General features: G+C 43.7%; 2 protein-coding genes across 3 annotated transcripts in view; both read right to left on the bottom strand.

Annotated features, from left to right (window-relative positions):
- Nucleotides 1–5,401, bottom strand: part of rx3 (retinal homeobox gene 3) — an 11,639-nt gene extending 6,238 nt beyond the window's left edge. The window contains exons 1-2 of one of the 2 annotated variants that reach the window (XM_078551751.1): nucleotides 4,292–5,401; nucleotides 3,641–3,882 (exon numbers count right to left, since the gene is read on the bottom strand). In XM_078551751.1, coding sequence (XP_078407877.1) covers nucleotides 3,641–3,882; nucleotides 4,292–4,562 — 513 coding nt within the window. In that variant the 5' untranslated portion in view covers nucleotides 4,563–5,401. The remainder of the gene's footprint in view (nucleotides 1–3,640; nucleotides 3,883–4,291) is intronic. The other variant, XM_078551743.1, reaches the window with a different exon arrangement.
- Nucleotides 5,402–29,338: 23,937 nt separating this feature from the next.
- Nucleotides 29,339–118,772, bottom strand: cplx4a (complexin 4a). Its single transcript, XM_078551876.1, has 3 exons — nucleotides 118,506–118,772; nucleotides 46,546–46,633; nucleotides 29,339–29,990 (listed from the first exon to the last, which is right to left on the bottom strand). Exons 1-3 carry the CDS (start codon nucleotides 118,670–118,672, stop codon nucleotides 29,763–29,765), a joined length of 483 nt encoding a protein of 160 aa, XP_078408002.1. The 5' UTR covers nucleotides 118,673–118,772; the 3' UTR covers nucleotides 29,339–29,762.
- Nucleotides 118,773–144,179: the final 25,407 nt, after the last annotated feature.

The raw sequence follows: 144,179 nt of genomic DNA, 5'->3' as shown, positions 1-144,179 counted from the left end.
AGGTTTTTTTTGAATGGAGTATATCTCACGGTGTTCTCCGCTTGTTTTTTTTTTAAAACTTGAAAATCTTCTGCGCAGCAAATTGCTGAGTGTGAGCTGATGGTGGAACATCTGGGGTCTTGGTGAATGATGGGACCATCAGTCTGTCTCTTGAACCGATGAGATTTAAGTATATATAAAAGAAACAGACGAACTCCAGAGAAAGAGAGAGAGTGAATTAGAGTCAACCCAGGTACAGAGAAAGAAATATAAAAAAAGAGGGGTACAAAGATTGGATTAAGAGAGAGATAAGATGCAGAAATGAAAAGAAAAATGAATGAAGAAGGTCACAAAACTTTATGCTGCGAGTTTCATTCGGTTTCACAGCGCAGATGTAGCAATTTCTTGGAACTGAGAGAATTTGACAGTTGTGTTTCGAGGGGCTAATGGGAGAGCGAAGCAAATTGTCCAGCAAATTGTGCTGATTGGAAACTCCCGGAATATCTCTTCCCCGTTACAAATGGCTGGGTTATTTTCACATCAATTTACACTTATTTTGGCAGCGAATTATTGTGTGCCTTATTTCCACACACTTTACACGTTCCAATGAGAAATGATGACAATTTGAGAAAAGGAGTCTCGTCCCCCAATCCATACTACCCCAGTTTAGCACCTCACTCATCCTCAAATCAACCCCAGGTACAGAGAAAGAAAGCATTGCTGGTTTCAGGCACATGGATCCGTTGAATGCGAAACGTGAACGAGCACTGAATTTAGGAAGTTGACCTGAAACTATAACCAGATAGCTGGGATAGGGCAAACGCTGTTTGGAGATCCTCTCCTTTAAAAGGTTGATTTAATTACAGCTATTGTACCCGTCTTAGTTGCTACCTCTTACACATTTACACAAACAGCCTCTAATATGATTGAAATGCTTAATAAAATTATCACCCAACTTCCGTTACTGGTTTATAATTGGTCAACAGCTCAACTTTCGCAAAAGCTTTTAAACTTTAGAAATTAGTTAGCGGCCGAGATCAACAAAGTCAAACTGCCGTTATTGCATTTTAATTCCTGCGAGCAAGGTAGCTGTGGAAGTATTTGTTTAGAGTCTCAGACCTAGTTTTTGTTTCGTTTAATTCCAAATACTTATAACAATACTGTAAGAAGGAAAAGCGAGGTGTGTTTTGGCCTCGGAGATGCACGGGCGTGGATTTCACAGCCGGAGTTCTGTTTCTTCACCATGTTATCTTCATTGGTGAATCCTATTTCTACTTTGAGTTTTACTTGAATCTGTTTCTCGGTTGTTGCATGTCTGTGTCAAAATTTACTTTGGAAACATGTAGTCTAGAACGATAGTTTTATGATAGAAAATAACGATAGTTATTTTGTCGAAATACACTTTCCCCGTGTTAAAATTGTGTTGCTTGGTTGAAAGTGTTTATATGACGAGCTGTTTGGAAGAAAACACATTTATAACCCTCCAAGATGGTTGACAATTGATTTTTAGTTCAAGATTCGTTTGAGGGAGGAAAGGGATATAGTACAATATAACTCTACCTAATCTTTTTTTAAAAATCTAAACCTCAGATCTACGGGATTAAGCATCCGTATTTTACACAGCTAAGAATGATTTGCAAACAAGTCCTTGAGCAATAACTCGCCCAATTTGTTCAACATTGTTTATGGCAATACCAATACATCTAATTTCATGTGACGCTCTTCGCTCTGTACTACACAGTTTGCATCTTCAGTGTAAGAGCTTTAACCCACTGATTACTTGCTGACCTATCCCCTTGCGTAGCAGCCGTGAACAGGATTCAATTATTTACTGACTCTGTGCAGTCTGGGCGGACTGCAACATTGCATCATATTTTAAGAGAGAATGTGGTGTATTGGGTAAAGATTGGTGTAAAACATGCATCGAATGAGGTCTTATATAATTAGCAAAATGCAGCCCCTTGCGCAAGATAAGCAGCTTTCATTTTACGCCATGAAAGTTGCCTTCATAATATTTTCTATACTTCTGAATGACTGATTTTTAGATACTAGGATAATCAATAACCATGAACGACATTTAAAAGTTTCTCCCTAGCACCGCTTGTGGTTTAAAAAAAACTTCTCAAACTCGACGCACGTTTTTATTTACCTAACCAAACATGCCAAGCAAGAGTTGTGTCTTTTGTCAAGAAAAAAATAGGTTCTTTAAGGCTGAAAACTCGATAATCCCATCTGAAAGGAAGCCATAGTTTGTTTTAAAATGACATATTTTGCGCATACTTCCTTGGCGAATAAACTGGGGACATGGAGAAAATAGCGAATACTGCAAATGTGAATTAAAACCATAGCACGTGAATGCAAAACAGTACAGCTGGCATCCATCTTCCGCTTGCAGATACTGGCTAATCTACTGTGCATATGTTATCCTGCATTACTTTGGACACACTTCAGTAAGGATCACATGTAACATGTAACAAAGCATAAAAGGTACTTTTTTTCCTGCAAACATATTTGACATCACCTTCAGTCTTTTTTCAATCAAAGAAACTGTGCCATTCCAACTGAGACTTTTACACCACTGTAAATATAGACTTGATAGAGTTTAACAGATCTGCAGAATGCATTCGGAATTTGCTTGAGGCAGTTTTTATAAAGAATTATTCGACGTTTTTGGGAACCTGGAAGAATGACTTATTAACATTTGAAATTATCCCACTAAAGGAGTTCTTACCATTAAATAACAAATATGTCTGTGCTTTGAAATTCAATTTGAACATTGGAAATAACAGCATGAGAAGACCATACAGCCCCTGGAGCGCTCACTGTCAGTGAGATCTCGCTTTCAGGCCGGCTCCCCACATCCCCTCCATTCCCTGAGACCCCAAAAATCTCTGTCCCAACCATAAACCTAATCACTAATGGATCAACCACAACCCTCTGGGAACTGTAAAGATTCATGACGCTTTGAGTGAAGAAATGTCTCCTTATCTCAGGCCTAAATGATCAGCCCCTTATTTTGAGGCTGTTCCAGATTCCCCAGGCAGGGGGAACAACCCCTCAGTGTCTACCACGTCAAGCCTCTTCATAATATTGTAGGTTTCAATAAGAGGTTTCACCTCTCATTCTTCTAAACTCCAGAGAGTATAGGCCCAGCTTACTCAGTCTCTCACCACAGGGCAACCCTCTCATCCCAGGGACCAATCTAGTGAACATTGGCCTTGCCAAGTTACAGGGATAGAAAGTGCTGAAAGGGACTGTGATCTTAAATTACTTCGAAAGAACTGAATCGCTGCTGTTGTTACCACACCTAGATACAGCAACTAACTGACTTACAGCTTTACACTATGGTCGGGTAATGTTACAACTGAATTATTGTGTGACCCTTCACATTACCGCAGTTTAACTTTCAGGACACTGATTGCCGGCATCAGGAGTTCTCCGAGAGGAAACAAGTGGCAGGTGAAATTCTGAAGGGCATTCAATTTTCACTAAAGCCACCGCATCTCCCCGCACCCCGATTTCATACCGAATTCCACTGAGGAAATGAGCATAGCATCTTCTTTAAATTGAGAAACTTAGACGAGGGCGGAGGGCTACAGTGCGGAGCACGACGGTACAAATACTAGGTCACAAACAGAAAGAGAAAGCATCGATATCTCACCTGCACCCTAACCTCAGGGAGGTTGACTTTCATGGCTAGCTCCTCTCTGCTGTAGACATCTGGATAGTGAGATTTCTCAAAAGCTCTCTCAAGCTCGTGGAGTTGGTATGTGGTGAATGTTGTTCGGTTTCTCCTGTGTTTCTTCTTGGGTTGGTCCTCGTTTATTAGATTATTCTCATGTGGCTTGGTCTTCACTATGTCCGACCGGAGACCTTCCCCACTGTTGTTTGTGCAGAAGTGATCTGACCCAAGCAGAAGGAGGCATATTATTTTCGTCTGTTTTTTTCTTAAATCTACTTATTATAAGGTAACAACATTTTGTTACTTTATTATACCATTTTAAAAGTACAATAGAAATAGTCATTAAAAGTTTCAACGTTTATAATTGCAGTGATTACAACCATTTTTAAATGGAGGCAAGGCAAATCTTCACTGCAGAGTAAAACTTCAACATTTCATTATTAATAGATAATAACATTTCTTTAACTAAAACTTTAACATTTCATTGTCGCTACCTAGTTACACAAATTGACGAAATCTGAACCAAATATAAATTTCATTGTTACACTTGCATTAACATTGATCTGCCTCTCTTGCCCTGACTAAAAGGATATGGTCCATACAGACAAATAACGAGGAACACGGTCTTACCGTCAAAACTTTCTGAATTCTCCTGTTCGTGCTTCAAGTTTGACATTCGATTGAAACAATCCCGGCCATTGCTCTTTCCCGCTTCTTCCACATTCCTGGAATTTCTATTGGAAGTGAAGGTGGAATGGAGAACCGAGTCTTCCTTGGTAAATCCCAAAATTGCGTCTATGCTGTGGACCCTGGAAGACGCGTTCCCCGTGTTTCTCGCCAAGCTCCCAAACGGTGACAAACTTTCGTCCATCACGTTGTTGGCTGAGCTGAGGAACCTCATCAATTATCACCTACTAAATAATAATTAGTGACTTACTGCCCCTCGGGGTGGGTGGGTGGGGGGGAGATTTTGTTTTTGCTCGCTCTATCTTTCAAAATATCACTTATTTCTTGCTTAGTATTCTTTCAGCTTCCGGGTTTTGCTGTAAGGGCCGATTCTGTCACTGACTCCTTTTGGAGGGAGTTCCCCGCTTTGTTTGTCTCTCTCAGATTGTAATGGCTCAAGAACTGGTCAAGGGGAGATCTAGTGGAAAACACTGCAAAAGTTGTGCGGTGCAGGTCAGCGCCGTTTGGAGGGTGAATACCTTTCCCCCCCGCCACCGCTAGCGATCACAACCTGAGAGTTGAGGTAATAACACTGGTTCCCAGCGCCTCCTGAGGAGCCGAGAGCCTCCCACCGAGCTGTCCATAGATTTCCAATAGGCTCAGGTCTTCAAGCACCTGGTTACTTGCTGCTCAGAGTGGCAGCTCCAAACCTCTTTCTTGCACTTCTGTGGTGTCTCTGCCGAAACTGTTGCTTATAAATCTTGGCCCAATCTTTGCCTTTCCCAGCTGTCGCATCGATAAAAGACTGGGGGAGGGACGGATGGGGATTAGAGCAGAGTTTGTTCAGACAGAACAAGATCGGACAATTGCACATCCTTCATAAATACAGATTACCAATGTATGATTTATTTAGAACAGAAATAATAACTCAATCCTTTTTTTTATACTCAGCGTCTCTTCATAGTACAACGAAATACGCCCTGCCCTTTCCAATATAAGGTAAAACGAAATAAATACACTGTTACAGTTTAGGTAGCCACATTGAAACGTTTAAAGTTAACATTAAGTGGAGATGAGTTTATAACTACAGTCAGCAAGTCGCAGATAGAATCGTGTGGGATAGAGTCAACAATTCCATTCTTACACATCCACATTCGCCCTGTACATCAGCAGAGTGAAATAGCCTGGGGAGTTACGTATGTCCTTTAAAATACAATAAAAAAGACAACTGTATTAAACTTTAACAATGCCATGATTAAAAGGAAATAAAGGTTACAGTTCATTGACGGCACGATGCTCGTAATTGTCAATTATCCAATAAGAATTACTTGCGTCACAATTATTCAATTATTTAGCTTTTTGTGTCCCTCCTTTTGTCCGTCCCCCATCTTATTATCAAAAAAACTTCTGTCAGATACAGTAGAGGGGATGGTGCTATCCTATAATTACTTTCAATTCCTGTCAGCGCCTGTTGCTCGTTATAATCGACGATTCTGCTAAGGGACAGTTTGGGAACGTAAATTGTAAAACGAGGAGATGCCCTTGTAAAGCAATTACTGGGAACCTTGTCTCAAGGAGACGCTTCTAGTAATCTCCTTCAAGTGAGACATGTGTGCCAACGAGTGCCTGTTAGGTCGTTTATTTGAGTCTATTGAAATGTCTATACATTAATTAATGATTTAATAGGATTTATCGTTAATTAGTTTATCCATGAGAAGAAACCCTCGCGTCAAGTTGTATTTTCCAATTAGTTTATGCATCCAATTCTTCCTTCACCTTTCATTTTCTTTCGTTCTTTCTTGTTGCTGAAAAGCTTTCTCGTTAAGAGACACATTGATGGATGGAGAGATTTACAGATAGTAATTAAATATCTTCGCACTACCACTGTGTTTCAAGCATAATAATTGTGTCCTTTCACACGGTATGTATGCCACTTTACTTTCGGAAAGTAAAAGCTTATTTATTAATCAGATGCCAATGTAGGGATGATATTTTAGAACAAAATCCCATTCCTCCTGCGGAGCTCTTAGTTTTAAATGTCTCTCTTGTGGGAGCCAAAAGAAAGAGCCAGTGCGCCGAGTTTCAGTAGCCACTTGTACAATGTAAATCGTTTCGCCATCTAAGCTGGTCACGAATTATACTGGGTGCAAATTGAAAGTGTGGCGTATTTACTCGGACTGAGATAATGAACGCAGCACAGCATGATCTGTTTCACTAGGACAAAGAAAAGGAACCGACATATTCATTCTAACCTGTTTATTAAATTATTAATTATTTGAACTTTTCAGCATTCATAGAACAGCGCATCAGTTGGAAAGAATTACCATCTGCACAAATTTAAGCTATAGCGTGTGTCCCACCATGTAAATAAAGCAAACAAAAGTTAAAGTGATCACTGCCATTAGAGCTGAACTGAGTGGCTGCACCTTAAATGCAATGCCCACACGCTGCTAAGGGGCTTAAGGCATTTTCCAATGTAAGCCAGTTTAGAACGGCTGAGCGTTTCTAATGACGAGGCGATGTTATCCTTTATTTACAATGATGCCAGAACTGGGGTTTCTCTGTATACAATTTACCTGTCAATGACAGGTTGTCAGGGTAACAGGGTGAAGACAGACATAAAAGGTCTAGAATGGCTATTGTGAACGATTAAAAAGTAAATAATGTTGGGTGGGTTGGTGGAGAGTCGACACAGTCCTCAGTTTGGGCGTATTGTCATAATTCAGTTTACATGTACATTTCGCTTGCTATTTGTGTTACTTTACCGTGCTCCAATACTTCCCATTCAGACCTACTTGCAATTTGAGTTGAATTAGCACAAAGTTGCAATCTTTTGCTCGTCTTTAGCCTAATTCCAAATCTGTTAATAGATACAAAGCTTTCTCTTCACATTTAGCTGATTTGTCTAAAATCGGAATTGGTGCGCAGGAAAACGCAGGGGAATTGGGCGTATATTTTCCTGATGGGGCCAAGGGGCTTGATAGAAGAAGACTCTTCCCAAAACATTAACCACTCTTTTAAGTTGAGGATAGGCCTGGTATATATTTGCAACTAATTCCTTTCATAAGAGGGAAGGAGCATGTTTGTAACCTCCCAGCTCTTCAGACTATTAAGATATTTGTACATAACCCGCTGATTAAATACTATTTGAAGAATGTACTTTATTGTTTGGGGATTCTTTCAGGAACACTGCAAATTAGGGCTAATTAAGTGTCAGCTTCTCTGTGTCGTCAGCTGGGCGAATCGTTCGGCTAACCTGGAATCAGTTCGTTAACAATCAGGGTGGTCATATGGATTTCATTGGATTTTCTTTTGTTTAGGTCCCGGAGGCAGTAAACAAAGGTGAAAAGACAATTTTATTCAAGCGCTTGTTTTGCCCTAACTTGTGTTGAAAGCCGTGATGATGAACTGGTATGAAATTGAAATTTGCCTATTCTCCATTTGGAATATAATTACTGATTCTCTACATCTTGAGGGGAGAATTGCGTGTAGATTTTTTTTCCCCCTATTCCTCACTACCTAGTACTAGTTATCAATACTCAAGTTTTTTTAAACCAAGGCAGGGTTTGAGAAAACAGCAATTCAATAAAAATTAGAGCTTGCCTTAAATTGATTTCTGCATGCTTTCACTATTGTAGGGAAATAACATCTTAACTCTGGGGACTGGGAGAGGTGTTATTATGACGCATAGTTTTTGTTCCAGTTAGGATGTCCATCCAAACCCAGCCCCCAGACTGATGGGATGTCAATCTTGTTTTTGATTGAAAGAAATTGGCACTTGGGTAGGAGGGTACGGACCTTTTGAAGCTGGGGTTAAGGTACGTTGTTAGAGTGAAGGCGGCTCTTCTCACTAATCCTTTTATGAGTGCTGAAGGCTGGCACTGGGTGGCCCCAATTGGATTGGGACGTGAGCATCATTATCAGGGTCAGCATTTGTTGCCCATCCCTAATTCCCTTGACAAGTTGGTGGTGAATCACCTCCTTGAGCTGACCATGTGGTGTAGGTACATCCACAGCGCTGTTAGTAACAGAGTTCCAGTATTTTCATCCAGTAACAGTGAAGGAATGGTGATATAGTTCCAAGGCAGGATGGTTTGTGGTTTGGAGGGGAATGTGCAGGTATTGTTGTTCGTATGCAGCTGCTGCTCTTGTCCTTCTAGCTGGTAGAAGCCACAGGTTTGGAAAGTGCTGATGAAGGAGCCTTGCTGAGATGCTGCAGTGCATCTTGTAGTGGGGCAACATTTGGAGACAGTGATCATTGTATTGCACATTTTAGGTTGCTGATAGAAAAGGACGACAAGCAATCCAGAGTAAAAATAATTAACTGGGCAAAAGCCAACTTCGATGGGGCAAGAACGGAGCTGGCCCAGATAGACTGAAACAAAAGACTAGCAGAAAAATCTATGGATGGACAATGGCTACCTTCAAAAAAGAATTGCTTTGGGCACAGTCAATGTATATTCCATCGAAAGAGAAAGGTAGGGCAAACAAATCCAGATCTCTCTGGATGAAAAAGGAGATTGAAATGAAGAAAAAGTGCACTTATGACAGGTTTTAGGTAAAAAATGCAATTGAGAACCAAGAGGAATACAGAAGATTCAGAGGGGAGATGAAAAAGCACATTAGAGAAGCGAAGAGGGATTATGAGAAAAGACTGGCAGCCAACATAAAGGGGAATCCCAAAAGTCTTCTATAGACACATAAATAGTAAAAGGGTGGTAAAAGGCAAAGTAGGGCCGATTAGGGACCTAAAAAGGGAATTTACACATGGACGAAGGGGACACGGCTGAGGTATTAAATGAATACTTTGCATCCATCTTTACCAAGGAGCTAGATGCTACTCAGGCCATGGTGTGAGATGAGGAAACTCTGTCACTAGAAGGGTTCAAAATTGATAAGGAGGAAATGTTGAATACTTAAAATTGACAAGACACGGGACTGGATGAGATGCATCCAAGGATATTGAAGGAAGTGAAAGTAGAAATTGCAGGAGCACTGGCCATAATCTTTCAGTCTTCCCCTAGATTCAGGAGAAGTGCCAGAGGACTGGACAATTGCAAACATTACACTCTTGTTCAAAAAAGGTTGTAAGGATAAGCCCAGAAATTACAGACCAGTTAGTTTAACTTCAGTAGTGGGCAAGATTCTAGAAACAATTATTTGGGAGAGAATTCATATGGGAAAATATGGGTTGATAAGGAAGAGCCAGCATGGATTTCTACAGGGGAAATCGGGTTTAACTAGCTTGCTGGAGTTTTCTGAAGAGGTAACAGAAAAGATCGATGAGGATAATGCTGTGGTGTACATGGACTCTGAAAAGGCATTTGACATAGTGCCACACAACCGACTTGTGAGAAATGTTATTGCTCATGGAATAAAAGGGACATTAGCAACGTGGATACAAAATTGGCTGAAAAATAAGAAGCAGAGAGTAATGGTCAATGGATATTTTTCAGGCTGGGGGAAGGTTTGTAGTGGAGGTTCCCAGGGGTTGGTATTGGGACCCTTGCTTTTCCTGATATATTAATGATCTAGATCTTGGTGCGCAGGGGACAATTTCAAAATTTGTGGACGATACAAAGCTTGGGAGTGTTGTGAACTGTGATGAGGACAGTGTAGAACTTCAAAAGGACATAGACAAGTTGGTGGAGTGGGACAGATTGCTGGCAAATGAAGTTTAATGCAGATAAGTGTGAGGTGATGCATGATCCATGAGGAAGATCACAGACAACATAAAATAAGGGGTGATATTTTGAAGGGGATGCAGGAGCAGGAAGACTTGGGTGTATATGTGCATAGATCATTGAAGGTGGCAGGACAGGTGGAGAGAGCAGTTAATGAAGCATATAGTATCCTGGGCTTTATTAATAGGGGCATAGAGTACAAGAGCAAGGAAGTTATGCTGAATTTTTATAAGACACTCGTTAGACCTCAGCTGCAATATTATGTCCAGTTCTGGGCACCATATTATCAGAAGGATGCAAACACATTGGAGAGAGTACAGAAGAGGTTTACAAGAATGGTTCCAGGGATGAGAAACTTCAGCTATGAGGATAGATTGGAGAGGTTAGGATTGTTCTCCTTGGAGAGAAGAAGGCTGAGTGGAGATTTGATAGAGATGTTCAAAATCATGAGGGGGCTGGACAGAATAGATAGGGAGAAGCTGTTCCTGCTCATAAAGGAATCAAGAATGAGAGGGCACAGATTTAAAGTGATTTGCAAAAGAAGCAAGTGTGATGTGAGAAAAAACTTTTTCACTCGAGTGGTTTGGTCTGGAATGCTCTGCCTGGAAGTGTGGTGGAGGCAGGTTCAATCGAGGCATTCAAGAGGACATTAGATGATTATTTGAATAGAAACAACGTGCAAGGGTACAGGAAAAAAGGCAGGGCAATGGCACTAGGTCATAATGGCCTCCTTCTGTGTTGTTAAGCTTCTGTGATTCTGTCCTGTTTTTTGTGGACAGGACATACCTGGGCAATTTTGCACATTGCTGGGTAGATGCCAGTGTTGCAGCTGTACTGCATTAGCTTGGCTGGTTGTGTGGCTAGTTCTGGAGCACAAGTTTTTAGTACTGTTGCTGGAATGTTTTCAGGGTCCATAGCCTTTGCAGTATCTAATGCCTTCAATTGTTTCTTGATATCATGTGGAGTGAACCGAATTGGCTGAAGAGGGCACCTGTGATGGTGGGGACTCCCTGAGGAAGCCAAGATGGGTCGTCCACCCGGCACTTCTGACTGAAGATGATTGCAAATATTTCAGCCTTGCCTTTTGCAATGATGTGCTGGGCTCCCCCATCAGTGAGCATGGGGATATTTATGGAGCCTTCTCCTTCTGGTAGTTGCTTAATAGTCCAGCACCATTCATGATGCATGACAGGATTCCAGAGCTTAGCTCTGATCCATTGGTTGTGGGATAGCTTAGCTCTGTCTATTGTATTGTTATGACAGTGGACTAATGGTACCAATTCGTGTCTCTCTTTCTCTTTCTCCCCAACCCCCACCCCCCAAAGTCAGCTGTACCAGAATCACCCAACTTAATCACAACTTACTGCCATCTATGCCTCTTGGACAAGCCAAAGACTGATTCATATTTTTTTAAACCTTTATTTGAACTCTTAACTTCTCATTTCTGATCTGAGTGTATGTGTATTGCACTTTTATTATTTATTTTGGGTTTTAGTAACTAATAAACATACTGGGAAAAGGTATCCATGGAGACAGGGATCCTTTTAAATTAACTTTGTTGCACCCAACCGAGGAAGTTGAAAAAAGAGAGGGAGCCAGCTCATTCCTCCTTACCTGGGAGCATAACAAAATTTTGGGGTCTCACTGTGGGGACCTCACCCAGGGACCGTTTATAACAGTATGCTGCTTCTGCTGTTTAGCATGCAAGTATTTCTGTGTTGTAGCTTCACTAGGTTGACACCTCATTTTTAGGTATGCCTGGTGCTGCTCCTGGCATGCCCTCCTGCACTCATTGAACCACGGTTGATCACCTGACTTCATGGTAATGGTAGAATTGGGGATATGCTGGGCCATGAGGTTACAGATTGTGGTTGTATACAATTCTGCTGCTGCTAATAGCCCACGTGCCTCATGGTGCCTAGTTTTGAGTTGCTAGATATGTTTTAAATCTTTCCCATTTAACATGGTGATAATGTCACAGGACATGATGGAGGGTATCCTCAATGTGAAGACAGGACTTCATCATCACAAGACTGTGCAGTGGTCAGTCCTACCAACACTGTAATGGACAGATGCATCTGCAACAGGCAGGTTGGTGAGGATGAGGTCAAGTAGGTTTTTCCCTCTTGTTGGTTTTCTCACCATCTGCTGCAGACCCAGTCTAGCAGCTATGTCATTTATGACTCAGGCAGCTATGTCAGTTGTGGTGCTACTGAGGCAATCTTGGTGCTGGATATTGAAGTTCCCCACCCAGAATACGTTCTGTGCCCTTTCCACCCACAGTCCTTCTTCCAGTTGGTGTTTAACATAAGATTCATCAGCGCGGGGGGTGGGAGGGTGCATAGTGGATGGCAGCAGTCGATGGTAACTGGCAGGAGGGTTCCTTACCCATCTTTCACCTGATGCCATGAAACTTCATGGGGTCTGAAGTCAATGTTGAGGACTCCCAGGGCAACTCCCTTGCTACTGTACGCCACCGTGCCGCCACCTCTACTATGTCTGCCCAGCCGGTCAGACAGGACATACCCAGGGATGGTGATGGTGGTGTCTGGGACATTATAAAGTATGTTTCTGTAAGTATGATTATATCAGACTGTTGCTTGACTGGCCTGTTGGACAACTATCCAGATGTTATTAAGGAGGAATTTGCAGAGTTAACAGGGCTGGGTTTGCCATTGTCATTTTCAGTGCCTGGGTTGATGCCAGGTTGTCCACTCAGTTTCATTCATGGTTTAATTCAACTGAGTGGCTTGATAAGCCATTTCAGAGAGCATTTAAGAGTCAACCACATTTCTGTTGGTTTTACCTGGATCAAAACCGGTAAGGACTGCAGATATCCTTCCCTAAAGGGTATTAGTGAACCAGATGGGTTTTTGCATAGAAACATAGAAAATAGGAGTAGGTCACTCAGCCCTTCAAGCCTGCTCTGCCATTCAATGTGATCATGGCTGATCCTCTATCTCAGTGCCATACTCCTGCTTTCAGCCCAATCTCCCCTCATACAACAATCCTGCCACCCCAGGAATCAGTCTGGTGAACCTTCCCTGCACTCCCTCTATGCCAAGTATATCCTTTCTTGGGTAAGGAGACCAAAACTGCACACAATACTCCAGGTGTGGTCTCACCAAGGCCCTGTACAGGTGCAGTAAGACATCCTTGCTCCTGTACTCAAGTCCTCTTGCAATGAAGGCCAACATACCATTTGCCTCTTAACTGCTTGCTGCACCTGCATGCTTATTTTCAATGATTGGTGTACAAGGACACCCAGGTCCCTTTGTATATCAATATTTCCTAATCTATCACTATTTAAATAATACTCTGCCATTCTGCTTTTCCTACCAAAGTGGATAACTTCACACGTATCCATGTCATAGTGCATCTGCCATGTATTTGCCCACTCACTCAACTTGTCTAAGTCACCTTGAAGCCTTTTAACACCCTCCTCATTGCTCACATTCCCTCCAAGTTTCATGCAGTCAGCAAGCTTGGAAATGTTACATTTAGTTCCCTCATCCAAATCATTGATATATATTGTGAATAGCTGGGGCCCAAGCACTAATCCCTGCGGTACCCCACTAGTCACTGCCTGCCACTGTAAAAAAAAAAAAAAAAATTTATTCATTTTCTTTGTTTCCTGTTTGCTAACCAATTCTCAATTCAAGCCAACATATTACCCCCAATTCCATTTGCTTTAATTCGCACACTAACCTCTTATGTGGGACTTATCAAAAGCTTTCTGAAAATCCAAATACATGTCCACTGGTTCTCCCTTATTTATTCTGCTAGTTACATCCTCAAAAAATTTCAGTAGATTTGTCAAACATGATTCCCTTTTATAAATCCATGTTAACTTTGTGTAATTCCAATTATATTTTCCAAGTGTTCTGTTATCACATCCTTTAGGCTCTAGCATGTTCCCTACAATTGATGGAGGTGTCAGCTGTGGCTCAGTTCATAGCACCCTCGCCTTTGAATCAGAGGGTTGTGGGTTCATGTCCCACTCCCGGAAACCAAGAACTGTGATTGTACTCGAAAGAGTTGCAATCTGTGACTGTTGATAACTTGAAAGAGTTTCCCTACAATTGATGTTAGGATAACTGGTCTGTAATTCACTGTTTTGTCCCTCCCTCCTTTTTTAAATAGTGGGGTTACATTTGCCACCCTCCAATCTGCAGAGAATGTTCCAGAATTTTGGAAGTTGACAAACAACACATCCACTATTTCCATGGCCACCTCCTTTAGTATCCTGGGATTTTATTTGCTTTCAGTCCCATTTAATTTCCCCAGCATTATTGTTTTACTAATACTAATTTCCTTTAATTCCTCCTTCCCACTTGACTCTTGGTACCTTTGCATTTCTGGGAAGTTATTTGTGTCTTCCAACAATTGACAATAGTCATAATTAATGACTCTAGCTTTTAATTCCAGATTTATTAATTGAATTTAAATTCCACCAGCTGCTGTGGTGGGATTTGAACTCAGGTCCTCAGAGCATTAGCCTGGGCCTCTGGATTTCTATTTCAGTGACTTTACCACTACATCACCACATCCCTTAAGATGAGTTGCATTCTGCAGAATTCCCAACCTCTGATTGCTCTAGTAGCCACAATATTTATGTGGTTCGTCCAGTTAAATTTCTGGTCAATGATGATGCCCAGGATTTTGATGGTGGGAATGCATCAAAAGTAATGCTTCTGAATATCAAGTGGAGGTAGGTAGATTCTTTCTCCATGCATTTTCCAGTGCTGACAATCCTCACCTTGAAAAGTACCAAACGTCTACCCAAAGTAAGTATATAAAAGAAATCAAAATATATCAGTATGAAAGTGAAAAGTTTAAGAATGGATGCTGGCAAGGTCCATTTATTTCCCATCAGTTGTGGCTGTGCAAAGGTGATGTTGTACCTTTTCCTTAAACCACTATAATCCTTGTTTGGATGGTGCTTCCACAGTGATAGGGAATTCTCAGATATTAAACAAGGAATGATGAAGAGACAACAATATAGGTCCAAGTCAGGATGATTTTTAATTTGGGGGGAAAACTTGGAAATGGTGTTCACAAAACAGTGCTGCTATTGTCCTCCTTGTTGGTTGTGGACATGGGTGGGTGGGGGGGAGGGGGGGGCGGGTGGTGCAGGGCTAGGGGGGAGGGGGGGGCGGGTGGTGCAGGGCTGGAGGGGATGAGGGGGTGGGGAGTTACTGTCAAAGTACCCTTATTAGTTTCTTTAATGCAATTTGTAAATGAAACTTACTGTCGTCAAGAAGGATTGGTATTTTGCAGGGTAGAAAATAAGGTGCTGATCAAGCAAACTGATCTGTCCTAGGTGTCCATCATTTTGAGTGCTGTTACAATTGCACCCATCCAGTTAAGTATTTTGTCACACTCCTGAGTTGAGCCTTGCAGATGGTGGATGAGCTTTTGAAGGTTTAGGAGGTGAGGTCTTCAACCTCTGCTGTGCTTTTGTAACCATGTTGTTTATATGATTGGTCCAGTTAAGCTTCTGGGGCTGGTAGTAACTCCATCCTTTTAAGATGCTAAAAGGTGTGAGACTGAGTGATCAGTGGTGGTGCAGTTGAAAATCAGAAGAGATTACTTATTAGCTTTCTCTTATTTAAGATGGTAATTGCCTGGCACTTAGTTGGTGAAAATGATGCCTGACATTTGACAGTTCAAATCTGGATGTTATCCAGGTCTGGGTGTTGGTTTGCACAGGCTGCTTCATTACCAGAAAAATTGTGATTGGAATTGAATATTATTTGGAATTTTAAAATGATTTAACCTTGGGCCTCATTCTTCTGAAGAATAGACAATAAAATTATTTGATATCCTCTGAGTCTGAAGTTGAATTATTTAATCAAGCAATATGTTTAGCTTGATTGGATCATCTGTAATTTTAAATTCATATCTAAGAAATAGTTCAAAGGAATCTTGCTTTTCTTCCATCTTTAGTTTCTTGATTTTATTCCTATTCAATGTAGAGTAGATTTGAGCTATTCTATCACCTGTAGATTACTGGCCTGAATGAATGGAAGCTCTATCCCCTTCTTATTTGTTACCTGTGCATGAGCCTTATCCAGCAGGGGTCACTGAATAGCTAGCAGGAGTGGGACCCTGCTAATTATATCCCTTTTCTTAGCTTGGTGACACTTGGAGCAAATGTTGTTTCACTTGAATAATTCTGAATACCAGGGAGATTAAATAAGATGGATAGAGTTCAGGATGGAAAAGATTGTGTGTGGCCAGTGGAAGGAATGACCCTAGTGGACTCAATGACCGTTTTACATTTGAAGCTTTCTTCCAAATCAAGATAATGTTTTTCAAACTTTTCTTTGTATTGTCTCACTTTTTACTGAATGCAAAAGGATAGATTGTTATATTTTTAACTTGATGCACACATGTTACTTTTTCATTCAATCTTGACTCTTTACTACTGTTTCTCTTCTATTGGTTTTGTTTTTGGTTATGCCTTCTCTCATTCATTGTTTCTCTTCTTTCACCACCATATTTGATCTTTTTCCTCTTTTTCTTCTCCCACCTTGCACTCTGAGTTCCATTGACCATGATAAGCAGCCTAAGAGTACGCACCACAACAAAACAATTGCCTTTATTCTCAGGTTTCCAAAGAGTAATGCCAGTCTTGCACATTGTCTTGCAGTGTTGCTTCTCAATCAGCAAGATTAGCTCATAGAGATGATGAATCCAGGAATATCCTGCTCATATCTTTTATTAGATTGAGAATGTAGTGAACTTTTCCAAAACTGTGCAACAGCTAAAGTGTAATTTCAACCTCATTGGAAATCAGCGCTGGAATGGAAACAATGCAAATGCTGTAAACAGAAGAAAATCTATTTCTGGATTCATATCTCTTATCTTAAGCTGACCTAATTACTTTTCTAAAAAAGAAAATTTGTAAGCCTTTGTGAGAAATAAATAAAATGTAGATTTTATTTGATTTCAGGGCATGAATATCTAGTTATTTATTTGTTTATCTAAAATTATGTTTATTTAGTCTGGTTATCTTCACTGATGACACTTCATTGACTGATTTCTATTAAATGCCAGGATTAGCAATGATCTGACATTGACCAATAATTATACCAACTGGACCATTATAATTGCAATGGAAATGGTTGATCTGCAAATAGCTTTCTGTTTTGGAATTTGTTTTAGTTGATTGCCCTTTATTCCCTTGGGGTTTGCTCAGTTAATACATTTGGTCAATCCACGATGTTCCGAAGTAATACATTATTTAATTTTGCAAATTTATGTGCATGAATTATGAGAGGCAGTGACAAGATGGCAATGTTGCTGGACCCAGCTAATGCTCCAAGGACATGGGCTCAAATCTCACCACTGGTAGCTGTGGAATGGAAGTGATCTCTGTGATGCTGACGATATGGGATTAGAAACTCAGCTTGGGGTTGAATAGGTTTCTAACAGTCTGCTTCAATGCAGGGTAGTGGTCAGAAATGGTAAAATTGTCAACAGGAGTACAGAATTGGATGTTGTAGTCTGTCATGTTTTGTAGAATACATGATCTTTCTGCCAATACTCAAGTTGAAATTTAATTTGTGAAGTTGAATGCTTTTCATGCTTTCTCTAGAGTTGTATTAGTCAGAGATATGTTCTTGTGTGAAATAGCTAAGGTGCCTGATGATAGTTTCTGCTAAGCTAATGATTTGATGCACAATCATGTCTCATCATTGTCTTTCTGTTGAGATGGCTCAAAATAAGGTGGTGAAAATTTGGATCAAAGTAATTTATCATTGGAGACCAGAGTCCACAATGCTTCTAAGGGGCAACGAGATATTTAACCTGTCACCAATGCCTTCATAGTACCTTCTGTAAAGTACACCATCCAATCATTCTGCAATGAAAGAAAAAGGGGCAGCAGGGGTAATAAAGACCAACACATTGACACCCATTACCATCCCATGGAATAAGATGTGCACTTACTTCAATCCATTAACAATGTTGAGTTTGTTACCTCAGGTATGTATTGATATTTTTGCCTCGCGGAGTACTGTAGCAATTTGTTTTGGTAAAATTGTGTTTTGGTAAAATATAATGCCTACCATTCTACTTTTTCCACATTGCTCTGGATTCATCTCAAGATTTTTTTGCAGAGTCTGGGAGCCGGAATTCAGTTCTCCTGAGGGTCAAATGAAACTCTGATTCAGCCTAATCTGAATAAAGTTACAAACAGTGACACCAGGGCTATTTTGAACACAAGGGTAAATATTTGTGTAATTATTTGCCTTATACATTAGGATTGGAGTCACTTAAAGCACACTATTCCTGCATCACAACATGGGGTTTGAATGCCCTCTGTGTTTTCTGCTCTCCTGAAGGGAATAACCCAGCTAAGTCTATAGTTTCATGGACATCGGGCATGCTTCAAAATCATACCTCAGGAGCCATTCTCCTTGAGTGACCATGGGAAGTGAGGTCAGTAAGCTGTTCAACTATTTACTATCTGTTTTATATTTCTAGCTAGCTTTCTCTCATATTCTAATTTCTCCATCTTTATTAATTTTTTAGTCATTCTTTACTGTTCTTTATACTGTGTCCAACCTTCTGACCTGACTCTCATCTACATTATACACTTTTTCTTTCAATTTGATACTATCTTTAACTTTTTTAGTTAGCCACAGGTGGCGTATCCTTCCTCTCTTTCTTTCTCACTGTAATGTATCTTTTCTGAGTATTTTGAAGTATCTCCTTAAATGTCTGCCACTGCAATTCTACTGACCTATCCTTTAACCTAATTTCCCAGTCCACTTTAGCCAGCCCTGTCTTCCCGCCCTCACAATGGCCCTTATTTAATTTTAAAACATTTGCCTTAAATCCACTCCTCTTTCCTTCCAACTGAATGTGAAATTCAATCATATTGTGATCACTGTTACCTAGGGGCACCTTCAATATGTGGCCATTAATTAATCCTGTCTTATTGCACATTACCAGACCCGGCATAGCCTGCCCTTTGGTTGGTGCTAAAACATGCTGCTCTAAGAAACTATCCTGAAAACACTCTGAATTCAGCACCCAGGCTACCTCTGCCAATCTGATTTGTCCAGTCGACATAAAGATTGATATCACCCATGGCTAACATCATACCCCTTCTCACAAGTTCCCATTATTTCTTCCTGTATACCCCATCCTACAGTGTAGTTACTATTAGGGGGCCTATAAACCACTCCCACAAGTGACTTCTTACCTTTACTATTTCTCATCTCTACCCAAGTTACATGTTTATCTCCAGAACTAAGGTCATCTCTCTGTATTACACCAATGTCATCATTAATTAGCAGAGCTACCCCTCCACCTTTTCCTACCTTCCTGTTCTTCCTAAATGTCATGTACCCTTGAATATTCAGGTCCCAGTCTTTGTCATCCTGCAGCCATGTCTCTGTAATGGCTATCAGAGCATGAATATTTATTTCTATTTGTGTTAAATCATCTCTTCTGTTATGAATGCTACATGCATTCAGATACAGAGCCTTTAGTTTTGTCTTTTGACTATTTTTGTAACTTCTAGGTTTATCTGCTGGTGCAATCTTAGGTTTTTACACCCTATCCTTTCCTGCTACGCTCTAATCATCATTTCCCTTATTCGTACCTTGCTCTTTTGCCTTGTCTTCCCTAGTTAATTTATCACATCTTCCCAAACTTGATCCCTCACCCCCACTATTTAGTTTAAAGTCCTCTCTACCGGCCTAGTTATATAACTCCTCAGAACAGTTGTTCCAGCACGGTTCAGGTACAGACCAAAGGTATAAAGGTATAGCTCCCACTCTCCCCAGTGCTGGTGCCAATGCCCCATGAATCGGAACCCATTTCTCCCATCCAATCTTTGAGCCACATATTTAACTCTGTAATCTGATTGATCCTACGCCAATTTGCTCATGGATCAGATAGTAATCCGGAGATTATTTTCTTTGAGGTGATAATCTGCCTTTTAGTTTAGCCCCTACCTGCTCATACTCCCTCAGCAGAACGTCTTTCCTAGTTCTACCTATGTTGTTGGTGCCTATGTCGGTCATGACCACTAGATCCTACCCCCCCCCCCCCCCCCCCCCCCAACTGCAAGTTTGTCTCTACCCTAGAGCGGATTCCTGAACTCAGCCACCTGGACTCCTGATCTTGGCTGCAGAGAATAGTGTCTAGCCCTCTGATTATACTGTCCCCAACTGTCACTACACTCCTATTAGCTTTCCCTGCTTGAATGGCTTCCTGTATCATGGTGCCATGGTCAATTTGCTAATCCACCCTGCAGTCACCACTTTCTTTCATACAGGCTGCAAGAACCTTGAACCTCTTGGACAATTGCAAAGGCCGAGGCTTCTCCACTTCTACCATTTGGCTCCCCATATCTGCCTCATTCGTAGTCACATCCTCCTGTCCCTGACCACTGATCAAATCAGAAGACCCTATCCTAAAGGGTGTGACTGCCTCCTGGTACAAAGTGTCTAGGTAACTTCCCCCTCCCTGATGCATCATGGTGTCTGCAGTTCAGCCTCCAGCTCAATGACTCTGAGCTGAAGCTCCCTCAAGCCACAGAAACTTACTGCAGTTGTGTTTGCCCTGGATCACCCCGGTGTCCAGAAACTCCCACATTCTGTAGTTGCAACATATAGTGGGGGTGGGGTGGTGACATCACGGGGCCAGGGCAAGGGGATGGCTCCCTTCAGGCCTCCCCTTTCCTGATGCTGGGTTCTTCAGGCACTGAGTTCCTTTGAATGAGGCCCCCATCCCAGAGAACCCACAATGAACCCCACATGGGTTTGCAACCCTGCATAGCCTTCCTCCTTTCTGCCTTGGGCTTAATCGGGGTAGAGACGGGAAAGTGGCGGGAGAGCCACCTGCCCACTTCCTTCCTCATTAAATGCCCCACAACCAAACTCACCACAGAGAGGGGACAAGATTCTGCTCAAAGCATTTTCTTCTGTAAAATGATCCTAGAGGTTTGAGGACAAACTGTAATTTTCAGTCTTCAGTGGTTAATATTTGCCTGATTCTATCCTTTGTACACAGATGGCCCAGCATGATTCTTTATCACCCAGGAAGCTTGGCAAACATCCTGAAGCAACAGCACATGCTACACTTAAACTCATGGCTTCTGATTAGCACACCAATTGCTTCCAACCAAGACAATGTATTAACTATTCACACTCTCAAACACAGACACACATACACACGCACACAGGCTATGGTGATCCCAAAAATTGATAGTTTAATTGAAACATTTGTACAGTAATGCTTCTGCAGCTAGATTGATGTCAGATGTTACACACGTGCAGGGCACTATAAATTGGTATGACAAGGGTTTCGAACACAGTTTGCCATGTAAAGATCTAAATGACCTAATTCCTAATTGTCTGTTTTTCCATATATGTATAATTACAGAAGCAAAAAGATCCTGTCCAACAATTCCTGAATACTGCATTTTTATAAACAGTGCAAAGTCTGAGCTTTATAAAAGAAACTTTGACATACAGATTCCACTGGAAGCAAATCAGGCGAATTTCAAGTCCTAGTGAGTTTTAAGTGGGCAGAGTGATAATAAAACATACATTCTGATTTCAATTTCAGACTCAGCATTTTAACTCCTGAATTTAATCTGCATGACACCAGTTAGCTGCCAGCCCAAAATGTGGCAGGCAATAGGAAGCCAGTTGCAGGAGTGGATGTTTTAAATGGCCAGAGGTCACTTGCAGAAGAGGAAGGCTCACCAGCAAACAGGTAGCAAGTGGACAGAGGGTTTCAGGAGGGAAAAGGGGGTTCGAAGCAGGCAAAGCCAAGACATTCTTCTGACTTGAGTACTCTGATGTTCACTTACCTGGCCTCCCACCTTGCACCCTCATAAACTTGAGCTCATCCAAAGTTTGCACCAAATTCCAATCACCCACCACACTTGTGCTGACCAATGACTGGCACCAATTAAAAAATTCGCATTCTTGTTTTCAAAATGCTTCTTGACCCCATCCCTCCCTCCCTCTATAACCTCCTCTAACTTAAAACAATCCAAAATCACTTTGCTCCACTAATTCTGATTTCTTCTCCATCCCTGATTTTCTTCATTCCATCATTGGTGGTCGTGTCTTCAACTACCTAGACCCACAGCTCTAGAATTTCCTCCTGAAACTCCTCCACATCTTTCTCTTCCTTTATGGTGCTCCTTAAAAGCTGTCTCTTCTCTCAAATATTTCCCCCCTCTTTTAAAATCTCCCTACGGAGAAACTAGATTCAATGGGAATTGAGGGAAAACTCTCTGCTGGTTGGAGTCAAATCTAGCACAAAGGAAGGTGGTTGTGTTTGTTGGAGGTCAATCATCTCCACTCCAGGACATCACTGCTGGAGCTCCTCAGGGTAGTGTCCTCGGCCCAGCCATCTTCAGCTGCTTCATCAATGACCTTCCTTCCATTATAAGGGTGGATATTCGCTGATGATTGTACAATGTTCAGCACCTTTCACAACTCCTCAGGTACTGAAGCAGCCTATACCCAAATGCAACAAAACCTGGACAACACCCAGGCTTGGGCTGACAAGTGGCAAGTAACATTTGCGCCACACAAGTGTCAGGAAATTACCATCCCAACAAGAGAGAATCTAACCATTGCCCCTTGACATTCAATGGCATTATCATCACTGAATCCCCCACTATCAACATCCTGGGGGTTACCATTGACCAGAAACTGAACTGGACTAGCCATATAAACACTGTGGTCACAAGAGCAGGTCAGAGGCTAGGAATCCTGTGGCGAGTAACTCACCCACTGACTTGCCAAAGCCTGTCCACAATCTACAAGGCACAGATCAGGAGTGTGATGGAATACTCTCCACTTGCCTGGATGAGTTGTTGCTGCAGCTGCAACAACACTCAAGAAGCTTGACACCGTCCTGGACAAAGCAGCTCGCTTGATTGGCACTACATCCACAAACATTCTCTCTGTCCACCACTGACACACAGTGGCAGCAGTGTGTACCATTTACAAGATGCACTGCAGAAACACACCAAGGTTCCTTGGACACCACCTTCTAAACCCACAACCGCTACCATCTAGGAGGACAAGGGGTCACAGATAGATGGGAACACCACCACCTGAATGTTCCTCTCCAAGTAACTCTCCATCCTGACTTGGAAATATATTGCCGTTCCTTCACTGTCGCTGGGTCAAAATCCTGGAACTCCGTCCCTAACAGCACTGTGGGTGTACTCACACCACATGGACTGCAGCGGTTCACCACCACCTTCTCAAGAGCAATTAGGGATGGGCAATAAATGATGGCCCAGCCAACGACACCCATATCCTGTGGATAAATTATGTGATTTGATGCCAAATGTTGATGATAATGCTCCTGTGAAGTGGCCTGGGATGTTTCACTACATTAACTGATCTGTCTAAATGTAACATATTATTTCCAGAAGCAGGCTGAATCTCCCATGACTGGAAAGCTGAAAAAGTGTGCCTTACATGGATAGAGGTTTGGTTAGCTAACAGGAAATAGAGAGTAGGGATAAATGAGTCTTTTTTGTGTTGGCAAGATATGATGAGTGGATTGGAATAGGGATCAGTGAAAGGACGTTTTCTTCTTGTGGGAGAGACTAGAACTAGAGGACAGAGTTAAAAATAAGAGAGATGAGGATAAATGGTTTCTCTGAGGGTCATAAATCTTTGGAACTCTCTTCCCAAGAAAGTGGCGGAGGCAGGTCAATGAATATTTTTAAGACAGAGGTAGACAGATTCTTCTTGACTAAAATGGAATCAAAGGTTATTGGGGATAGGCAGATTGTGGAGCCAATGATCTTATTGAATGGCGGAGCAGGCTCAAGGGGTCGAATGGCCTACTCCTCCTAATTTGTATGTGCATATGTATGTAAGCCTTAAATTAGACAGGAGGCCCAGGAATGACAATCACATAAAATAGCACATTAGAGATCATGTGGCATGGTCACCAGTATCTTCTGTCCTCCTTCTTCTGATAGGCATAGAACACCACAGCAGATCAATGTGTACAGGATAAAAACTGTGAATCAGTTTTATTTACAGCTTAAATAGACAAACAGTCAGACACAGCAAAATACTGAAGCAGCACAATTACATAAAAACAATAAAATCACAATCAGTTTAGAAAGGTTGAAGATACTCTTTTAAAATGTATTTCTTACAATGCATTATGAACAGCTGAACATTTTAAAAATCTAATAGCCTTTCACAGGGCTTCAAGATGTCACATTGGAAGTGGCTGGTACAAGTTTCCAGTTCACCCATAAAGTTCAAATTTTGGTCCAGAACTGAAGATTATGGAATAATCAGCCTAAAAGACATTGGATTCAAAATCTTAATTCATCCATGATTAAAGAAACAATAACATGATCTATTGCACAGAATACCAGTAAGCAGGTGCTCATGTATCTTCTTATGTGTGAAGAGATGTAATGTACAATGCCATTATCATCTAGGGCAAAGCCCTCGTATATCCTGGCTGATTTCTGGATTCATCAACTTGACCCAGTCCTTTAGACAACTCAACTCAAGGCCTTCATTTTTTTTCAGTTGGGTGAGGGAAGAAAGTTTTCTTAGGGATAATGTTGAGATGACCCAGGGTAACTTATCATCCAACTGAGAGAAGAAACTCTCATCTCATCAATTTGGGGCAAATTTGAAGTTGGATTCCCAAGATGAAAATATATTTTATTCCCAGTCTAATGAATGTTCTATTTGTATGCAACAATTTTGCTAGTAGTTACATATGTGTATGTTATATTTTTCAGCTGTGAAATTTGGTTCAGTATTGTCCATTTTTAAAGTTTCATCAATAGTGTTTTGCTTCAAAAACGGTGATCATGGCATGCATGCACATTTCTGGTGCTGGCTGTGTCAGTTTTGGTGAGGGGATTAGTGTGACACAGAATATCTACTGGAAGTATGCAGAGTAGACAGATTGTGACATAGATCATTGTGTAACACTGATTTGACACCATCAGAGCTCAGTGCTTCAGCTAATACCTTCTGGTAACTTCATAGTACTGAATGCATGTTCAGCAGCAGGAAGGATTCCACCTCCCCTGCCAGTGCAAGTTAAAGGGATCATCAACTGTTTTCTGGTTGGTTGCTGATAGATTTCTACTGGCTCTTACTGTGATTGTAGAAGTATTTGGTTGTTTCCAGAGTTGTTTAAAGTTGCTAAAGTCTTCAGAAAGTGGTGTGGCACATTGCTTTGTCTTGACTTCAATGATTTTTAAAAATTTATTTATTCATGGGGTGTGGGCGTCACTGGCTAAGCCAGCATATATTGCTCTTGTTCAGAAGGCATTTAAGAGTCAACCACATTGCTGTGGGTCTGGAGTCACATGTAGGCCAGACCTGGTGAAGACAGCCGATTTCCTCCCTTAAAGGACATTAGTGAACCAGGTGAATTTTTACAACAATCGCTTTATGGTCATCATTAGACTTTTAATTCCAGATTTTTATTAAATTCAAATTCCACCATTTGCCATGGTGGCATTCAAACCCAGGTCACCAGAGCATTGCTTTGCGTCTCTTGAATACTAGTCCATTGATAATATCACCTCCCCCTTCTACATGAACCACGTGCTCCCAGATATGGGTGTCGTAGTTTGCATCCCCTTAGACTACAGCATGAAAGGTAGAATGAGTAGCGACAACACAGAGCAGGACAAGCTCCAGGAGGAGGAGGGAGTGAAGTTCTCTCGTATATTCACCAGGGTGTTAAGGGAGCAATTCTCCTACCTGAACTTTTAAAAAATTCTTTCTTGGAATGTGGGAAATTGCTGGCAAGGTGCCACAAGAAAGATTATTATGGAAAATAAAAGCGCATGGTGTAGTGGGTAACATTAACATGAATAGAAGATTAGCAGGCAGGCAGAAAGCAAAGAGTATGCATAAGCAGGTCTTTTTCTGATTGGCAGGATGTGATGAGTGGCATCCCACAGGGGTCTGTACTGGGGCCTCAAGTTTTTACGATTTACATCAATGACTTAGATGAGGGGAGTGAAGGCATGGTAGCTAAATTTGCAGATGACACAAAGATAGTTAGGAAAGTATGTTCTGAAGAGGACATGAAGAGGTTGCAGATGGATATAGATAGATTGAGTGAGTGGGAAAAGATCTGGCAAATGGAGTTTAAGGAGGAAAAATGTGAAGTTGTTCACTTTGGCAGGAAGAACAGAAAAAGCAGAGTACTACTTAAATGGAGAACGGCTGCATAATCCTGAGGTGCAGCAGGATCTAGGTGTTTTAGTACATGAGTCACAAAAAGTTAGTATGCAGGTACAGTAAGTAATTACGGCTAATGGAATGCTATCATTTATTACAAGAGGGATTGAACATAAAAGTAAGGATGTTATGCTTCAGTTGTACAGGGCATTGGTGAGACTGCACCTCAAATACCGTGTGCAGTTTTGGTCTCCTTATTTAAGGAAGGATGTAAATACATTGGAGGCAGTTCAAAGGAGGTTTACTAAATTGATACCTGGAATGAGTGGGCTGTCTTATGAGGAAAGGTTGGACAGACTGGGCTTGTTTCCACTGGAGTTTAGAAGAGTGAGGGGTGATTTGATTGAAGTGTACAATGGCCTTGGCAAGGTGGACGTTGAAAGGATGTTTCCTCTTGTGGGTGAGTCCAGAATTAGGGTTGCTGTTTTAAAATTAGGGGTCGCCCTTTTAGGACAGAGATGGGGAAAAAAATTTTCTCTTAGAGGGTTGTGCGACTTAGGAATTCTCTGCCTCAGAAGGTGGTGGAGGTGGGGTCATTGATTATTTTTAAGGCAGAGGTAGATAGATTCTTCTCAGACAAGGAAATCAAAGGTTAGTGGGGTTAGATGGGAATGTGGAAAGACAAGAAGATCAGCCATGATCTTATTGAATAGCGGAGCAGGCTCAAGGGGCCGAATGGTCTACTTCTGTTCTTATTTCTTATATTCGTATTTGTTGAGGTGCAGCAAGTAACAGTGTTGGAAGTCTATGCTTCACTAAGGATGTCCTCACTGAAACCTGCTGCCACTGCAAGCACAGCTACAGCCTCAGAACAGGATGAAGACAGCATTGCCAGTACCTGTGAAGATGACTGTGTCCATGAACATCCCCACCTTTTATCATATTTTTGATCTTTTTACCCACAACCATCGCCTCCCCCGAATTCACCCCCACAAAGGCCATCTGTCACATGTTCGTGCTGTTCTTTCCAGAGTGTTTACCCTTGTCCTGCTATTATCACATTCTGCTTTGTTCCCTTAATGCCACCATCAGTACCTCCTTTAGCAAGTACCACTACCATTAACACCCCTTTTGTTCATGACATTTTTGTCAATCTCTCCTTTGCCTCCACCTATCACTGGCCTTCTATCCAGCTTCACCCCCCTTAAGCAGTATAAATTTCATCAGATTTTTATTTCTCTTTAGCTCTGAAGAGGAGTTATATGGACTCGAAATGTTAACTCTGTTTTTTTTCAACACAGATGCTCTTAGACCTGCTGAGTTTTTCCAGCATTTTCTGTTTTTGTTTCAGATTTCCAGCATCCGCAGTATTTTGCTTTTATCCCCTTTAAGTGGTGCAGGTTAGCTTTCACTCATGTTATTCTCTCATGTTTTGGTAACCCCTGCTCAAGCATGCATTTCTCAACAGCATGCTTGTTGCATGAAAGTTGCATGAGATAATCATTTAAAGAAGCAGGCAGCATGAAGTTTCTGTTAATCGTTTGGGTTAATTGCACATAGTGATCCTCACATCTGTTTTTGAGTGTTGTTGAATTTTGCAACTTTTATATTGTTATTGGGAAGTCAAGTTGAAGGGCCAAATGCAGGACACCACCAAGTTAAAAAGCCAAAAACGATTAGGTAAATTGGGAAATCAGTGATTAGGTGTTGCCAAGCTTTCCAATCAGTCCCACTTTCCCACTCAGTTCCCATAGCCCTGGAAGTTTACTTCCTTCAAGTGTCCATCCAATTTCCTTTTGAAATCATTTGTTGTTTCTGCATTCATCACAATCATGGGCAACGAGTTCCATGTCATTACCATTTGCTGACTATAAAAGTTCTTCCTTACGTTCCTCCTGCATCTTACCCCTAGTCCTTGCACAATCAGCCAATAGAATGAATTTTTCCTTGTCTACCGTATCTAATCCTGTCATAATCTTGTAAACCTCTATCAAATCTCCTCTCAATCTCTTTTGCTCCAAGGAGCACAATCCCAGCCTTTCCAACCTTATCTTTGAAATTTGTATCATCCTTACTGTCTGCTATTCCTCCAAATTGTGTATTGTTGGCAAATTTTGAAATTTTACTATGCATTCCAAGACCCAAGTCATTTTTATGAATATATAGTAAAGAAAAAAGCAGTGGTCCTAGCACTGACCTTTGGGAATTACCACTGTCAACTATCTTCCAGTCCACCAAACAATCATCTACCACGACTCACTGCTTTTTATCCTTAAGCTAATTTTTTATTCAATTGAGCACCGAGATCCTTGACAAGTGGTCTGCAATTGGATAAAAAGTGGATTTTACATAGGTGATTAGTAAACATTTGTTTTAATGATCTAGACCTAGTTGATCTAATCACAGTTGGACCCACACAGCTATCAATTTTGGCTTGAAAATTAACAACACAGTCACTTTGGATGAAATGACATAACCTGTCTAATGGTGAAAGCTTCTCCAGTGAACATCATGCTCTTTCACTGGATTGTAAGGGCTTGGTAAATCACTGTAAAAAGTTATTCCTAATTAATCTGTCAAACACATTGCTTTTGTCTTTTCTAATTTGAGTCCAGGGATTATCCTGCTCAGTTCGGGAATAAGTTCAATCCTGCACTGTTTGGAACAAATAAGTATTTCAATTCGGAGCCAAATGCTCTAGTTTTATAATATCAGGTTTAAGCTGTCACATCAACAAGAAACTAATAATGGCATGGCAATTATAAAGCATGGTTTGTTCTAAACTTGACAAAAGTGACTGTATTTTCATGCTCAAACAACTTTTATAATGTGTAATGTTTCTATGGGCTGTTAAAGCTTGTAGTGGGTTTCTTTCCCACTTTGGGTATTGTCTTTATCAAGGGAAAGGATGGCAGTGCAAAGAACTGCCCACCATAATAATCCTCAGATCTATGCTCAACTACATTACAAATTAATGAGAGTTTTAAACTTTTTCTGTAGCTTTCTAAGGTGTGCCAACGTTTCAAATTTAGAGAGTCATTTTTTTTGCACCAATATTTTCTAATATCAGTTACTTGTACAGACACTTTTGGTGAAATTGTTCATACTAATTAAAGAGAATATTCATAATCTAGTCTTTTAAGATTGAGCCAACAAAGGTGGACAAATCATTTATTTGATCACACATTCCAACATAATGCACTAACCCATAGAATAAAATAATTTCATTTAATTCCCACTATATAAAATATAAGTTAATACTTGCATTTTCACTCTTCTCACAACCTTGACAGAGGCCCTTTTGGGGAGAAATAGTTTTAAAAAGTATGTCTAACTTTTGACAACTTTTCTATGAAAAATACTTTTTGTTATATCAAATAAGTTTACATGTCTTCTGCCAATAATTAATGTATTGTTCCGTGACAAATTGTGCCCCAGATGTGATGCTAACAACTTTACACTGTTTGTGTCAAGAATACATGTTGGACAGATACATCCTGTGTGAGGTGCATGACTACAATGTTTATTGGAAGTTTTACTAGAATTGAAAGTAAAGCTATCAACACTGGCTCACATTAGGAAGCACTTCTGTTCAGCAGTCTGTTTTATTTCACTAAATGTTGCCTGGACTTTCTCTTTTATTTGGTCTGCATCCATGTTTTGGAGGTTATAAATTTGTCCAATGAAAGACTCTTTTTCAACTTCTTCCTCCTGGTCCTCATTAACCATCTTCTTCAGCTCTTCTGGCAGCTCAACATTGTCTCCGGCCATTTGTATCTGATTCTCATCCTGTTCACTCTGTACAAGCAGAAGTCTGTCAGTATAATTAATAGCAAATTGTGAAATAATAGTATGCATTTTTTAAACTATGCATATAGCATTCCTTTTGATTTTCTCTTACCAGTGATCAATTCATAATGACTCCTTGCGTTATAAGTTATGCAAAAAACTTCAGAATCCTAGGACACCCATGCAAATCAATAGTACTAAATATTATACATATAACTTGAGAAATGTGCAGAAATGACACTTTCATTTGATGACAGAATTACTAAACCAGGAGCCCATGCAGAGGAAAGGGCAGGAGAGTAAAGGGATACTGTAGGTGTGTTATTCTTGGCTTTTTGTTCAAAGACTGTTTGCTTTGGATGCTCATCCATCTGCTGGGAGCTGAAATAGAAAAGGGTAGCCTTTTTATCATTTAAAAGGTCAGCGATATGACCATCACTCTTCATCATCTGCAATAAAGGTATATGCATATTATGATTGTACTAGCTGATCGGACAATCTTTTTTATAACTTGTGACTTATGTAAATTGAAAATACCAGATCAAAACATCTGTAAGACAGTTAAAGGATGAAAACAAGATCCCATAAACAGATTAAAGGATTATCTCCTGATGAAAAACACTCAGCAACTTTTTTGTTCAGGAAGAAAAAAGTTGAATACACAATCTGTCATAGGGATAATGTTAGAAGCTATTATTAAAGAAGTTATAGCAGGGCACTTGGATAAGTTCAAGGTGATCAGGCAGAGTCAACATGATTTTGAGAAAGGGAAATAATGTTTAATGAACTTATTGGAGTCCTTTGAGGAAGTAACGTGCTCTGGATAAAGAGGAACTGGTGGATGTACTGTACTTAGACTTCCAGAAGGCATTTGATAAAGTGCCACATCAGAGGTTATTGCATAAACTAAAAGCTCATGCTAAAGGTGGTAACATATTGGCATGGATAGAAGATTGGCTGCCTAACAGGAAGCAAAGAGTAGGCATAAATGGCTCTCTTTCAGGTTGGCAAGATGTAATGAGTGGTGTGCCATGAGGATCCGTGCTGGGACCTCACCTGTTTACAATTTATATAAATGACTTGGGGACAGACTAGGCTTGCATCTGCTGGAGTTTAGAAGAGTAAGCGGCGACTTGATCAGAACATATAAGATCCTGAGCAGTCTTGACAGGGTGAATGTGGAGAGGATGTTTCCTCTTGTGGGAGAATCTAGAACTAGGGGTCACTATTTAAAAATAAGGGGTCACCCATTTAAAATGGAGAGGGTAGTGAGTCTTTGGAACTCTCTTCCTGAAAAGGCGGTGGAAGCAGAGTCTTTGAATATTTTTAAGGCAGAGGTGGACAGAGGCCTGGTAAGCAAGGGGGTGATAGGTTATCGGGGGTAGGCGGGATGCAGATTTGAGGTTACTATCAGATCAGCCATGATCTTATTAAATGGCGGAGCAGGCTCGAGGTGCCAATTGGCTTACTTCTGCTCCTTGTTCGTATGTAATAACATCAGCTGGAAGTGACACATTGATTTACTTAGACAAGATCTACAATACTTTGTTATTTGTCTGCAAATTAATTAAAAATAACGGCAATTTTTTCATAGTGATCCTGCTCCTAAGTGTGATGTAATGGCAATAGATAAAACTCAATCAACAGACCTAAATTCGCGTCCAGGCCTTAAACAATTACAAATATAGGAACACAACATTTTTAAAGTGTCATTAGTTCTCACGAAGGGCAAATAATATGCTTTTAATACAAATATATGAATTTGAAAATTGAAACTTGATTCTTTTAAACTCTTTAAGCACCATGGATAAGCTTACCACTAAGTGCTGATGGGTTTTGGGAGCTACCAACAAGAATCAATTGACAGCTCCTTTCTCAATTAGCCTGTGCAAATGATGTGACCATGCCAACCTTTCTAGATGTGCTTTCATTGGTAGTTTATTTTAAACTGGCACCCGCCTATGAAATGTCCAGGATTGTGAAGACATAAGGTGAGTAGTTGTTAATCTGTATTTTTCAGGAAGAAGTCATTAAAATAGGATTTTAAGTTAATTAGAAATAAAATTAAAGTCTAAAATATAGTAGTGTCACCAAGAAAGAATGGGGGAAAAATTAGAGCCACAGAAGGCAGAATTAAAGTGTTCAAAATGCTTTTTTTTGGTTGAAGTTGTGCTATGAGTTTGAATTATATAAGGAACTATTACATTAATTATGGTACTTCTTGGTTGGAAAAATGTTATTTGTATTATAATTTGGGTATTGCTGAAAAAAAGAGAAATTTTTGTTGAAGCTTTTCATCTTGCATTTATCAGGACAATTCACAAGAAAATACCAATGTCAGGGGAAGCAACACTGTATGAGAACAGAGTGCTGATTGGTCGGCAAATGAACGCTGATTGATAGAGGTGATGCCATGGAGAATGTATCAGTTGATGGTGACTGACAGTTAACTGCCAAGCATTGATTGAAATTTAAACCAAGCAGCTTGACATTGATTGGTCAAGGCATTGCCCTGGGGAATGAACTAGCAAATAACTGTCACTTATTTTGTTTAGCTGAAACAGGTGCAACGTGTATACATGTTTTTCCTGTCTGCAAAGAACGGGGTCCTGCATATGATATATGTAGCTTCCAATGCACGCGAAAGCACCACATTGTGAGCCCAACTGACAATCTTAAATTACTTGTCAGCATAATTCTTAGCACACTGAGGATTATTTAGCAAATGTTGTCCAATCACGGAATCACATCCAATGTTGGACATTGTGTTTTGAGTTTTGCAAGCATGGGCTGGTTGGGTGCTTTGGTTTCTCTGTAATTGGTCTTTCTACAGTTTGAGAAGCTTTTCTGTCAGCAGAGTTTTTTTTCTCCTGTAGAATGCATTGGTCCGAGTTTCAAGTTCATCTCACTCCTATGGCGTCTTCTGTCTCTTTGCTACATAGGCTTCAGTCAAGGACATTACCCAACTGGCTAATGTACTTTTTGACAGATATTTCATTCTGTTATGATTCCATCCATGTTCACTGCTGATTCCATTATTATTTTTACAATTCTGTACTTTTTAAAATAAAACAAACTGAAGCAAGGTATTCTTTTCAAAAATCTGCAGGTACTGGATATCTGAGACAAAAAAAAATCAGCACAACAAACACGCGGGTCAATGAGCATCAATGGAGAGGGTGAACACTTTTATATTTTGGGCATGACTCCTTTTTCAGAACTGGATGATATTACAGATAAACAGCATTTAAAAAGGAACAGGACATGGTGGAAGGGATGTTTTTGTATTTTTTTCCCATTCCCACTTCTCTTCTTCTGCTCTCTTTTAAATACTATTCATCTGTAAGATCTCCCAGTTCTGAGGAAAGATCCACACCCAAAACATCCTGCCTGTTCTCTTCAAGTATTCTGCCTGACCCACTGCATGTTTCCAGCATTTTCTGTTTTTGTTTCAAATTTTCAGCATCTGCAGTTTTCTTCTGTTGTTGATGGAATTAAAGCCATCTGGTAACATCCACTGCTTTAAAAAAAAAAATGGTAACAGGCTTGAAACCAGTAAAAGCAGTGACAGGAGCTGAAATATCCACATGAGAAGATTTAGGCCTGTCTTGAGGCTTGATTTTTCACAGATTCCAATTCTGCTACATCCGATAAACCTCTTATTCAAATTGGCAGATATCTTAATACACTTAAATTTGGATGCACAATAAAATTAAATTACAAGTGGTTTGAATTGTAATTATTTGGGATGGAATTTTCCATTAATGAGACTAAGGGCAGAATTTTACGGCTGACGCGCAGGTGGCGGAGCCCACATGTCAGCGCATAAAATGTCAGGCGAGCGTCGCGACGTCAGCGCGCTATATCGCGATGTTTAGGTGGGCGCGCGCGCGCTATGAAACGCGACGCACGCCCGCCATTAATTAAAGGCCTTGCAATTGAAGCCAATTTTGAGGAGCCCATGCGATCCAATGGGCAGGCGGGTAACTGATTTTTGTAAGAAACCTCATCCACGGGTGGAATATATGGGCTCAGAGGGGTTGTTCATGTTTTTTCTGAAGTATTTAACACAGGAAGTGTTTTAAACTTGCCTGTGTGATTGTTAGCAGTTCAGATCGATTTCCAATAGCTTTCTCTGTACTTTGAAGCTTCAGCTCAGCAGTCTGCAGACAGTAATCTTTACTGGGCCTGCAGCTTTCCAGAGGCCCCAATTTAGCCTGGGTATGGGTTCTGACATCTCCACTGGAGGCAGATCCTCTGAGGAGGAAGGGAGGGGATAGAATAAGGAGGAGGCCAGAAGTGGACAATCAGCCTCCAGGGGAGCCACCTTTGGGAGTACAGGCGCAGGCACAAGGGGTGCAGGGCCAAGAGGGTGTCCAAGGTGGAAGGGGCCACAGAAGACGCCACTATCCTGCTGCCAGGGTATACAGGTGGCGAAGCAGCTACCTCAATATGACTGAGGTGCAGTGCCGAAGGAGGCTCCGTCTGTCAAGAGAGACAGTGAACTATATCTGTCAGATAATTGACCCTGAGATCTCCCCTAACTATGTAGGTGGACACCCCATGCCAGCGGCACTGAAGGTCACAGATGCCCTCCACTTCTATGCATCTGGCTCCTTCCAGGGCTCAGTGGGTGATCTTTGTGGTGTCTCCCAATCAGCTGTCCACACTTGTGTCAAGCAGGTTACAGACGCTCTGTTCAGATGGGCATTGACCTTCATCCACTTCCGCTGTGACCAGGCAAGTCAGATACAGCGAGCCAGAGGCTTCGTGGCCATTGCTGGCTTCCCCCGCGTCCAGGGTGTAATAGACTGCACACATGTGGCCATCAAGGCGCCAGCAGGTGAGCCCGGTGCCTTTGTCAACAGGAAGGGCTTCCACTCCATGAATGTGCAGATAGTGTGTGATCGCAGGATGCTGATTTTACAAGTATGTGCAAGGTACCCAGGCAGCTCCCACGACGCCTACATCCTCAGACACTCCCAGGTGCCGGGGCTCTTCAGTGCTCCGGCTCGGCTGGATGGTTGGCTGCTGGGTGACAAGGGCTATCCCCTCAGAAGGTGGCTCATGACGCCTCTCCGCTATCCAAGAACAGAAGCTGAGCAGCGCTACAATAGGAGCCATGGCTCCACAAGGGCTGTGGTGGAGAGAGCCATCGGTCTTCTCAAGATGCACTTCCATTGTCTGGACCGCTCAGGGGGTGCAATCCAGTACCCCCCAGATCGCGTCTCTCTGATAGTGGTAGCATGCTGCGCTCTGCACAATCTTGCGCTGGAAAGGGGGGATGCAGTTGACGATGAAGACCTTGACTCAGTGGATGAGGCTGCACATGATGAATCCAGCAGTGGCTCAGGGGATGAGGAAGCACAGGGCGATGATGGGGTGCAGCATGTCGACCCGCTATTACACCAAGGAGGCAGGGACACCTGGGACAATTTAATCCAACGAACCTTCAGCTAGCTCCACACACATCAATCAGCGGAACAGCATTGCCTGGCGCTTCCACATGTGGCACTTAGTTGCTACATCTTCCATCTCATCAGCTGCAACTAAGGGCTTAGTACAGAAACATCAATGTCCACTCAAACACTCATGAGATGTCTGTGAAACATACAAATGCAGCACAAAGGAAACACCCTCAGCCATGGTTAGAAAAGTGGACTTTATTCCCACCAAAATAAACCACAAACGTCGCTCTGACGTACATAATGATATATTCCCTAATCTAGGGCCAACACAAAATCAACAGTGACAAACCGTTGAGTGCCTAATGCTTACGATTGTGGGTGCTACGTCTTGGTGCCGCCGTATCGCTCGGAGTGGCTTGTGAGACAGCCTGCTGACTCTGCTGTCCTGTTGGCCTCGATGACCTTGGCGGCCGTCCTTTGGCCAGTGGAACCTGTGATGGCCTCGGCTGGGAGGGAGTGGCCAGTTCCAGAACTGGCACTTCCCCAGTTGTCGCAGCCTCAACGGATGCAACAGTCACTGGCAGACGGGCGGAGGAGCTGCTGCCCTCATCCAGAGCTCCCTGAGAGGAGCTCGCAGCAACAACAGGCAGCTGCTGCACCGACATGAGGTTACATTGGACCTCCCTGCTCACCGCAGATGGATGAGCAGCGACACTTGGTGCCCAGAACATCTCCCACATTGCGAATGATCACCTGTGGCCATTAGTGCTGTGAGGGCTTGCAGGTCAGAGCGTAACCCAATCAGAAGTTTCTTAATCCGATTGAAGCCCTTCTCCATGAGAGTCGCCAATCTCTCAGTGAAGGAAGCCTGAAGCTCTGTCCTGAGGTTCATGCCTTCACTGACACTCTGCCTGGACTCCGCCACCACAGAGAACTGAAGCACACCCTCATGCAACCCTGCCAGATGATCCCGTGCATCCTGCCGCTTGTCCTGCAGCTGCTGCATGGCTGACATCTCCAGAGGCACATCATCACTGCCGGACTCAGCATGTGCCTGGACCCCTGCAGTCCTCCGGCTGCTGGCATCATCGGCACTCTGTCCATGCCATCTCCTCCAGCGATTGTGAAGTGCCCTCTCCACTGTGCCCCGGGACACTAGTCGACGTCATATTCCCCACCGAGGTGTTTGTCACTGCGCTGGTGCCTGGCTCGCTGAAAGGATGTGACGCAAGTTGCAAGTCTTGGCCCTCAGGTGTGGAGGAGGGGCTTTGGATGTATTGGGGGCGGCCATGTGGCGGTGATGCTGAAATTAACAACAAGGACAGCGCATCAGTTAGCGTTCAGTCACTAACACCTTTCATCCCTTTCCCCCTCAGCCTCAAGTCGCTCACCCTTCAAGAACCTAAAGAGACGAACATTGGTGGAGTGGTAAATAGTCAAGACGAGCCCCAAACGTTACACGTGCATACAGACAGGCTGGTCAGATGGCCTAAGGAATGCCACATGGAATGTTACGTGGATAAATGTGCGGTTAAGCACTTGGGCAAGACAAGCAAGGTACGGGAATACATGAGTAATGGTAGGACCGTGGAAAGTCACGACGATTACAGGAACCTTGCTGGGCAGACCTGTTAAGGTAGCAGAACAGGAACATAAGGTGTTTAACAAAGTCGAAGCCAGACTTGCCTTTATTAACCAAGGAATAGAATGTAGGAAAAGGGAGGTCATGTTGCAAGTGCAAAAAACGCTGTCGAGGCCACATCTACACTTCTACGTTCATTTGTGACCTGCGCTTCATGGGAGGGATGGCATTGGAGTGGGGAGAGTGCAAAGGTTCCTGACCTGGATGCATGCTGGCCTGGAGAGTTACAGAGATGAGGAAACATCGCAAACACTTGCGACATTTACCGTGGATCACAGGAGATTGACAGGTCACATTATTGACCTTTATACTCTTATGAGGGGCATAGAATGGGTGGACAGAAGGCAACATTTCCCCTTGGCGCAGGGCTGACTAACATGGTGGCGTTTATTTAAGTTGAGTGCCAAGAGGTTGACAGGTGAGGTGCTGAGTAATGTTTTGGACAGAGTAATGTGGGACACACTGGCTGAAAGGGTGGTGGAGGTACAAACCCTCCTAAGATGCAATAAGTCTTTGGATGTGCAGCAGCGATGCCATGGCATGTTAGGCCAAGAGGATAGTGGTCACAAATGGGATAAGGTGACTTTGGAAGGTGCTAGAGACGCGCATCCTCAAGGGGCCGAGGGACCTTTGTGTATGACCCACACGTCTGACTGTATCAGTCTGTGATTGAGCAGTGTTGCTACATTATCGATTACAGCAACCATCAGTGCTTTGGATGGTGGGGAGACAGAGTGGATGGGACTGTGGCCCTCAAATACCTGGCCGTTTGCCTCCTCCCCAGCTCCATGGCCTGCTCCTCATAATTGGTGAGGTGCTGCAGCACGGCGTGCCCACCAACAGTCTGCTGCCACCGCATATTGCTCTCAGTTTTTGCCTGCAGAACATAGAAGAGCATTTATTGGGGCTGATCGCTCATGTACTCTGCCCGTGCACGCCGCACCCCAACCGCAGTGGCCCATCTGAGGCCTCCAGCAGCTCCTGTACACACTACTGGTGATCAGTCCCCAGAAGATAGTACGGCTGCTCCCAACCCCCTCCCCCAATGGCCACCTTGGACACATTCGGCGTCCATCACTTTGAATAACACACGGGTCTTAGCGCCCATGGCAAGGAGGCGCAACTAGGTGCGGTGCCGAGGCCAGCAGATGGCTTTTGGCCACAACACCTTGAGGCTCCCCTTCCACCATCTCATCACCAACAATAAGACGTGTGTTGGAGTTCTGAGTATGTGTCTAGTTGCCTCCCCTGCAGGTTGCCCCCAGACTACTCAAATGCGACAAACACCAACATATGCTGCAGGGGGAACACATCTTCTCCTCAACCACTGAGGCTGATGTAAACATGGTCACTATCTGTTTGCCCACCCAGCGTGCGCCAAATGCCCAGTGCAGTAATGACACTAAGATGTGGTGGGGGGGGGGGCCTCAAAGGCTAAGGCTATCTGCAGGGTAAAATGGCCAAGGCTGACATGGTATTCACCCTTCCAGAGTGCAACAAATCATTGAAGCACTTGCGGCACTGTGTTCCTGTGCGCCGCACAGCATCTTGAGAGGTAACAGCCTCCGTCACCTCCTGCCATGCCTGCCTGGTCACGTGGGGCGCCCTCCTCCTCCCATCCTCCGGAAACAAGACATCCTGATGGTTGGACACCTCTTCGAGGAGGACAGCAAGGCAGGCATCTGAAAACCGAGGGGCACAGTGGCCCCCCGCTGGCCTACCCTGCAGCCTGCCCCCCTCCTCCTCCTCTGCTCTCACCTCTTGTGCTGCTCGATGACTGGCCATGGTGAACAGCCTAAAGGAGGCTGCCTGGCCATTCTTTATACAGACTGCCGGTTCCCCATTGGAACCAGCGGCCTGAACACGCCCACCACCGATTTAATTTTCCCGATGAACAATGGAGTCGGAACCCCACTGGGCGGGCCTTAATTGGCCCGTCCGCGCAAAATGGCGGTGTGGCCCATTTCGGCGGCGGGGATCAGCTGCCCGCCCGCCGCCGAGTCGGTTGGGCCTGTCCGCCCATCAAACGCAAAATTCTGCCCTAAGTGCGGTGGTGGGCAGTTTCAGCAGCGCCCACCCCACTGTCCGAAATGGCGGGAACTCGTGCTCGATTCTGCACTTGGAGGGTGATTAATTATGCAAAGGTGCATATTGATCCGAATGACCTGGCTGGCCGGGAGTTGATTCGTGCGGCCGCTGTCAGCTGTTGCGTCTGGGCGCCATTTTTAAAGGCTAGTCCAACACACAATCTCACTCTCTCCAGCCCATCAGAGATGTCTGGCAGCCAGAAGAGGAAGGCTGAGAGCCTGAAGAACAAGGCAGCACCCACTTCACACACCGGACCCTCCAGGCCTTGATCAGAGGGGTGCAGGCGCACAAGGCACGTGCCCTATCCCAGGGATGGCTATAGGACGTACAGCAGCCTCACCTCTCCGGCCTGGGAGGCCATCACGGAGCAGGTCAGTGCAGCTGGCAACTGTGCTCAAAATGCTATCCAGTGCAGGAAAAGGGTGATCTCCCACTCCGCCAAGGTAAGTCATACTTCAACTCCCTCCAATATCAACTCTCATCATGGCATCATGCACTCAAAAGGCTACCCTCTTCAGGGATTTCACACAACCATTAGCGGGGGACACATATCAACACTCATTCTCTCACTGAGACTTTCACATCACCACCATCCCACCTATCATCACACTTCATCCTCTGGTCCTTCTGGGGAGGGCTTACCACACAGGGGACACGCATCTCACCCAACCTCTGCTCCATCCCTTCTCATCACATGCCTTTATTTCTTCTTCACACAGGCCAAGCTGGCACAGAACAGGCATGAGAGATTGCAGACTGGGGGTGGGACGGCCGACATCATTGCCCTCACTGAGTTCAAGGAGGCTGCAGCTGAGCTGGCTGGGGAGGACAGGGATTGCTCCTGTGGGGAAGGAGAGATCAGCTTCTCCCACAAACCTAGTACTGATCACAGCTCCATCACCTCATCAAATCCTGATATTCACAGTGAGTCATGTGCAGTCTTATCTAGCTCATGCTCATTAAGTGAAACTTTATTTTCTATTTTCTAGGCACCAGCAGATCGAGGCCCCCAAGGCAGTCCAACACCAGTGCGAGCCCCAGACCATATCTGAAGAGGAAGCTCTGGAAGAACCATAACGGCGCTCGCACACACCCTCCACCAACTCAGAGACACACACGTCAGTGTGGCACAGCTGTAGATTAGGCTTGGACTCACTTTCTGGAGATCTCCTTGCTGACACGTCCCCGCAGCAGTCAGAGGCAGGGACAGCCCAGGTCTTTGGTACTCGGAGGGCTGCTGGAGACCAGCGACCCGCTCAGTCCAAGTCAGATGATGAGCCCCTGGAAGCGGCTGTGAACTCAATGCTGGAGAGGCAACGAGAGGCGGCAGAACATCAGGCAGGGATTCGACAGTCACTCAGCAGACTAGAGTGAATGATGCAGGATTCCATCCGTGTTCTGTCTGATGTCGCGGAGATGCGTTTAAATATTTATTTGAAGCGTGTGATGTAAGCATTTCTAACCCTTCTTGCTCAAGGAACACCATTGAGTGAGGGCAGCTCATCAACATTGATATTCTAGCGGCATTTTTGTCTCCTCAGTGGCAGTGGCAGGAGAAAAGACATGCACAGGAGGAGGAGATCCCGAGGCATGTCCACACCTCAGTCGCAGCAGTGTTTGCATCATTAGGTAAAGGCTTCAACTCTTCTCCCGCATCGCTCTCGTTCCTCAGTGGACTCTCAGTTCCCAGAGTGAGCTCACTCATAGGGCCCCACGGATCAAAGCAAAGATCATGGCCTGGTGATTCATGAGGCCAGAACATGGATGTGTGAATGCAGGACTTGTTCTTGCTGCAAGTGGGTGGACATTCCCTGAGTCAAAAGGAGATGTCATTGAGAGCTAGGAGAGATGTGGCCATATTCCCTCACTTAACCTGTCCTGGAACCTGTCAGCTACTACTGTATCACGAACACGCCTCTCACGTCTTCCTTTCTCCATGACCTGATCAGCATCGTGTGGCTCATGGGCCTCCAGATCTTCATCCTCTGATGCGCTCTCATCCTCCTCCAGTTCGTTCTCTGGCAGGGGTTCACCTCTTTGAATTGCCAGATTGTGAAGGGCACAACACCCTGCGGTGATGTGGGAAACCCTGTCGGGAGTGTACTGGAGTAAGCCATCTGAGCAGTCCAAGCATTTGAAGCACATCTTCAGAAGTCCTATGGTCTGCTCTATAAGGGACCGTGGGGAGCTGTGAGCAGTGTTGTTCCTCTCCATGGATGGACTCTTAAGAATGATGCACCAGTGTCATCAGCTAGTGTATCAGTAGGTACCCCTTATCCCCAAACAGCCATCCCTGTAGATGTAATGGCCCCTCAAAAATCTCAGGCACCTGGGAGTGACCCAGGATGTAGGAGTCATGGCAACTCCCAGAGTATCATGCGCAAACGTGCAGTACGTGTATCCGGTGATCACACACCAGTTGTACATTGATTGAGTGATGGTCCTTGAGGTTTATAAACATTAAGGCCTGCTGCCATGGAGCCCATATAGCCACATGGGTCCAGTCCATTGCACCCTGCACTGTTGGGAAGGTTGAGATGTCGGCGAAGCTGGTGAATCTCTCAGCCTGGTTATCTTCGTCCAGAGCAAACCTAACATAATGATGGGCCTTTGATGTGTTGCGGACTGAGAGATGCCACACGGGTCCCCTGTTGATCCTTGGAAAGAACCAGAGGCCAAGAAATTGAGTGCTGCGGTCACCTTCAAAGCCACTAATAGGGGATACCCTCCAACTCCACATGGCATCAGGTCTTCATGAAGAATGTGGCACATGTGATGTACCAGAGCTCGGGACAAGCACAAACGTGCACGGCATTGCCTCTCACTCATCTGTAAATAGGGTACTCTTCTACGATAAACCTTAGGTCTGGCAAGTCACCCTGACCCTCCTGTTCATGCTCTGGCTCCATGTCCATGTCCCTCCTGCTGGAGCTGCGCATGGAGTCGCCTCTCCCTCCTTTGCCTCCTCCATTGCATTAGGACTCTGACAAAGGCAGCATTGAACCCTGGATCCATATGTGCTTTTGCCTTTTCTCTGAAAGGAAACATTGAAGACATTCAAGGGGAAAGAAAGTGAAGCTCAGAAAATGACATGTTTGGAAACTATAAGGTCCATAGCTTTTCCTGAACTATTTGCATGGTGGCTGATGCCGCCTTGTCCCTGAGACACTAGCACACACATCGAGATGACCAAGATGGCATCACAGATGTATAACATCTTCAATCCTGCGTGGGATGCTAAAGTTCAATTGAGATGAGTGACCCAACCTAGCTCTGTGCTCCAATCTCTGATGTGGCATATTAATGAACAATCAGTTGCTCATGGTTCATGAGTGGATGCCCTTTGGCCTGTTAGGAGTGTCAATTCTGGTGAACATGTGACAGGCCTTCATTGATGGAATGCCATATATGATACAGCTGTACCTCATTCACTATTGCCTACATTGCCAAATTCTAAATTCCTGTGTGTTACTCTTGAGACGCAGCAGCTGTGATGTGAAGCCACTGAGTCCTGAGTAGCCCTTTAACAGTGCTAATGAAGCCATTGACTTTAAGTGGCTTTCATCGCAAGGAGGTCTTCCTCCTTTCTTTCTAAGCAGACTCCTGTGGCAACAAGAGGTTAGAGGGTGACCCCAAAAAGGTTCCCCTTCTGTTTGCCCTTCCCTTTCACTGCCTTTCTACAGCCTTCCCTCCCTATTCCCCACCTAGTGTTTGCCCTTCCCCTCACTGCCATTCTACAGCCTTCCTTCCCCATTCCCTACCATGTGTTTGCCCTTCTCCCTCACTGCCATTCCATAGCCTTCCCTCCCCTTTTCTTCCCTCGTGTTCATCAGCCCCACCTTCACCCCACAGCCCACTCCTGGTTGAAATGCTAGTTTCTGAAAGTGGAGGCCTGCATGAGTACCATGGCACAGTAGTGATCCTTGGGACAATGTAGGCAAAGAGCAGTAGCAGACCAGCCCTACAGCCCCAGCAGAGTGGTGTTCATTGCAACAAGACCGGCGCAGCGCTATGGCAGGTAGGCTATGTACGTTCCACTCACGCCAAAATTACCAATGAACTGAGGTCTGACTTGTGCACGCCACTCCTTTTCAAATGGATTTGAGGCTGACATAATTTCCCGCTAGCGTAACACAAAAGGTTGGGAGGCCTGACAAGATTCTGGTGAGTAGCTGTTTTAACGAGCATTCATGACATGTTAATGAATGCAAATGGCGTTCGCATCACTAGTCGGCAGGATAACCAGCCTGCCATAAACCCACCATCGGGAGAATTGCAACCTAGTGTTATGATGGTGGATGTGTGACTTTTTACCTGCAGCTGGATTCTCCGCTCCCACCCGCCACGAAACCCACCACGGGCAGGATGGGAAAATTCTAGATTTTTTGAGTACTTATAACTTTGCTTCAGTTGAACTAGAAATCATCAGTCTTTAACTTAACAATTATTATGGGTGACATCATAGAGTCATGGGGGGAGTTTTACGGCCCCCACAGGCGTTTTTGCAGGCGGGGAAGGTGCGTACAATAAAACGTGTGGCTAGCCACTGCTTTCCTGCCCCACCCCGACCTGTCAGTAGGTAAGGCATCAACCTTGTATAAAATATATGAATATATATAAATCAATAATTAAGTAATATAAATGCATAATTTACACCGACTCCCACAGCTACCTCGACACCCCGCTTCCTGTAAGGACTCCATCCCATTCTCTCAGTTCCTTCGCCTCCGTCGCATCTGTTCTGATGACGCTACCTTCAAAAACAGTTCCTCTGACATGTCCTCCTTCTTCTTTAACCGAGGTCGTTGACAGGGCCCTCAACCGTGTCTGGCCCATCTCCCGCGCATCCGCCCTCACGCCTTCTCCTCCCTCCCAGAAACATGATAGGGTCCCCCTTGTCCTCACTTATCACCCCACCAGCCTTCGCATTCAAAGGATCATCCTCCGCCATTTCCGCCAACTCCAGCATGATGCCACCACCAAACACATCTTCCCTTCACCCCCCCCGGCGGCATTCCGTAGGGATCATTCCCTCCAGGACACCCTGGTCCACTCCTCCGTCACCCCCTACTCCTCAACCCCCACCTATGGCACCTCCCCATGCCCACGCAGAAGATGCAACACCTGCCCCTTCACTTCCTCTCTCCTCACCGTCCAAGGGCCCAAACACTCCTTTCAAGTAAAGCAGCATTTCACTTGCATTTCCCCTAACTTAGTCCACTGCATTCGTTGCTCCCAATGCGGTCTCCTCTACATTGGAGAGACCAAACGCAAACTGGGTGACCGCTTTGCAGAACACCTGCGGTCTGTCCGCAAGAAAGACCCAAACCTCCCTGTCGCTTGCCATTTTAACACTCCACCCTGCTCTCTTGCTCACATGTCTGTCCTTGGCTTGCTGCATTGTTGCAGTGAAGCCCAACGCAAACTGGAGGAACAGCACCTCATCTTCCGACTAGGCACTTTACAGCCTTCCGGGCTGAATATTGAATTCAACAACTTTAGATCTTAAACTCCCTCCCCCCATCCCCACCCCATTTCTTCCCCCTCCCTTTTGTTTTTTTCAATAATTTATATAGATTTTTCTTTTCCCAGCTAGTTCCATTATTTTTAAATCTACAACTAATACCTTGTCAGTCTTTCCACCCCACCCCCACTAGAGCTGTACCTTGAGTGTCCTGCCATCCATTCTTAATTAGCACTTTTCTTAGATAATATCACCACCTTCAACACCTCTTTGATCCTTTTGTCTGTGACATCTTTTGATTATCTGCTCCTATCACTGCTTGCTTGTCCCTACAACCACCCCACCCTCAACTTCTCTCCCCCCACCCCCCACCTTAAACCAGCTTATATTTCACCTCTCTCCTAACTACACTTAGTTCTGTTGAAGGGTCATGTGGACTCGAAACGTCAACTCTTTTCTTCTCCACCGATGCTGCCAGACCTGCTGAGTTTTTCCAGGTAATTCTGTTCTTGTTTTGTATAATTAATGTAAGATCACATGACAACAGAGCGTGGAGACAGATTGTTCTATATAGAGCCTCATGCTGCACCTGTATTGTACATAATATGATGTTCAATAAGAGGTAGAGTTTACCAACAGCTTTGCCTCCAGCATTATCTGTAAGACCAGGCCCTCAACTACCACATCTAATACCCACAACAATAATAAGATTGTACACCTCTATTAAACCTCCCCTCAGTTTCCTTCACTTCTGATTGACTCTGAACATGGATTTTTCTCTCATTCTTGTGAATTCTGACTGGGAGGTAGAATCTCACTATACCCAGGGGACTTATCTCTCCTGAGTTCAAATGAATCAAATCATCTCAACTAGGTTTTATGTTATATCTATGATTTTTTTATATATAGAAAAAGACACTGGAAGAGAAAAATGCAGGGCTCTGGTGAAAGCGATTAATTGATAGCTCTTTCAAAGAGCCTGCACAGGTACAGTGGGCCAAATGGCCTCCAAATGTACAATTCTTTGCCAACAAATATTGTAATATCTGGGCTAACTTTCATTGTCCGAAGTACATTAGTTTGGACTTCCCAGCTGAATCTTAATCCACATCTTCCATCCTTATTAATTTCTGAATTTAACTCATTAAGAGCCAAGTTTAACTTAATAGCATTTCTAACATATAGCACACCAAAACGTCCTATGGGGGTATAGTCAGAAGTTATGAAATACACCTGGGAGATATGTTGGAATAAAAAGTATGAAAGCTGTGTGTCACTCGAGTAACAAGGCTACCAGCCATTCTGGGAGTGTGTAAGCACAGAACATTTAGACTCCTTATGGTAGCATTCATGTGGCAACATTACACAGGACCTAGGAACAATACTAGCATGACTATTTAGAAAATCGAGCAATTGGTAAAATGCAGTGCATTCGCCCTTTGAGGACCAAACAGCACCATGTTGTTTGGCCGATGGAGCTTCACCTCTTGGATGTTGTCTCACTCTGCAGTTTGTATCAATGCAAAGATGGAACTGCTTTATGTCATTCAAAACTACAGTGTAGTTTAATTGGCCTATAGAGTACTCTGATTTTATAGATCTCAGTTCCACTTATTTGATCTTAACACTTGAGAAGTTATATGGAGCAAATAGTTGTATTCCAAATCAAAAAGAACATCACCTGGCTGTTCATTTGTGCTGGAAATTTCCTCGCGGTTTCTCCTCATTAACTGCTGTGACACCAGCAGATGATCAGGAAAATCTCCAGAGAGCCACATTAATGGGGTTTCTGCTGATCCTCCAGCAAATGAAAATAACCAAGGAAATTCACAGCAATGGCATTTTTTGTAAGATTGACTGGTGCAACATCCTTCTCATCAAATATGTAAAGCAAGCTTAACACCATTCTATCATCATTCCTTAGCTTTTAACAACAAATATCTATAAAATATATTTTTTAACCTTTGGGAGCCTGTATTTCTCTCTTAAATGGACCCTGAGAGTTGCTCTTTCGGCTTTCTTCTGTACAAACATGCCATCTCGTTCCATCCTGAAATCAGAAAGAAGTATATACTTTCAAAAGCAGAACAAAAAAATGACCTAAAAGATAAATTGACTGCATCTGGAAAGAGCTGATCTTCATTCTAAGTTGTTTGTTGTATTTGGTTGTACAATTTTCAGGCACTGAAATCATTTTGTTAGGGGGAAGAAAGTAAATGGTAAGGGAGAATTCATTATAAGGGAATGAATTACTTAAGTTAGAATCTATAGGCAGGCCAGCGCAAATCAGTAAATCAACAATTAAACAGTTAAACCAGATGAACCTTATACACCCTCAGGGTTTGCAATCACCAGCAAGGTCCTGGGAGTTAGACTGGAGTCAGAGGATGGCAATAACACAGATTAAGTGTGCTTTTTAACAGATAGGGGGAGGACAGATGGTCCCAACTTAGATAGGAAGGCAGGTCTCTGCCTGGGTGAAGGTAGGGTCAGATGATGCATGTACCTTTGTACCAGAGACTTGTCTGTTTAATATAAACCTATGTATTGGCAAGATCGAAATCTGGAAACTGTTCTTGTACGTGACCAATAATGTATAAATATGGTCAACACTTGTAGTTTAGCAGAGTACTGTCTCGAGCTGCATTGAGATGGTGCCCTCCTTGCAATTGCTCGAATAAATGATCGTAACCTGTACCTGAATCTCCTGTGGTCCATTCGTCAAAGACACCACAACAATTTGGCGTAGTCGGCAGAATACTTGGATCGGATCCTCGGGATGGCTCTGCAAAGTGGGTGAGTATATTCATTTACCACCCGTAGTTAGTGCAGTAAGCCTACCCGAGAATGGTCCGGGCAAGTATCAAAGAATCAAAAGGAGGACTCAGGACAGGAGATAGGAGGTGCCAGGGGTAATAGGCGGAGCCGTGCAGGTGGGCTAGCGGGGCCAAAGCTGCGCAGGAAGGCCGGAACCATTACCCAGTTAAGAGGAGGGCGGAGCCGTGATGCCATGTTACGGTTTGAAATATAACCTTAGCCAAAGCCGCGCAGGAAGGCCAGACCCCAGTGAAACCGCACATACATACCTCAGATAATTAAGTTGTTAGGACTGTGCGAACGTACCGCGCAGAGATAGACGGAAAATAGGAATAGAATGCCGTCAGGGAAACAACATAGCGCTATGGAACTCGACCGGGGAACCGCAGACTCCGTTACGAGGTTCATATCGGAACAACAGTCAAAAATAATCACTAAAATGCAGAAGGAGGGGTGGAACCCACAGGGAACCCCTGGAGAACAAAAACAGTGGTGGTTAGAGCAAAAAAAAGATAAGGAAAAGAAAGGGATGATGGTTATTATCGCACTGTACCTACAGTTGTGCAGAAGGGTTAATACTAAATTCCAGTCGATTAGAGAGAGAGAAACAAAGTCAGACCCAGGACAGATCAGAACAGTGGCAGCAGCAGCCTGCAGTGACACTGATCAAGAGGGGGAAAGCTCCGAAGGAGAAACCTATGAAGTAGCTGAGGCAGTTCCACCCTCAATGAACCAACCGCCCCACTGTGCCCATTGAATCCCGTGGCCCCTATGGCAATAACCGTTAGGAAAAGTAAAGTCGGGAAAGGCGAATTGAAACCCAAAGAGAGAAAGGGGGCTGAGGAATAGGGGGAGGATGAAGAGATTGAGAGGGTTACAGAGAAAGTTAAGCACGTACCATTCAGCCCAGGGGAAAAACAGGTTTTGCTTAAAGAACTGCTGACACTTAAAACTTGGCATAGCAACCCAGATTTTTGGACCAAACTGCGGGAAATGCAAGATTTCCATGCAATGCATCCCCTTCATAATCACATACTGGTGAAGGCTAAATGCCCAGGGGATATCTGGGGAAGATTACCCCTGCAGTCTAGGGGTGGAGACTGGGCGAAACCTGGGGACGTCACAGATCGGGAGAAGGCGACAGCCCTGCACAGGGAGTTTGAGAGGGCAGTCAAGGAAGCCTTGGGGGAGGGGGAAACTAATTGGGGGTGTATGATGTCCCGTGCGGGATGACGAGATTTTCCTGAAAATGTGGAAGGATGATTGGGACCCGAAATTGTCTGTAACTTAAAAAAATGAATTGATCTAAGTTACAAGAGCTGCTTGTGCTAGAGAGAGAGAGAAAGAGAGAAAAGGGGCGTACCCCTAGGGGAGTTATAAGCACTGACAGGCAGTAGCAGGGGAAATGTGAGCTTTCATCAGTTTGATTGTCCCAGAAGGTGCAGCCTTCAAGATGCCTTTATTTCCCCCGCTGCTATTTGAAGTTTCGTTTAGAATATGAGAATTTTAAGGCATTAAGTTAAGGATAGAGGAATATAAGTACATACCTCTAAATATATGTTTGTTTGTGTGCAAGGAAGTATTTGTATGTGAACTTTAAAGTGTTTTCTTCCTTAATTGTCATTTGTGTATGTAGTTCAGCACTTTAGGGTTGAAAGCCCCATGTTAGGTTAAAGGAAAAGTATACTAAAACTTTCCAAAGTTTTGAGTATAAGGTTTGAGTTGAGATTTCTGGCAAAAAGGGTCGCAATTTGAAGGTATCATGAAGCTAGACAGGGTTAGATGAACCAATCTTTGTACCACCCCCTTTGCAGACTAGCATCACCAGCTTCCAAACTGATTGGGATTGATACATACGAGTTACATTAACTCATACGAGTTAGTATTCTAAAATTCTGAGGGGAAAAATTACCTGAAGTTCAAGGGATTCTAGGAAAACCAAAAGGAATAAACACATGGTCTAGGTGGTTCCAATGGAAAAATCTTTTGATGAGATGAATTAAATATGAAAGGAAATTTGCATTCCAACAGCACTGTAATTTGAATTTGGGACAATCTTGAGGTGTAAAGTGCAGTGTAGTTTAGAAGGTTACTTTTGAATCGCTAGGGTACTATCTAAGACAAAGAATGTGTCGATAAACATACGGGAATTATAACTTGGATACAAATCAATACACATAAGAAAGAGGTAGTTTTAATTTTGATAGTGTAAATTACAGTTCTTACAAAGTTTAAAATTTGAGGTTTGGTTCCTGATAATTCCTCAAAAGGGAATTTTCATTTTAAAAGGTTTGACAACAATTGGCACTAATTCAAATGCTGCAAGCTTTTGTATTTGTAAAGTCTGTTCCCAAAATATGAAGCTAAGCTCAAGACCTTGACAAAGTTTGGCAGAAATCCAATTTTTGGCCGAGTTAATGAATCTGGGATAATGCAAAAAAAAAGTCAGACATAATTTAGTGGGACAATAAGATGTTGTTTGAGAAGAAGATAAGGAAGCAAAGCATGCCAATGCTTGATTTCTGTTTTAAAACTGTTATGAGAATACTTTATTGGACTGTAAAGTCTCTCCAGACAACCTGAACAAGACATAGGAGCAGAAATTAGGCCAATCGGCCCATCGAGTCTGCTCCGCCATTCAATCATGGCTGATAAGTTTCTCAACCCCATTCTCCCACCTTCTCCCCGTAACCTTTGATCCCCTTACCAATCAAGAACCTATCTATCTCGGTCTTAAATACACTCAATGACCTGGCCTCCACAGCCTTCTGTGGCAATGGATTCCATAGATTCACCACTCTCTGGCTAAAGAAGTTTCTCCTCATCTCTGTTCTAAAAGGTCTTCCCTTTACTCTGAGGCTGTGCCCTAGGGTCCTAGTCTCTCCTACTAATGGAAACATCTTCCCCACGTCCACTTTATCCAGGCCTTTCAGTATTCTGTAAGTTTCAATCAGATCCCCCCTCATCCTTCTAAACTCCATCGAGTATAGACCCAGAGTCCTCAAACGTTCCTCATATGTTAAGCCTTTCATTCCTGGGATCATTCTCGTGAACCTCCTCTGGACCTTCTCCAGGGCCAGCACATCCTTCCTGAGATACGGGGCCCAAAATTGCTCACAATATTCTAAATGTGGTCTGACCAGAGCCTTATAAAGCCTCAGCAGCACAAACCTGCTTTTATATTCTAGTCCTCTCGAAATAAATGCCAACATTGCATTTGCCTTCCTAACTACCGACTCAACCAGCAAGTTAACCTTAAGAGAATCCTGGACTAGGACTCCCAAACCCTTTGCACTCCAGATTTCTGAATTCTCTCCCCATTTAGAAAATAGTCCATGCCTCTATTTTTCCTACCAAAGTGCATGACCTCACACTTCCCCACATTGTATTCCATCTGCCACTTCTTTGCCCATTCTCCTAACCTGTCCAAATCCTTCTGCAGCCTCCCCGCCTCTTCAATACTACCTGTCCCTCCACCTATCTTTGTATCATCTGCAAACTTAGCCAGGATGCCCTCAGTTCCTTCATCTAGATCATTAATGTATAAAGTGAAAAGTTGTGGTCCCAACACTGACCCCTGCGGAACTCCACTAGTCACCGGCCGCCATCCTGAGAAGGACCCCCTTATCCCCACTCTCTGCCTCCTGCCAGACAGCCAATCTTCTATCCATGCTAATACATTGCCTCTAACGCCATAGGCTCTTATCTTACTGAGCAGCCTCCTGTGTGGCACCTTGTCAAAGGCCTTCTGGAAGTCCAAGTAGATAACATCCATTGACTCTCCTTTGTCTAACCTACTCATTACCTCCTCAAAGAATTCTAACAGATTTGTCAGGCATGACCTCCCCTTGATGAAACCATGCTGACTTTGCCCGATTTTACCATGCACTTTCAAGTATTCTGAAATCTCCTCCTTAATAATGGACTCTCAAATCTTACAAACGACTGAGGTCAGGCTATACGGCCTGTAATTTCCCGTCTTTTGCCTCACTCCCTTCTTAAACAGGGGGGTTACATTAGTGATTTTCCAGTCCTCTGGGACCCTCCCTGACTCCAGTGATTCCTGAAAGATCACCACTAACGCCTCCACTATCTCTTCAGCTATCTCCTTCAGAACTCTGGGGTGTAATCCATCTGGCCCAGGTGATTTATCCACCTTCAGACCTTTCAGTTTTCCTAGCACCTTCTCCTTGGTAATGGCCACCATACTCACCTCTGCTCCCCGACTCTCTTGAACTTTGGGGATGTCACTCGTATCTTCCACTGTGAAGACTGACGCAAAGTACCTATTCAGTTCCTCCGCCATTTCTTTGTTCCCCACTATTACTTCTCTAGCGTCATTTTCCAGCGGCCCAATGTCCACTTTTGCGTCTCTCTTACCCTTTATATATCTAAAAAAAACTCTTGCAATCTTCTTTTATATTAATGGCTAGTTTACCCTCATATTTAATCTTCTCCCTCCTTATTTCTTTTTTAGTTGTCCTCTGTTGGTCTTTGTAGGCTTCCCAATCCCCTGGTTTCCCACTGCTCTTCGTAACTGTTGCATGTGTAAAATGGTATGAGGTAAGTAGGAGAAAGAGTTAGGGAAAGAGGACATAATGTACAAACTGTTTTAAGGGAAGTGAATTTGATAATCTGGCCATCGATTGAGACAGTGGAAATGCACAGGGGGAGATAGCAAGGATCTAGAGACAGAGATCCTTGTTGACACAGAATAGTTAATACGGCCTAAAGAGCAAGGAAATATTATAAACAATCAAGACAATAGAGAAACTGAAATCAAGAGAATCTTAGGATGATCTTGGTCAGGGAAAAAAACTTAGAGGTAAAACTATATGGAATCTGTAGTTCAGGAATTGAAATGTAAGGAGAAATAATACTTAACAATTTACCACAAGATGGATATAGGTAAAGGGAAAGCTGGAAAAAGGCTAAATAGATGTATTGTATTAATGTGCCTGCGAGCTACAAGCTAAAACCACAGGGCTAACACCTTGATGACAGGCAGAGTTAAGCGGCTCCCAGAGAGAACTGCCACTGGAATTGAAGATACTGAGGCATTAAAAAATAGGATAAGAAGGTGCATTGTAGAGTTATTTAAGGAATTGAGGTCTGACGTGGGACAGCAGCAGGAGCGAGTAAACTGGAAGGAGTGGGGGTGCCTACCCAGATGGATTCAGATCAGGGAACTCATTTCACAGGAAGAGTCATTAAAGAAATGTATAAATTTAAATATAAACAGAAATTCCACATTCTCTACCAGCCACAGAGCTCGGGGATGGTGGAAAAGATGAACTGAACTTTTAAAAAAAAAAACATCAATCACAAAAGCAATTCAAGAGACAGGGATCAGCCCAATATTCTAATGCGCCTTAGGGGCTACCCCAAGCAGGACCGCCGGGTTCACCCCATTTGAAATAATGACAAGGAGAGCAATGCAGTTACCGGAGCGAATCATAGTAGGAGTGGGAGATGTAGGACCACTAAAAGGAAGGATGCGAGACTATGTAAGGGAAATAAGCAAGCAATTGCATGAGTTAAGGAAGGAAGTCAGAGACTGACAGGTGGTTAAGGATATGGAAACAGGCAAGTCCAAAGAGCAACAATGGACCAAGTGGGGAATAAGGTGATGGTCAAGGTGAGCCTGGAGCAAACAGGCATGGACCATACGAGGTAATTATGACAGTTAATACATGCGCACTTGTAGATATGAGAATGGGAAGTAAATGGAAGCATTTTACCCCGTTAAAGATACATGACAATTGACCAAGCGGTAACCCGGAGAACAGGAGCCGATGTTATTGTCTCCACAGATCTATGATCCTGGTCGTGGGCGTATCAGTACTGGCAACAAGGTCGGGGATCATCACTGCTCATCCCGCACCGCAGGAGGAACTTTGGTACAGCACGGACAGTGCCGAATACGACACGCAATGGGGAATGATAAATGTAACGGTAGGAGAACAAGTGCTTTCGAATTGTAGTAAGGGTTTGCTTCAGATTGGGCGTGGGAGATCCGCCACTATCCAGCCACCTTCCACATCTACTTCCACAGTCCGAGTAGAGATAATTGAAGCCCCTCAAAGCACACTGACTGACCCATCTTGTCTGACTATGCATCCAGGACCGATGAATGGTTTGGTACTGATTAATCAGAAGTTTTGTATGATAATGTACACCACGAGCTGGTATCTGTAGTCTTGAACATATCTGGAATTGCCCCGCCCCAGTGGTGCTCAACCCATATTCGAGCACTATATACGGCTCGAATGGGCCAGCTGATGACTGAAACATCTCAGTTCAACAGCAAGATGTAACCAGGCTTGGGAGGGAACCATGTTAAGCGCAGCCTGATAAATGACGCTGCCACGTTATTCAACACAGGGACATCAATAGTTAATTCCATCGACCTAGCAACTAGATCAGAAGGTCCGTACCCTGAGCTTTAAGCTTAAGGAGATTTTAGGGCGGGGACAGGGGATCCAGGATACACAATTAGATACGTGACATGATTAATTCAAAGCCTGGCTACCGTGCTCGAAAGTCATGCAGGGACTATCGACAAATTGATTGAAATAGGGGAAAATATTTCAGACGAAGTGAGCAGAAATGATGTTTGCAGCACCTATGGATCTTGGGCACTGGAACAAGCCTGAGAGAATTTAAGACAGATTAATGAAGGGATAGTTCCTTTATGGGTAACTAATGAGCATTTATTTAATCTTTCACGACACAAGAATCATGACTTGACCGGTTGCCAGCTCAGAGGTTTAACACGCATATATAGACTGAATGTTGAATGTATAGTGAATAGTATATGCTAATAGGCATTGTATTAGTAATACCTGTCATACCTATGTCAACACCCGGCAGGACATTATATAAAGTAGAAAATATTTGGGTTATACGGAGGGGGATTACTATATTAGATATCATGATATTCCACCATACGCAGTAGACATAGAAGGAAATATAGTTAGCACCACATTAGAAGGGTGTAGCATAGAAGCCTCCGCAGTAGTATGTGCACATCCAATATATGAGACAGATGAAGCTAAGTGGATTTAAAGCAGCAGCAAACTGTACAATGGAAACTATATGGGCTGCAAAAGAACCGACCCATGTTGCATATACAGGGAATGGGAGATATTGTATCACCACTTGGCAGGAAAGAATCCAGTACGGAAGCAACTGGATATGCCCCATCCATAATCATTCAGTGTACCTACACCCACAGGTGCCAGAAAGGGTAGGGAAAGTGGAACTGGTTGAAATATACAAGAGAGGAACGACTACTATTCAGGTCAAGGAAAGCCTTAAGGATAAAAACAGAATTACCTGGAAAAAATCAGCAGGTCTGGCAGCATCAGCGGAGAAGAAAAGAGTTGACGTTTCGAGTCCTCATGACCCTTCATCAGAACCGTGTTGAAGGGTCATGAGGACTCGAAACGTCAACCCTTTTCTTCTCCGCTGATGCTGCCAGACCTGCTGAGTTTTTCCAGGTAATTCTGTTTTTGTTTTGGATTTCCAGCATCCGCAGTAGTTTTTTGTTTTTAAGCCTTAAGGATAACCCGACACAGTATCTGAACCAGTTCTCCTATGAAATTCCCCTATTACCAGAGCACCTAACCACGATTCAGAGACAGGCTCAGCAGGTATACACTGCAGCAACAGGTTAGAGCCTTAAAGACGGATATTGAATAAATGGATGCTTCTACCTGGTGGGAGGATTTGTGGAATTGGGGCTCGAATGTACAGATACACCCCTGGATTCGGATTATCTCCCATGCCCTAGGTATACTTCAATTAATATTGATTATATATCTAACATACTTGATTCATTGCACCCAGAAATCACAAAAAAGGTGGCGCTGGGAGAGTTTTAACAGGCGGAGAAGGAATTTCATAAGCCTGAGGTCTGAATTGAATGGCCAGATGATACAGATGGTCTGACGGTGCCCTTTACAACCCAAAGCTGGATACCTGGCCAGCATCAATGGGCGGCGGTGTGTAAAGGGACGGACAGTACCACTATAGTTGGCTACCTTGGGCTAGGCTAAGGGCTAAATGGGGGGACTGTTACGGGGAAGAAAGTAAATGAGAATTTATGGTAAGGGAGAATTCATTATAAGGTAATGAATTACTTAAATTAGAATCTATAGGCAGGCTAGCGCAAATCAGTAAATCAACAATTAAACATTTAAACCAGATGAACCTTATACACTCTCAAACTTTGTACTCCCTCAGGGTTTGCAATCACCAGCAAGGTCCTGGGAGTTAGACTGGAGTCAGAGGATAGCAATAACATAGATCAAGTGTGCTTTTCAACAGATAGGGGAAGGACAGATGGTCCCAGCTTAGATAGGAAGGCAGGTCTCTGCCTGGGTGAAGTTAGGGTCAGATGATGCATGTACCTTTGTACCAGAGACTTGTCTGTTTAATGTAAACCTATATGTTGGCAAGATTGAAATCTGGAAACTGTTCTTGTATGTGACCAATAATGTATAAATATGATGAACACTTGTAGTTTAGCAGAGTGCTGTCTCAAGCTACATTGAGATGGTGCCCTCCTTGCAATTGCTCGAATAAACCATCGTAACCTGTACCTGAGTCTCCTGTGGTCCATTCATCAAAGACACCACAACAATTTTAAAGGCTAAATAGTAACCACTACTATTTTCATGTTGGGTTATTTGTCATTGCACATCTTATTTCCCCCCTGTCTCTTTGCACAGTTCATTACCAGATTTGGGGCAGGATTTTACATACCGTGGGCATACACCCAACCTGATTGGGCGTAAAATAACGCGTGATGACATCAGGTGAGCCTCCCGAGGTCATCGCTTACTCGAGCGATATTTCGGTCAGCAGGTACACACGAGAGTCAGCAGCATGCCTGGCGCCAATTAAGAGGCCTATTAAGGCCCTTAATCAATTAATTAAAAGCAATTTTTCGCTACCTGTCCAACCTAATGGTTGGAGGGTGGGAAAATCAGCTAAGCAACCTTTGGATTTTTTAATGAAATCTCATCCACGGGTGGTATGAGGTTTCCAACAGTTTTTTTAAAAAGTAAATATTTCTAGACATTTTTGTTATGTCCCTGTTCATGTGACTGAGTCATATGTGGGGACATGTTTGTCTCATTTTTAAAATCTTTATTTCTGTTTCTACGCATCTTCAGCTCTCAGTGCACTGTAAAGAATCTATTTTTTTATTTTTCTTGGACTGTGACATTAAAAAATACCATGGCTGCAGTTGAAAGACATGTTTGCAGGAACATGATGAAGAATATCTACAATGTTGCTATCCTGGAACATAGGGTGCCAGAAGAGAAGAGGATGGTGCTGGAAAGGAGTTCTGGACTAGGGTAACTGCCTAACAACAGCATTTTAATTGGCTCCTGACCAGATGACCAGGGTTTTGTGTGGTAACAGTGCAGGCAGAGCAGTTCCTAGCCTACAAAGAGGGAAGACCCAAAACCTCTCTCTCCTGTGTTTGTAAGATTCTAGCAATTCTGCCATAATAGCTAGCAGGCTGTCCCTCACATTTCTGTAACCTGCTTTCTCTGAAAAGGGGAAAAATCACCAGTAGAGACATTGAAAAGCAAATTTTTCAACTAGTGAACCACAGACTGAAAGTGCTGGGAGACCACCTCGTGTCATCAACAACAAACTGCAAGGAATTTGGAAGACATCAATAAAAATCAACCCATCTAATCCTGTACTCCAGATTGTTGCTATTGAACTGTTTTACCTCACCATTAAAACCCATGTTTTGTGTGTGTGTATAGGAGCTCAATAAGGGGTAGAGTTTAAGTTATTGAATTAGAAGTTAGCAGTTCATTTTTTTTTTGTCACTAGTTAAAGACAATTTCATAGAGTCATAGAGATCTACAGCACAGAAAAAGGCCCTTTGGCCCATTGAGTCTGCGCTGGTCAAGCAAGTACCTAACTATTCTAGTCCCATTTTCCAGCACTAGGCCCATAGCTTTGTATGCCATGGCATCACAAGTGCACATCCAAATACTTCTTAAATGTTATGAGGGTTTCTGCCTCTACCACCCTTTCAGGCACTGAGTTCCAGATTCCCACAATCCTCTGTGTGAAAAAATCCTTCCTCACATCCCCTCTAAACCTCCTGCCCCTTACCTTAAATCTATGCCCCCTGGTTGTTGACCCCTCCACCAAGGGGAAAAGTTCCTTTCTGTCTACCCTATCTATGCCCCTCATAATTTTATACACTTCAATCATATCCCCCCTCAATCTCCTCTGCTCCAGGAAAAATAACCCCAGTCTATCCAATCTCTCCTCATAACTAAAACTCTCCAGCCCAGGTAACATCCTGGTAAATCTCCTCTGCACTCTCTCTAGTGCAATCACATCTTTCCTATAATGCAGATTCCAGACTGCACGCAATACTCAAGCTGTGGCCTAACCAGTGTTTTATACAGTTCCAGCATAACCTCTCTGCTCTTATATTCCATGCCTCGACTAATAAAGGCAAGTATCCCATATGCCTTCTTAACCACCTTATCTACCTGTCCCGCTACCTTAAGAGACTGGTGGACACGCACACCAAGGTCCCTCTGATCCTCAGTACTTCCCAGGGTCTTACCATTCATTGTGTATTCCCATGTCTTGTTTGTCCTGCCCAAGTGCATCACCTCGCACTTATCCAGATTAAATTCCATTTGCCACTGATCAGCCCATCTATATCTTCCTGTAATCTAAGGCTATCCTTCTCACTATTTACCACCCAATCAATTTTCGTGTCATCCGCGAACTTACTGATTAACCCTCCTACATTCAAGTCTAAATCATTTATATATACTACAAACAGCAAGGGACCCAACACCGATCCCTGTGGAACCTCACTGGGCACAGGCATCCAGTCACAAAAACACTCCTCAACCATCACCCTCTGCTTCCTGCCACTCAGTCAATTCTGGATCCAATTTGCCAAATTGCCTTGGATCCCATGGGCTCTTACTTTCATTATCAGTCTCTCATGTGGGACCTTATCAAAAGCCTTGCTGAAGTCCAAGTAGATGACGTCAAATGCATTGTCCTCATCTACACACCTGGTCACCTCTTCGAAAAATTCAATCAAATTGGTCAGACATGACCTCCCCTTAACAAAACCATGCTGACTGTCCTTGATTAATCCTTGCCCCCCCAAGTGTAGATTAATTCTGTCCCTCAGAATTGCTTCTAATAGTTTCCCCACCACTGAGGTTAGACTGACTGACCTGTTGTTCCCTGGTTTATCCCTTCCTCCCTTCTTGAGTAACGGTACCACATTGGCTGTCCTCCGTCCTCTAGCACCTCTCCTGTGGCCAGAGAGGTATTGAAATTATTGCCAGAGCCCCTGCTACCTCTTCCCTTGCCTCACTCAACAGTCTGGGATATATTTCATATGGGCCTGGAGATTTATCTACTTTTAAGCCTGCCAGACTACTTAGAACCTCCTCCCTTTCTATGCTAGTTTCTTTAATTAAATCACAGTCCTTCTGCCTGATTTCTGTACCCACATCGTCCCTCTCACTTGTGAACACCGACACAAAGTATTCATTTAGAACTCTACCTACGTCTTCCGGCTCCAGACATTAATTACCACTATGGTCCTTAATGGGCCCTACTCTTTCCCTAGTTATCCTCTTACTTTTAAGGTACTTGTAAAATAACTTTGGATTTTCCTTTATTTTACCTGCCAATGTTTTTTCATGCCCCCTTTTTGCTCTCCTAATTTCCTTTTTAAGTTCCTCCCTACACGTTCTATACTCCTCTAGGGCTTCCGCTGTTTTGAGCCCTCGGTATCTGCCATAAGCCTCTCTTTTTCTCTTTATCCAATCCTGTATACCCCTTGACATCCAGGGTTCCCTGGATTTGTTGGTCCCACCCTTTATCTTTATGGGAATATGTTGGCCCTGTACTCTCCCTATTTCCTTTTTGAATGTGTCCCATTATTCTGACGCAGATTTACCTAAAAGTATCTGCTCCCAGTCCACTCTGCCCAAATCATATCTGACCTTATTAAAATCAGCATTTCCCCAATTTAGAACTCTGATTTCTCACCCATCCTTGTCCTTTTCCATAACAACCTTGAATCTAACAGAGTTATGATAATTATCTGCAAAATGCTCTCCCACTAATATCTCTACCACTTGCCTGGCTTCATTCCCTAAAATTAAGCCCAGGACCGCCCCCTCTCTTGTCGGACCTTCTACGTACTGGCTTAAAAATCTCTCCTGGATGCATTTTAAGAATTCCACTCCTTCTAAACCTATCACACTATGACTAACCCAGTTAATGTTGGGGAAGTTGAAATCTCCCATTATTACTACATTATTATTTTTACACTTCTCTGAAATTTGCCTACATAACTACTCTTCTATTTCTCTCTGACTGTTTGGAGCCTTTAGCACACCCCCAGCAATGTGATTGCTCCTTTTTTGTTTTTCAGTTCTACCCATATGGCTTCATTTGAGGAGCCTTTTAAGACTTCATCCCTTATTACTGCTGTAATTGATTCCTTGATCAATATTGCAATATCCCCACCTCTTTTACCTCCTCCCCTGTCTTGCCTGAAGACCCTATATCCTGGAATATTGAGCTGCCAATCCTGCCCCTCTCTCAACCATGTCTCTGTGACAGCAATGACATCATACTTCCATGTGTTAATTTGTGCCCTCAACTCATCTGCCTTATTCGTCAGACTCCTTGCATTAAAATAAATACCATCCAACCTTGCCAAACTCCCTTGTGCCTTAACTGGCCTATAATTTCTGTGCCTTCCAGACTCACTCGCTCTGTCTTCTAATTTTGGCTGTGCATCTCCCCTTGCTGAACCTCCTCTCAGGATCCCATCCCCAACAGCACTAGCAAACCTCCCCGCAAGGATGTTGGTCCATTCCAGTTCAGGTGCAACCCGTCCGCCTTGTAGAGGTCCCACTGCCCCCAGAAATGGTCTCAATGTCCCAGAAATCTAAAGCCCTCCCTCCTGCACCATCTCTCCAGCCACGCATTCATCTGGGCTAAGGTCCTATTTCTATACTCACCAGCACGTGGCCCCGCAAGTAATCCAGAGATTACTACCTTTGAGGTCCTGTTTTTTAATCTGTTTCCTGGCTCCCTAAATTCTGCTTGCAGTATCTCATCCCTCTTTCTACCTATGTCGCTGGTACCAATATGTACCATGATCTTTTCCATGGTTTTCCACCCACGGTGGTTGACAGGGCCCTCAACCGTGTCCGGCCCATCTCCCGTGCATCCGCCCTCACACCTTCCTCTCCCTCCCAGAAACATGATAGGGTCCCCCTTGTCCTTACTTAGCACCCCACCAGCTTCCACATTCAAAGGATCATCCTCCGCCATTTCCGCCAACTCCAGCATGATGCCACCACCAAACACATCTTCCCTTCACCATCCCGGCGGCATTCCTCAGGGATAGTCCCCTCCGGGACACCCTGGTCCACTCCTCCATCACCTCCTACACCTCAACCCCCTCCCATGGCACCTTCCCATGCAACCACAGAAGGTGTAACACCTGCCCCTTTACTTCCCCTCTCCTCACCGTCCAAGGGCCCAAACACTCATTTCAAGTGAAGCAGCATTTCACTTGCACTTCCCTCAATTTAGTCTACTGCATTTGTTGCTCCCAATGCAGTTTCCTCCATATTGGAGAGACCAAACGCAGACTGGGTGTCCGCTTTGCAGAACACGTTCGGTCAGTCCGCAAGCATTACCCAGACTTCCCTGTCCCTTGCCATTTCAACACTCCACCCTGCTCTCATGCCCACATGTCCGTCCTTGGCTTGCTGCATTGTTGCAGTGAAGCTCAACGCAAACTGGAGGAACAGCACCTCATCTTCCGACTAGGCACTTTACAGCCTTCCAGTCTGAATACTGAGTTCAACAATTTTAGATCATGAACTCTCTCCTCCATCTCCACCCCCTTTCCGATCCTCCCCCTTTTTTTTCCAATAATTTATATAGATTTTTCTTTTCCCACCTATTTCCATTATTTTTAAATGTATTTCCATTCATTGTTTTATCTCTACCTTTCAGCCTTTTTCAAGTCCTTCATCCCACCCCACCCCCACTAGGGCTATCTGTACCTTGCTTGTCCTGCTTTCTACCCTTAATTAGCACATTCCTTAGATAATATCACCACCTTCAACACCTCTTTGTCCTTTTGTCTGTGACATCTTTTGGTTATCTCCACCTATCACTGGCCCTTTATCCAGCTCTGCTTGTCCCACCACCCCTTAAACCAGCTTATATTTCACCTCTCTTCTACTTTTACTTAGTTCTGTTGAAGGGTCATTCGGACTTGAAACATTAACTGTGCTCCTCTCCGCAGATGCTGCCAGACTTGCTGAGTTTTTCCAGGTATTTTTGTTTTTGTTTTGTACCATGATCTCTGTCTGTTTGCCCTTTCCCTTTAGAATGCCCTGCAGTCATTCAGTGACATCCTTGACCCTGGCATCAGGGAGGCAACATACCATCCTGGAGTCATGTCTATGGCCACAGAAATGCCTGTCTGTTCCCCGTACTATCGAGTCTCCTACCACTATTGCTCTTCCCCTCTTTTTCCTCCCCCCTGTGCTGCTGAGCCACTCACAGTGCCATGAGCACCAGAGGAACAGTCACTCTCATTGTTTTCCAACACAGAAAAACAGTTCTCGAGCGAGATGCACCCTAGGGATTTCCTGACTACCTGCCAGACACCTTTCCTCTGACTGCTGGTCACCTATTCCCTCTCTGACTGCACTTCCATAAGCTGTGGGGTGACCACAAAGCTATCCATGAAACTCTCAGTCTTGTGGATGCACCTCATGCCTCCAGCTGCCGCTCAAGCTCCGAAAATCGGAGCTCAAGTAGCTGCAGCTGGTGGAACTTCCTGCACACATGGTCGGTCAGAGTGCAAGGAGCATCTAGGACTTCTCACATGTTGCAGGTGGTACATAGCACAGAACTGAGCTGCCCTGCCATGCCTCTGGTTGAAAAAAAACCCCTTACTTTAAGTTAAATACAGTAAATAAAGTTAAATTATTAATGTGCTTTAAATAAAAACTAGAAGGGTTACCTTTCCTTAGCTTAATCTATTTTAAACTGGGGAAAAATTGGAGAAAAAAACTGGAGAAAAACACTTACCCACTATTCTCCAATCAGCTCTCACCTTTGTGCTGCCGTCACTTTTTGAAGTGACTGCTTCACCGCGATGCTGACTGCAGGATGCTCGTCCCAGACTCAATTCGTTCAATAAACAGCTATTTACTTATAAAGTTTACAAACCTGGTGCTCGTATTTTGTTAACCTAAATTAAACAGTTAGGTCTGGCGGTTTGGTCAAACTTTTCACATTTGTCGCGGCTCGGAGAACAGTGGGACTTGATATTACAGCACACTGTACCCAGGGAGTTGTGACAGCACGCTCCCCGCACATGCGCAGGCTTTAGCGCTCACGCTCCTCCAGCAGTGCTGAGGTTCTCAGCATGTGTTTCACACTGGCTGGCCGTTAATTGACCAGCCAGCGTGAAATTGCGGTTGGGGCCAATCACAGGTGGCGGACCATTTCCTGGCTGCTCCTGGGTCTGCCCGCCCGACAACCGGAAAATCCTGCCCTTGTAGAAAGGTAGAATAGGAAGCTAGGTAAAGGTGGAGGGGTAGCACTGTTAATCAAAGAGGCCATTGGTGCAATAGTTAGAGATGACCTTGGTTCAGGGGATCAGGATGTCGAATCGGTTTGGGTGGAGATGAGGAATAGTACGGGAAATAAGTCATTAGTGGGAGTGGTCTACAGGCCTCCTAACAGTAGTCATGATGTAGGACAAAGTATTCAAGAGAAAATAATGTGCTTGTGATAAAGGGATGGCAATAATCATGGATGATTTTAATCCAAACATAAACTGGAAAAATAGTAGTAGCCTGGATGAGAGTTCTCAGAATGCTTTCGAGATAATTTCTTAGAGCAGCATCTTCTGTAACCAACCAGGGAGCAGGTTATATTAGACTTGGCATTATGTAATGTGACAGGATTAATTAATGACCTCAGAGTAAAGGCACCCTTAGGTAGCAGCAACCACAATATGATTGAATTTTACATCCAGTTTGAAAGGGAGAAGAGCGGGTCTAAGTATGTTAAACTTATATAAAAGCAATTATGTGGGGATGAAAGCTGAGCTACCTAAAGTGAACTAGGAAACTAGGCTAGAGGATAGATTCATAGAAAAACAGTGGCAGACATTTAAGGGGATATTTCAGAGTATTCAGAATAAGTACATTCCTACTATAAAGAAAAATTCTAAGGGGAGGTCCCACCATCTGTGGTTTACTAAAGATGTTAAGGAAAGCGCCTACAACTCTGCAAAGATGAGTGGCAGGACAGATGATTGGACAGAATATAAAGAATGGCAGAAAATAACTAAAAGGTTAATCAGGAAAAATAAATTAGAGTATGAGAGAAAGCTAGCCAGAAATGTAAAAACAGATAGCAAAAATTTCTACAGGTATTTAAAAAGGTAAAGAGTAAGTAACATGAGCGTAGGTCCTCTAGACAGTGAAGAGTTAATAGTAAATAATAAGGAAATGGCGGAGGAAATGAATAAATATTTTGCTTCTGTGTTCACTAAATGGTACTGAGCAAATTAAAGGAACTGGAGGCTGGCAAGTCTCCGGGTCTGGATGCACTACATCCTAGAGTCTAAAAAGTGTTGGCTAATGAGGTAGTCGATGCACTGGTGTTAATTTTCCAAGATGCGCCAGTGTTAATTTTCCAAAATTCGCTGGATTCTGGAAAGGTTCCATCAGATTGGAAAATAGCAAATATAACCCTTCTATTCAAGAAGGGAGGGAGGCAGAAAACAAGAAACTATAGGCCAGCTAGCTGGACGTCTGTAGTGGGGAAGTTATTAGAATCGATCATTAAGGAGGTTATAGCTGGGCACTTAGAAGGACCCAAGACAATAGGGAAGAGTCAGAATGGTTTTGTGAAAGGAAAATCATGTTTAACCAATTTATTGGAGTTTTTTGAAGGAGTAACATATGTGGTGGATAAAGGGAAACCTGTAGACATACTGTACTTGGATTTCCAGAAGGCATTTGATAAGGTTCTGCATCAAAGATTATTATGGAAAATAAAAGCGCATGGTGTAGGGGGTAACATATTAGCATGGATAGAAGATTGGCTGGCTGGCAGAAAGCAGAGAGTATGCACAAATGGATTTTTTATTGATTGGCAGGATGTGATGAGTGGTGTTCCATAGGGGTCTGTACTGGGGTCTCAAGTTTTTACGATTTACTTCAATGACTTAGATGAGGGGAGTGAAGACTGCACCTCAAATACTCTGTGCAGTTTTGGCCTCCTTACTTAAGGAAGGATATAAATGCATTGGAGGCGGTTCAAAGGAGGTTTACTAGATTGATACCTGGAATGAGTGGGTTGTCTTATGAGGAAAGGTTCGACAGACTGGGCTTGTTTCCACTGGAGTTTAGAATAGTGAGGGGTGATTTGACTGAAGTATACAAGATCCTGAACAACCTTGATAAGGTCGACGTTGAAAGGATGTTTCCTCTTGTGGGTGAGTCCAGAACTATGGGGCACTGTTTTAAAATTAGGGGTCACCTTTTTAGGACAGAGATGAGGAGAAATTCTTTCTCTGAGGGTTGTGCAACTTTGGAGTTTTCTGCCTCAAAAGATGGTGGAGGCGGGGTCATTGCATAATTTTAAGGCAGAGGTAGATAGATTCTTGTTAGGCAAGGGGATCAAAGGTTATCAGGGTTAGATGGGAATGTGGAAATTGAAAGACAAGAAGATCAGCCATGACCTTATTGAATGGCAGAGCAGGCTTGAGGGGCTGAATGGTCTACTTCTGTTCCTATTTCTTATGTTCTTATGTTCTTATCATCTGTTTGAACCTACAATCTTATAACTCAGAAACTGCCACCACTAAGCCACTAAGCCATGGATGACACTTAGGGAGAGAGGCAGAGAGTGAACCTGGTTGGAGGAAGCACAAGAGACGGCGAGGATATAAGGGAGCCCAGGGCTCAGGGCCTACATTTACCTGGGAGAGAGACAGAGCGTGAACCTGCTTGGAGAAAGCACAGGAGACAGCTGCTTCTGCTTCACCTCTAGAATGCCGAGTTTGAAGTAAAAAAACAAAGAGTGACATCACAGGAAAAATGTAAGTTCATTGGTTGCTGAGAAACTGCTGTTAGGGAGTGTCTTTAACTAGCCGTAAATTAGAAAAGCATATCTTTAAAGAAGTAACTGCTTGGACTTAAGTAAAGACACTTGGAATAGGGGAGTAAATTTAAGTCAGGGCAAGTAAAATAAAGTAATATAAGTAAACCAAAGTACGTTAAAGTTAACACAATGGAAGTGAAGTTAAGACATGGCAGGGCAGCTTGGTTGTGTGGAATGCATGTCCTGTAATATGTGGGAAGTCATGGATACTGCTGCTGGCCTAGATGACCACGTGTGCAGTAAGTGCTGTCAGCGGCAGAAACTTGAGCCCCATTTGGTGTATAAAGGTGTACTCATATGCCAACAAAATCAAGGCCCATTGTTGAATCCTGGTAGAGGCTATGGGCAGAATTGCTTTATCTTCACTAAATAAACCCGTGACTGGCTTATCATCTGACACAATGGTGAAATGTTGACCATGCAGATATTGGTGGAATTTCTTTACTCAAAATATTATTGGTAACCCTTCTTTTTCAAGTTGTGAATAACACTTCTCAGCTGAAGACTGGGTTCTGGAGACATAGCCTATTGGCCTTTCAGAACCATCTTCCATTCTGTGTGACAACACAGCTCCCACACCATAGGGAGATGCATCACAGGATAATGTTAATTCTTTTGATGGGTCATAATGTACTAGTAGACATGATGAGTGTAATAGCTTCTTGACTTTTACGAATGCTTTTTCTTGTTGCCCCTTCCATAACCATCGATAGTCCTTTTTCAATGATAAGTGTAAAAGAGATAACACTGTTGATAAGCTTGACAAAAAGCAACCATAATAATTTATCATGCCCAACAAAGACTTGAGTTCAGTGACACTGGTAGGAGAGGGTGCCTCCTTGATTGCCCTGACTTTCTCCCCTACCGGATGCACTCCCTGAGCATCCACTCAATGACCCAAGTAAAGGAATTCAGTCGCTTGAAAAGTGTACTTCTCTTTTTTCAATCGTATATCAGCTTCTAAAAATCTTCTAAAAACCTCTTCTAGGTTGGTTAAATGTTCAACTTCTGTTGATCCTGTGACCAGGACAGCATCCAGGTGCACTATTACTCAGGGAAGTCCTTGCTTTCCATGGTCCTTTGGAAGATTGCACAAGCAGATGATACACCAAAGGGTAGGCATGTATATTGGTACAGGCCTTTCTGCATGTTGATGGTTACATATCTTCTAGATGTGCTTTCCAGCTCTAGCTGTTGGTGTGCATGGCTCATGTCCAATTTGGTGTAGGATTTTCCTCCAGTTAGCTTAGCGTACAGATCTTCTATCCTCGGGATAGGATATTTATCTAATTTGGCAGCCTTGTTCACAGTTAATTTGTAGTCTCCGCAAATGTAAATAGTTTGATTTGGTTTCATCACAGATGGCACTGCCTATTCTAAAAATTGGACTGGCTGGAATATGCCTAGCTTCTTCTAGTAGCATAATTCTGCATTCACCTTCTCCTTTAGTGCGTTAGGCACAGGTCTGGCCTTAAAGAACTGGTGTGTTGCCTCCGAGTCTAAATGTATTTTTGCTTGTATGCAATTTATCTTTCCCAATTCATCACAAAATACGCTTTTGTATGTCCTTAACAGCTCAGGAATTGCTCCTGTTCCAACTTGAAAAGTTTCTGACCAATTGAGCTTAATTTTTTGTAACCAATCATGGTCCTGCACCTGTTACAATGATCACTGGAAGCTGAGCTATCTGTTGCCTATAGCACACAGGTATAGTGTCAATGCCTTTTATGTCTTCAGCTGAGCAGTGGTTTGCCCCAGATTCAGTGGTTGAATGCCTTAATTTAGGTATTTAAATGTGTGTTCTCCCACCACTGTGGTCAATGCTCCTGTGTCTACCTCCATGACTAGAGGCTTCCCATTTACTTGAAGGGTGATGGTGATTGATTCAATTTCTACTGCTTTGACATTGTTTAGGGAATGGATATCAGTATCAGCAGCTTCTGGTTCAGTTATGTTGTGGACTTCAATCATCTTGGTCTGCTGTCTGATTGGCTGTCTTGATTTCAGCCTACATTGCTTTATTGCATGCATTTTTTTTGTGACAGTAGTGGCATTATGCCTCTTTAAATCTGCAGGTTTCTGGTATATGGTTACCCCACATCAGTAACAAATTAATTTCTGAATCGCTGGTGAGATGCTTCCTGTATACCTTTTTCGTTTTCAAGCAATAGAGACTGTCTCCCGCTTCACAGCTGTCTCTCTGGTTTTAAGTCCCAACTGAAGAATGGCGCCATGTTGCACACTTTGCAAAGCCTGTGAGTCCTTCTCAGCACTCTCCATTGCTAGCATTATTTCCATGGCGTGTTTCAGATCAAAATTAGCTTCTGCAAGTAAATGGCGCTGAATGGCATTGTCGTGTACGCCACAAACCAAATGATCTCGCAATATGTCATTGAATGTATCTCCGAAGTCACAGTGCTCAGTCAACTGTTTCAACTTCACGAAATAAATTGCGATTGGCTCACCTGGGGCCCTCACTCTGGAGCTGAACTTAAATCTCTGCATAATTACCATTGGCTTCGGTTGAAAATGCATCTTCACGAGGTCTACCAGCTTGTGAAAAGGTTTAGAATTGGGCGTGTTCGGGGCCATCAGGCTACAGATGAGGTTATATGTCTTGCTCCCACAGACACTTAAAAGAATTGCTTTCTGCTTATCCTCCACTGTTATTTCATTTGCTACAAAATAAAAACCTAGGCGCACTATGTACTGACTCCTGTCTTCCATGGATGAGTCATAAGAGCCGATTCTGCCAAAGAGTGGCATGACTGGTGAGTATACTTTTCTTTCTTTCCTTAAGAATTAATGTACTCACAATCATAAGGCGAGCTGCAGCATCGAAGCCATTTACCCTAGTCGCCAACTGTAATAAACTTGGGGAACTGGACAGGTTTCTTACTTGAAACAGATAACTTTATTTACAAAGCTCTTGAAGAAGCTACATGCTTGAACCAGGTCCACGACTAGAAATCTCCGCCCCTAAGATTACCGCACTTAGGGCTGATTCATCAGTACAATCACATGACCCCTAAAATAGTAGGAAATGTTTTACCCACAATCACTGCACCACTTGATCGCATTACCAAAACATTAAGGAATTTATATTACTTTAAAGCCATGTTTAATCTTCACAATTTTGAAAAACTGCTGGCCTGTCCTCTGAGTTGACAAACATGTTTCTGTCACTAAAGAGACAGCAAAGGACATCTTCACAAATAACATTTTGATAGGCTACAATATTTCATATGTAAAAAGCAGCATTCTTGGTATTACAAGTGTCAGCCAATGCAATACCTTCTAAGTATACTGAGTTTCTTATACTTTTACCACAGTTAACCTGAACAAAAAGCATTAGCCGCCTATGTAGAAACAATCTACAATAGCCATCTTCTGCAGGTTTGACTTCATGAAATGGACAGGGGCAATTAACAAGTAACACAGCAGCATTATGGGATTACTACAGGCTGTTTGTTCAGGAGAATTTTCGAGATCAGTATCCAGTTCAATGAGGAAGGAGGCATTGCTGGATATGGTTCTGGGAAGGAGTTGGGTCAACTGGATTCAGTGGTAGTAGGGGAACATTTTGGGGACAGTATTCATAGTATCATAGGATATAGGTTTGCTATAGAAAAGAACAAGGAGAAATCCAGAATAACCAACTTGGGAGGGCCAACTTCAAAAATGTGAGAACAGATCTGGCTCAGGTAAAGTGGACTCAAAGATTGGAAGATGAGACAGTAATGGATCAATGGACTGCCTTCAAAGAGGAGATAGCTTGGGTAAAGTCGAGGTAAGTACATTGTTACGAGGAGAAAATGAAGGACAAACAGAAACACAGCTCCCTGCATGATGAAAATAATAGAGAGTAAGATGAAGCAGAAAAAGCAGGCATATGACAGATGTCAGGCGGATAGAACAATTGATAACCAGGCAGACTATGGAAAGTTCAGGGGGAAATGAAGATAAGAATAAAGAGAAGCAAAGAGAAAATATGAGAGACATTGATGGTGCCAGCTAACACAAAAGAGAATCCAAAAGTCTTCTATAGGCATATAAATAGTTTAAGGGTTGTAAAAGAAAGGGTGGGGTTAATTATGGATCAAAAAAGGGCGTTTATGCATAGAGGCAGGGGGCATGGCTAAGGTGCTAAATGAGTGCTTTGTAACTGTCTTTACTGAGGAAGAAGATGATGCTGGAGCCCTGGTGCAAGAGGAGGTGGTTGAGACACTGGATCGGTTAAAAATTGTTAAAAAGGAGGTATTACATAGGCTGGCTCTACTTAAAGTTAATAAGCCACCAGTACCAGATGTGATACATCCAAGGATACTGAGAGAAGCAAGAGTAGAAATTGCGGAGGCACTGTCAATAATCTTCCAATCATCCTTGGATACAGGGGTGGTGCCAGAGGATTGGAGAATTGTAAATGTTACACTCATGTTCAAAAAAGGGTGTAAGGATAAGTCCAGCAACTACAGGTCGGTTAGTTTAATATAGGTGGTGGGAGAGCTTTTAGAAATGACAATTCGAGACACAATTAACAGTCACTTGGATAAATGTGGATTAATTAAGGGAAACCAGCACAGATTTGTTAAGAATGAATCATGTTTAATTAACTTGCTTGAATTTTTTTGATGAGGTAACAGAGAGGGTTGATGAGGGTAATGTGGTTGATGGGCTTCCAAACAGTATTTGATAAAGTGCCACATAAGAGGCTTGTCATCAAAATTAGATCTCATGGTATAAAAGGGACAACAGCAGCTTGGATGTGAAATTGGCTGAGTGACAGTGAGTGGTTGTTTTACAGACTGGAGGAGGTTTACTATTGTCAATGTGAGGAGGATAATGACGACCTTCAAGAGGACATAGACAGACTGGTGGAATGGACATACAAATTGCAGAAGAAATTTAATGCAGAGAAGGCGAAGAGGTTCATTTTGGTCAGAAGAATGAGAAGAGGCAATATAAAATCGACGATACAATTTTAAAGGGGATGCCAAGAGCAGAAAGACTTGGGGGTATATGTGCACAAACCATTGAGGATGGCAGGACAGGTTGAGAAAGTGGTAAATAAAGCATATTTCATCCTGGGCTTTATAAACAGTGGCATTGAGTATAAAAGCAAATAGGTTTGTGATAAACCTGTATAAAAAAAAACTTTTTCAACCTTACTGGTGTATTGCATCCAGTTCTGGGCATCACAAGAATGTGAAGGCATAAGAGAGGGTACAGAAAAGATTCATGAGAATGTGGATAAATTGGAGAATCTGGGGCTATTCTCCTTGGACAAGAGATGTTTAAGAGGACATTTGATAAAGGCATTCAAAATCATCAAGAGTTTTTTATTCTTTCATGGGACATGAGCATTGCTGACAAGGCCAACATTTGTTGCCCATCCATAATTGCCCTAGAGGGGTTGGTGGTGATGGTGGTGGTGCTTATTGAACTGTTGCAGTCCACATGGTATAGGAACACCCACAGTGCTGCTGGGAAGGAAGTTCCAGAGGTTTAATCCTGTGATAGTGAAGGAACGCTGATATATTTCTCAGTCAGGATGGTCTGAGGCTTGGAGGGGAAATTCTGCACATGTTGGTGTTTCCATGCATCTGTGGCCCTTGTCCTTCTGTGTAGTAGAGATCACGAGCTTGAAAGGCTCTGTCAAAGGAGGCTTGGCCAGTTGCTGCAGTGCATCTTGTAGATGGTGCACACTGCTACCACTGTGAGTGGGTGGTGGAAGGAATGAATGTTTAAGGTTGGGGTGCTGATCAAATGGGCTCCTTTGTCCTGAATGGTGTTGAGCTTCTTGAGTCTTGAATCTTCTTGAAACATATAAGATCCTGAGGGGACTTGACAAGGTGGATGCTGAAAGGATGTTTCCTGTTATGGGAGAGAACTAGAGGACACAGTATAAGAAAAAGAGGTCTCCCTTTCAAGGCAGAGATGGGGAGAATTTTTTTTCTCTCAGAAGGCAGTTAGTATGTGGAATTCTCTTTCCCATAAAGCAGTGGAGGATGAGTCTTGAATTTATTCAAGACTAAGTTAAATAGATTTTTGATAGAAAAGGGAGTCAAGGGGTAGTGGGGCAGCCAGGAAAGTGGAGTTGAGAGCACAGCCAGATCAGTCCTATGTTCCTATGAGTGTTGTTGGAGCTGTACTCATCCAGGTAAGTGGAGAGTATTCCATCACACCCCTGACTTGTGATGGTTGAACATCAAGCAGAGATGGTTAGATTCTCTCTTATTGGAGATGGTCATTGCCTGGTAACTATGTAGCACAAATATTATTTGTCATTTATCAGCTCAGGCCTGAATGTTGTTAAGATCTTGATGCATATAGGCAAATGGAGTGCAGCTGAGGTAACTGAGTGAAGGCTTGGAGTTTGGGGAGAGGGTGAGTTTTAAGTGTTAATTTTGTTCTTAAATTTTGCTCTTAAAATCTGATTTAGTCTGTAATTAGCAGTAACTGGAAAATACTGTGTAAGCAGGCTAAGTTATTTCTTTCTTGCAGTTTAGGCAGGATAATCCCACTCTCAGCTGTAGGAGCTGGATAGCTAGTCAGCTAAATGGTTGAATCTGGTTACTGTAGACCCAGTTCAGTTTACTATAAATTCAGGTTTCTTTAGCGCAGGCAAGGCAAATGGAGTGCGGCTGACTAATTGAGTGAAGATTTGGTGTTTGGTGAGAGGGGGAGTTCAGTGAGGGGGGATGGAGATATTTGTTTCCTTTTTCTATCTTTCTCACCCCATAGGAATTGGTTGTTGTTCTACTACAGGGAAAAGAGCTAGTGGTTTGGTGAGTATCTGGGAAGTGGGTAAATCCTATTCTATCCCTAAGGTTTAAAATTGTATAAAAATTGGTGGTAAAGTTAATAAAATATATAAGAAAGCAACATTAAATAGGTGATTAATATAAGTAAGTAATTATTTAAAACTCATTAAGGATGGCAGGACAGGTGATGTGTCAAGGCTGCCGCATGTGGAAGCTCCTGGATAACATGGAAACACGTCTTCAGCAAGTGTTTGCAGCTTGAGGAACTTTGGCTCAGAATTATTGGTCTGGAGGCTGAGCTGCAGACTCTGCGGCACACCAGGTAGGGGTAAAATTACCTGGATGCTTTATACCAGAAGGCAGTCACACCACTTAGGATAGGGCTTCCTGACTTGGTCAGTGGTCAAGGACAGGAGGGTGTGACTGTGAGTGAGGCAGGTAAGCGGGCCCAGAGGGCAGGAGTGCAGGTGTGTGAGCCTCTGCAATTGTCCAATAGTTTTGACTTTCTCTCAGCTTGTTTGGCCGAGAATGGGTGCTGCAGGGTGGATGAGAAAACTGACCATGGCACAGTGGCACACGAAGCCATTCAAGTGGGGAAGGAGCAAAAAGGGACTTAGCAGTAATGGGGACAGTTATAGTGAGAGGAATTAACACTGGTCTCTGTAGCAAAGAGCGAGAGTCCAGGTGGCTTTGTTGCCTGCCTGGTGCCAGGGTTCAGGACATTAAGAAGCAGAACCTCAAAGGTAATAATTTCTGGATTATTATGGGAGTCACGTGCAAATTGGCATAGGACAAATAAGATTAGAAGAGTTAAAGCGTGTCTCAAAACTGGTGTGGGAGAAGTGGGTTCCGGTTCGTGGGGCACTGGCACCAGTATTGGGGAAAGTGGAATTTGTACCATTCGGACGGTCTACACTTGAACCGTGCTGGAACGGGTGTCCTTGTGAGCTGCATAACTAGGGAAGTAGAGAGGGTTTTAAGCTAAAGAGTGGGTGCAAGGGATCAAATTTGAGAAGATATGGTAAACCAAATAGTAGAGACAAGGCAAGAGAGACAGGTATCAATATGGGAAATGATAATCAGACCATGACAGGAAACATAGAAAAAAAAATTGGCCCTTCGAGCCTGCTCTGCAATTCAATATGATCATGGCTGATCCCCTATCTTAACAACATACTCCCATGCTCTCCCCATATCCCTTGACATCTTTAGAGTCCAGAAATCTATCTATTTCCTTCTTAAACATGTTCAGTGACTTGCACCCCCACCCCCCTCCACGGCCTTCTGTGGTAGAGAATTCCACAGTTTCACTACCCTCTGAGTGAAGAAGTTTCTCCTCATCTCAGTCCTAAATGATCTACCCCAAATCCTGAGACTGTGACCCCTTGTCCTAGACCCCCCAGCCAAAGGAAACATCATCCCTTCATCCAGTCTGGCCATCTCTGTCAGAATTTTGTACGTTTCAGTGAGATCCCCTCTCATTCTTCTAAACTCCAGTGAGTACAGGCCTAGTTGACCCAATCTCTCCTCATACAACAATCCTGCCATCCCAGGAATCACTCTGCTGAACCTGCGCTGCACTCCCTCTATGGCAAGAGGGGAGGTGATGGTGTAATGGTATTGTCGCTGGACTAGTGACCCAGGGTAATGCTCTGGGGACCTGGGTTTGAATCCCACCATGGCAGATGGTGGAATTTGAACTCAATAAAAACCTGGAATTAAAAAGTCTAATTAAAAAGTGGCAAGTAACATTCATGCCACACAAGTGTCAGGCAATGACCATCTCCAACAAAGAAGAATCCAATCATTGCCCCTTGATGTTCAATGGCATTACCATCACTGAATCCCCCACTATCAATATGATGGGGGTTACCATTGACCAGAAACTGAACTGGACTAGCTGTATAAATATTGTGGCTACAAGAGCAGGTCAAGGGCTAGGAATCATGTGACGAGTAACCCATCTCCTGACTCCCCAAAGCCTGTCCACCAGCTACAAGTCAGGAGTGTGATGGAATGCTCCCCATTTGCCTGGATGAGTGCAGCTCCCAGAACACTCAAGAGGCTTGACACCATCCAGGACAGTGCAGCCTGCTTGATTGACACCACATCCACAAACATTCACTCCCTCTACCACCGACACACAGAAGCAGTAATGTGTACCATCTACAAGGTGCAGTGCAGGAATTCACCAAGGCTCCTTTGACAGCACCTTCCAAACCCATGACCATCTAGAAGGACAAGGGCAGCAGATAGATGGGAACACCACCACCTGGAAGTTCCCCTCCAATTCATTCACCATCCTGACTTGGAAATATATCACCGTTCCTTCACTGTCGCTGGGTCAAAATCCTGGAACTCCTTCCTAACAGCACTGTGGGTGTACCTACACCATATGGACTGCAGCGGTTCAAGAAGGCAGCTCACCACCACCTTCTCAAGGACAACTAGGGATGGGTAATAAACGCTGGCCCAGCCAGCGAAGCTCACATCCCGTGAATAAAAAAAAAAGTATATCCTTTCTTAGGTAAGGAGACTAAAACTGCACATAATACTCCAACTATGGTCTCACCAAGGCCCTGCACAGCTGCATCCTTGCTCCTGTACTCAAGTCTTTTCGCAATGAATTCTACCATTTTCCACCTTAACTGCTTGCAGCACCTGCATGCTTGCTTTCGGTGATTGGCATATAAGGACACCCAGGTCCCTTTGTACATCAACATTTCCCAATCTATCACTATTTAAATAATGCTCTGCCATTCTGTTTTTCCTACCAAAGTGGATAACTTCACATTTATCCACGTTATACTACATCTGCCATGTATTTGCCCACTCACTCAACCTGTCTAAATCGCCTTGAATTCTCTTAACACCCTCTTCATCGTTCACATTCCCACCAAGTTTTCCCACCAGCAAACTTGGAAATATTACATTTGGTTTCCTCATCCAAATCATTGGTATATATATTGTGAATAGCTGGGGCCCAAGCACTGATCCCTGTGGTACCCCACTAGTCACCGCCTGCCACTCTGAAGAAGACCCGTTTATTTCTACTCTTTGTTTCATGTCTGCTAACCAATTCTCAATCCATGCCAATATATCACCTGTAATCCCATGCACTTTAATTTTACACACTAACTTCTTATGTGGGACAGTGGCATAGTGGTATTATCACTGACTAGTATTGAACTGGGTTCAAATCCCACCACAGCAGATGGTGAAATTTGAATTCAATAAAAATCTGGAATTAAAAGTCTGATGATGACCATGAAACCATTGCCAATTCAAATTCAATCTGCAGGATTCAAACCCAGGTCCCCAAGGCATTACCCTGGGTCTTTGGATTACTAGTCCAGCAACAATATCACTATGCCACCACCTCCCCTGATAGTTTCCCTTTCATAAATCCATGTTGACTTTGTCTAATCCCGTTAATATTTTCTGTGTCCTTTTATCACATCCTTTATAATAGACTCTAGCATTTCCCCTACTACTTATGTTAGGCTACCCAGTCTGTAATTCGCTGTTTTATCCCTCCCTCCTTTTTTAAATAGTGGGGTTAAATTTACCGCCCTCCGAGCTATCAACACTATTCCAGGATTTACAGAATTTTGGAAGATGTCAACTTATGCATCCATTATTTCCATGGCCACCACCTTTAGTACCCGGGGACATAGATTATCAGGCCTTGGGGATTTATCGGCTTTCAGGCCCATTAATTTTTCCAGCACTATTGTTTTAGCAATACTAATCTCCTTCAATTCCTCCTTTTCACTAGACCCTTGGTTGCCTAGTATTTCTGGGAAGTTATTTGCCTCTTCCTCCGTGAAGACAGCACTAAAGTGGTTGTTTTATTGCTCTGCCATTTCCTTGTTCTCTATTATAAATTCTCCCGTTTTAGACTGTAAGGGACCTAAATTTGTCTTCCCTAATCTTTTTCTTTTTATATTCTTTGGCAGTCCACTTTAACGTTCCTTAAAAGTTTACTCTCATACTCTAATTTTCCCCTCTTAATCAATCTCTTGGTCCTTTGCTGAATTCTAATCTGCTCCTAATCCTCAGGCTTGCCACTTTTTCTAGCAACTTTATATGACTCCTCTTTGGATCTAATACTATCCTTAATTTATTTTGTTCACTATGGCTGAGTTGCTTTTCCTGTTGTGTTTTTGCACCAGAAAGGAATAAACAACTGTTGCAATGCATAATTCATCCTTTAAATATTAGCCATTTCCTATCCACCACCGTGCCTTTTAATGAAATTCCCCAATTTAGCCAACTCACACCTCATACCTTTGTAGTTTCCTTTGTTTAGGTTTAGGACCCTATTTTCAGATTGGACTATATTACTTTTCATCCTAATGAAGGATTCTATCATGTTATGTTCCCTAAAGGACGCTGCACAACAAGATTATTAATTAACCCCTTCTCATTGCACAATGCCCAATTTAGGATAGCCTGTTCCCTAGTCAGTTTCTCGACATACAGGTTTAAAAAGCCATCTCGTACACACTCCAGGAATTCATCCACCATAGTGTTATTGCTAATTTGTTTTGCCCAGTCTATGTAAATTAAAGCCACCATTAAAGATGACTGTAGCACTCTTGTTACTCAAAGTGTCCTTGACTTCTCACATCACATAGGAGGAGCATTCCACTTGGCCAAGCTGCCCTGCCATGACATGTTCTTAAATTACTCCCTTTACTTTTAATTCCTCTAGTTTAGAGAATATTAAGGACAGAAAAAATACTCACCAGTCCCTACTCATCAAGGCCGCTGTATACAGAAGGTTCAGAAGGGATGTGAAAAAGCAAATATGGGAAGCAAAGAGGGATTGTGAAAGAAGACGGGCAGCTAACATAAAAGGAAATCCCAAAATATTCTATAAGCACATCAATAATAGAAGGGTGGTAAAATGAGGAGTAGGGCTCATTAGGGACCAAAAAGGGGATTTACACATAGAGGCAAGAGGCATGGCTGAGGTGTTAAATGAATACTTTGCATCTGTCTTTACCTACGAGATAGATGCTGCCCAGGCCATGGTGACAGAGGAAGAGACTCAGTCACTAGAAGGGCTGAAAAGTGATAAGGAGGAGGTATTGGAAAAGCTGTTGGTACTTAAAGTTGATAAGACACCGGGACCGGATGAGATGCATCCAAGAATATTGAAGGAAGTGAGAGTGGAAATTGCAGAGGCACTGGCAATAATCTTTCAACATTCCCTGGATTTGGGGGAAGTGCCGGAGGACTGGAGAATTGCAAACATTATGCCCGTGTTCAAAAAGGCTGTAAAGATCTGCCCTGCAATTATAGACCAGTCAGTTTAACTTAGGTGGTGGGGAAACTTCTAGAAACAATTATTCGGGATAGAATTAATAGTCACATGGAAAAATGTGGATTGATTTGGAAGAGTCAGCATGGACTTGTTAAAGGAAAATCATGAATAACTAACTTGCTGGAGTTTTTTGAAGAGGTAATAGAGATGGTTGATGAGGGCAAAGCCATGGATATGGCATATATGGACTTTCGAAAGGCTTTCGATTCAATGCCACACAACAGACTTGTGAGGAATGTTAAAGGTCATGGAATAAAAGAGGCAGTAGCAATGTGGATACAAAATTGTCTGAGGGATGGGAAACAGAGATTAATAGTTAATGGGTATTTTTCGGGCTGGAAGAAGGTTTGTAGTGGAGCTCCCCAGGGGTCGGTATTGGGACCCTTGCTTTTCCTGATATATAGAAATGATCTAGATCTTGGTGTGTGGGGGACAATTTCAAAGTTGCAGATGACGCAAAACTTGGGAGAATTGTAAACTGTGAGGAGGACAGTGTAGAACTTCAAAAGGACATTGACACATTGGTGGAGTGAGCAGATAGGTGGCAGATGAAGTTCAATGTGAGTGTGAGGTGATACACTTTGGTACAAAGAACATGGAGAGAAAACATAAAATAAAGGATACTACTCTAAAGGGTGTGCAGGAGCAGAGAGACCTGGGTGTATATGTATATAACTCATTAAAGGTGGCAGGACAGATAGAGAGAGCTGTTTCTAAAGCATACAGTATTCTGGGCTTCATTAATAGGGGCATAGAGTATAAGAGAAGGGACGTTATGATGAACTTATATAAGACACTGGTTAGACCTCAGCTGGAGTATTGTGTACAGTTCTGGCCGCCAAACAAAAGGAAGGATGTGAATGCATTGGAGAGAGGACAAAAAAGGTTTACGAGAATGGTTCCAGGGATGAGACACTTCAGTTATGAGGATAGATTGGAGAAGTTGAGACCATTTTCCTTGGAGAGAAGGCTGAAAGGAGGCTTGATAGAAGTTTTCAAAATCATAAGGGGTCTGGACAGAGTAGATAGGAAGAAACTATTCCGGCTCATAAATGGATCGAGAACCAGAGGACACAGTTTTAAAGTGATTTGCAAAAGAAGCAAATGCAAGGTGAAAAAACACTTTTTCACACAGCGAGTAGTTAGGGTTTGGAATGCACTCCCTAGAAGTGTGGGGAGGCAGGTTCAATTGAGGCATTCAAGAGGGCTTTAGGTGATTATCTAAATAGAAACATTGTGCAGGGTTAAGGGGAAAAGGCAGGAGATTGGCACTAAGTTAAAATGCTTAGAGAGCTGGTTCAGACATGATGGGCTGAATGGCCTCCTTCTGCACCAAGACAATTCGGTGATTCTGTGATTCTTACTGAGGAAAGGTAGAAAATGAAAGGATCCCTGCTTCCTTCTTCACTGAACTCTGAACTCCCTCTCTCACCAAATTCCAACTGAAGCATTCTAATGTAGCCCAAAGCAGCACTCAAGGGCAGACAAAAGCAGCACTGTAGCTGGCTTGCTTTTATGCTGTCTGAATCTAGCTTCTGAAAACCTGTTTAAGCCAGTTGACTAATTAACTAGCTGCAGCTGCAAGCAGAGCCTGTATAACCCCTGTTTTAAAGCTGAACTAAAACTTACTGTCCCCCAACCCAAAGAACAATTTTTAGTTAGTTACTAAATTAAAGAAATGTTAGACTTTAGATAGAAATTAACTCTTAAAAGTCCTTTTCTCACCAAACTCTAACTGAAACACTCTAATGCAGCCCAAAGCAGCACTCCAGTGCAAACTGAAGAAGGGACAAAGAGTACAAATCTAAGAGCAAATCAGCAGACAAGGCTAGATGCTACAAAAATAATAAAAGGACAAAACTAATGGCTCTGTATTTAAACCCAGGCAGCATTTGAAACAAAACAGATGAACTGATAGTGCAATTAGAAATAAATAAGTACAATTTGATAGTCATTACAAAGACATGGCTACAGGATGACAGAGATTGGGACCTGAATATTGAAGGGTACTCAACATTTAGGAAGGACAGGAAGTCAGAAAAAGGTGGAGGGGTGGCTCTGTTAATTAATCATGATATTAGCACATTAAAGAGGGATAACCTAAGTTCAGGAAACCAGGATGTAGAAGTGGCTTGGGTTGAGATGGGAAATGATAAAGACAAGAACCCACTTGTGGGAGTGGTGTACAAGCCCCCTAATTATAACTAGACAGTAGGACAGAGAAAAAAAAATTGGGAGCTTGTCAGGAAGTACAGTAAAAACCATTGGGGATTTTAGACTGGAAAAACCAGAAGGGCAAAGGTAGCATAGATGAAGAGTTCATAGAATGTTTCCAGGCTAGTTTCTTAGAACAGCACTTTCTAGAGTCAACCAGAGAGCAGGCTATACTAGACCTGGTATTGAGCAACGAGATAGGATTAATTGATAACCACCTAGCGTAGTCACCCCTAGGTAGCAGCGATCATAATATGATTGAATTTTACCTTCATTTTGAGGGAGAAATGAGTGTGTCCAAGACTAGCATTTTAAACTTAAATAAGTGCAATTATGAGGGCATGAAAGCAGAGCTAGCCAAAGTGAACTGGCAAATGAGGTTAAGGGATAGGTCAATTAAGGTTCAATGCAAACATCTAAAGGGACATTTCAGGATACACAATATATACATTCCAATGAGAAAGAAAAATTCAAAGGGGAGGGCCCACCATCCGTGGTTAACTAAAAAAGTTAAAGATGGTATCAAAGAAAAAAGAATAAGTGTATAATTGCACAAAGATGGGGGGGTAGCTCAGAAGATTGGAAGGAATAAAAAGAAAAGCAAAGAATGACAAAAAGATTAATAAGGAGGGAAAAATTAGAGCACGAGAGAAAGCCAGCTAGTAATGTAAAGACAGATAGTAAGAGTTTCTATAGATATTTAAATAAGAAAATAGTTAACAAAGTGAGTGTTGGTCATATAGAAAGTGCGCCTGGGGAATTGATAATGGAAAGTAGGGAGATGGCGGATGAATTAAACAGGTATTTTGCTTCAGTCTTCACTATAGACACACAAGTAACATTCCAGAAATAGCTGTAAATCAGGAAATGGAAGGGAAGGAGGAACTTATGGAAAATTACAATCACCAGGGAAGTGATTTTAAGCAAATTGTTGGGGCTGCAGGCTGACAAATCCCCAGGTCCAGATAGACTTCACTCTAAAGTCTTAAAAGAAGTGGCCAGTGAGATAGTTGATGCATTGGTTTTAATTTTCCAAAATTCCCTAGATTCGGAAACATTCTAATAGATTTGAAAATAGCAAATGTAACTCCTTTATTCAAAAAAGAGAGGGAGACAGAAAGCAGGAAATCAAAGGCCAGTTAGCCCAACATTTGTCATAGTGAAAATATTAGAAGCTATTATTAAAGATGTAATAGCAGGGCACTTAGAAAAATTCAAGGCAATCAGGCAGAGTCAACATGGTTTTTTAAAAGGGAAATTATGTTTAACCAATTTTTTGGAGTTCTTTGAAGAAGTGACATATGCTTTTGGATAAGGGGGAACCGTGGATGTATGGTACTTAGATTTCCAGAAGGCATTTGATAAAGTGCCACATCAAAGGTTATTTGCAGAAAAAAAACCTCATGGTGTAGGGGGTAACATATTAGCTTGGGTTGAACATTGGCTAGCTAACAGGGAGCAGAGTGTTGGCATAAAGGGGTATTTTTGTGGTTGCCAGGGTGATGAGTAGTGTGCCACAGGGATCAGTGCTGGACCCTCCACTTTTTACAATTTATATAAATGACTTGGATGAAGGGACCGAAGGAATGGTTGCTAAACTTGCTGACAACACAAAGATAGGTAGGAAAGTAAATTATTAAGAGGACATAAGGAACAGATAGGTTAAGTGATTGGACAAAGATCTGGCAAATGGAGTATAATGTGGGCAAATGTGAAATTATTCATTTTGGCAGGAGGAATAAAAAACAAGCTTATTATCTAAATGGTGAGATATTTCAGAGTTCTAAGATTCAGAGAGTTCTAAGTGTCCTAGAGCATGAATCACAAAAGGCTAAAAGGTACAGCAAATATTTAGGAAATCTAATTGAATGTTATAACTTATTGTGAGGGGAGATGATTATAAAAGTAGAGGTTATGCTTCAGTTGTACAGGGCACTGGTGAGACCACATCTGGAGTATTGTGTGCTGTACTGGTCTCCTTATTTAAGTGTGCGTTATGTGCGGTAGAAGCATTCAGAAAAGGCTTCCTAGACTAATATCTGCAATGGGTGGGTTGCCTTATGAGGAAAAGTTGGTCAGTTTAGGCTTGTATCCACTGGAATTTAGAAGAGAAAGAGGTGACTTGATTGAAACCTTTAAGATCCTGAGGGGTCTTGACAGGATGGAAGTGGAGAGGATGTTTTCTCTTGCGGGAGAATCTAGAACTAGGGGTCACTGTTTAAAAATAAGGGGTCTCTCATTTAAGACAGAGATGAGAATATTTTTTTCTCTCAGAGGGTAGTGAGTCTTTGGAACTCTCTTCCTCAAAAGGCTGTGGAAGCAGAGTCCTTGAATATTTTTAAGGCAGAGCTAGATGATTCTTGATTAACAAGGTCATAAAAGATTATTGAGGGTAGGCAGGAATGTGGGGTTGAGGTTACAATCAGATCAGCCATGATTTTATTGAATGGTGGCGCAGGCTCGAGGGGCCATGTGCAATCATCAGCAAACATCCCCACGTCTGACCTTATGATAGAGGGAAGGTTATTGATGAAGCAACTGAAGATGGTTAGGCCTAGCACACCCTAAGGAACTCCCGCAGCTATGTCGAGTTGAGGTGATTAGCTTCCAACAACCACAACCATCTTCCTGGGAGGAAGGGATAGGGAGTGTGGTGGAGGCAGATTCAATTCACACCTTCAAAATTACCTAAATAGAAAAAATTTGCAGGGCTACAGGTAGAAGGCACATGAATGGGACCAGGCAAGTTTCTCTTGCAGAGAATTAGCACGGACACAATGGGCTGAATGGTCTTTTACTGTACTATAACCATTTTATGATTCTAGTGTATTACTGTAATCATCCTGAGAAAAGGACATTTTTGCCATTGGTGTATCCATTTCCCAAGCACTGGAACCATATGTAGCCCCATGATTTTTTTTACATTTTCAGCCTTCCCCTTGATCTTGTCAATGATATTTCATTGGTATCAACTAGGTAAGGCCATCTCTGCTCACTTCCATGCATCATAGAACCATAGAAAAGTTACAACACAGAAGGAGGCCATTCGGCCCATCTTGTCCATGCCAGCCCGAGGACACCCAGGTGCCCTTTCTTATCCCACCTTCCTGAACCCGGCCCATAGCCCTGCAGCTTACAGCACTTAAAGTGCAGATCCAGGTACTTTTTAAAAGAGTTTAGAGTTTCTGCCTCTACCACCTACTTAGACAGCGAATTCCAGACACTCGCTTCGTAAAAAAAGTTCTTCCTCATGTCCCCCCTACACCTTCTGCCACTTATCTTGAATCTATGCCCCCTGGTTCTATAATTCTCCACCAAGGGAAACAATTTTATCCTGTCCACTCTATCCATTCCCCTCATAATTTTGTACACCTCAATCAAGTCACCTCTCAGTCTTCTTTGTTCTAAGGAAAATAACCCCAACCTATCCAATCTCTCCTCGTAGCTACACTTTTCTAATCCTGGCAACATTCTTGTAAACATCCTCTGCATTCTCTCCAGAGCTTTTACATCCTTCCTGTAATGTGGTGACCATAGAACCATAGAACCATAGAACACTACAGCACAGAAAACAGGCCATTCGGCCCTTCTAGTCTGTGCTGAAATATTATTCCGCTAGTCCCATTGATCTGCACCTAGTCCATAACCCTCCAGACCTCTCCCATCCATGTATCTATCTAATTTATTCTTAAAACTTAAGAGTGAGCCCGCATTTACCACATCAGATGGTAGCTCGTTCCACACTGTCACCACTCTCTGAGTGAAGAAGTTGCCCCTAATGTTCCCCCTAAACCTTTCCCCTTTCACCCTAAAGCCATGTCCTTTTGTGTTTATTTCTCCTAATCTAAGTGGAAAGAGCCTACTCGCATTTACTCTGTCTATACCCCTCACAATTTTGCAAACTTCTATCAAATCTCCCCTCATTCTTCTACGCTCCAAGGAATAAAGTCCTAACCTGTTTAATCTTTCCCTGTAACTCAACTCCTTAAGACCCAGCAACATCCTAGTAAATCTTCTCTGTACTCTCTCAATCTTACTGATATCCTTCCTGTAGTTAGGCGACCAGAACTGCACACAATACTCCAAAGTTGGCCTCACCAATGTCTTATACAACCTCACCATAACATCCCAACTCCTATACTCAATACTTTGATTTATGAAGGCCAGTATGCCAAAAGCTTTCTTTACAATCCTGTCTACCTGTGACGCCACTTTCAGGGAATTATGTATCTGAACTCCCAGATCCCTTTGTTCCTCCGCACTCCTCAATGCCCTACCATTTACTGTGTATGTCCTACCTTGGTTTGACCTTCCAAAATGTAACACCTCACACTTTTCCGCATTAAATTCCATCTGCCATTTTCTGGCCCATTTTTCCAGTTGGTCCAGATCTCTCTGCAAGCTTTGAAAGCCTTCCTCGCTGTCCACAACGCCTCCAATCTTAGTGTCATCAGCAAACTTGCTGATCCAATTCACCACATTATCATCCAAATCATTGGTATAGACAACAAACAACAATGGTCCCAGTACAGATCCCTGAGGCACACCACTAGTCACAGAACTCCAGTTTGAGAAGCAATCATCCACTACCACTCTCTGTCTTCTCCCACACAGCCAATTTCGAATCCAGTTTACAACCTCTCCATGGATACCAAGTGTCTGAACCTTCTGAACTAACCTCTCATGTGGGACCTTGTCAAAGGCCTTACTAAAGTCCATGTAGACAACATCCACAGCCTTTCCTTCATCTACTTTCTTGGTAACCTCCTCGAAAAACTCTACAAGGTTCATTAAACACGACCTACCACGCACAAAGCCATGTTGACTATCCTTAATCAGCCCTTGGCTGTCCAAATAATTATATATCCGATCTCTCAGAACACCTTCCAATAATTTACCTACTACTGACGTCAGGCTCACTGACCTGTAATTACCTGGTTTACTTTTGGAGCCTTTTTTAAACAATGGAACAACATGAGCTACCCTCCAATCCTCCGGCACCTTACCCGTGACATTTTAAATATTTCTGCCAGGGCCCCTGCAATTTCTACACTAGTCTCCCTCAAGGACGGAGGGAATATCATGTCAGGCCCGGGGGATTTAGCTACCTTTATTTGCTGTAAGGCAACAAGCACCTCCTCCTCTTTAATCTTTATATGTTCCATGAAACTACTGCTTGTTTCCCTTCCTTCCTTATACACTATGCCAGTTCCCTGAGTAAATACTGATGCAAAAAAACTGTTTAAGATCTCCCCCATCTCTTGAGGCTCCACACATAGACGGCCACTCTGATCTTCAAGGGGACCAATTGTGTCCCTTACTATCCTTTTACTCTTAATATACTTGTAGAAACCCTTCGGGTTTACCTTCACATTATCTGCCAAAGCAACCTCATGTCTTCTTTTTGCCTTCCTGATTTCCTTTTTTAGTATTTTCTTACATTTCCTATACTCTACAAGTACCTCATTTGCTTCTTATTGCCTATACCTGCTATACACCTCTCTCTTCTTAACCAGATCGCCAATATCCCTTGAAAATCAAGGTTCCCTATGCCTGTTAACTTTGCCTTTAATCCTGACAGGAACATGCAAACTCTGCACTCTCAAAATTTTGCCTTTGAATGCCTTCCACTTTCTGAACACATCCTTGCCAGAAAACAACTTATGCCAATCCACTCTTCCTAGATCCTTTCTCATTTCCACAAAATTGGCCTTTCTCCAATTTAGAATCTCAACTCGAGGACCAGACCTATCCTTATCCATAATTAGCTTAAAACTAATGACATTGTGGTCACTGGACCCAAAATGTTTGCCTACACATACTTCTGTCACCTGACCTGTCTGGTTCCCTAATAGGAGGTCAAGTATTGCATCCTCTCTCGTTGGTACCTCTATATATTGATTTAGAAAACTTTCCTCAACACATTTGACAAACTCCAAGCCATCCAGCCCTTTTACAGTATGGGAGTCCCAGTCAATATGTGGAAAGTTAAAATCTCTTACTATCACAACTTTCTGTTTCTTACATCGGTCTGCTATCTCTCTACAGATTTGCTCCTCCAATTCTCTCTGATTATTGGGCGGTCTATAATACAACCCTATTAGTCTGGTCACACCTTTCCCATTCCTCAGCTCCACCCATATGGCCTCTGTAGACAAGCCCTCCAGACTGCCCTGTCTACGCACAGCTGTGATATTTTCCCTGACTAGTAATGACCAGAACTGCACCCAATACTCCAGTTGTGGCCTCACCAGTGTTTTATACAATTCCAACATTATATCCTTACTTTTATGTTCTATACCTCTGCCAATGAAGGAGAGCATTCCATATTCCATCTTTACAACCTTGTCTACTTGAACTGCTGCCTTCAGGGACCTGTGTATTTGTACGCCAAGATCTCTCACTTCATCTACCCCTCTTAGTATATTCCCATTTATTGTGTAATCCCTGTAACTGTTTGACCTCCCTAAATGTGTGACCTCACACTTCTCTATGTTAAAATCCATCTGCCACTTCACCGCCCACTCCACGAACCCATCTATATTGTTTTGGAGATTATGGCTATCCTCTACACTATCCACTACTCGGTCAATCTTTGTGTCATCTGTAAATTTCCCAATCGTGCCCCCCCCACATTCACGTCCAAATCGTTAATATATAACACAAACAGCAAGGGTCCCAACACCGAGCCCTGTGGAACACCACTTGAGACAACTTTCCATTCGCAAGGGCATCCATCGACCATTACCCTTTGTTTCCTGTAACAAAGCCAACCTTTTATCCAGTTTGCCACATTACCCTGAATCCCATGGGCTTTTACTTTTCTGACCAATCTGCCTTGTCAAATGCCTTGCTAAAATCCATGTACACAACATCCACTGCACTACCTTCATCAACCCTTCTTGTCACTTCCTCAAAGAATTCAATCAAATTTGTGAGGCAAGACCTTCCTTTTACAAATCCATGCTGACCATCCCTGACTAGTCCATGCCTTTCCACATGACAGTTAATCCTATCTTTCAGGATTGATTCTACTAATTTGCTCACCACCGATCACTTTCCATTCTCACCCCCATTCCACACCCCAGCCGTACCTTCTTCGATACCTGTCCTTGGAAAAATCTATCTCCTAATTAACAACCTTTTCATAATTCCAATTATCTACCCTTTGGCCCTACATTTGCCACAACATTTCTGCAGTTACAGATTTTCTCAACTGCGCCCTCACCTCCACTTTGTTGCCCTTGTCCCCACTAAAGTAATTATTCTCCCTCACCTTGGTCATTAACCTGGTACAGCCCTCGACCACTCTCTTAATTCTAAGAAGACTTGAAAAGATATGGTGGACAATTGGGAGCTCATGGGCTTCTTTGTCACTGAGATCAAGATTGTATGATCAGCTGCCTCTGCCACATCCCTCCTTTCAGTTAGACCATGGAATAAACTTCCACGAAAGATCTCCTCTGCCCTAGCCCTGGGCTGAGAACGATCATAGTTTCTTTCCGATTTCCGAGCTCTCTCTGGACTCATCTTGCCAATGAGAAACACTGCATGCTCTCTTGACCCTATTCCCACAAAACCTTTTTTTTATTCATTCATGGCATGTGGGCATTGTTGGCTAGACCAGCATTTATTGCCCATCGCTAGTTGCCCTTGAGAACGTGGTGGTGAGCTGCCTTCTTGAACCACTGCAGTCCACATGATGTAGGTACACCCACAGTGCTGTTAGGAAGAGAGCTTTTGGATTTTGACCCAGCTGCCCCTTCTAGTTCCGATGTTAGCCGATTTTATAATTGGTCCTCCCTCTTCAGGTCTTGTCTCTCTCTCTCTCCTTTAAATGTTCCATCATCACTCTTCTCCTCAAAAAACAGCCCTTGACCCCACTATCCTTGCAAACTACCATCATATCTCCAAACTCCTTTCCCTCGCAAAAGCCTTTGAATATGTTGTCTGTTCCCTAATCCATGCCCATCTTTCCAGGAATTCCATGTCTGAGTCCCTCCAATCAAGTTTCTGCCCCTGACAGAGTATGGAATAAAGGTTTTTTATTAAAGTCACAAATTACATCCTATTTGAATATGACAAAGGTAAACTTTTAATCTTCATCCTTCTTGACTTGTGTTTGCAACCTTTGATACAGTTGACCACACCACCTTTGTCCAACACCTCTCCATTGTTGTCCAGTTGGGTGTGACTGCTCTCACCTGGTTCTATTCTTATCTATCTAATCGGAGACAAAGAATTACTTTCATTGGATTCTCTTCCTGCTCCCGCACCATTACCTCTGGTGTCCCCCAAGGGTTTATCCTTGGTCCCCTCCTTATTTCTCATCTACACACTGCCCTCAGCAACATCATCCAAAAGCACAGCATCAGTTTTCTCATGTACACTGACAACACCCAGCTCTACCTCACCACCACCTATCTCGACTCCTCCAATGTTGCTGAATTGTTAGATTGCTTTTCCGACTGGATGTGCAGAAATTTCCTCCAATTAAATATTGGGAAGACTGAAGCCATTGTCTTCACTCCATGGGCCAAATGCCTTTCCCTAACTACAGACTCCATACATCTCTCTGGAAACTGTCTGTGATTAAACCGGTCTGTTCCCAACCTTGGCCAATTTGACCCCGAGACGAGTTTCTGACCACATATTCATACCATCACTACAACCGCCTATTTCCACCTCCATAACATCACCAGACTTTGCCCATGTCTCAGCTCATCTGTTTGAGAAACACTCATTTGTGCCTTTGTCACCTCTAGATTTGACTGTTCCAGTGCACTCTATGGTCCCCCAATTTCTACCCTCTGTAAAATTGAGGTCACCCAAAACTCTGTTGCCTCATCTTAACTCGCACTAAGTCCTGTTTCCCCTATCATTCCTGTGCTTGCTGACCTACATTGGTTCCTGGTCAAAAGAAGTGTATATTTTAAAATTCTCATCCTTGTTTTCAAATCCCTCCATTGCCTTACCGTTCCCCAGCTCTGTAATCTCCTCCAAGCCCACAACTCTCCAAGATGTCTGCGCTGCGCTAATTCTGGTGTCTTGAGCATCCCTGATTTTAATCGCTCCATCATTGGTGGCCACATATGATTGCCTAGGCCTTAAGCTCTTGAATCCCCTCTGCACACTTCTCTGCCTCCCTACCTCACTTTCCATCTTGAAGACTCTTCTTAAAACCTACCTCTTTGACTAAGCATTTGGACCTCTGACCTAATTGTGGTACTAATTGTGGCAGCAATTGATAAGGAAAGGTAGTGTGGCTTTTACTTAGATGGACACCCTTCAGACTTGATTGAGGAACAAACCTTGTTAAATAAGGTGAATTGAATTAACACAGGACTGTTCCAAGCACAAATAACCTAGGTGTAATTATCGAGGAGTCCTGTACTCCAGATAGTGGCCACATGGTTCTATGAATGTCCATAAAAGGCAAAGGAAAAGCAAAAATAGTAAGTGTAACCCTTCCCACAATGCAGTCCAAGGTAATCATTCGATTGTCAGTTAGAAATAATGGGCGCTTCTGAAAATGACTGTGTTAAAAAAAAACAAAAGAACAAAAACTTCATAAATAATTTTTCATGAGAAGTTCTGCAAAGGATTTTTTAAAAGATGAACAGCTGCTGAATTTTACTTAGTATGTTTAAATTGTTCTTTTAAAAAAAAGCATACACCACGCACCATTAATGCTAAAAGCTTGAAAATTCAAGGCTATTTCATGCTTGTCAAAGGAACAACTTGATCTTTTATTAAGTCAGGTTTATTTCCATTCAAGGACTTATTTTGAATTCACTCTGATGCAGCAACAAAGACAAAAATGCTACTCAGTGGACTCTGAATTAGAGAGGCTAGTCTTTTATGAATATAGTTCAACTCAGTTTGTGTGGAATTACAGTATAATGCATGTGAGTTGAAAAGGGCATGATGTAGGAAGGACTGAAACATAAGGAGAAAAGAAACAACACAATAAAAGGTGTTAGCCCTGAAATAGTTTTATAGCTTTCAAATTACTCGCATCTTGCATCTGATGTGCAGAAACCTTTAGCAGCTGCTGTGCTGTAGTACAGTAATCAGTAAAAAACAGAAGAGCATAAGAAATACATGCAGTAGTTGGCCATTCTGCCCTATGAGCCTGCGCCGCCATTCAATAAGATCGTGGCTGGTTTGAACTTGGCCTCAACTTCATTTTCCTGCTTGCCCTCAATAACCCTTGACTATCCTGTGCAGAAAAAAAATTGTCCAACTCAGCCTTAAATATATTCAATGACCAGGCATCCACTGCTCTCTGGGGTAGAAAATTCCAAAGATTAATGAGCTTCTGAGAAAAGAAGTTTCTCCTCATCTCTGTCTTAAATGGGAGACCCCTTATTCTGAAACTTTGTCCCCAATTCTAGATTCTTCCATGAGGGGAGACATCCTCTCAGCATCTATCCTGTCAAGCCCCCTCAGAATCCTAAACGTTTCAATAAGATTACCTCTCATTCTTCTAAACTCCATTGTGTATAGGCCCAGCCTCTTCAAACTTTCCTTACAAGTCAACCCCTTCTTCCCAGAAATCAACCTAGTGAACCTTCTCTGAACTGCCTCCAGTGCAAGTATATCCCTCCTTAAATAAGGAGAACAGAATTCTGCACAGTGCTGTAGGTGTGATCTCAGCAATGCCCTATACATTTGTAACAAGACTTCCCTACTATCTGAAGTATTGTCATAAATGGTCCCAGAGTGTGTTTAATAAAGAGTACTGGAAACAAGGCATCTAGGAACTTCGTCTCCGTGCTCACTTCTTTGGGAAAGAGTCCTCTCCCCATTCAACAGATCCTTTTACCCGCCTCCAATATTCTCCCTCCACCTGGACCCCTCCCTCTGGATTCTTACCTTCTCTTGATCTTTTCACTGAGGACTGTCGGCGTGACATTAGTCGTCTCAATTTCTCTGCTCCTCTCACCCACTCTAACCTGTCTCTCTCTGAACTTGCTGCACTGTTTTCTCAGGTCCAACCCTGACATTGTCATCAAACCTGCTGACAAGGGTGGTGTTGTTGCTGTCTGGCGCACTGACCTCTACCTCACAGAGGCTGAGCGTCAACTCGCAGACACTTCTTCCTACCTCTCCCTGGACCATGACTCCACCACTGAACATCAAGCCATTGTTTCCAGGACTGCAACTGACCTCATCTCCTCTGGAGATCTTCCTTCCACAGCTTCCAACCTGATAGTCGCCCAACCTCGGTCGGCCCACTTCTACCTCCTACCCAAAATCCACAAACAGGACTGTCCCGGCAGACAGATCGTGTCAGCCTGTTCCTGCCCCACGGAACTCATTTCTTGCTATCTTGACTCCATTCTCTCTCCCCTTGTCCAGTCCATTCCCACCTACATCCGTGATTCCTCTGACACCATACATCATATCAACAATTTCCAGTACCCTGGCCCCAACCGCCTCCTCTTCACCATGGACGTCCAATCCCTCTACACCTCCATCACCCACCAGGATGGTCTGATGGCTCTCTGCTTCTTCCTCAAACAGAGGCCCCAACAATCCCCATCCACCAATACTCTCCTCTGTCTGGCTGAACTTGTTCTCACACTGAACAATTTCTCCTTAAACTCCTCTCACTTCCTCCAAATAAAAGGTGTGGCTATGGGTACCCGCATGGGCTCCAGTTGTGCCTGTCTCTTTATGGGGTATGTGGAACATTCCTTGTTCCAGTCCTACTCTGGCCCCCTCCCACAACTCTTTTTCCGGTACATCGTTAATTGCTTCGGTGCTGCTTCATGCTCTCGTCTGGACCTGGAAAAATTTATTAATTTTGCTTTCAATTTCCACCCCTCCATCATTTTAACATGGTCCATCTCTGACACTTCCCTTCCCTTCCTTGACCTCTCTGTCTCAATTTCTGGTGATAGACTGTCCACCAATATTCATTACAAGCCTATCGACTCCCACAGCTACCTCGACTACAGCTCCTCACACCCAGCTTCCTGTAAGGACTCTATCCCATTCTCTTAGTTCCTTCGCCTCCGTCACATCTGTTCTGATGATGTCACTTTCAAAAACAGTTCCCCTGACATGTCTTCCTTCTTCCTTAACCAAGGTTTTCCACCCATGGTGGTTGACAGGGCCCTCAACCGTGTCCGGCCCATCTCCCGCGCATCCGCCCTCACACCTTCCTCTCCCTCCCAGAACCATGATAGGGTCACCCTTGTCCTCACTTATCACCCCACTAGCCTCCGCATTCAAAGGATCATCCTCCGCCATTTCCGCCAACTCCAGCATGATGCCACCACCAAACACATCTTCCCTTCACCCCCCCAGCAGTATTCCGCAGGGATCGTTCCCTCTGGGACACCCTGGTCCACTCCTCCATCACCCCCTACACCTCAACCCCCTCTCACGGCACCTTACCATGCAACCGCAGAAGGTGCAACACCTGCCCCTTTACTTCCCCTCTCCTCACCGTCCAAACACTCCTTTCAAGTGAAGCAGCATTTCACTTGCACTTCCCTCAATTTAGTCTACTGCATTCGTTGCGCCAATGCGGTTTCCTCTACATTGGAGAGACCAAACGCAGACTGGGTGACCGCTTTGCAGAACTCCTTCGATCTGTCCACAAGCATGATCCAGACCTCCCTGTCGCTTGCCATTTCAACACTCCACCCTGCTCTCATGCCCACATGTCCGTCCTTGGCTTGCTGCATTGTTCCAGTGAAGCTCAACGCAAACTGGAGAAACAGCACCTCATCTTCCGACTAGGCACTTTACAGCCTTCCGGACTGAATATTGAGTTCAACAATTTTAGATCATGAACTCTCTCCTCCATCCCCACCCCCTTTTCGATCCCCCCCTCCTTTTTTCCAATAATTTATATAGATTTTTCTTTTCCCACCTATTTCCATTATTTTTAAATGCATTTCCATCCATGGTTTTATCTCTACCTTTTAGCCTATTTCGATCCCTTCCCCTCACCCCACCCCACCTCCACTAGGGCTATCTGTACCTTGCTTGTCCTGCTTTCTACCCTTAATTAGCACATTCCTTAGATAATATCACCACCTTCAACACCACTTTGTCCTTTTGTCTATGGCATCTTTTGGCTATCTCTACCTATCACTGGCCCTCTATCCAGCTCTACCCCAACCACCCCCCCTTAAACCAGCTTTTATTTCATCTCTTTTCTATTTTTACTTAGTTCTGTTGAAGAATCATATGGACTCGAAACATTAACTGTGTTCCTCTCCGCAGATGCTGCCAGACTTGCTGAGTTTTTCCAGGTATTTTTATTTTTATACAAGTAAGGATATTTTGCTAAAGTTGTACAGGGCATTACTGAGACCACACCTGGAGTTCTGTGTACAGTATTGTTCTCCTTATTTAAGAAAGGATATAAATACGTTAGAAGCAGTTCAGAGAAGGTTCACTTGACTGACACCTGAGATGGGGGGTTATCTTATGAGGAAAGGTTCAACAGGCTGGGCCTGAGTTTAGAAGAATGAGAAGTGATCTTATTGAAACATATAAGGTCCTGAGGAGACTTGACAAGGTGGATGCTGAAAGGATGTTTCCCCTTGTGGAAAGACTAGAACTAGGTGACTCAGTTCAAAAATATGGGGTCCCCCATTTAAAACACAGCTGAGGAGAATTTTTTTCTCACAGAAGGTTGTGAGTCTTTGGAACTCTCTTCCTTGGAGAATGGTAAAGGTAGGGTCATTGAATATTTTTAAGGCCGAGTTAGATAGATTCTTAACTGATAAGAAAGTCAAAGGGTTTAGGGAGTAGATGGGAAATTGGAGTGGAGACCATAATCAGATCAGTCATGGTGTTATTGAATGGTGGAGCAGGCTTGAGGTATCAAATGGCCCACTCCTGCTCCTAATTCATATGTTCCTATGTTTGAATGGTCGAATGTCCAGGAATGGATAAGCACAAGGTTCCTTCCAAAACCATCTCTCTCTGCGTTACAGTGATATGTGTTCTACGTCACTGATGGAGTATATTAGCTATCAGCTAATAGCTATCAGTTTATAGCTATTAACCCTTTATATGACACTATCATACTCCTTGCAATAAAGGCCAATAATCCATTTGCCTTCCTAACTCCAGACCCGCTGAGTTCTTCCAGCATTTTTTGTTCAAATGTCGTCCAAGTCTTGCTATATAAGGACATGGACTGCTTTGGTATCTGAGGAGTCATGAATGGTACTGATCACTGTGCAATCACAGAGGCAGTGGCATAGTGGTAATGTCACTGGATGAGTAATCTGACAATAAGGTTGATATTCAAATCCCACCACAACAGCTGATGGAATTCAGTTCATATCTGGAATTGAAAGCTAGTCTCAGTAAGCTCTGAATAACTGATTAGCATTTATGCTCTTCGGTAGACTTGGTCAGGTGGACTGACATTTTCATATTTATTTACCCTACCTGATAGTCCTTGCTGTTTATATAGTTTAAAAATCCGATATCTACTTTCCTTGACGCATAATCCTTTTTGTAAACCGCTTAAAGCTTTTTCTCCACTAAGCCTAGTTCTTGTCAATCTCTGATTTCTTAAAATGTTTGTCAGAACCTATCCATAAACTGCCTTCAGCTTACTAATTATTTGGCCCAGATTTTGCTGTAATAATGACAGCAAAACTATCAGCATTCACCACCATAACTCTGAAAGTGAAAGTAACTTCTGGAACTTACACATGCACAGTTAAATGTAGAAATCCAAAAATTACAGTCAGTGATTCTATGCTTCTCCATAGGGTGCACTATTTTAGTCCCACAGTGTGGAAACAATTAGAAATCACTGAATTGATGAGAACTTGCTGCTTTGCACTATTAGTCTCACTATAAAAACCCTTGAAAAATGTTACATTTTTCTAAATGATGTAACTGGGATTTTAACAGTGTACTAAATCCATAATTAGTACTAAACAGTTCACAGGCCCTGGAAAACTAATTTTATATTTGTGGAATGCCAAATGTCTCCATTATTATATATTTAAAAAGTCTTCCACATATCTTTAAATAATATTTTTTTAAAGGGTTTTAAAAATAATATTTCTGCTTCTACCAAAATCCCATGTGTATGTCCCAATCTTTATTTCATTCTCTGTAAACTTATATTAAAAAGTGAAGGGTAATCAGCACTTTTAATTTTCTGGTTTGCTGTCTGTGAGAATACTTCAACATGATTGGCTGCTTACCCTGATCATTGCTGCTGGATGTCTGAGAAATCCCTTGATTTGGTGCTGGATTCAAACTAATTTTGGGAAAGACGAAATCTATGCCACAGATTTTGCTAGATCTTTGTGGGAAACTCTTCAAGATCAGTGGTGAGTACTGTTATTTTGTCGCTACATGTAAAATCCAGTTAACCTCTGTAATTATTAATTTCATCTCCAGCTTTAGTATTTGTGTTCTCTTAATTTAATTTTCCTTATTTTCCTTATATAAAGAACATAGACATGTTGGTGGATTGGGCAGACAAGTGGCAGATGAAGTTCAATGCAGAGAAGTATGAGGTGATTCATTTTGGCAGAAAAAATATGGTGAGACAGTATAAAATAAAGGGAAAACCTCTAAAGGAGATTCAAGAACAGAGGGACCTCATATGTCATTGAAGATGGCAGGGCCTGTTGAGAGGGCAGTTATAAAGCATATAGTATTTTAGGTTTTGTTAATAGGGGTATTGAGTACAAGAGTAGAGAGGTCATGTTGAACTTGTATAAGACACTAGTTAGGCTTCATCTGGAGTACTACTTCCAGTTCTGGGTGCCATACTTGAGGAAGGATGTGAAGATATTGGAGAGAGTACAGAGGGGATTCGCAAGAATGATTCACAGGGTGAAGAACTTTAGCTATGAGGATAGATTGGAGAGGTTGGGACTCTTTTCCTATGAGGAAAGAAGGCTGAGAGGAGACTTGATAGAGGTATTCAAGATCCTGAGGGGCATGGGCAGGGTAAATAGTGAGAAATTTTTCACACTCAAGAGAACATCAAGAACTAGAGGGCACAAATTTAAAATAATTGGCAAAAGGAATAAACGTGACGTGAATAAAATGTTTTCACCCAAAGGATGATTGGAGTCTGGAACAAACTTCCTGAAGGGGTGATGGAGGCAGGTTTGATCGAGGTATTCAAAAGGGAATTGGATTGCTACCTGAAAAGAGAGAATATGCAAGGTTACGGGGATAAGGCAGGGGAGTGGGACTAGATGGAATGCTTGTTCAGAGAGCCACTGCAGACTCGATGGGCCGAATGGCCTCGTTCTGCACTGTAAAGATACTGTGAAATCACTGCTCACAATATCTCCCACCAGCTCCCCACCCCCACCAAGATTGTCTGTCTCCTTATTTCCACTGTCCTATGATCCATCTTTATTCTATCACTTATTGGTAGTTTATTATTCCTATTAGCTTCAAGCCACTATCCTATTCTTGCAATCTTTCATTGTACCTTACTTCCAATCTATATTGCTGCCAACTTTACTGTCCTTTTTTATAATAGAATGTTTAAGGCTGTGAGTAACATTTAGAACCAAACCTGTCTCATTCTTGTGTTGGACTTTGCAACCTCAATTTTGCTTCATTGCTTTTCTTTTCTTTTTTGTATTAGCTTGAGTTAGATCCTAGAAACAGCTCAAAGGGAGGCCATTCAGACCATCATGCCTGTGGTGGTACTAGGCTAGAGTATTAGAAGAATTGAAACATACAAGATTCTGAAGGGATTGACAGGGTAGACGCTGAGGGGTTGTTTCCCCTGGCTGTGGAATCTAGAACATGGGCATATCCCAGAGGTGAGACTGACTGCCCTTAACATCATGGGAATCAGGAAGAAAACTCTCTGCTGGTTGGAGTCATGCCTAGCACAAAGGAAGATGGTTGTGTTTATTGGAGGACAGTCATCTCAGCTCCAGGACATGACTGCTGGAGTTCCTCAGCGTAGTGTCCTCTGCCCAACCATTCAGTGAATTTTCTTCAGCTGCTTCAACAATGACCTTCCAATATAAGGTCAGAAGTGTGTTTGCTCGCTGATGATTGCACAAGGGGAGGTGGTGGCATAGTGGTATTGTCACTGGACTGGTATTCCTGAGACTCAGGGTAATGCTCTGGGGACCCGGGTCCAAATTCAATAAAAAAGCCTGGAATTAAAAGTCTGATGATGATCATGAAACCGTTGTTGTAAAAACCCATCTGGTTCACTAGTACCCTCGAGGGAAGGAATAACAATAGGGTAATTTTATTAGGTGATTTCAACTTTCCCAACATTAATTGGGATAGACATAGTTTTAAGGGCTTGGATGGAGTGGATTTCTTGAAATATGCACAGGAGAACTTTTTAGGTCAATACGTAGAGGGTCCAACAAGGGACGGCGCAGTGCTGGACCTAATTCTGGGGAATGAAGCTGGACAAATGGCTGAGGTGGTGGTAGGGGAACATTTTAGTGATAGCGACCATAACATGGCACAACTTAAGTTTGTTATGGACAAAGAAATAGACAAGTTGCAAAAAAATGTTTTGGATTGGGTGAGAGTGGATTTTAGAAAATAAGACAGGATCTGGCCAAGGTAGACTGGGAACAGCTACTTATGGGGAAATCTACAGAGGAGCAGGAGCATTCAAAAAGCAAATGGGGAGGGTACAGACTCAACATGTTCCCTCTAGGGTGATAGGAAGGAGTAACAAGCCCAGAGAACCATGGATGACCAGTGATATTCAGTTTATGATGAGAAGGAAAAGAGAGGCTTTTAGCAGGTACAAGGGAAGCAAATCAGCGGAGGCATTAGTGGAGTACAGAAAGTGTAGGGTAGAGCTTAAGAAAGCAAGAGAGCAAAGAGGGGATATGAGAAAGCTCTGGCTGGTAAAAGTAGGGAAAATCCTAAAATATTCTATAAGTATATGAATGGGAAGAGGATAACCAGGGAAAGAGTGGGGCCCATAAAGGACCAAGGGGGCAATCTATGGGTGGAGCCAGAAGACATCGCTAGAGTGTTGAATGAATACTTCACATCCGTCTTCACCCAAGAGAACGAGGATGAAGGTATCGAACTTGGGGAGAGAGACTGTGAGGTTCTTAAGCAAATTGATATGGGGAGTGACAAGCTATTGGAGGTGTTGGCAGGCTTAAAAGTGGACAAACCTCCAGGTCCGGATGATTTGTGTCCCAGACTGCTGAGGGAGGCAAGGGAGGAGATTGCAGGGGCTCTGACCCAAATCTTTAATTCCTTTCTGCCCACGGGGGAGGTACCAGAGGACTGGAGTACAGCTAATGTGGTTCTGCTATTTAAGAACAGTTGTATAGATAAGCCAGGGAACTACAGGCCAATGAGTCTCACATCAGTGGTAGGGAAACCATTGGAGAAAATTCTGAAGGAGAGAATCTATCTCCACTTGGAGAGGCAAGGTTTGATCAGGGATAGTCGGCAGAGGGTGGTCATGCCTAACAAATTTGATTGAATTTTTTGAGGAGGTGACCAGGTGTGTAGATGAGGGTATTGTAGTTGATGTAGTTTATATGGATTTCAGCAAAGCCTTTGACAAGGTCCCAATGGGAGACTTATAAAGAAGGGAAATGCACAAGGGATACAGGGTAATTTGATAAGGTGGATTCAAAATTGGCTTAGCTGTAGGAGACAGAGGGTGATGACAGAAAGATGCTTTAGTGACTGGAATCCACAGGGATCTGTGCTCGGTCCCCTATTATTTGTCATTTATATAAATGACATAGATGACTATGTAGGGGGTAGGATTAGTAAGTTTGCGGATGACACAAAGATTGGCCAGGTGGTTAACAGTGAGGTTGAGTGTCTTGGGCTACAGGAAGATATAGACGGGATGGTCAAATGGGCAGATAAGTGGCAGATGGAATTTAACCCTGAAAAGTATGAAGTGATACACTTTGGAAGGAGTAATTTGACAAGGAAGTATTCAATGAACGGCATGACACTAGGAAGTTCTGAGGGGCAAAGGGACCTTGGCGTGTGTGTCCATAGATTTCTGAAGGCGGAGGGGCATGTTAGTGGGGTGGTGAAAAAGGCATATGGGACATTTGCCTTTATCAATTGAGGCATAGATTAAAAAAGTAGGGAAGTCATGTTGGAGTTGTATAGAACCTATATAGAACTTATAGAACCTTGGTGAGGCCACAGCTGGAGTACTGTGTACAGTTCTAGTCGCCACATTATAGGAAGGATGTGATTGCACTGGAGGGGGTGCAGAGGAGATTCACCAGGATGTTGCCTGGGATGAAATATTTAAGTTATGAAGAGAGGTTGGATAGGCTTGGGTTGTTTTCGTTGGAGCAGAGAAGACTGAGGGGGTGACCTGATTGAGGTGTACAAGATTATGAGGGGCATGGACAGGGTGGATAGGGAGCAGCTCTTCCTCTCAATTGAATGTCACGAGGGGACATAAGTTCAAGGTGAGGGGCAGGAGGTTTAGGGGGGATGTGAGGAAAAACTTTTTTACTCAGAGGGTGATGACGGTCTGGAATGCACTGCCTGGGAGGGTGGTTTGCCTCACATCCTTTAAGAAATACCTGGATGAGCACTTGGCATGTCATAACATTCAAGGCTATGGGCCAAGTGCTGGTAAATGGGATTAGGTAGGTAGGTCAGGTGTTTCTCACGTGTTGGTACAGACTCGATGGGCCGAAGGGCTTCTAATGCACTGTGTGATTCTGTGATTCTGTGAAATCTGCTGTCCTTACCTGGTCTGGTCTACATGTAACTCCAGATGCAACATGGTTGACTCTTAAAAATGCCCTTTGAACAAGAGCAATTAGGGATGGGCAATGAATGCTGGCCTAGCCAGTGACGCTCACATCCCATGAATAAATTTTTTAAAATGTTCAGCACCGTTCGTGACTCCTCAGATACTGAAGCAGTCCAAGTCCAAATGCAGAAAGACCTGGGCAATATCCAGGCTTGGACTGACAAGTGGAAGTAACATTCGCGCCACACAATGCCAAAGTGCCAGACAATGACCATCTCCAATAAGTGATAATCTAACCATCGCCCCTTGACATTCAATAGCATCATCATCACTGAATCCCCCACTATCAATATCCTGGGGGTTACCAGAAACTGAACTGGACTAGCCATATAAATACTGTGGCTACAAGAGCAGGTCAGATGTTAGGAATTGTGCAATGAGTAACTCACCTCCTGACTCTCCAAAGCCTGTCCACCATCTATAAGTCAGTAGTGTTATGGAATACTCCCCACTTGCCTGGATGAGTGCAGCTCCTGCAACATTCAAGAAGCTTGACAACATTCAGGACAAACAGCCCGCTTGATTGCCATCATATCCACAAACATTCACTCCCTCCACCACCGATGCACAATAGCAGTAGTGTGTACCATCTACAAGATGCACTGCAGGAATTCACCAAGGCTCCTTAGAGAGCACCTTCCAAACTCACGACTGCTACCGTCTGGAAGGACAAGGGAAGCAAATAGATTGGAACACCACCAACTGGAAGTTCCCCTCCAAGTCACTCATCATCCTGACTTGGAAATATATCACCGTTCTTTTACTGTCACTGGGTCAAAATCCTGGTACTCCCTTCCTAACAGCACCGTGGGTGTACCTACACCACATGGACCGCAGCGGCTCAAGAAGGCAGCTCACTACCAACTTCTCAAGGGAAACTAGGGATGGGCAATAAATGCTGGCCCAGCCAGCGAAGCCCACATTCCACTAATGACTAAAAAAAAAACTTAGATCGATAGACCTTTGATCTATCAAGGAACCAAAGGTTAAGAGATATGGGCAGGAAAGTAAAGTTGAGGTGGAAAATCAGCCATTGAATGGCAGAGCAAGCTTGAGGGGCTGAATGATCTACTGCTCCTATTATATCCTGGTTCCACTGCCATGTTATCATCCTATAGTTATGTACATTATCTGCTTCAAATTTTTATCTTCTTTTAAAAAATGCAATGGTCTCTACTCCAATGGCATAGCTTTCATTGCTCTAACATTACTTAGGTTAGGTTTTCCTAGCCTTTCTCCTAATCCTTACACTAACAATGTAAAATTGATAACCCTTCATCACGCCAACAGTAAAATACTGGTGTAAAATCGTTCAGTAGTGCTTCCCAAAATTTTTCCCACTGTGACCCCATTTTAATACTTAAAAATTGGTGCAACTCCAGGGTGAGAGTGCGGGTGGATGGGGTGGGGGGAGAGCTGTTGAGCGGACGGTACAGGTGAGTACTAGTTGAGCAGCATGGAGGGAGAGTTTTAGATCAGTGGGGGGTTGTGGAGAAGGGGCCAATGGTTTTGTCTGCCACTGTTTTGAAGACTCTGATGGAGCCTTGGAGCTAGTGTAATGGAGCCTTGGTGCCAATCCCAGGGCTGTACCGCCAGAGTCTCTGCTCAACAGTTACTATTGCTGCCTCTGAGTTTGCGATGCCAAATGATCATCGAGCTCATGACCCGTGGTTTGGGAAGCACTGCTCTAGACTGATACCTCACTGGTATTCACCACAAGGAACCAGTTTAAGATTGCCACTTTCTCAGAGGATGCCTGCAAAAACCAATCTCTTCTTACCAGATGGCTGCCCACTTACTATCCACCTGAGGTCTCTGTTGCTGAGGGATGATCACCCCCTCTTCCAGAAAACTCTCAGCCCCCATATACCCTGCAGTGACTTAGCTGCTCCTCAAGCTCAGAAACCTTGAGCTTGAGTTTGAGCATCGGGATGTACCCCCTGACCACCTGCAGTATTCTGAAGGAGTTACAGTCAGACACACACACCTTTCACATTTTTGGCTGCTTACATTGCTTAATTATTTGTATCACTTCTTGTAAAGCATCGTTATACTACACCACAGCCCCAAATCGCACTGCTAACTTCCAAGTCACTGTCTACCTAGGGACACCGGTTCTGCTCACTGGCACCTGAATTTTATTGTTATGGGATCTTTGCTAATGTTAAGTTTCAAAAGCTAAAATGGGGTTACAGAGTTTCAAATATGTGGTAATAACCTAAAACTCACTACCTATGAAGATGCTGGAAGCAGAGACCATTAATGATTTCGAAGAAAAGTGGATGGGCATTTGAAGGAAATAAACTTGCAGGACTTCGGGGATAGAGCAGGGAAATGAGGCTGATAGGATTGCTCTACAGTGATCCAGTATGGACTCGATGGGCAGAATAGCCTCCTTCTGAGCTGTAATTACTCTGCACGTTCAGAGCCAAAGTGTTACAAAGCTATCTTCTAGAAGGGGCACATATCTGTATCTTGCACTGAGTATGTTGATGAGGCCTGAAAAGCAGTTATTTTTTATCGATCCTACTACCAGAATAAATAAAAACAGGAAATACTAGAAATACTCAGCAGGTCAGGCAGCAACTGTGGAATGAAACACAGTTAACATTTCAGGTTGATGACCCTTCATTAGAACTGAGGACAGATGGAAATGTAATAGGTTTTTAGCAATTGGAAAGGGGCGGAGAAAATAAAGAACTAGAGAGATAGGGTAGAGGGCAGGAGAGATTCAATGACTAAAGGTTTCATGGCACAAAAGCCAAATGAGTGGTAATGGGTACCTTAAAGAAACAAAAGAGGTGTCCAGATGAGGTGTAATGGCTGGAAGGCCCGAATGTCAAGTAAAAGAATAAAGAAAGAAACCAGAAAGAAAATAAACAAAAAAAAACACAAAATAAAATGAAGGCAGAGGCTATGATCTAAAATTGTTGAACTCAACGTTGAGACAGCTGTAGAATGCTGAGTCACAGAGATGCTGTTTCCCAGGCTTGCACTGAGCTTCATTGGATCACTGCGGCAGGCCAAGGACAGAAATGTCAGGATGCGAACAAGGTGGATGATTAAAATGACAAGAGACAAGAAGCTCAGGGTCATGCTTGTGGACTGAACAGAGGTGTCCCACAAAGCAGTTACCCAGCCTCCTTTTGGTCTCACAAATATAGGGAAAACCACATCGTGAGCAGTGAATACAGCATATTAAATTCAAAGAAGTACAAGGAAATCATTGTTTCACTTGGAAAACTACTATTGGATATTTTCATTCCTTTAAAATAGGGGTTATTAGAGAACTTAGGACTTCCAACTTTGAACAAAACTATCTTTTTATCACTGCAATTAAAAGTTCATGTAATATCACATCAGATTGTATAGGATCCTATCCCTATTGCAAACAACTTTTTCTTTGCCAAGATTAATTTGTACCTTTTTGGAGTGGACAGTGAAAGTAAGCTTCTCCTCAGAAACATGCTTTTATTTCCATCATTTATACGGTATCAGGATTATAAGCTTATATAAGGAATCACAGTGTAGTGGTATTAAAATGTTCATGACAAAACCCATGCAAAGTAAAGCTGATCTGAACCAATGAGCTAAAGTTTAACATGAGACCTTATGGCAAAATTGATTCAACAAGCAGAAGATCTGAATTTTTGGATTATTCAAAATTAATTAGATGCATTGTTTTTTTAAAAATTAATTTAGATGCATTATTTATCATCTCTTTAGCTAATATATTTCTTGTCTCTCTATTTATAGTTAATTGCCTTTGTCTGTGATGATGTCGTGCTATAAATCCATCTAACCAATCAAATTACAGAATTTATGATCACGATACCTGCCATGGGGAAAGGAAAGAGCCCCAATTCATCTAAGTTCATGAGAAAGGCCACTGGAAATAAGCTGCAATATTTCTTTAAAAATAAAGGCTGATTTTTGAAAAAATGTGTCCTTTTGGCAAGATTAATTTATCAAATGGCATCAACAGATGCGATTGCAGATCAAGGCAGTAGGAATGGACAAGTACAAGTTTACTTCCAGACCAGGCAGGAATCAAATTTGACATCAAGCAGGTGAACTGATAGAAGAATTCATCTTCAATTTTCCTAATTTTAAGGACAATAAAATGTCACCTGATTTTATGTGTAATCACATTATTATGGAGACACCAACATTTCTTTGACCCAGTCTCACATGAATGTGAATATGTGATTATCGGCTGCTTGTGGCAGTGGTTGGCATTCTCTCCGCTGAGTCAGAAGGCTGTAGGTTCAAGTTCCTGAACACAAAATCAAGGCTCACACTCCAATGCTGCACCAAGGCAGCATTGCACTGTTGGAGATGTGTCTATTGTCTAAACCGAGGCCCTGTCTGCTCTCTCAGGTAGATGTAAAAGATCCTATGGCTCACAAAGAAGACTAGAGGATTTCAACCTGGTTCCTGGTCAATATATTTCCCTCAACCAACATTGCTGAAAAATAGATTATGTGGTCTTTATCACATTGATGATTATGCAATCTTACTTCTTTAATTCATTCATAGGGCGTGGGCATTGCTGACAAGACCAGCATTTATTGTTCATCCCTAATTACACTTTGATGAAGGCATTCACAAGATGTTTTTAGGCAGGGAATTTCAGGATTTTGACCCACCAAGGGTGAAGAAACGGCAATATATTTCAAAGTCAGCATGGTGTGTCACTTGAAGGGGAATGTGGAGGTGGTGGTGTTCCCAAGTGCTTGCTGGTCTTGGTCAGGATTTTATGTAAATAGTCAAGGAGTGGGAGGCATGCGACACTTACACTCCCAACTTGATCCCCAATCGCATCAAAATCTCATGCCAGCTGGCCAATTAATTGCCAACCAACCAAGCCAACTATTCAGTCGTTAAATGTGGGTAATAAGATGGTGGCTGCAGCCCAGCTGATGCCAAGGGATGTCTTGGTGCCATCTTTAAAGGGCTACCAACATTGGAACATATTTGAAACCATCCTACATTCCAGCCAGCATCCTCTCAAGGCCTCCTGCAGTGCAACCAATATCCTCTGAACCTCCAGCCAGCAGGGCAGCCCTGACAGTGGGAGAAGGCCAAGAGGTCAGCGAAGCAGGCATTGTGAAGGCCTACAGGAATAGGTGCTTGTTGGCATGGCGCTTGAAGGAAATAAATGTGCAGGGCCCCTGGGGACCAAGCATGGGAGTGGGACTGACTGTATTGGTTGAAGGGTCAAATGGACTTCTTCTGTACTGTAAATGCCTCTATGATTCAGTGATGGTAATGCTGTTGAATGTCATGGGAAGATAGCTAGACATTCTCTTTTTGAAGATGGTCATTGCCTGGCAATTGTGCAGCATGAATGTTACTTGCTATCAGCCCAGGCTGGAATGTTGTCCATGTCTATGGGCACAGACTGGTTTAGTATCTGAGGGGTTGCGAATGGAACTGTACACTGTAATTCATCAGCAAACATCCCCACTTCTGACCTTATGATGGAAGGAAGGTAATTGACAAAGCAACTGATGATTTTTGGAGCAAGATCCTGTTCTGAGGAAGACCTGCAGTGACTGGTTGAGATGATCGGCCTCCAACAGTCACAACCATCTTCCTATTATGTGGTACTTTATCAAATGCCTTTTGAAAGTTCACATATACATCATCAACTGCACTGCCCTGCACCTTCTGTTACCGCATCAAAGTACTCTGTTTTTACAAAATCCATGCTGGTTCTCCTATATTAGTCCATGCTTCTCCAAGTGCAGTTTAAGTTTCTCTAGGATTATTGTTTCTAAAAGCTTGCCCACCAGCAGTGTTCAACTTTCTCCCATGTGGCGATGTGCCTAGACTGTACCAGCTCCTCTTTAAAGGCTGTCCATTACTACATTACATTTTTATCTGCCAATTCTTGACTCCAATTTACCTGGGCCTGAAGCCTCCTCAATTCAATGGGTAGAATTTTACGCACCCCACTGCTGACCCCACCCCCCACCCCCCCCACACCCCCACACCCCCGCCTCACCCCCACTTGGGACCAGGCTGGCAGGCGAAGGGCCCATAAAATCAGCTTCCACGGCAGAGGCACTGTGACCATCTCCAACCCACTTGCTATTTTATCAGCAGTAAGGGAGGCATCGATGGCGCACCCACCCTCAGGCCAATGGAGCCCCTTAAGTGGCAAATTACTCACAACCTAAGGGTCTTTTCCCACTGCTGCTGATATTTTACCAGCAGCAGCAAGTGTCCATGTATGTGAAACCTGGCAGCCTTGTTGCCACTGGCTTGGTGTTCCTTCCTGTTCGGGCACAGGAGGCCCTCCCCGCGATACTTCCCCCCATTCCACCTCATTTTCCCCCCAACGCTTTCCAAAATCCAGTCCTCCAACCCCCTCGCTGGGATCTGTCAGGCTGACCCCAGTGGAAGACCCTGCTGGCTGGTAGCTCTAGGAGGCAGGATTTCCTCTCAGATGGGGTTAGAAGTCTCACCCTGAGCCAATTACTGACCCGATGGCGGTAAAATTGGCTTAGGGTTTCCGGGCCACATGGATGCAGGCTCGCCCCTGACTTTTCAGCAAGGACACAGGCCTGTCATAAAATTCAACCCAATGAAACTTGCCCTCTTCTTGTTAGCTAGTGTGTGGTTCAGGATAACGGCAACAGCGCAGGTTTGATTCCCATTCCAGCTGAGGTAGTCTTGAGACCTGCCTCCTCTGGCCCTGAGAGTGGAAGGCAATGGCAAGCCAGCGCTGACAAAAACTGCCATGAAAACAGCTCAGGATGAAGCATTAGCAAACAACAAGCCAAGGACCTGCCTTTGAGCACAGCACACATCGAGTGGAAAATACCCAAGTAGGTTATCATTCCTTCATTTTTTCTTGTTGCCAACCAATAGGTCCTGGCTTGATTCCTCCAGGGCAATCATTCATTCTAACACTGAAATATTTTCTTTAATCAAAACTGCTAGACTCCTATTTTAACTTCCCTATTTTTCCTTGTACCCAGGAATATTAAGCATCCAAACCTCACCTTTTTTGAGTGAGGAAAAATATGGAACAGAAAAAAACAAGCTTCATCATGGTGGCCTAGAAAACTATGAAAGAAATTCTTTTATCAAGAACTGAAATGGCTAAGACCTGACACCTGGATAAACGTTACTGATTTGGGTTTATTCTTGGCAGCTTCACTCACTATTACTGTTGTAGGATGGCCGAGTTGATCAGCAGACACTTCTTGGGTGGAAACATTAAGTTTATTTAGAATATACCCAGCAGCAACGACACTTGTACTTTCAACTCCAACTCTATCTCTACACTGACTGCTGAGGTAGCCCATGCTACTCTCCTATTGGTTACTACAGATCATGTGAGCTTGCCTAAAATGTATTATTCTTAAAGGTATATTACACACTAAATAAAACCAAAATTACTACAATTACAGTGAGATTTTTTTGTCAGTTTCTTTTCCTACAATATTCATTTTTATTGTATTACTGAGTGAAACACTCATATTTGTTTTAAATTACTTATGGTTCTAAACAGCGGACCCATGCTCATCACAAACTTGGTTCATGCTGCTGAAACCTCAATGAACTTAACAATCATTTAAAACTTTGAACCTATTATTCAAATGTAATTACTGAAGTTATGTTAACTCAATAAACCACTCAGTTCAGTTACTGATCTCTAAGGGATAGTATTAGATTGAGGAGGAGAGACTGCAAAATATTTCTAGGTAGTCTAATGGGATAAATTAAACAGGGATTCCAGAGCATTTGGTTGATCACATTTAGTGGATATCATATTTAATTAAGGCATTCTTTCAGTTTTCCTGCTACATACATGCAAGTATTTCAATTAATTCACATATAGTTGATTTATCACTGAATTATATAACAATTATAAATCAAGAAAATCCATGGTTGTTCTGCTGCATTTGCAGCATAATTTTGTTGGGGTCTGCTGCAGCAGTGGTAAATGTGGCCAGAAGGCAGCATAACTGGATCTCAGCAATGTGCTTAAACGCCCAGAATGACCTGTTTGGCTGTGGGGCCTACCAGAGAATCCGGACTGGAATTGTTGTCTTAATACTAAAGGAGGTGCAGAATTCTTTTTCCTTTAAATATTTTTATTGTTGACCTCTTACAAAGGCCTGATATCTATGGTGGGTGCTCCAGGTGCAATCCTAGTGGAGCAGGTGCCCACTATTGATATTGAAATGAAGGAACCTTCCGCATGAACTTTTAAGGAATCAGTGGTGATGTCTTGCGTGGTTGCATTCCACTCCTTGGAAGGGATTATCTCCCTTATCTAGCTCAGTGACAACACCTCTGCCTCTGAGTCAGAAAGTAATGGCTTTAAGTCCCACTCCAGAAACTTGAGCACAAAATTTAGGCTGGCACTCTGGTACCTGAGAAAGTGTTACACATCAAAAGTGCTATCTTTCGGATTGGGAGTTAAACTGACGCCCTATCTGTCCTAAAGTAAAAATTCACATGGACCTATTTTGAAGAAGAACAGAAATATTTGTCGTTAATATTTATCCCTCAACTAATGTCAGTTTAAAGAAAACATTATTTGGTCATTATACCATTGCTGTTTGTGGAATACTGCTGTGTGCAAATGGGCTGTTTTTTCCTACATTACAACAATAACAGTTCACAAGGACAAAACAACATATGAATTGGAGCAGGAATAGGCCAAATGACTCTTCACGCCTCCTCTGATATTCAGTAAGACCATGGCTGATCTTTAACCTTAACTCCACTTTCCTGCCCAATTCCCATATCCCTTGGTTCCCTTAGGTTCGAAGAGTCTATAAATCTCAGTTGTGAATATACGCAGTGGATGACTATCCACAGGCCCCTGTGGCAAAGAATTCCAAAGATTCATGACCCACTGAAAAAAATGATCGTCATCTCAGACCTAAATGGCCAACCCCTTATCCTATGACCTTAGTTTTAGACTCCCCAGCTGGGGGGAAACAGCCTCTCAGCATCTACTCCCTCAGAATCTTATGGGCAGAATTTTGCTGACCCCCCTCAACAATGTCACACGAGATGGGACATGTTAATAAATATAACATTACATTTATTAAAGTTTTTAAAAAGGAACATGAAACCTCATCCCGCCAGTGGATGAGGTTTCATGTATTATCAGAAGCTCACTGGGGCTCCTGGCCTGCCCGCCAGCCATAGGTTGGACGGGCAGGTCCATTAATTACTTTAAGTACCCTGTCAATGGCCTCAATTGGCCATTGACAGATCGGCGGGCACAGCTGATTTCGCTGTCCGCCCACCTTCCTGAAAATTTAAAGGGACCGGGATGACGTCGGGGGTTCCTCACGACGTCATCCCGCATCATTTTCCCGTTGGCGAGTGGGCCCCGCCCCCCAAATCGTCGATGGGAAAAATCAGGCCTATAAGTTTTATTGAGATCACCTCTCATTCTTCTAATTTCCAGACAATACAGGCCTCAGCTAATCAATCTCTCCTCAGAGGGCACTCTCTCATGCCAAGAATCAATCTATTGAATCTTTGTTGCACCTCCTCTAAGGCAAGTTTCCTTAGGTACAGATTCACATTGCTCTAGGTGGTTTCAATTGTGGAAGGATTTCCTTAGTGTTGTACTCCAAACTCCCTGCAATAAAGGCCAACATACTGTTTCCCTCCCTAAAAGCTTGAAGAACCTGCATGTTAATTTTCTGTAATTAAAATAGAAAGTGCTGGAAATACTCAGCAAATGTGGCAGCATCTATAGAGAGAGAAACAGAGTTAACATTTCGAGTTGAATGTGACATCTTCAGAACTGAAGGAAGATAGAAATATGATGGGTTTTTAAACTGTTGAAAGTGGAGTAGGGGGGTGAGAACAATTCTGGGATTGGGTAGACGGTGGGACAGATTAAATGTCAAAGATGTCATGGAATAAAAGGAAAAGGGAGTGGTAATGGTTGTAGTAAAGACAAAAAGCATTTGTCTGGAATGAGAGTGAGTGAATGGCAGAATATGAACAGATTTGTCTGAAAGCAAAAACATGAAAATGAAGATTTAGACCAGCACTTTTTTTTATTCTTTCACAGGATGTGAGCATCGCTGGCTAGGCTAGCATTTATTGCCCATTGCTAATTGCACTTGAGAAAGTGGTGGTGAGCTGCCTTCTTGAACCGCTGCAGCCCACGTGGTGTAGGTACACCCACAGTGCTGTTAGGAAGGCTCTTCCAGGATTCTGATCCAGCGACTACTGCCACTGTGCGACGGTATTGGAGGGTGTGACTGTTGAGGGTTGTGGATGGGGTGCCAATCAAACAGGCTGCTTTGTCCTGGGTGGTGCTGAACATTGTGCAAACATCAGCAAACATCTCCATTTCTGACCTTATGATGGAGGGAAGGTAATTGATGAAGCAGCTGAAGATGGTTGGGCCTAGGACATTAACTTAAGGAACTCCTGCAGCAAGACTGAGATGATTGACCTCCAACGAACACAGCCATCTTCCTTTGTGCTGATATGTCTCCAGCCAGTGGATTCCCATTGGCTCCTGTTTTGCTAGGGCTCTTTGATGCCACACTCGGTCAAATGCTGCTTTGATGTCAAGGCAGTCACTCTCGCCTCACTTGTTGAGTTCAGCTCTTTTGTCCATGTTTGGACAAAGGCTGTAATGAGGTCAGGAGCTGAGTGATCCTGGCCTAATCATATTATGATTTTCCAAGTGCTCTTTTACCACTTTTTTATTCGATTCCAACATTTTCCTGATGACTGATGTCAGGCTAACTGACCTCTAGTCGCTGTTTTCTCCCTCTCTCTCCTTTCCTAAATAGTAATATTACATTTCCTTCCAATCCACTGGAACTATTCGTGAATCTAGGAATTGTTGGAAGATCACAACTAATGCATCCATTATCCTTGTGGCCACCTCATTTAGAACCCGAGAGCATAAACTATCATGTCTGGGGAATTGTCAGATTTGAGTCTCATTACTTTCTTCAGCACTTTTTCTTTACCAATATTATTTGCAGTAAGTTCCTCACTCTCCTTTGACCCTTGTTTTCTCACTGTTTCTGATTTTTTGGTGGGAAAAAGGACACAAGTGTGGAATAGCAGCCCCAAAAGACAGGCAGGATTTGGTGGGGTGGAAGGTTAAAGTGGTTAAAAACATGAATCCTAACCCTAAGCAGCCTCCACCCACCCACTTTAAGTTTTGGCAGAGGCGTGATGGGGGTGGGTGGTATTTATATTTATATTGTCTTGAGGCTGCATACCTCTTACTTATCCACTATTTCAAATGTAGCCCTAGCTCCCATATGCTTTACTAACCACTCTCTCAAAATGTCCTATCACCTTCAATGATCGATGTACATGCACCGTCAGGCCCCCTCTGTTCCTGCACACTCTTCATGTGTCATTAAGTCTCTATTGCTTCTCCCCATCCCTCCTGCAAAATGCATCAGCTCATATTGCACTATATTCAATTCCATCTTTTTTATAAATTCCTTCATGGGATGTGTCCATCGCTGGCTAGGCCAGCATCTATTGGCCAACATGAATTGCCTTTGAGTAGGCAGTGATGAGCTGTCTCCTTGAACCGCTGCAGACCCTGTGGTTAGGTACACCCACAGTGCTGTTAGGGAGGGAGTTCCAGGATTTTGACCCAGCGACAATGAAGGAACGGTGATATAGTTCCAAGACAGGATGGTGAGTGGTTTGGTGGGGTATTTCCAGGTGGTGGTGTTCCCATCTATCTGCTGCCCTTGTCCTTCTAGACTGTAGCAGTCATTGGTTTCAAAGGTGTTCTCTAAGGAGCCTTGGTGAATTCCCGCAGTACATCTTGTAGGTGGTACACACTGCTGCCACTGTGTGTCAGTGGTGGAGGGATTGAATGTTTGTGGATGGGGTGACAATCAGTCAGACTGCTTTGTCCTGGATGATGTCCAGCTTATTCACAGAATCACAGTGCAGAAGAGGCCCTTCGGCCCATCAAGTCTGCACCGACATGTAAGAAACACCTGACCTACCTACCTAATCCCATTTACCAGCACTTGGCCCATAGCCTTGAATGTTATGACATGCCAAGTGCTCATCCAGGTACTTTTTAAAGGATGTGAGGCAACCCGCCTCCACCACCCTCCCAGGCAGTGCATTCCAGACCGTCACCACCCTCTGGGTTAAAAAAGTCCTGCCCCTCACCTTGAACTTATGCCCCCTTGTGACTGACACTTCAACTAAGGGGAACAGCTGCTCCCTATCCACCCTGTCCATGCCCCTCATAATCTTGTACACCTCAATCAGGTCGCCCCTCAGTCTTCTCTGCTCAAGTCTATCCAACCTCTCTTCATAACTTAAATGTTTCATCCCAGGCAACATCCTGGTGAATCTCCTCTGCACCCCCATCAGTGCAATCACATCCTTCCTATAATGCGGTGACATTGCTGCCACTGTGGTACACACTGCTGCCACTGTGTGTCAGTGGTGGAGGGACTGAACGTTTGTGGATGGGGTGACAATCAGTCACACTGCTTTGTCCTGGATGATGTCCAACTTATTGCCACTTATCTGTCCATTCTGCTAACCTGTGTCCAGCTGCAGGCAATTCGTATCATCCTCACTGTTTGCCATTCATCCAAGTTTGGTATCCTTGGCAAATTTTGAAATTTTACTCCATATTCCAAGTTCCAAGTCATACGAACATGCAAATTAGGAGCAAGAGTAGGCCACTTGGTCCCTCGAGCCTGCACTGCCATTCAATAAGGTAATGGCTGATTGGATTGTAACCTCAACATCATATTCCTGCCTTCCCCCGATAACCTTTCACCCCCTTGCTTATGAAGAATCTATTGATCTCTGCTTTAAAAATATTCAGACTCTGCTTCCACCACCCTTTGAGGAAGAGAGTTCCAAAGACTCATGACCCTCTGACTGAAAAAAATTCTCCTTATTTTTGTCTTAAGTGGGTGACCCTTTATTTTTAAACAGTGACCCCTAGTTCTGGATTCTACCACAAGAAGAAACATCCCTTCAACATTCTCCCTGTCAAGACCCCTCAGGATCTTATATTGTTCAATCAAGTCACTTCTTATCTTCCAAACTCCAGCATATACAACCTTTCCTCATAAGACAACCTGCCCATTCCAGGTATTAGTTAAGTAAACCTTCTCTGAACTGTTTCAAATGCATTTACATCCTTCCTTAAATAAGGAGACCAGTACTGTACACAGTAGTCTAGATGTAGTCTCACCAATGCCCTGTATAAATGAAGCATAACCTCCCTACCTTTGTATTCAATTCCCCTCACAATAAACGATTACATTCTATTAGCTTTCCTAATTACTTGCCATACCTGCATACTGACCTTTTGCGTTTCATGCATTGGGAGACCCAGATCTCTCAGCATCTTTGCAACCTTCACCATTTAGATAATATGCTTCTTTTTTATTCTTCCTGCCACAATGGACAATTTCACACTTTCCCACATTATATTCCATTTGCCAGATCTTACCCACTTACTTAACCTATCTTTATCTGTTTGTAGCCTCCTTATGTCCTCTCCACAAGTTACTTTCCTACCTATCTTTGTGTCACCAGTAAATTTAGCAACCCTACCTTTGGTCCCTTTATCCAAATAATTCATATAAATTGTAAAAAAGATAGGCTCCAGCACTGATCCTTGTGGCACACCACTCATGACATCTTACGAACCAGAAATGACCCATTTATGCCTACTGCATGTTTCCTGTTAGCTAGTCAATCTTCTATTCCTTTATGTATAGCAGAGCAAGCAGTGGTCCTAGCAGTGACCCTTGGGGAACACGTCTGTCTACCACCCGACAGTCCAAAAACTAATCAGCTACCATGATTTGTTGCTTTCTATCCTTAAGCCAATGTTTTTTTTTATCCAATTGGACTCTGACCCTCCTATTCCATAAACCTCAATTTTGTTAATCAGCTTTTTATGTGGTATTTTATCAAACAGTTTCTTAAAATCTGTACAGCCAACATCCACCATGTTCCCTCCTCAGCCTTCTCTGTTACTTCACCAAAAAATTTCAGTTAGATTAGTCAAGCACAATCTACCTTTCACAAATCCATGCCGATTCTCTTAAATTATCTCAAACCTCTCCAAGTGCCTGTTGATTTTTTCCCTGATTATAGGTTCCAAAACCTTACCCACCACTCAATTTTTTTTAAATTCATCCAAGGGATGTGGGCTTCGTTGGCTAGGCCAGCATTTATTGCCCATGCCTAGTTGCCCTTAAGAAGGTGGTGGTGAGCTGCTTTCTTGAACCGCTGCAGTCCATGTGGTATAGGCACAACTACAGTGCTGTTAGGAAGGGAGTTCCAGGATTTTAACCCAGCGACAGTGAAGGAACAGTGATATATTTTCAAGTCAGCATGGTGAGTCACTTGGAGGGGAACTTCCCGGTTGTGGTGTTCCCATCTAGCTGCTGCCCTTGTTATTCTAGATGATAGTGGTCGTGGGCTTGGAAGGTGCTGCGTAAGGAGCCTTGGTGAAATGGCTGAAGACTGGCATCTGTGATGCTGGGGACCTCCAGAGGAAGCCAAGATGAATCATCTGCTCAGCAGTTCTGGCTGAAGATTGCAGCAAATGTTTCAGCCTTATCTTTTGCACTGATGTGCTGGGCTCCCCCATCACTGAGGATGGGGATATTTGTGAAGTCTCTTCCTCCAGTGAGTTGCTAAATTGTCCACCACTATTCACGACTGGATGTGGCAGGACTGCAGAACTTATATCTGATCCATTGGTTGTGGTATCACTTGGCCCTGTCTTTCACTAGCTGCTTATGCTGTTTGGCATGCAAGTAGTCCTGTGTTATAGCTTCATCAGGTTGACACCTCATTTTTAGGTATGCCTGGTGCTGCTCCTGGCATGCCCTCCTGCACTCTTCATTGAACCAGGGTTGATCCCCTGTCTTGATGGTAATGGTAGAGTGGGGGATATGCCGGGCCATGAGATTACAGATTGTGTTCAAGTACAATTGGGCTTTTTGACCCACAGTGCCTCATGAATGTCCAGTCTTGAGTTGCTAGATCTGTTTGAAATCTATCCCATTTAGCAGAGTGGTAGTACCACACAACACAATGGAGAGTATCCTCTCTGTGAAGGCGGGACTTTGTCTCCACAACAACTGTGCGGTGGTCACTACTACTGATTCTGTCATGGGCAGATGCATCTGCGGCAGGCAGGTTGGTGAGGATGAGGCCAAGTACGTTTTTCCCTCTTGTTGGTTCCCTCACCACCTGCCGTAAATGCAGTCTGTAGCTATGTCATTTAGGACTCGGCCAGCTCAGTTAGTAGTTGTGCTATCACTCTTGGTGATGGATATTGACGTCCCCCACCCAGAGTACATTCTGCACCCTTGCCACCCTCACTGCATCCTCCATGTGGTGTTCAACCATGGAAGGGCATTGATTCATCAGCTGAGGGAAGCTGGTATGACCAGATGCCATGAGATTTCCCCCATAACAAGGGAAGATTGGAAGATTAAGGCAAGCCTTTCCACTATCTCCACCCCCAATTCCTTTAGCATTGGATGGTAGCCATCCAGACCAGATGACTTACCTATGCTAAGTATAGCCAGGCTTTCCAGTACTACCTCCTTTTCAATTTTCATACCATCCATTGCCTCCACTATCTCTGCCTGATCTACTGATAGTTTGTCAGATTCCTCTTCCTTAGTAAACACCAATACAAAGAACTCATTAAGTATTCTCATCTTGCCCTGTGCGTCTAAGCATATATCACCCTCTTTGTCCCTAATAGGACTCACTCCACCTCTTACTACCTGCTTACTATTTACATGCAGGTGGAAGATTTTTGGGTACCCCTTTATGTTTACTGCCATTCTATCCCCACACTCTCTCTTTGCCAGTGTTATTTTTCTCTTCACCTCCTCCCTCAACCGATCGTATTTGAGCTGGTTCTCACTTGAAGAATTCGCCTAACGTGCATCATTTGCCCTCCTTTTTTATTCCACCTTAATCTCTCTCTATCTCCACCATCATCCAAGGAGCCCTGTTTCTCACTCATTTGCCTTTCACCCTCATTGGAATGTACCTAGCTTGTAGCTGAAGCATCTCTTCCTTAAAGATTACCCATTATTCCATTACAGTTTTTCCTGTTTTACCCTGGCTAGATCCCTTCTCATCACATTGAAATTAGCCCTCTTCCCATTTAGAAGTTCCATGTTAGATTGTTCCTTGCTCTTCTCCATTACTAATCTAAACCTTATGATACAATGATCACTCCCAAGTGTTCCCGCACAGATATTTGGTTCACTTGGTCCACCTCATTTTCCAGCACCAGATCCAGCAATGCCTTCTTTCTAGTTGGGCTGAGAAAATACTGAACAAGGAATTTCTCCTGAATCCATTTGAGAAATTTCTTCCCCTTCCTACCATTTACATTATCCCAATCGATATGTGGATCATTAAAGTCCCCCAGTATTACCACTCTATAGTTCTTGTACAGCTTTATGATTTTCCTGCCAATTTGTTCCTCTACCTCTCTCTCATTATTTTAAGGCCTATAGAATTCTCTAAGTAGCGTGATCTTACCGTTTTCGCTTCTTAACTCTAACCAAATGATTCAGTCCTTGCCCCCTCAAGGACATTCCTTCTTTCTAACATTGCAATGTTTTCCCTAATCAGTGTTGCCAGCTCACCTACTTTTTTCCTTCTCTTTCTTTTCTGAACATTTTATATCCTTGTATTTTATGCCTGGAATGTTCATGTGGCACAGTGGGTAGCATCCCTCCCTCTGAAGCAGACGCTCTGGATTCAAGTCCCACTCCAGGGGCAAAATGTTTAGCTCGGCGGGTACATGCCTGACCTGCTCGAGCGTGAAATGGCGTATGTTGACGTTGGGCGAGCGTCCCGACATCATTGCACAGTCGCGTGATAGTTCGGCCGGCGGGCATGCGCCGGAGTTGGCGACGCACCCGTCGACAATTAAAAGGCCTGTTAAGGCCATTAAAGAATCAATGAAGTTAAAGTTTTCGCTGCCTGTCCGACTTTACGGTTGGCGGGCAGGTGAAAAGGCCAAGCGGCCTTTGCATTTTTTTGGAAACCTCATCCACGGGCGAGATGAGGTTTCCAAAAGCAAATAAAAATAAAATAAAAGTTCTAAAATTTAATTAACACATTCCTGCTCATGTGACAGAGTCACATGAGGGGACATATTTTATTATATTTTTCAATTCTTTATTTTTTCTTTTGAAAAGTGTTCATCTCCCTGAGGCAGCTCCGTGCCTCAGGGAGATTCTGAAGTGCGCACTGATGAGCATGCACGAAGTTCGCATTCGCCCCACTCGCCCTCCCCCCACCCCCGCCCGCACAGGCAGTGCTGAGCGCTGCCGCTTGCGTTTCACGCTGGGCGGGTCTTAATTGGCCCACCAGTATGAAATTGCCTTCCGGCCTTGATCGCGGGCGGCGGTCAGCTTCTCAACCATCCCTGCCCGCCCCTGCCGAGCCCACCCGACAAGGGCTAAATTCTGCCTCAGGGCTTGATGGTCAAGGAAGGTATATTCATAATGTGGCCAAAGAGGTTGAATATCAACTTGTAAACCCTTTCTACATATGCCAATGGCAGGCAGTAAGAGCAGGAGAGATTCCTGATCAACCATGTGATGGAAAGGAATTGGAGCCTGTCCATAGCTTCTGGCTACAATATGCATGTAAATGTACATGTTGCCACAACAACTCAGACTCCTTGTGGATGGGTGGATCAGTTGGCTGGACAGCTGGTGTGTGTGGATCAGAATGGTGCCAAAAGCACAGGGGGTTCAATCCTAGTTCCGGCTGGGGTGGATTCGGGGGCTGCCTCCTTGGCCTACCCATGGAGAAGCTTGTGATGCTATGGATTGGACCTGCTTTCAGGTGGAGAGCTGAAGGAGAGGATATTAAGCACCCAGTCCTCACCATTTCTAAGCCACATTTCTGATATTGCCACTACATCATATTCCCACACTGCTATTTGTGCTTGTAATTCACCACACTTTGTCCATTGATGCACAGGCATTTTAACACTGTCTTTGCATTCCTCATAGCCCTTCTTAGTCCACTCCTACCAAATATAACTTCAGTTTTTTTACCGCTAAAGAAAGAGGCTTTGCAAACCTGTCAGAGTGTAATGCTGTGGTGCTATTTTTCTTTTCCCCCACTAGCATAAAAAAGGTATTTCACCAAACTTTCAAAGCTATAAAATAAAGAAAATAAGTGTGCCTAATTACTATTCTTACTGAATATGTTTGAATTTCTATATGCTAAACATTCAATGCCTTTAAAAAAAATATGCTGTTCAATTGTAATTTTGTGACACAAAAAAGCACCTCAAACACAGAAAGGTTTCTGGTGGGCAGGTAATCATGAGCATGGAAACAAAACCTTGAGTACTTGAGTACATTTTCAACCATTTAGGATACTTTTGTTGGAAATTTTATCTGAAGTTAAATAAAGTCAATTAATACGCGGTTATTCCAAAACAGTCTAAAAAAAACTAACTGCTAGCACAAATCCATGAAGCTGCATGTGAGAAGATTTTTATTATTTTTTTCTATCATCCACATACAGACATAAATAATGCTTATTAAATAAGTAATAATCTAGAATTCACAATCTAAGAAAGGGGAGTGTTAAATTTTAGGTGTAAAATTGCCTTTTAAGTTGTATATTAAACTACAAAGATCATGTCAATATTTTGTGTGGATTTATGCTGGTGTTTCTTGGATGTGACCAAAATGATAATGATTTGAGTCAGATTTATAGTCTTTGTTAAACTTACTTTTCTTCCACCACCTGCTTTTGGTATTCTTCATATTCTTCTCTAGTCATGCCTGCCGCAGCTGCAGGGTCTGAAGCACCTCCTTCTTCTTTCTTTTCTTCATCTCCACCTCCAAGTCCTAAATTCTTCACCTGCCCACTCACCATCGATTTTAATAGGAAAGACATACTTTTATCAATATAACAATTAATCAGATATAAAGCTATAGATAGAAGATTTATATATATATATGGAAAAAATGAACAGGGGACCAGTCAGCCTGCTGGCTTTTACTTTAAACGCAGGGAGCTAGTCAAGTGCTTTTGAGAAAATGGTTTGCTTTCAGTAATCTGGATTAAACCATTGAACGCTTCAATTTTCCAGAGGCAGATGGTTCAGATCACGCTGTACATCATTATACTCCACTGTCTACTTTCAATAATATTTTCGGCTAATTTTTTCAACAGGGTCATTTCTGCAGGCTCTTATTTTCTTGCTGGTAAAAATAATTAAAGAAAAATAAGTTAAAATGTGTTACAATTGATAGATTTGATTTGATAAGCATAATTAAGTGGCTTATTTTAATCGGGTGGCCACACAGCTGCTGTTGAAAAGCCACAGAGCTTTAAAGAGAGATTTATGTAAAAAAAAATATACATGGCACCTTAGAATCATAGAAATTTGTGGCCCAGAAGGAGGTCATTCAGACTATCATGTCTGTGCTGGCCGAAAAACAGCTATCCAGCCTAATCCCACTTTCCAACATTTGATCTGTAGCTTACAAAGGTTATGGCACATCAGTTGCATATCCAAGTACTTTTTAAATGTGATGAGAATTTATGCCTCTACCGCCCTTTCAAAAAGTGAGTTCCAAGCCCCCAACTTGCTCTTCAACCACGGTCTAATTCTTCTACTAATTACTTTAAATCTATGCCCCCAGTTATTGATTTTTCTGCTAACCAGCCACCCTTTCTAGCCCCCTCATGATTTTATACATCTGAATTAAATCCCTCCTGAGCTACCTCCATTCCAAAGAAAGAGCCCCAGCCTATCGAATCTTTCCTCATGGCTAAAATGCTGTAGACCTGACAACATCCTTATAAATCTCCTCTGTATCCTCTCTAGGATGATCTCAGGATGATACTAGCTGTATTCAGATGACCGTCAAAGCTGGATAAGCAATCTGTTTCCAAGAACTATTTTATTTAAAAGAATATATACCCCAGTAGCACAGAGCACAACAGTGCACATTAATACCAGTGCCATTCTCTGGAATGTTCCCAACTCAAGTCAATCGCTCATGCATTACCACATTGTCACATGTGCGCAATGTACAGTGAATATAATGTATATCCGTTTGTACTTAGAGTCAGAAGATTGTAATTTGAGATTAATTTGAAAAAGATATTTATGATAACATTCTGTAAAGAACATTTCCCAATTCAATAGGGAAATTAATAACAATTTACTACAGTGAATTCTATGATGTATTTACTCTCAATTTTCGTAAGGGCAATAGTAGCATGTTTTGTATTTTTAATGCAGAGTCAATTCATTTTTCAAATTCAATTCAATTCATTTCAATAACAAGTACAACAGAGTACATTTCCATTATGGAAGAATTATGCTGTCAATGGGTATTATTTGATGAAATGCTATTGCATAGGATTTTAAACCACAAGGTTTTTATTCATAAGGACATAAGAGCTGTAGGAGGAGACAATTGCTGTGAACATTGGTCCTTAAAACCATTTACAAATGTGCAAACCTAGGATTGGGATTTCCTGGCCCCATCGTGGTGGGACCTGCCGAGGGAGATTTGGTAGCCCAGCTAATCCCTGGGGCAGGAAAGCTGGAGGGCAGAAAATCATGCCCTGGGTCCCAAATGCAAAACCTAATTGTTTATATCATGCTGTAGGTAATCTCCAAAGAGGTTCATTACGTTAACATTTTTCTGATTAAAGATTCATTCATATAAAGGTCAATTATGCAACGCATTTTGTGTAATGAGAAGTTGCTTTGACTTTGCTTCAATGGACTGTGTAGTGTAATTCAGATGGGAAGTCTTCCACATCGAAAAAGGACAAATGGCATAAGACTATTTCACGGAATCAATTTCATTCTACTTCACATTCCCAACAGCTGCAGTTTTACTACAGCCATTGGAGAGCAATGTTTATAATGTTCCCACGTGGTCCAATAGATTAACAAGCACCCTTTAAAGATTGTTTTTAATCTTTTAATGCTGACTGTCTTGTTGACTCTCTCTTAACATTAAATTTAATACCATTTGAATGTCAGTGAGTAATGTTTGGTGTGGGGAATGAATGAAAGCTTCCTCCACTTAAAAATGTGACCAGAACTCCTCCAAGTGAGAACTGGACTCTTTGGCTAGGGCAGAGATTACCACTTACAGAAGGTAGATATTGCATAGAATTACCAAGGCCATGATGATATTCTGGACTAGTTTCAATTGCGTAAGGAAGTTGAAGAAGAATTTCCCAGATTTCTTCCCCCACACTGGCCTTATTTTTATGTGGCTTATCGCTTCTCCCAGGAGATCACATAGGATGGAATTTTCTAATCCTGGACTGAGTCCCGTGGCGGTGGGCGGGGACAGGGGTTGGGGGGGTGGCAGGGGCTGGACAGGGAGAGTTTCCTGTTGTGGAAGCTGGTGGGAATTGGTGCCGTCATGCGCGACGCTGGCCTAATTAATTATGCAGTTGGGGAATTCCCAATGTTTTGTGCGGCAAGGTGGCCAGGATGGCTTGAACCTTCACCAACATATCCAGGCGTCATATTCAAAAGACACCCGGACATCAACTGACCCACTGTTGAAGAAGAAGATCCACCTCCTGTAAACTCCTGAAGACAGATGATCCACCTCCTGGAAGACCCTTAAGATAGAAGATGGACCTCCTGGAAGATCCTGAAAATAAAAGATTTGCCTCCGACAAGATGCTGCAGCTCCAAGATCCACCCACTGCTGCAAGTAATGTTCCAGGGCTCCATCTGATCTCTGCAGACTGCCCCAGGCCTTCTTCAAGTAGGTCGCGACATGTCCATGCTACATTGGTCCAGACATATTCTGAACCGACGTGATATCCCGCTGGCTGTGCGGCCAACCAGGCAGGGGGAGACGATTTGTTCAGGCCTTCATCTTCATCCCATTAATGAGTTGCAAAATGGTTTCACGTCGGCCTTGGCAGGAATGGTGACCTGCCATGACGGGCGGGAGCTCAAGTTCCCACCTTCATTTTACGCTGGCGGGAAACTGATTTTACAGCTCATGCTGCATTGTCCCCCCGCCTACTGTCCCCCCCTATTCAACCCGCTGTGGGGGTACTGGAAAATTCCGCCCATAGTCTTGGGTGGACTGGTCAGTGTAAGTATTGTGTGGAACAAGCTGGAAGGAGCGGAGAAACTTTTTTGATCATCATTGTTCATTCATATGTGGACCTTATCAAAAGCCTTCTTGAAATCCAACTACATCACATCCGCTGCCTGTCCCTTATCTATTCTACAAGTTACATCCTCAAAAAAACTCCAGTAGATTAGTTAAGCATGATTTCCCTCTCATAAACCCATGCTGAACTGACTTCGTTTAATCCCATTAATGCCTTCCAAGTGTTTTGTAACCACATCTTTTATAATAGACTCTAGCATTTTCTCCACTACTGATGTTAGGCTAATGGTCTGTAATTCTGTGTTCTCTCTCCCTCCTTTTTTAAATAGTGGGGTTACATTTGCCACCCTCCAATCTGTAGGAACTGATGCAGAGTCTATAGAATTTTGGAAGATGACCAGCAATGCATCCAATATTTCCAAGGCCGCTTCCTTTAGTATTCTAGGATATATATCATCAGGCCCTGGGGATTTTTCAGCCTTCAACCCCATTAATTTCTCTAGCACCATTTTTTTACTAATACTGATTTTCTTCAATTCCTCCCTCTCACTAGACCCTTGGTTGCCTAACATTTCTGGGAAATTATTTGTGTCCTCTTTTGTGAAGACAGAACCAAAATATGTGTTCAATTCTTCTGCCATTTCTTTCTTCCCCATTATAGTTTCCCCCGTTTCTGCCCGTAAGGGACCTACATTTGTCTTTGCTAATCTTTTTCTCTTCACATATTTATAGAAGCTTTCACAGTCAGTTTTTATGTTCCTTGCAAGTTTACTCTCATACTCCATTTTCCCCTTCTTGAGCAATCTTTTTTGTCCACTTTTGCTGAATTCTAAACTGCTCCCAATCCTCAGGTTTGCTGCTTTTTCTGACAATTTTATATATCTCCTCTTTGGACCTAATACTATCCCTAATTTCTTTTGTAATCCATGGTTGAGCCACCTTTCCTGTTTTATTTTTGCACCAGACAGGAATGAATAATTGTTGTAATCCATGCATATGTTCCTTAAATATTAGCCATTGCCTATCCAACGTCAACCCTTTTAGTAAGGTTCCCCAATCCATCATTGCCAACTCACGCCTCATACCCTTGTAATTCCCTTTATTTAGATTCAGGACCCTAGTTTTGGATTCAACTTCTTCACTCTCCAACTTAATGGACAATTCTATATTTTATGGACGCTCTTCCCCAACAAGATTGTTAATTAATCCTTTCTCATTGCACAATACCCAGCCTAGGCTAGCTTGCTCTCTAGTTAGTTCCTCAATATATTGGTCTAAAAAACCATCATGTACACACCCCAGAAAATCCCTCTCCACAGTATTATTGCTAGGTTGGTTTGTCCAATCTATATGTAGATTAAAGTCACCCATGATTACCGTTGTACCCTTATTGCATGCATCTCTAATTTCCTGTTTAATGCCTTCCCTTACATTTCCATTACTGTTTGGGGGCCTGTAGAACAACCCTCACCAACGTTTTCTGTCTCTTGGTGTTTCTTATCTCCACCCAAACAGATTCCACATTATGATTTTCTGAGCCAATATCCTTCCTCACTATTGCATTGATTTCCTCCTTTACTAACAGTGCTACCCCACCTCCTTTCCCTATTTGTCTGTCCTTCCTAAATATTGAATACCCCTGGATGTTCAGTTCCTATCCTTCGTCACGCTGCAGCCATGTCTCCGTAATTGCAACTATATCATAACCATTTATCTATTTGCACTGTTAATTCACCTACCTTATTGCGAATGCTCTGCGCATTAAGATACAATGTCTTTAGATTTGTCTTTTTAACCTTGTTAGTCATCTTTGCTTTATTTTGCACTATGACCCCATTTGTTTTTCGCTCTTCTTTTTTCTGCCTTCCACTTTTGCTTCTTACTTTTATGTCTTTCATTTCTATTCATTTTTCCCCCTCCTCTGTCTCCCTGCTCAGGTTCTCATCCCCCTGCCATTTTAGTTTAAACCCTCCCCGACAGCACTAGCAAACAACCGCGCCCCCCCCCCTACCCACCCCACTCCCCCCCCCCCCCCCCCCCGCCATCCCCCCCCCCCCCCCCCCCCCCCCACTCCTCCCCACCCCTACTGAGGGCATTGGGACCGGTTCTGAGGAAGGTGGGACCAGTACAAATAGGATGGGTTATATCTGGGCAGGCCCGGGACCAATGTCCCAGTAATCTGAATCCCTCCCCTCTATACCATTTCTTCAGCCACATATTCATCTGATATGTACTGTTATTTCTACCCTCACTAGCACGTGGCACTGCTAGTAATCCTGAGATTACTACCTTTGAGGTCCTACTTTTTAATTTACCCTGAGCTATGTGGGAAGTCATGGACACTTCCAGTGTCCCTGGCGCAGGAGGAACATATCACGGGTGCAAGCTCTGCAGCCATTAGTTGCTCCCTTTAAAGAATATTAACTACACTAGGGGACTTATTCCACTCCAAACACTCCCACTACAGTCCAAAGTCCTCACCTTATTTTGTTTAAGCTAATGGACTGCAGCAGTTTAATTATTGAAAAAGTAGAAGTAGAAGTACTCACCTGGCCTTACTCACCAATCAGCTGCCTCCCCTCCGTCACGTCACTTTTTGAATCGTGATGTCACCTTGAACTCCACTGCCTGAAGGTCCTGAGGGTATGCCTCTCCTCTCCGGTCCCGGCCTCTGTTTTTCATGTCCTTTTATACCGCTTTCGCTGGCCTCTCCTCTCCGGTCTAAAACTTACCTTCTTCTAATCCTAACAGCAACTTTTAGTTAATTGATAAATTAAAGAAAGACTAGACTTTAGATAGAATTTAACCCTTAATTTAACCCTTAAACTCCCTCAGTCACCAATCTCCAGCTGAAGCTCTCTACTGCAGCCAAACACAGCACTCCAGTGCAGACAGCTGGAGAGCTGACACAGACTAATAAAAACACTACAGGTGGTGTGCAATGTTGTGGGATGTTTTATAGGCTGGACTAGCATTAGTCTATAGTCTCTAGGACCTGTTTATATTCTGATTTCTTATCTGTATGGCTGCATTTTATTGATCATGCCACATCAATTTGTAATGGTATTTTATCATTTAAAAATAGCCTCTGACACAACCCAAGTTTGGAAGGTCAAAATCCACCATTGGTTTTCTGTGCATGTGTGAACAAGTGTACATGCATAGATGGGTATTGGTGGCCATCTTTGCCACCATCTTGCTTTGGCAGGAGACATAGTGTCCAACCAGCAGATTACTTTTGAAAATGCAGTCATTGATGTTGTGTATACAAACGTGGCAGCCAATTTGCATACAAGAAGGAACCATGAACAGCAAATTAAAGAATGCCCAGATAATGTTTTTGATCATGTTGGACAAGGGAGAGATGTTGTCCAGGATAATTGCTGGCTCTTATTTGAATAGAACCATGGGATCCTTTACATTCACCCAGGCAGGCAGTTAGGATCTTAGAACATGGAATCATAGAATGGTTACGGCACAGAAGAGGTCATTAAGTCCATTGTGTCTGTGCTGCCTCTCTGCAAGAGCAATGCAACTAGTCCCACTTCTCTAGCCATTCCCTTAGCCCTACAACTTTTTCTCTTTAGAGAATTAACCAATACCCTTCTGAAATCCACGATTCAATCTGCCTCCACTGCACTCCCAGGCAGCGCATTCCAGATCCTAATCTAACCTATCCTAAATTTTTCCCTCATCTTGTCTTTGGCTCTTCTGCCATTTTTACCTCAGGCAAATAATCACCACTACTTGCATAAAGACAATAAATGCTAGCCTTGTCAATGACACGCATCCAAAGAATGAATAAAATAAAAATCATCTTAAATCAGTGTCCCCTGGTACTCAACCCTTCCATCAATGGAAACAGTTTCTCCCTATCTACACTGTCCCGACCCTAATAATTCTGAATACCTCTACTAAATCTGCTCTCAGCCTTCTCTTCTCTAGGAGAAAAACAGAAAATGCTGGAAAAACTCAGCAGGTCTGACAGCATCTGTGGAGAGAAAAGCAGAGTTGATGTTTCGAGTCCATATGACCCTTCTTTAGAGCTGCAAAAAAGTAGAAAAGTGATGAAATTTATACTGTTTAATGTGTGTGCAGCAGCTGAAGTTGGATAGAAGGCCGGCGATAGGTGGGGGCAAAGAAGAGATTAACAAAGATCTCATGAACAAAAGGACAAAGGGCAGAATTTTCCCCCCCGATCGGGGGGGATGTGGGTGGGCTAATTAAGGCCCGCCTAGCGTGACGTCCGCAAGGAAGTGCTATGTGCTCCCTGCGCTGGTGGGGGGGATTCCCTGAGCCAAGAGTGTGCTCTTTCGTGCATGTGCACGAAAAGCACATTCATCTCCCTGAGGCTAAGTGCTGCTCAGGGAGATCGGCTCCTGTCTGAAAAAATTTTAAAAACAGAAGAAATAAATTTCCCTGACACTGTCACATGAGTTGGGACATGTCCATCACTTTCATTGACAATTTCATTAAAAATTTAAAAACCTAAATGAAACCTCATCCCGCCTGTGGATGAGGTTTCATGCTTTTTCTGAAGCCCGCCAGGGCTCCCGGCCTGCCCGCCAACCTTAAGGTTGGACAGGCAGGTCTATTAATTACTTTAACTACTTTGTCAATGATTCTGCTGAGCCCCCGCCCACCTGAAAGTTGAAATGGGGCGCGGTGACGTCAGGAGTTCCGCTCGATGTCATCCCGCGTCATGTTACGCGTCAGTGAGCGGGCCCCGCCCCCCCCCGCTCGCCGACCGGGAAACCCTGGCCAAAGGGAATGTTAATAGTAGTGATAAGGGCTAAAAAAGGTGCTGATAGTGACAAAGGTAAGAAAGCAGAATGTGATAATAGCAGAACAAGAGCAAGCACTTTGAAAAGAACAACATGAACAAGTAACAGATGGCCCTTGTGGGGTTGGGGTGGAGGGAGGGGTCAGTGGTGGGAAAAAAAGGATCGAAAATGGTATAAAAGGGGGGATAAAAAAGGGGATAAAACAATGAATAAATGAATAAAAATGAAAATGAATAAAAACAAAAAAAGTGGATAAAAAATAAAAATGAATGTTGAAAATAGGGATAAAAAAGGGGTGAAGATGGAGGAAAGAGTTCATGTTCTGAAGTTGTTGAACTAATGTTAAGTCCTGAGGCTGTAAAGAGCCTAGTCGGAAGATGAAGTGCTGTTCCTCCAGTTTGCGTTGAGCTTCACTGGAACATTGCAGCAGGCCAAGGACGGACATGTAGGCATGAGAGCAGGGTGGAGTGTTAAAATGGCAAGTGACAGGAAGTTCTGGGTCATGCTTGCAGACAGACCGAAGGTGTTCTGCAAAGCGGTCACCCAGTCTGCGTTTGGTCTCTCCAATGTAGAGGAGACCACATTGGGAGCAGCGAATGCAGTAGGCCAATTTGGAAGGAGGTGCAAGTGAAGCGCTGCTTCACCTGAAAGGAATGTTTAGGCCCTTGGACGATGAGGAGGGGGGAGGTAAAGGGGGAGCTGTTGCACCTTCTACGATTGCATAGTAAGGTGCCATGGGAAGGGGATGAGGTGTTGGAGGTGATGGAGGAGTGGACCAGGGTGTCCCAGAAGGAGCAGTCCATACGGAATGCTGACAGGGTGTGGGTGAGGAGAAGATGTTTTTGGTGGTGCCATCATGCTGGAGTTGGCGGAAATGGCCGAGGATGATCCTTTGAATGCGGAGGCTGATCGGGTTCATGGTTCTGGGAGGGAGAGGAAGGCGTGAGGGCAGAGGAGCGGGAGATGGGTCAGATATAGTTGAGGGCCCTGTCAACCACAGTGGGTGGGAAACCTCGGTTAAAGAAGAAGGAAGACATGTTTTGGAAAGTGGCATTATCAGAATAGATGCAATGGAGGTGAAGGAACTGAGCGAATGGGATTGAGTCCTTACAGGAAGCAGGGTGTGAGGAGCTGTAGTTGAGGTAGCTATGGGAGTTGGTAGGCTTATAATCAATATTGGTGGATATTCTATCACCAGAAATTGAGACAGAGAGATCAAGGAAGGGGAGGGAAGTGTCAGAGATGGACCATGGTAAGGTGATAGAGGGGTGGAAATTGGAAGCAAAATTGCTAAATTTTTCCAGGTCCAGATGAGAGCATGAAGTGGCACCGAAACAGTCACTGATGAACCGAAAAAGGGTTGTGGGAGGGGGCCTGAGTAGGACTGGAGCAAAGAATGTTCCACATACACCATAAAGAGACAGGCATAACTGTGGCCTATGCAGGAACCTATAGCCACACCTTTTATTTGGAGGAAGTGAGACAGGTTGAAGGAGAAATTGTTCGATGAGAGAACAAGTTCAGCTAGATGGAGGAGAGTGATGGTGGATGGGGATTGTTTGGCCTTTGTTCATGGAAGAAGCGGAGAGTCCTCAGACCATCCTGGTAGGGGATGGAGGTGTAGAGGGATTGGACGACCATGGTGAAGTGGAGGCGGTTAGCGCCAGGGAACTGGAAATTGTTGATATGACGTAGGGCATCAGAGGAATCGTAGGTGTAGGTGGGAAGAGACTGGACAAGGAGAGAGAGAACGGAGTCAAGATAGGAAGAAATAAGTTCCATGGGGCAGGAACAGGCTGACAAAATTGGTCTACCGAGACAGTCTTGTTTGTGGATTTTGGGGAGGAGGTAGAAGTGGGCTGTCCGAGGTTGAGAGACTATGACGTTGGAAGCTGTGGAGGGAAGATCTCCAGAGGAGATGAGGTCAGTGACGGTCCTGGAAACAATGGCTTGATGTTCAGTGGTAGGGTCATGGTCCAGGGGGAGTTAGGAAGAAGTGTCTGAGAGTTGGCGCTCAGCCTCTGTGAGGTATAGGTCAGTACGCCAGACAACAACAGTACTACCCTTGTCAGCAGGTTTGATAACAAAGTCAGGGTTGGACCTAAGAGAACGGAATGTGGCAAGTTCAGGAGGAGACAGGTTAGAGTGGGTGAGAGGGGCAGAGAAATTGAGATGACCCATGTCACACCGACAGTTCTAGAATGAAAAGATCAAGAGCAGGTAAGAGGGCAGAGTGAGGAGTCCAGGTGGAGGGAGAAAACTAAAAGCAGGTGAAAGGGTCTGTGGAACTAGGGGAAGACTCCTGCCCAAAGAAGTGAGCATGGAGACGAAGGCAGCAGAAGAAGAGTTCAGCATCATGCCAAGCCCGAAATTCATTGAGGTGAGGGCGCAAGGGTATGAAACTAAGTCCTTTGCTCAGTACTGAATGTTCAGCATCAGAGAGGGGAAAGTCAGAGGGTAATGTGAATATATGGCAAGGGCTGGGATGAGAAGATAGGATGGGGCCAGAGGAATGGGAAGGGGTGGAGGGCCCTGGATAGGTGATGGTGTCTATGAGTGGTTGGAGCTTCTCTAGGGAGTACAGCCTCAGCTTCTCCAATCTATCCATGTAACTGAAGGCCCTCATTTCTGGAACCATTCTCGTAAATCTTTGCTGCACCCTCTCTAATGCCTTCACTTCTTTCTTAAAGTGCAGTGCCCAGAATTTGACACAATACTCCAGTTGAGGCCGAATAATATTTCATAAAGGTTCACCATAATTTCCTTGCTCTTTTAATATATGTCCCTATTTATGAAGCCCGGATGCCAAATGCCTTATCAATTAATCGCTCAACCTGCCCTGCTATCTTCAACAGTTTGTGCAATCAAACACCTAGGTCCTTGAGCACAGTAGCCTAATGGTTATGTCACTCACCTAGTAACCCAAACTGACTGGATGAATGATTCAGAAACACAAGTTCAAATCCCACCATATTAACTGGGATACTTAATTCCACCCAGGTCCCTCTGCTCCTACACCCCCTTTAGATTTGCATCCTTTATTTTATATTGCCTCTCCTAATTCTTCCTACCAGAATGTATCACTTCACGCTTCTCCACATTAAATTTCATCTACCACTTGTCCGCCATTTCCACCAGCCTGTCTATGTCCTCTTGAAGTCTATCACTATTCCTCACCATTCACAATACTTCCAAGTTTGTGCCATCTATAAATTTTGAAGTTGTGCTTTGTTTATGTCATCAATTAGATCAAGAAAAATATGGTCCTATTACTGATGCTTAGGGAATCCCATACTTAATAATCATTTGGTAATACAGAACTTGAATATTGCCAAAAAAGAGATATGCACTCATCAAGATAATCACAAGAAATTACCAAGAGTAATGGGGAAACAACATTTCATACTGCATGAGAAGAGAGTGCTAATTGGTTGGCAAGTGGACTCTGATTGGTGGAGGCGTTGCCATGGAGAATGCAGCATGGAGCAATTGACTGCCCAGCTTTGTTCAAATTCAAAACAAAAACAAAAATACCTGGAAAAACTCAGCAGGTCTGGCAGCATCTGTGGAGAGGAGAACAGTTAACGTTTCGAGTCCGCATGACTCTTCAACAGAACTAAGGAAAAATAGAAAAGGGGTGAAATATAAGCTGGTTTAAAGGGTGGGTGGGACAAGAAGAGCTGGATAGAGGGCCAGTGATAGGTGGAGATAACCAAAAGATGTCACAGACAAAAGGCCAAAGAGGTGTTGAAGGTGGTGATATTATCTAAAGGAATGTGCTAATTAAGGGTAGAAAGCAGGACGAGCAAAGTACAGATAGCCCTAGTGGGGGAGGGGTGGGGTGAAGGAATCGAACTTAATCAAATTCAAACTGGGCAGGTCAACACTGATTGGTCAAGGCATTGCCCTGGGGAATCAACCAGGGAATGACTGATCCCTAAGCTTTTTAATTGAAAAAGGCACAATGTGTGGACATGTTCCTTCTGCCTGCAAAGGACACGGCCCTGTGTGTAAGTGTATGTGGCTTCTAGCGTGCCTAAGTGAGCCAAACTGTGAGCCCGACTGACAATCTTAAATTGGTTTCCAGTGTAATTCTTAGCACAGTCAGGATTGTTTAGCAGATGTTGTCCAATCGCTGAATCACAACTAATGTTGGACGCTATGTTTTGAGTTTTGCAACCATAGGCTGATTGGGTATGGTCAGTACTTTGCCTGTTGCAAACAGCTGAAGAGATTTTCTGCTTGCTATGCTCTGCCATCATACCACATTGAAATTCATTTACAACATTGCTCATTTGTATGATAGGTAAAACATCTTTTTGGCTTGGAGGCAGCTTCATATTAGTATAGTAACGTGCATGCAACATCTAGCTTCACCTGTTGTTCAAATCTCAGGTAGACTGGGCACTTTTCAGGACCAAAAGTGGCGGCCTTAGGCCCATTCATGAGTTTGCGTGATATACAGCGAGTGATGGTTTGATCAGGATACCCATTATCTTGCAAGATGGCTTGGATGTATTTTAGTTCAGCATCGAGCTTGCACGGTGAGCAAATGGCTCGTGACCTATTTACAAGGATGTTGATAAGGCCAATCTTATGGCGTGTGGAACTGTAGGAGTCCCAATGCACCAAGTGAAGGTAGGCTTGCAGTAGACAGTAGTAGAGAACTCATTAGCAGATTTCTCAATGATTTCTCCCACAATTGGACAACATCTGTTCAACAATCCTGATTGTGCTAAAAATTACACTGAAAGTCAATTGAAGGTTGTCAGTTGGACTCGTAGTGTGGCCTAATCACGCATGCTAGAAGCCACATATATTCACGTGCAGGGCCCCATCCTTTGCAGACAGAAGGAATATACCTAATCATTGCACATTTTTCAACTAAACAAAAGCTTAGGAAACAGTCATTCCCTGGTACATTCTGCAGGGCAATGCCTTGACTAATCAGAGTTGTTACGACCCATGCCCAGGTGAGGTTGCCCCAAATTTATTGATCCAGGCAAGACCCCTCAATTTGTCACCATTTGGCTGGGACACCTCCAAATTGTTATGCCCCAGCTGAGGATGGGTGGACTAGCTTCCTGTCTTGATTCAGCCACCACCCCTCTCCCGACCCCACCCCGGCCTTTTGTGGCAACAAGATTTAATATAAAAATTATCACTTCCACGGACATCTTTTTCCCAGGCCCAATCGTTCTGGTTTTGAAGGAGCCAATTTGATCAGGCTTTCTTGAGTTAAACTTAAGAGTAAGTTTATTAACTACTAAAGGCAAGAAAGGATAAAACACCTGCATATACAGTCATACAGGTTAAAGGTAAGGATTTAGTAAGGGAATATATATATGGTATACAAAAGAAAGGCATACGGAACAATCCTTGACTCATGGGGAGTAGGTGATTGAACATTGCAGCCATTGCAATTTGAGATTCCAGTAGAATTGACTCCGGTGGACAAATAATTGGATTCAAGCTTCCAGCAGAGTCGACTCCAGCAGTGGAATAGTCAATTTTGAGGTTCCAGTAGTATTGAATTCAGTAGAGACGGAGAAAGATCAGGATACCTGCAACATGGTGATTTGCAGGGGTATTGTGTGTGGCTGTCACTTCTGAGTCAACGTCCAGCACTTGCTCTCTCTCAGAACACCTACCAACAGATACCAGGACAGCGCTTCAACTCACTTTTACACCCCTTCTTTGTATATTCTAAGTGGGAAGCAAATTCACAAAACTGTCTGGGTACTGCTCACAGGATTTCTTGATGAGATGATACTCATCTTCCATTATGTCCTATTGTCGCTACCGGAGGGAGCAATTAGTTTCTGGATGTCTTTAGAAGTACCTTGCCTGGCAACAGGGTGGGGTTCCATTAACATTTAGGGAGTCACCCTGCAGTATTCCAGTCAGTGACTTTTGTGCATTTTTAAAACTCAGGTCTTATTTTTGAAGTCCAATGTTTCCAGATGCAATTTGGTGTTTTTCCTTCATTATCATGACACTTACCCTCTTCCCTGGAGTGAAATGAGATTCATTCTCATTTCATTACCATAAGACCATAAGACATAGGAGCAGAAGTAGGCCATTTGGCCCATCGAGTCTGCTCCATCATTCAATGAGGTAATGGCTGATCTGATAATGTTCAACTCCACTTTCCTGCCTTTTCCCCATAACCCTTGATTCCCTTTTTAATTAAAAATCTGTCTATCTCGCCTTGAATATACTTAACGACCCAACCTCTACAGCCCTCTGCGATAAAGAATTCCACAGATTCACTACCCTCTGAGAGAAGAAATTCCTCCTCATCTCTGTTTTAAATGGGCGCCCCCTTACTCTGAGATTATGCCTTCTGGTCCTAGACTCTCCCACAAGGGGAAACAGCCTCTCAGCGTCTACCCTGTCAAGCCTCCTAAGAATCTTATATGTTTCAATAAGGTCGCCTCTCATTTTTCTAAACTCCAGTGGGTACAGGCCCAACTGACTCAACCTCTCCTCATAAGAAAATCCCTCCATACCCGGAATCAACCTCGTTAACCTTCTCTGGACTGCCCCCAATGCCAGTATATCTTTCCTTAGGTAAGGGGACCAAAACTGTTCACAGTATTCTAGGTGTGGTCTAACTAGTGCCTTGTATAGTTTTAGCAAGACTTCCTTATTTTTATATTCCATTCCCTTTGAAATAAAGGCCAACATTCTATTTGCCTTACCTATACCTGCTGAACTTGTATGCTAGCTTTTTGGGATTCATGCATGAGGACCCCAAAATTCCTCTATGCTGCAGCTTTCTTCAGTCTTTCCCTATTTAAATAATATTCAGCTCCTCTATTCTTACTACCAAAGTGCATAACCTCACATTTTCCCACATTATATTCCATCTGTCACATTTTTTCCCACTCACTTAACCTGTCTATATCCCTCTGTAGACTCTTTGTGTCATCCTCACTACTTGCCTTCCCACCTATTTTTGTGTCATCCGCAAACTTGACGATAATACATTTGTTCCCCTCATCCAAGTCATTAATATATATTGTAAATAATTGTGGCCCCAGCACTGATCTCTGTGACACTCCACTAGTTACAGGTTGCCATCTTGAAAATGCCCCCCCTCCCGTATCCCAACTATCTGTCATCTATTAGTTAGACAGTCCTCTATCCATGCAAATATTCTTCTCCCAGCACCATGGGCCCTTATCTTATTAAGTAGCCTTATGTGTTGTACCTTATCCAACACCTTTTGGAAATCTAAATATATTACATCTACTGGTTCTCCTTTATCTATCCTGCTTGTTACCTCCTCACAGAATTCTAATAAATTTGTCAGGCATGATTTCTCCTTCATGAAGCCATGCTGACTCTGCTTGATTAGATTATGCTTTTCTAAATGCTCTGCTATTACATCCTCCAAAATAGTCTCCAACATTTTCCCAATGACAGATGTTAAGATAACTGGCCTAGAGTTACCTGTTTTTTGTCTCCCTCCCTTTTGTTACATTGGCAGTTTTCCAATCCTCTTGGACTTTTCCAGAATCTAAAGACTCTTGGAAGATTACTATCAGTGCATCCACTATCTCTGCAGCTATTTCCTTTAATATCCTAGGATGCAACCCATCACGTCCAGGTGACTTAACGGCCTTTATCCCCATTAGTTTCCCTAGCACTTTTTCTCTAGTAATAGTTACTAGATTTATTTCCTCTCCCACTTTTGCCCCGTGATTATTTAGTATTTTTGGTATGCTATTAGTGTCTTCTACCGTGAATACTGATGCAAAGTATTTATTTAACTCCTCTGCCATTTCCTGGTTCCTCATTATTATTTCCCCAGCCTCATTCTCCAATGGCCTATATTGACTTTGGCCTCTGTCTTCCTTTTTATATATTTAAAGAAGCTCTTACCATCCATTTTTATATTATTTGTTAGTTTACCCTCAAAGTTTATGTTCTCCCTCTTTATTATTTTTTGGTCATCTTCTGTTGGTTTTTAAAACTTTCCCAATCCTTTGGTTTACCACTAATCTTTGCCACATTGTATGTTTTTTTCTTTCACTTTGATACTATCCTTAACTTCCCAAAAAAGGGAAAAACTTATAAACAACAAAACACTCTCATACACACATTCATTCTTTTAGCAATGGTCAATTTATATTTTCTGGTTCTAACTCAGCTCTTGCAATTTCTGAACAGGGCGTCCGCAATCACATTTGATTTCGAAGGAATGTGGGTGATTTTTAAGTGGTACGGCTGGAGGAACAAACTCCAACAGAATAACCTGGCATTCTGGGTCTTAAGCTTTTCCACAAAAGTTAACGGATTGTGGTCGGTATGGACTGTGGTCTCTCTGTACCCATTTCGGACATATATCTCAAAGTGTCTGAGGGCCAGTAATAAACCGAGGGTCTCCTTCTCTACTGTGGAGTACCGCTTCTGATGCTTGTTGAGCTTTTCAGGGAAGTACTCGATTGGTCTCCCTATTCTAGATTTTTCCTCCTGTAGGAGAACAGCCCCAACCCCGATGTCACTCGCATCAATGGCTACTTTAAATGCCTGATTAAAGTACAAGGCTGCAAGCATGGGCTCACCGATTAAAATGGCCTTCAGCTTTTCAAAAGCTATCTGGCATTTCTCAGTCCATACTACCTTTGCTTTTTCTTGTTTTTACTAGGCCTATCAGTGGGGCGGCTACTGTGGTCAAGTTTGGGACGATCTTGCGGTAGAACCCACTCATCCCCAAGAACCTCATGATTCCCTGTTTTGTGGTGGGAATGTGGAACTGGGCTACGGTTTGTGCCATGGCAGCCCTGGGCAGTATCTGTCCTTGACCAACTGTGTGTCCTAGTAGGTCATTTTAGCTTTAGCGAATGCGTTCTTTGTGAGATTGACCACCAGGTCAGCCGACTGTCCTTTCTGGAAGAGGGCTTCCAGTTGCTCTGCATGGTTTCCCCAGGTGTTGTTGTACACTAGGAGGCTGTCCAGGTACATGACGCAATTGGAAAAGTCTTCTACTACCTGTTTCATCAACCTTTGAAAGGTAGCTAGGGCATTTCGGAATCAGAAGGGCATAACCTGATACTGGTATAACCCCTTTCAAGTTACAAAAGCAGAGATTTCTTTCATGTGGGCCGTCGAGGGAACCTGCCAGTATCCCTTGAGTCAATCTATCTTCGTGATATAGGCTGCTTTACCTACCCTATCTATGCAGTCTTCCAGCTTGGGTATCGGGTAGGAGTCAGCTCAGGTCACTGCAATAGCTTTTCAGTAGTCAATGTAGAACCTTGTGGAGCCGTCCGGCTTAGGCATGAGCACAATTGGGGAGCTCCAGCTACTGTTGATAGGCTCTATTAGTTGGTGTTTCAGCATGTAGTTAATCTCCTCCTGGACCTGGGCCAGCTTTGCTGGGCCTAGACAGTAGGGGGATGTTTGTTGCTTTATGGGAGGGGCCTCTCCCACATCCACATTATGTAGGGTTAGGGTGGTGCAGCCCGTCTTATCTCTGCACAAGCCTGTAAATGCAGTGAGCAGCCTCATAGGTTCCGCACATAGGTGGGTGAATAAGGAGTCGCAGTTTGCTAGTATCTCTGTGTTAGTTAGTCGGGTAGCAGAGGGTTCAATGTGGGCCTCACCCACACCTCCCTCCAATTCATCCCCACTGCTACCCTCCTCCTCCAGGTTGGTGGGAATGGGACAGACCGCTACTTGCTTGTCCCCTTCTCGGCTGTGATACCGCTTTATCATTTGACATGACACAGCCTTTGCTTTCTCCCCCAGCCTGGGGACTCAGTTAGATAGTTCACTTCTCCGAGCTGCTTTGCTACTCTGTACGGGCCACTGAACCGGGCCTATATGGGCCACTGAACCGGACCTGTAAAGGTTCACCTGGTATTGGTAGGAATCCCAACACGTAATCTCCCGGCTGAAAGGTTCAGGTCTTGGCATGTCTGTCGGCCTGTTTTTTCATAGCCGTCTGGGAGATTTTCAAGTGATCTCGGGCATCTCACAGGCTGTCATGAGCCGCTCCTCGAACATGGCTACATAATCCAACTTGGAGATCTCCTCCTTCTGCTCGAAAACCCTCTCCTTGATTAGTTTTAGAGGCCCTCGCACTTGGTGCCCATAAACTAACTCGAACCGAGTAAGTTCCAGTGGACTCATTGGGTGAGTCCCTGGCAGTGAACAGCAGGAAACCTAGCCCTTTATCCCAGTCATGGTGGTACTCGTGGCAGTATGTCCTGATCATTGTTTTCAGGGTTCTAGTGCCCCCCGGGACTGCAGGTGATACGCTGAAGACTTCAGCTGAGTCATGCCCAGGTTACCGATAACTTCCTGGAATATCTTGGGCATGAAATTTGAATCCTGATCTGACTGGATCTTGGTGGGTAGACCATACCTGGTAAAGCTTTAGGTCAATTTCCTCACCACTGTTTTGGCAGGTATGTTTCTCAGGGGAACTGCCTCTGGGAAACAGATAGCCATGTCCATGATGGTAAGGATATGCCTGTGGCCCCTTTTATTTTGGGTAGGGGTCCCACACGGTCCACTAACACCTTGCTGAATGGTTCTCCAAAAGCCGGAACAGGAATCATAGCTGCAGGTTTTATTGCAGGATGGGGTTTTTCCGGAACCTGGCACGTGTAGAAGGTTCTGCAAAACCTATGAAGGCACGGCTAGTAGAAATGCTGGCTGGTGCGGGCTTGGGTTTTGCGTATGCCGACCTGCCCAGCCATCGGAATTTTGTGAGCTAGCTGCAAGTTTTCCCCACGGTACCTCGGCAGCACTACCACCTGGTGGATCACTGTCCACTCCTCATTTGCAGGTCTGTGAGGGGATCTCCATTTCTTCATCAGCACCTCATTTTTAATGTAGTAGCATTCAGGGACTGTTTCTGCCTCAGCCTCAATGTGAGCAGTCTGAGCTAATGTTTTTAACTGTGGGTCAACTTGCTGGGCCACTACCAAGGAAGATTTATTTATCACTACCTTAGCGTTGTCTAGATTCCCAAAAAAAGGTTTCAGATAACCAGGCCGGAGGGTCTTCTGTCTACAGTGCCACTTCAACTTCCACTGATGGAGCTTGTTGGGCCATAGACCGGGTTACCATACAGTCAGGGAAACTCCAAGCACTTTCTGCTGCAGCTGCTCATTCTCCTGGACTTCAGTTGGCTTCCCTGAGGCTTTTATCTTTGATCCTGCCAGGGCATTGCTGAGGAGCAAGTCAATCCCGTCCACAGGCAAACTGGGGGCAGCTCCCGCGTTCACTGGTCCTGTTACAAGGTCGCACTCCAGATGTATCTGGTATAGGGGAATGGGCATGTACCCTTCTGCAATCCCCTTTACCAGGGCCTTGGCACTTATGGCACTCTCTGGTGGGAAGGTCATGCCTTTTCCCAGCAGTAGAGTCTGGCTGACCTCTGTATCCCTCAATATCACAACAGGCTTACTCACCTCAACCTGGGAAATGTGGCCACCCTTCCTTCGGATATAAAGTTCTGGTAACCTTCAGGGATTCAATTAACCTCATCCGCACCCTCAGGAGTGCCTCTACAGGGATTCGCAACCATAGTCAGAGCCATAGCCTGGTCTGCTATGCTTTCTGACTGACTCCCATTCTCTGCATGAGGAGTATATGCCCCGATAAATCCCACTGAATTTTCCCGTAACCTCCAGCAGTTGGCCTGGATGTGCCCTACCTTATGACATTTAAAACGCACAGGCTTCTTGGCCTCACTTTTCATCTCAGCACCACCCTTTCTGTCCTGAGGACCTTCAGCATTTCCCTCTCTCCCATTGGTGCTCAGCCTCCTATCACTCGCCCCCCCACCCCCTCTCTATCCTTGCCAGTTGGTTGGGGGTGACTTGGAGAGGGTCCCTTCTGGAACAAGGGTTTGTGGATCAACTCATAAGTGTCAGCCAGTATGGCTGCCTGACCCCTGTGACCCCCTTCTCCTCTAGCTGTGTTCTTACTGGAAAGGGTAGGGAGATTTTAAACTCCTCAAAGAGTTATTGCATGGGGGTTTTTGTAACTAGCTTCTGTTTTAAGTGCCCGCACCCTCTGGTCAAAAGCAAGTTGCTTAAGCCTTTCAAATTCCAGGTCCCTCTGGTCAGGGCATTTCCTGAGGGTATGGAATTTCTGATTATACATCTCTGGCACTAACTGGAAGGCACTTTCCTCAGGCAGGAGGGAGTAAACCTCGTGAGCTTTCCCTGAAAGCTTACTCTGCAGTAATAGGGACCACTATTGGACTGGCCACTTTAACTGCTTTGCTCACCACTCAACAGAGATAAAGAAGGCTTCCGTCTCTGCTACACCAAACTTAGGGATTAGATGAGCAAACCGGGCTGCCTCAATCCTTGAGCAGAATTTTCCGTGACTACTGGCGTTGGGCGTGATCGGTGGCGTGAGCGAACAAATGGTGCGATCAGTTTCATGACGGCGTGAAACCAGTTTGCAGACGACCGTTCAGCCCGTTGATGGCAGGCCGCGTTTCCCGCCATCGGACGTCGGGAACCTTATTGTCATACATCAGAATATCATTATCAGACCATCCCTCCGGAATCGTTCACCCCCGCTGGATCGTCCATCCACATCGGCAGGAAAGCACACCGACGTGTTTCACAACAGCACATAAGCGACATGCACTTGGCGGCCTTCACTTTGAGGGGAACTCGGAGGTGGGTACACAGTAATTTGTGCAGTGCTTGCCAGGGTCGCCTGTTGGACTTGAGGGGTGCTGGGGGATCGGGGTTAAGTGCAGCCCTGCCATTGAGGTGACTTGTGGAGGGGGCGGTGGGTGTTGCGGGGAGGTTGGTGGAGGGGTGCCAAGAGCCTGCCGTTGAATATGGTGCACAAGCATTTGAGGTGGGGGGCAGTGTGGGCGAGGGAAGTGGCCACGCATTAGAGAAACCAGTATAAAGTGACCATTCCTCTGCAACTCACACAGTTCAGGCACAGCCACATTGATAAGATTAGAGTCGGGCTTCTAGTTTATCTGCCCACTCAAGCAATGCAGAGGCATCAAAGTGCTACCAAGTGCTCCAAAGCTTTTTATCCCCCCCCGTCCCACCACCCCCATCACATCCCCCAGCACAGACTGCAGAGGCATGAGCATTTTAGTGGACTGCAGAATAGTTAGATGACTGCACAAGTTGTACAATCTCCTCACTAAAGCTGGCCATGGAGCAGCCACTGCTGGAGGTGCTCACAGCCCCTTGCAATGTCAGCATCCTGGTTTGGACCAGTCTCCTCCATGGTTCAAGCCAACAGTGCGGTCTTGCAGTGTGGGTTAGGAGAATGCCTGCACCTGAGCTGAGGGTACAGCATGCAGTCCAATGGGCAAGGCTGCAGCCAATCGGTCAGGTGGATTGGGGTGGAGGTGGGTAGGGTCTCGGGCAGCCATACAGCGCATTAAACTCTAGCCATCCAAGTGGTGGCTGGCACTCTCTGGGAATCATTGAAGGGCCTTCACACTTAAAGATACACCCATGTTAACCACGTGTTTCTCACTTTCATCCTGCAAGAGGAGTACATCAGGATCGTGGAGCCTGGTGAATTAGCTGTATGCCTGATGGCCTACAGAGTGCGAAGAAGACAGAGGAGAGTGCGACTGAGGCTCCTTGCTGCGCAGGGGCAGGAGCAGCAACCTCAGGAAGAAGGGGCGACTGGAGCTCCTGCACATACCGCCCAAGAGCCATCGCTTGCTGGCTATAGATGTTGCCTCTCGTACCTGCAGATGACTGAGGACCAGTGTTGCTGAAGACTGCGCATATCCAGAAAACTGGTCGCTCACCTCTGCCAGCGTCTGTAGGATTTGGTGCCAAGGGGACATAGAGGACATCCACTGCCAGTGGCCGCAAAGGTGACTCAATTTTTACACCAGTGGCTCCTTTCAGGGCTCCACAGGTGACCTCTGGGGGATCTCACAAGCCTCCACCCACAAACGCATCCATGAGGTCACGGGTGCCATCTTTGCGAGGGCACACAACTTTGTGCATTTCGCCCGGGACCAGGACAGCTATATTGAAAGAGTGATTGGACTCACCCATATCTCGGATTTCCCACAGATGCAGGGTGTGATCGACTGCACTCACGTGGCACTCAGGTCTCTGTCGCAACATATGGTGAACTACATCAACCGCAAGGGTTTCCATTAGCTGAATGTGCAGCTGGTATGTGACAGAAATGCATCCTGCAGGTGTGCGCAAGGTTTCCAGGGAGTGTGCACGACGCCTACATCCTCAGTCGGTCACAGATCCCTGGAGTCTTCCAGGGTCCACGGAAGCTGCAGAGTTGGCTCCTCGGGGACAAGGGCTACCCGCAGATGTTGCGGCTGATGACACCCATGCGGTAGCCTCAGACTGCAGCAGAGCGTCGGTATAATGAGGCTCATGCTGCAGCTCACAACTTGGTGGAGCAGACCACCGGGATGCTGAAGATGAGGTTCCAGTGCCTGGACCAGTCTGGTGGAGCCCTGCAATACTGTCCACAGAGGGTGTCACGTATAGTCATCATGTGCTGCGTCCTTTACTACCTGGCGCTACAATGGGGAGATGACTGGCTGAGGAGGAGATGGAGGAGCTGCATGTCTCCTCCGATGAGGAGGACACTGACAGGGAATGAGGGTGAGGAGGCCCTCAGAGGCGACGATGATTGGGATGAGGCCCTCGCACTGGCTAGATAAGGCAGGCACACTTGGGAGGCCCATATAGCTACTAGATTTGTGAAGAATGATGATGACATGTAGTTAGGATGTTCGATAGATCTTCACATAGCCTCTGAGGATGTCTGACTCCTCTCTGGCTGAGGGCAGCTCACTTGTGCTCTGTGATCGGGGGCATATCTTAGATACGCAACCTTGAAACTTTAGAAGCATCTGATGCTTTATCTGCCTTCAGCACCTGAGCCCTTCAGGAGCTGGAGCACAGCATCAGTGGTCACAGTTATGAAGAGATGTGGTCCAGCCCCTCCATAAAGGTACTGAGAGCACATCGAGAGAATGAGAGAACTTTGTGACACCTGCCCACTACATTCTGGCAGCAATGACCAGCACCGCTGAGGTGCAGGCATCAGTAATTTTTCCAGGGATTGTGAGGCCAGATCATCACTTTGGTCCAAAGGCTGCACAGAGCCCAGGGAAGAGGTCCTGGACTGAGACACCTGCCTTTACCTTGTACAGAAAGGTTTCACATCTGAATGATAAGAACACTGCTCATCAGAACAAGGAGCCATAGGCAGAGAGACATTCTTGGGAGTTTATTGACAAATAATGCCCAGGCTCTGCAATTAATTCTCCTTAACTTTCCTAATCCTGCCGTTACGTCTTGATGCTCCCCAGACATCCACAGCGGAGGTCGGGGCAGCCTGCTGACTGTGACGCCCTGTCTGTGATGACTTTGGCGATCGTCCTCTGGAGGGCTGAGACTTGGAGGGCTCCAGCTTGCTTTCGGGGTCCTGTTGTGTGGTAGTGACACCCTCTTCGGCCTATAGAGCTGGAGCTGCTGAGGTCACAGGAAGAGGGGAGTCGGATGGGCTAAACACTCTCTGAGTCACCTGGATGGATGAGCCCGGATTGTGCACCTGCTGATCCTCCTCCCTATGGATGCCCCGGGGGCCCCAGCCTGACTCCTTGAGGAGAAGGTGTAGCTGGAGTGGGATTGGGCTGCCCAGCACCCCTCTCACTTACACACTGTTGGAGGCCAACAATGGCATTAGTGATCGAGTTGAGCCAACGCAGCAGTGCAGGAGCGAAATCCTGGACCAAAGTCTCCGTGGCAGCCGCCATCCTACCTGTGTTGACCTCGGTATATTGTCATGCTGGCACTATCACCTCAGAGTGAAGGCTGATGGACTCCTCCATCGTACCTTGCAATCTGAGGAGTGCAGCGGACATTCCTTCCTGATGTTCCCTAGCTTGCCTTTGCAGCTCCAGCAACTGTGACATGATCAAGTCCAGAGGTTTATCATCTGACTCGGATTCAGCAAAGTTCTGGCCTCCAGCAGTCCTCCAAGTGCCGGACACCAGGGAGTCCCTGCCACTGCCTGCTGTGGATCAGACAATGTGATGTGCTCACTAGATTGTGAACCTGAGGCTACTCTAAAGCTAGGTCCCACTGAGGTGTGTGTCTCTGCGCTGTTGGAGAGTGTGGGTGAGCACTGTGATGGGAGATTCCTCCAGATTCCTCTTCATGGGTTTCTTCGAGGCTTGATTGGACAGCCTGGGTCATGGCCGTTTGCCAGATGTGCCTGCAGAAGCAAGGAGAGATAATTAGTTCATGGCAGTGGCCTGTGAAACTGGGCACATCACTCACAGGATGGTTGTCTGATGGATGTTGCACTGTTGGATCCTCACTTGGTAGAGCAGCGCCAACCTCACCGTCAGAACAGGAACAGTCCAGGTCATCGCCGACCAGCTGGATGGCTGTTTTCAAAGTCAGTGAGGACCTTTATTTTGGGCATTCCTCCACCAGTCTGAAACCTCTCTTTCTTGTTGTGTGCCAGCTTGTCCTGCATGAATAGAGATAGAGAGAGTGTAAGCCGGACTCCTGTCAGGCCAGATAATAAGTATGCATGGCCGGTGTGGGTGCGGGATGAGGACGATGATGGTGTGTGTGAGAGAGTGAATGGTGATGCTTCTTGAACTGGCAGCGAGTGAGATTACTTTGGATGTGTGATGGGTTTGTGAATGTGTGAGTTGAAAGTGATGAGAAGAGTGACTTACCCTGGTGAAACAGAGGAGATCATTCATTCTCTTTTGGCACTGGGTGGCTGTCCTCTTTTGAAGGGTGTTGGTGCTGACCACCGCTGCCACCACATCCCAAGCTGGGTTAATGCTATTGCTGTTTATCCTGCGGTCAGAGCAGAGGTAGAGGATATCTCGGCAGGCCTCCACAGAATCCAAAAGGCACTCCAGGGGTGCGTCGCTGAACTTGGGGGCTGCACTTTCAGGGCCATGTCTTCTGTGCAGCAGTGGTGGTCTGGAAGCATAAGATGTGTGGTTGCAGCTGGACTTTAAATATGGTGCCCGGTGTGATGCAGCGGCGGGGTGATGGCAGGCGGGCAAATGAAAGCCCGCTGACCATGGAAACGGCGTGTTTCACGGGAGTGCTGAAATGATGTGAAGATATGGCGTGAAAACCTGCCATCGCGGCCAGTGGGTAAAACATTGTTTTACCAGCCCGCTACCCCACCTAGTGCAAACCTGAGAAAATTCCACCCGTTAAGTCCGCTCGCGGTGCCTTCAAGGGATCCTGCTCTTCAGTTAAAGCTGTTTTAGTTGAAATTCCCTTTCCTCTCTCTTTTCTCTCTCCTGAAATTCTCCCTCTTCCCTTCATGCCTTTTCCTGAAATTCCCTTTCCTTTTCTCTTTCCTGAAATTCTAATTTCTACTTCTGCTATTTTAATCTCTCCACTGCTGTGCTATCCATTTCATCTTCCTTAATTTCCACCTGTAGATATTGGCCAACCCTTTTAAAATTTCAGGATTTCTGGCTTTCGGCTGAAATTCTAATCCTAAACGCCCCGC

The sequence above is a fragment of the Cetorhinus maximus genome, chromosome 1 (assembly GCF_964194155.1).
Source record: "Cetorhinus maximus chromosome 1, sCetMax3.hap1.1, whole genome shotgun sequence".
In the NCBI taxonomy this organism is placed as follows: domain Eukaryota; kingdom Metazoa; phylum Chordata; class Chondrichthyes; order Lamniformes; family Cetorhinidae; genus Cetorhinus; species Cetorhinus maximus.
Note: the sequence above shows the minus strand (reverse complement) of the source record. Positions and strands in the feature narration are given on the sequence as shown.

Coding starts and splice junctions, on each gene's coding strand:
- cplx4a (XM_078551876.1), bottom strand. CDS start 118,672: ATGTCTTTCCTATTAAAATCGATGGTGAGTGGGCAGGTGAAGAATTTA. Junction 46,634..118,505: donor AAGCAGGTGGTGGAAGAAAA/GTAAGTTTAACA, acceptor TTCTGATTTCAG/GATGGAACGAGATGGCATGT. Junction 29,991..46,545: donor AGAAATACAGGCTCCCAAAG/GTTAAAAAATAT, acceptor CTGCTTGTACAG/AGTGAACAGGATGAGAATCA.